General features: G+C 42.5%; 3 protein-coding genes and 1 long non-coding RNA gene across 8 annotated transcripts in view; 2 read left to right on the top strand and 2 right to left on the bottom strand.

Annotated features, from left to right (window-relative positions):
* The window catches only part of PRKAR2B (protein kinase cAMP-dependent type II regulatory subunit beta), a 94,536-nt gene extending 87,411 nt beyond the window's left edge, over positions 1-7,125 (bottom strand). Inside the window, exon 1 of the mRNA XM_064444926.1 lies at positions 6,473-7,125. Coding sequence (XP_064300996.1) covers positions 6,473-6,803 — 331 coding nt within the window. The 5' untranslated portion in view covers positions 6,804-7,125. The remainder of the gene's footprint in view (positions 1-6,472) is intronic.
* An 18,577-nt stretch (positions 7,126-25,702) lies between these two features.
* Positions 25,703-69,963, bottom strand: PIK3CG (phosphatidylinositol-4,5-bisphosphate 3-kinase catalytic subunit gamma). Of its 5 annotated transcripts, none has more exons than XM_064444904.1 (12): positions 69,547-69,954; positions 61,356-63,371; positions 57,047-57,112; positions 56,714-56,939; positions 52,717-52,820; positions 51,310-51,456; positions 49,976-50,066; positions 45,834-45,964; positions 43,380-43,491; positions 41,320-41,477; positions 30,231-30,339; positions 25,703-29,270 (listed from the first exon to the last, which is right to left on the bottom strand). In XM_064444904.1, the coding sequence occupies exons 2-12, from the start codon at positions 63,357-63,359 to the stop codon at positions 29,212-29,214; spliced, it is 3,207 nt and encodes a 1,068-aa protein (XP_064300974.1). In that variant the 5' UTR covers positions 63,360-63,371; positions 69,547-69,954; the 3' UTR covers positions 25,703-29,211. The 5 variants fall into 5 exon arrangements, with proteins under 5 accessions (XP_064300974.1, XP_064300958.1, XP_064300949.1 ...); XM_064444888.1 differs by lacking the exons at positions 25,703-29,270; positions 30,231-30,339 and adding exons at positions 33,921-36,187; positions 67,421-67,465 and having other exon boundaries at positions 69,547-69,935; XM_064444879.1 differs by lacking the exons at positions 25,703-29,270; positions 30,231-30,339 and adding an exon at positions 33,921-36,187 and having other exon boundaries at positions 69,547-69,935.
* A 9,305-nt stretch (positions 69,964-79,268) lies between these two features.
* Positions 79,269-140,199, top strand: LOC135313854 (uncharacterized). The gene is made up of 4 exons (XR_010373347.1): positions 79,269-79,324; positions 118,788-118,948; positions 135,154-135,228; positions 139,596-140,199. It is a non-coding gene; the product is annotated as an uncharacterized LOC135313854 (long non-coding RNA).
* CCDC71L (coiled-coil domain containing 71 like) lies at positions 98,619-101,728 on the top strand. The gene has a single exon (XM_064444865.1). It carries the CDS (start codon positions 98,802-98,804, stop codon positions 99,663-99,665), a length of 864 nt encoding a protein of 287 aa, XP_064300935.1. The 5' UTR covers positions 98,619-98,801; the 3' UTR covers positions 99,666-101,728.
* Positions 140,200-144,179: the final 3,980 nt, after the last annotated feature.

Raw genomic sequence — 144,179 nt, 5'->3', positions numbered from 1 at the left:
AGTGGGGCAGCAGCCCATACCTTGATTAATCTGTACCTTGTGACCTAAATGTCCAATTTCCAAACCATATGTTACAGATTTACAGGAGCAGCTAAGGCCAACGAGTCTCCAGAGACCCGAGTATTTAAGGTAGATATCCCTCAGACTGAGGGTTCTCACTGGACAGAACTAGGGATCAGAATGCAATACTTTTGCATAACATATTGGGGATATTAAAAACCAAGCTTAACTTAGTGGCAGATGCATGAAGCACCTCTGCGCAGGTTACAAAAGCTAGGCCATTATGTTGGTTTTTATAACTTAAACAGGAGTACATTCTAAAAACAGGCACTTCTTTGTAGTGAATGGAATAAAGATATATCTGTGGATACAAACAAAAATGTAATTGTTTTTCCATTCATGTAAATGCATAAACAGGAGTAAACATGGGGGGGGAATATAGATAGAGATATATATATATAAAAAGTTTCTTCGAGAAACTGAACCAAAGTCAGCAAGTGGCTCAAAACTCCTAGAGCATTCTTGAGGAACCCAGTTTTCCTTTAAGACAGACATAATACGTGCAAGAAAGAGTGGTGGTGTGCAAACGTTAGTAGTGACACTGTTTATACCTTATCATTCATAATGCAATCATTTCAAACTTATGCCAACAAAATTTTATGTCTTCTTATACTTCCTGCATTAATGCTGTTCTATTTTCTTCTGAGCTGAGCAGTCAGCCAAAAATCAGTTTCAAGTTGTTTCTTTAGCAAAAAAAGAAACTGCAGATTACCAAAAACATTTGAATTTTAATTCTACTACTTTTCTGTCCTTAGGTCTTTGGAATTTTCTCCTGCTTCTGGTAAACGCACAGACACAAACTTTAACAAAGTAACAGCCAGCAGACACACCTTCACTCATACACAATTTTGTTTTGAGCAGGGATACCTATATACTTTTGAGTGGAGGCTGCTACCATTTCAACTAAATTCTTAATACAAACATACTTTTAAAAAGAAAAGTTGTTATAGCAAAAGTATGCTTTTCATCTACAATCACAATTATATGCATGACAGAGGGGACCATACTCCTTACTACAAAGGCTACTAAATGCTACCCATTACAAGTTCACATTTCCAGTTGCTTATGATTTTGTCAAACTAAGTTTTTGGACTGCAATTCTCCCACCCTGAATAAAACACCTGGGTCAAATTGAGGGATTTAAAACAAAGAAAGAAAAAGAAAGACTAAACTGCCAACTTGTTCAGGTTTGCTTTCTAAAATAACTGTTAGCAGAAAGAAAATATTTTAGTTTGGTCCTGTCAATAACACTGGAAACCATTATTTCAAAAAGCTCACTATTCTGAAGATTTACAGCAAGGATTGAAAGCTTTGTGGCTTTGTGTCTGCATACTAGATAAGAGCCAGTAGCCATCCCCTGACCACCAAGACCCACTGAACCAGCAAGGCACCCATCCACACAGCTAAAATCCCTTCCCCTCCAGAAGCTGCCAGTATCCCAAACGGTCTCCTACACACAATATGCTCTGAACCACATCAGACAATCCAGAAAAGTGCACGGAGGTATAGCCCAAAATTACACCAAGGAGTGCACCAACAATGCCATGCTCACACACTCAAGGGACATGTCTGTAACTGGAAACTTCTGTAAATTGCATCCACAGTAAGGCTGCTCCAGCCTGTCTAGGTCTGATTAGGTCATCCCTATAACCAAATAATGCTTTATTTCATTTTCTATTTCAGATGACTGACTGTAGAAATTAAAAGAAGCGTGGCCAGCAGGTTGAGGGAGGTGATTCTGCCCCTCTACTCCACTCTGGTGAGACCCCACCTGCAGTGCTGTGTCCAGCTCTGAAGCCCTCAGCACAGGAAGGACACGGATCTGTTGGAGCGCATCCAGAGGAGGGCCACAAAAATGATCCGAGGGCTGGAACAACCACTCCTATGAGGACGGGCTGAGAGTTGGGGTTGTTCAGCCTGGAGAAGAGAAGGCTGCGGGGAGACCTTATTGCGGCCTTTCCATACTTAAAAGGGGCTTATAAGAAAGATGGTGACAGATTTTATAGTAGGGCCTGTAGCAACAGGACAAGGGGTCATGGTTTTAAACTAAAGGAGGGTAGATTTATACTGGATATAAGGAAGAAATTTTTTTAATGAGGGTGGTGAAACACTGGCACAGGTTGCCCCAGAGAGGTGGTAGATGCCCCATCCCTGGAGACATTCAAGGTCAGGTTGGACGGGGCTCTGAGCGACCTGATCTAGCTGAAGATGTCCCTGCTCACTGCAAGGGGGTTAGACTAGATGACCTTTAAAGGTCCCTTCCAACCAAGGCCATTGTATGATACTATGATTTCTCAATTATTAAAACTTCATTCCTGAAGTTGGCTGATTACTTAGATTGTAATACTTTCAGCCACCACACATCATAACCCAGATTTTAATTTGAATATACACACTTTTAAGAGATTCACATGTTTTTCCGTATGGTCCTTGATTTAATGATATCCTGCTACAACCCATATATATTTTTATATTGCCCCCTTGCTCTTACTGACCTCTTCCACTGATCTAATCAACCCCTTATCATCTCACAACAGACCTGCAGAAAGGTTACAAACTGTTCAGTGCTTTCTGGTTTTGTTTAATTTCAGAAAGAAAACTGTAATTAAGGTTAACAGAACTGATGAATTACCATTTATCATCACAAAACTGGCATGGATGTGACCATGTGCAATTTTTTCTCCGGCACTCTGGTTTGTACAATTTGCCTATTATTTCCAAATCTTTATTTACAATATGTATTTTTAAACAATTCAGACTGAATAAAGGAACTAAAATAAAGACATTGATATTGTAAGCTAGAATACATATGTTTTACCTCAGCAGCAATCTCATATTATTTGAGCATAATCAGTGGGTAAAGCTCAGATATATACTTGCATTTTCTAGCTCAAGTTTTCAAGAAGGGGACTCAAAGCAGACGACAGACCAACAGAAGCACACGGGGGAGGAGAGGGACAGCTGTAGTATTTTCTTGTTAAAATACATCACTATCTGAGAAAAAAACACACTGAAACAAACCAAAGTAAAACAATAGAAAAACAAAGTAAGCAGAGGCTTTGTGACACAAAATGGTACAAACAGCATTGCAATTTTTCAGTTTAAAATTTAGAGGTAACAGCAATGTTACCTCCAAAAATATCTCCACTAATTCATATTAAGGCTAGATTAAATACAAATTTATAGCTATGACAAATAGCTAAAACAGCTGTTGCAAATTACATGGGTTATTACCCAAAGTAAGTTGCACATCGACATATAAGTGGTAATATAAAGAGAAAAGTATAGTCATTTGTAAAAGAACAAATAACTTACTGAACATCTTCAAATTTTGCAGACACAGTACAATAAATTAATATGCACTTCAAACGTGCAAAAAGTTAGAAGAATTTGCTAAAGAGGTGCTCATTTTTATGTATAGGTCCTATTCAATTTAGTAATTGCTATCAGTATTAATTGGAATCAGTTGTGGTCACTGATTAACACTAACACACCTGTGTCAGACAACATATAAAAGACCACCCAACCCAAACCCAAACCAAACAAACAACTGGAAGACCTAAAAATAATTCCAAAATTAAGCGATGTGTTCAGAAGGGGATAATCTAAATGCTCTGAACCTAAAGAATGTCATTTCAGAGATCACCTTAATGTCAGGTACCAATTCAGAACTACAACAATACAGCAAAGTTCTTCCTCCAGCCAAGGCAACTGCCATTACCTTTATTTGATTTCTGCAACTGATGTAATGGACAGAGCAGAGGACCTGAATAGAGTTTAATTCGTGGTTCACATATGACTCTTAATCCTGAGCATACCGGTTTTTTTCTTTTAAACCCAGAAATTATGATCTGAGGCATAATCTGTAACAGGATAATGCTGATGTACCTTCCAAAATGCATTTCAAGGACAAAACTAATACTGACAGAGTTCAACTGCAGCACTTGTAGGTACTGAGAAACATAGGTCGGGCTGCGGGGAAGGTTGGAGACCATAGCATTTACAAGGAGCACTTAACAAGGTCCTTCCTGAATTAATTAAGGAATACTGTCAGCTTGACATTTCAAGTGTGCTGCTTTAACAAAGAAAAGATACCACCACCAGGTCTGAGCTCCTTCCCAGAGGTTTTTATTTTACATTTGCTTATAAACTTTTCCAATTTGTTTTCCTCTCCTGTACAAAAGCACTGTACAAACAGGCCAAATGGACTATACAGAAGCAGTCTGACTATTCATGAAGGCAAAAGGGGAAAAAAATTTCCCCCCAACTTAAGTTCAAGAACTGCTAGTTATAGAAACAGGAAAAGCACAAAAGAAATATGGTTTAAAATTGGTATTTAAATCCACTAAACAATTATATGAATAAAAGCCTTCGTGCCACCAGTTATTAACAAAAGGCTGAGTGGATGCATTGTTATGTTCCCTTAAAATAATACATATTCAGGGCAGACATAAAATTTGAATTTAAAATACACACTGCTGCACAACGCACATACACAAGTACACCATTAGTAATCATTTACTATAACTTACTTATTATTCACCTTCCACGTGGTTTCACAAATATCTCCATTTTTGTTACTTTTAATTACTAATTATTTCAACTGAGAGAAATAAGCCGTAATACAATTAAACTTTCAAAATATATTAGGCTTAAAAATGTGATATTTTGAAGGGGTTTTTCCTCCAATGCATAAACCAATTAGTTAAATTTAAGTCATTCTAGCATGTCCTTTAATAAGAATATTGACAATAATGGTTTTCCTTCTTCACGATCACAACCAAAAGAATATCAAGAGAATCTTGATTACAGGTATTCATTGGAATAGCTTAGAAAGCTTCTTAAAACACCACACACATGCTAATAAATCAGGCTACATTTCTGCGCTTCCCTCCATGCAACATTCCAGTCTCCATTCACCAGTCTGTTCAGTGTTAAAATTATTCATGTTTGAAAACCACGTCTAGTGTTAGTGAATTAAGATAGTAATTTCATTCTTCCACATTATCACCATTTCAGTTTTCAAAGACAGCGAATTCCCAGATTTTTACTAATCTCACATAATCAGTGTCAGAGTTCAAAATTACCACATAAATCTGCAGAACTCAAATTCTCATTAATACACGTGGTATGGTGCAAAGAACAGATGAAAAGAATGGCGACTGTCTTACAGTGTAACATAAAGCATTTAGAAAACTTACCCAGCTCTTAAATGTCTACATTTTTTCCTGATAAAATGCACATAAAACATTATTTTAAAAACTGCACTGATATTCAGCCAACAGCTGGCTTCTGTACTCTGCCAAGTACATCTACCTCCAGCATGACCTGGAGGAATGAATGCTGCAATGATCTGATAAGATAGACTTCGATTTCAAACTGTTCTCAAAAACATCAGCTAACGATAAAGATGCGTGAATGCCTTCTCTTCACCATCTGACCTTACTGACTGACCTCTCAGCATCTAACCATACTGACCGACCCTTCAGTTAGCCTGCTCGCGACACAAAGACAAAGCACTGCACACCCTTCAGAGACAGCTACTACTCGTTCCACTGATCAGACCAGCTGATGTACTGGCACCATCTCTACATAAAGCCTGTCATCCACACAAAGATAAGGTATCATCAGCTGTGTGCAGGTAGGTGTTACCCTCAAACACAAAGATACCATATACGTTCTTTGCTGTCTTCACAGCTGCGCCTGCTCAACAGGCCCTTCTACCGTGCAGAAAATTTCACCCTGGCTTTCAAAAAGAAATTATTTTTTAAGTTGTGCTCTACTTCTCACAACACACGTACGGACTTCTGTGTAAAATGCTTAATCAAGTGAGTAAATACAGTAACATGCCCAGACGTGTTTTCTAAGGTAGGCGTACCATTGGACTGACCGCAAAAGGTAGATTTTCTCTCTCGTGGTCTCATAAAAAGGAAATGCACAGGTCTCCTGTTAGGACCATCACAGGCCTAGACGCTACAAGCGGTACAGCCGCGGGCTCCGGTGACACCTGTGCGCCCCACACCCAGCACCGCTGAACAAAAGGGGAAAGCCCGGAGGTTAAAGTTTGCAGCGGGAGACGGGAAACCTCCCGTGGGCTCCGCCGCTTGGCGTCCAGGCAGGCGGGTGAGCTGCCCACATTGCAGCCGCGGAGGCCGCCTCTTCCCCTTCGCGCTCCGGTCACGGAGCCCAACCCGCTCCCCACGGCCGCGGGCCCCCGCCGCGCACCGGCCCCGCAGACACCGACGCACGGCCGCCGGGGCCTGTGCGCGGCCCACGACACCCCCCCGGGCCGCCCCTCACGCACCCGCCAGGCCGCTGAAGCGGAAGCCCCCTCCCTGGCTGCCCACCTGAGCCCGCGCAGCCGAGGGAGCCGCCCCCGCCCTGCCCGCTCCTTCCCCACCGGGGCCCTCACCCGGGAACCGCTGCTGCTGCTGCTCCTCCTCCTCGCCGCTCTCCGAGTCGGTCTGCATGGGCTCCTCGGCGAAGTTAACGCCGCGGGCGTCGGGGAGGCCCCGGCGCGGCGGCTGGCTGCCCCTGTCATGGCCAGGCGCGGGGGTGCCCGCCTTGCGGCCGCTCGCCTCCTTCTCCGCCGGTGCCGCTGCCTTGGCCGCCGCCGCCTCCTCCTTGAGGCGCCCGAAGTACTGGAGGGCGAACTCCAGCAGGTCCGCGGGCTGGCTCCGCAGCACCTCCACCGTGAAGCCCTGCAGCAGCTCCGTCAGCCCCGCCGGGATGGAGATGCTCATGCCGGGGCGGCCGGGGGGGCGCAGCCTGGCTGGGAAGGGGGAGGGAGAGGGGAAGGGGAGAGGAAGAGGAGGAACAGGGGGGAGCCCGCGGGCAGCGGCCGGGTCCGGGGATCCGCAGCCCGGGGACGAGGCGCGCCGGGAGGATCGCCCGTTGGCCACGGGAAAGGGGCGGGCGGCGGCGCAGGTGGGAGCGGGCGGGGGGCGGATCCGCGGAGGGCAGCGGCTCGCTAGCAGCCTCGGTGGCGGCCGCAGCGCCTCGCTCCGCTTCGCCCCACACTTGACGCGGCGGCAGCGCGGCCCCGTCCGTGACTGAAGGCTCCCCGCCCCCGCCGCCTCCTCCCCCCGCGCCGGGGGAACCTCGCGCACATGTGACCCGGGAAACCATGACAACCTCCCGCCGGGGACTGCGGCCCGCAGCGCGCCCCGCCCGCGCCGCCGCCGGCTGGCAGGCACGGCACGGCACGGCAGGGCACGGAACGGCGGCGCCCGGCCCGGCTGCGGACCCCCGGCGCGGCGGGAGCTCTTCGGGGCGGGGCGGGCAGCCCTCGCAGGCGGCCGGGATGCTGTTAGTCCCCCCCGCTCCCCGAGGCTTCCCGCTGGGCTCGCCTCTCGCCCCCCGCCGCGATGGGCTCTCCTCAGGCCCCCTGCCCCGCCGCCGCCGCCGGGCCCCGCCGGCTCCCCGCCGTACCCGCGGTGCCCTAGGCCTTTGGGTGCCTTTCCCCTGTAGGGGATCGGGCGTCCGCGCCGGTGATCGGCGGGAACTCCTCATGAGCGCACATGTCCCCGCTCGGTGAAGGACCGAGCTGGATGCCGTGTTTCATAGCCAGTTACTACTGTAACGGCCGTGCACCACCTTAAAAGATACTCCGCACATCATTCATATACATATACAAACAGATAGCAATCTGTTTGTATTCATCTGTATTATTTAGCATGAAAGGGGTGATGTGGTGCTAAAACACGTATCCTGTTTTCAGCTGGTTGTCTCAGGTCCATAAAAAATTTAGCAGGAGAAAAACAATTGTTTAAATTGGATTTTTTTCTTCTAACGTTGCCGAGCGCCAATGCTCAGCATAGATGATTTTCCAAGTCATGCCGCAGAGACTACTTAGCACAGTGGCAAGTAGGTGCTGCTTGTCATCACCAGGAAGCTTAAATATTTTAAGTAAGTAAGTAGCAATTACAAGTGCATGTTCTTCATAAGGCTTCTTGCAAGTGAGATCCTCAGAATGCATGACAATTGCATCACCCTCTGGTTCATCACCTTTGAACATTTGGCCTATGTTTTGGGGTTCCAGAAATATCTGTTAGACTTTTATTTTTATACACCAAGCAAACTAACTGCTAAAAAGTCTAAGGTTGGCACTACTTGGTTGTTTGATAATTGATCTCACTAAACATTCAAGATTACTCAAATTGTCCTGAAATATACCTCATAAGGGCTTAGGGTAAGCTAAGCAGTCAAAATTTGCGTTCATAGCAGCAGGATACTGAAAGACTTCAAGTGATGTGGCAACAAAATACAGCAATCCCTATGATGCTCTTCACACAGATCTGGATCTCAAAGCCATTTTTAGTTTAATTAGTTCCCAAGTGGAACCCTGTGTGTGAACCAAGCTCCATTTGAAAACACATACACAATGTGACAAATGGAGCTTGGTTCACAAGTTGGATCTTCAAAGTGTTACAGACCAGGCAAATTACTGAAATTAGTAATTTCCTCCTGGGGAGGAACAACCCTATGCACCAGTACAGGTTGGGGGCTGACCTACTGGAAAGCAGCTCTGTTGAGAAGGATGTAGGAGTGCTGGTGGACAGCAAGCTGACCATGGGCCAGCAGTGTGCCCTTGTGGCGAAGGCGGCCAACGGTGTCCTGGGCTGCATTATAAGGAGTGTGGCCAGCAGATCGAGGGAGGTTATCCTCCCCCTCTGCTCCACCCTAATGAGGCCACATCTGGAGTACTGCGTCCAGTTTTGGGGCCCCCAGTTTAAGATGGACAGGGAACTGCTTGAGCAAGTCCAGCGGAGAGCTACCAAGATGATCGGGGGGCTGCAGCATCTCCCTTATGAGGAAAGGCTGAGAGAATTGGGTTTGTTTAGCCTGGAGAAGAGAAGACTGAGGGGGAATTTCATAAATACCTACAAATATCTAAAGGGTGGGTGTCAGGATGATGGACTAGGCTCTTTTCAATAGTGCCCAATGACAGGACAAGGGGCAATGGGCACAAGTTGGAACACAGGAAATTCCAGCTCAACAAGAGAAAACACTTGTTTACTATGAGGGTGACAAAGCAGTGGAAGAGGCTGCCCAGAGAGGTTGTGGAGTCTCCTTCTCAGGAAATATTCAAAACCTGCCTGGATGCGTTGTGGTGCCCCCTGCTTTCGGTGTCCCTGCTCAAGCAGGGGTGTTGGACAAGATGATCTCCAGAGGTCCCTTCCAACCCTTACCATTCTGTGATTCTGTGTGATTCTGTGAGTCATCCATGCATGCACTGGTGATATTGCTGCCCTGTAGCAAGCAAGAGGCACCTCTGCCAATGGAGTTGTAGAATACCTTTGAGCAACACCTTCTGGATTCATTTCTCTCTGCAGGAAAAGCCTACAGCTAGCCATTATGAAGTACATATTTGAAGTGAAATTCACTGATATTTAGCACTTTCCAGCCTGGGGAGCATCTTCAAGGTCAAGCTGGTCCTCTGGGGGCAGGCCACAAGTGGTCTCTAGGCTGCAGAAGATTGCTGCAGCAGCAGGTTCTAAAAGTTGCTGCAGTGACTTGGGGGGCCTCACAGCCTAGCCAGCACAACCCCATTTCATGCCATGCCCCAGTGCTGGCGTGCCTTGACCACAGCTGCCTTTACTAAACACTGCTGGTGTAGCATCTAGCCACGTACATTACAATGGCCAAGAACCAAGTGCAGCAGGAGAGCTGACATCTGTACATTACGGGCAGGTGCATACCTTAGTCATTCTAGAGGATGGTTTAGCTAGAAATGCCAGACTGGCTCTCTTACAAGTTTAGGATCTTAAAAACCCTCTTACGCCACTGAAAGGGCTGATCTGTTGTGATCAGGTTGAGAGATACCTAAGCTCTGAGGAAACCTCCAAGAAAGGAAGTGTTGGTACTTGTTGGACCTTCCAGGAACTAGGTGTTCTGTGAGCATACAATATTCCATCTACTGCAGTCCTCCAGGACTAAAAGGATTGTCATCCCCAAGATTTTCTCTTAGCTAGACAAGGCACTGTATTATTCTAGGAATTTACCAGCAGCATAGTGTCTTTTCCCATCTAATCAAGGACTTCCTTAGCTTGCGAGACCCTCCCATCCTCCCAGTCATGAAAGGAGATTGCTTCTCTGAGGACATCCTCAAGAGCCAGTCTTTGATGTTTGTATGCAAAACCGGGATAATCTGAATAAGAGATTCCTAAGTGGTGGCACTCTAAAGAATGATATTTTTTAAAAAATTTTCAAAACAGCCCAAAACATTTGTGTCTAGTGAGACTTGAGTTTTGGTCTATCTCAAAGGATGGCAGTGAACTTTGTAGTTCAAGTTGGTGTCATCTGGTTTCCTTAGATACTTTCTATTCCAAGGAGTTTACATTGACATTTAAATTGCTTTTAAACCCTCTTAAGGAGGACAGCTGTACCAAAATGTGTTATGTCTAGTAGAGTGAACAGTTAGATAATGAGTATCAGTTCACACCTCTCCAATGAGTTTTATTAGTTGCTACTAATTTTTGTGTGTCATTCTAGTTCAGCTGTGAGCATCATCTTGAAATGAAAGGGAATGGAAAACCTTGAAAAACCCTTCTCTACTGTAAAGGAATTGGACAGAACATTCCCCTCATAATTACCAATAAAATGTTGTAAAGACTTGCATTATCTCCTTTCCTCGTAGCCAACAGATGCACCCTTCATAACACACTGTTTACCAGCTTTGCATGTTAATCTGTCCCTTCACCTGGTTCAAGGCTGTGAAAAACTAGGAGACTACAGCTAGCATCTGAGAAATAGCAAGCACTGCATCTCCCATGCAACAATTCCAGATGTCATACTTCAGACAGTGGTTGGGACTGCTTCTGTCAGTGATCGGAGAATGAGTTCTTTTCTAATCCTGTAGAGGACAATGAACAGAGTGCAGAAGGAAGGAGTGACAGACTTTCAAGCCTTGTCTTTACCAGGGTAAATGCAAATTTAGTAAATGTAGTAAACTTGAACTAACAAAGTCCATCCAACAGCCAACTACAAGCCTTTTTTCTGCCAGCGTTCAACTTTTTGCCTGACAGGAACATCCTTCTCCAGTCCTTTCAAAGACGTTCTCTCAACCAACCATCTTCTGATTAACCCTGGCTAAGCTCTGCAATGCAATGCATGCCATCCAAAGGGGACAGAAGTGTGCACTTAATGTCCTGAGTGTAAGACTGGGTAAAGCCTTTTTGCTTGAGTGGAAAGTCACTTTAGCAAGCACATTAGTGGAGTACAGGCTTTTAAAAACCCCTCTTAGTTACCTTCTTGGAGGCAAGAGGGACTATTATTATCATCTGCCTGGACAAGCTGCACAGCTAGCCCGGAAAGAAAAGACCCTGGTCTCTTTATCTGTAGCAGTCTCTCTCCTAAGTTGGCAACCTAGCGACTCCCAATGGTGGCTCTCGATGGAAAGAGAGTTCATATTGTACTTCAGAAAACACAGGACAAAACCTGGCCCTATACCTATTGCAGTGTAGTAGGAAAAGACTGACGTTTGGGTGGGGGAGATGTTACTCACTGTATTTCCTGTGTTGTAAAGATTTTTGATTTGTGTTTTCTTAAAGCTTTTGTCCTGGATTTTGAAATTTTAAATGCAGATACCCTTTGCATATTTCATGATTAAAAGCTGTTGCTGACAAGTAACCTGCAAATCCCTTCATGTTTTATATTTACTTCAAAACCTCTTTAATGATATGGCAATATTTTTCCTTGCTGGCTCTTGAACAAGCAATAGCTGATTTGTAAGTTTTGAACAACCACAGTTCGTAGGAATAATCACGTACCAATTTCTGATCTTCCAAAATACCTTTAAAATGTCACATATATTGACAATTTTTTCTTCTCAGCTCATGCTGGCTTACTAGGAAGATCTTACTAGCAGTTTTTAATGGCAATCATTCAACCATATATTTTTTCAGCAATAACAGAACTTGCAGCTCTGTAGATCCATAGTTTCCTCGTTTTCTATTCTTCTCATTAGAACATGTCACTATTATTATTTTACCAAATCCAGTACCAAACCCAAAACTATTTATCAGAAAAATGTCCAGTTTTGTCAATAATATAAGAAACTAGTGCTTGTAATTCATGGATCAAACTTGAACACATTCCTCATGATTCTTCCTTCACTTGAGTCTCCTGTTCTCCATCTCATATCCTTTGCTCTGCCTGTGCTTATTCTTCTGTGGATTCAAAACACTTGACTCTTCTACTGCCTAATGTAAATCTAGAATGGCAAGAACCAAGTAGCCATTTACATACTCAAGTAAAATTTTTATTTATGCCAGTGAGGGTTTTCCCTCACTGTGGATGAGGGGAAGGCTATGGATGTTGGCTACTTGGACTTTAGTAAGGCTTTTGACACTGTCTCCCACAGCATTCTCCTGGAGAAACTGGCTGCTCAGAGCTTGGACAAGTGCACTCTGCGCTTGGTTAAAAATTGGCTGGATGGCCGAGCCCAGAGAGTGGTAGTGAATGGAGTCAAATCCAGTTGGCGGCCGGTCACGAGTGGTGTTCCCCAGGGCTCAGTGTTGGGGCCAATCCTGCCCAGTATCTTCACTGTTGATCTGGATGAGGGGGTTGAGTGCACCCTCAGTAAGTTTGCAGATGACACCAAGCTGGGTGGAAGTGTCAATCTGCTGGAGGGCAAGAAGGCCCTATAGAGGGACCTGGACAGGCTGGATTGTTGGGCCAGAGCCAACGGTATGAGACACAACAAGGCTCAGTGCCGGGTCCTGCACTTGGGTCACAGCAACCCCATGCAATGCTACAGGCTTGGGGAAGACTAGCTGGAGAGCTGCCTGGAGGAAAAGGACCTGGAGGTGTTGGTCGACAGCCGGCTGAACATGAGCCAGCAGTGTGCCCAGGTGGCCAAGAAGGCCAATGGCATCGTGGCTTGTATCAGGAATATTGTGGCCAGCAGGAGCAGGGAGGTGATTGTGCCCCTGTACTCGGCACTGATGAGGCCACACCTCGAGTCTGTGTTCAGTTTTGGGCCCCTCAGTACAAGAAAGACATTGAGGTGCTGGAGCGTGTCCAGAGAAGGGCAATGAAGCTGGTGAAGGGCCTGGAGAACAAGTCTGATGAGGAGCAGCTGAGGGAACTGGGGTTGTTTAGTTTGGACAAGAGGAGGCTGAGGGGAGACCTTATCGCTCTCTACAACTACCTGAAAGGAGGTTGTAGTGAGGCAGGGGTTGGTCTCTTCTCCCTAGTAACAAGCGATAAGCTGAGAGGAAATGGCCTCAAGCTGCGCCAGGGGAAGTTTAGGTTGGATATTAGAAAAATTTCTTCACCGAAAGGGTTGTCAGGCATTGGAACAGGCTGCCCAGAGAGGTTGTTGAGTCTCCATCCCTGGAGGTATTTAAAAGAAGGGTAGATGTGGTGCTTGAGGATATGGTTTAGTAGTGGCCTTGGCAGTGATAGGTTAGCAGTTGGACTCGATGATCTTAAGGGTCTTTTCCAACCTTAACAACTCTATGATTCTATGATTCCCTGAGCAAGCACAAAGGCTAAGGTCAAAACCTGGGATGGAAGGAATCCAGCTCAGGAAACAGAATAGTGGTCAAGCATTGTAAATGAAATAGGCCCTGCTATTTTCAGTATCAATTCACAATCAGTTTAGCCTGATATAAGGTTTGAGGAGTTTCCCCCCACCAAAATGGCACCCTGCTAACTCTTGAACAAGTGTTTCTTTCCTCTCCCTTGTATCACCTTTTTAGCACTTGTAGGGCTATGTAGTCAGTCAAACACCTGGTAGAGCTGAGATGAATCATCCTGCTGACAGAGAGAGGAGAGCAGAAATCACAGCTCAGGAGGAGTAGTATCAGACTATCCTTTTATTAGCAAGTCAAATTTAGGTTGGCTTGCTTTGGTCATGAAACCAAGTCTTCAAACAACCTCACCTACTGGGATAATATGGTTAAAAGAATTGCAAAATATCACATCTTCTGACTTCAAGTCCCATACCTTTCCACTCATCCTAGTCCTTAACCCAAAACTGGACTTTCCAGGAAGTATGAGCTTCGTGACATTATTATTATTATTGTTGTTGTTGTTGTTATCTGCATAAAACTGTTATTATTCAGTGAATGAACAGCCATTGATTTCCATTGATATATGTTGTTTGTTGTCCTTGATATTCAGAAACTACTGGATACCCTTTCTTAGAAAATCAGTCCTCTTTATGTGCCTCAATTTGGGCACTCACAATCACCTGTAATTTCAGAAAAATTTGATTAGAATTTTTAAAGTCAATATAGTGAGTGCTGAATTTGCCATTAAAAGTAAACCTTCTCATTTTAAAAGTAATGAGATAAAACGACAGTGTAGATATAGTAGACTTCAGCTATTTTGAGGATTTTATTTCATAGTGTCCTACACTGTTTATAAAAATGGCATTGTACACTGTCAACACAACCTGTTAAATGGCTAACAGAGACATCTCTCCAAGTACTTGACAACAGAAAATCATAATCAGATGGAGAAGTTCCCCAGGAATTGACAGTAGGCTGCTCCTATTCAACACCTCCTGCAATCACTTGGGAACAAGTATAAATGTTGCTGATACAATTTCCAGATGACACAGAACTCAGTCAAAACGGTGATATCAGTGAGCTCAGGGAAGCATGGAGTAGTCTGGATAACTTGTCCATTTAAATAAAATCTTTCTTTACACAACTCATATTAAGTCATTGATTTCAGAAGAAAGTGCAAGATGTTTCTACAGAATGGGAGGGCTTTATCTTGGAAAGCAGTGCTTCTAAAAAGGTTTAGGGATCAAAATGGAGAAAGAGCTTGACTTGTATTCTCAGTGTAATTCTGTAGAGAAAAGGGCTAATGAGATTCTTGTTTGTTTCAAGAGGGAGTCCAAAAATAGGAATGGGCGATCTTCCCTTTGTAAAGCACTCTTGAGACCAGTAAAAGTGTATGGCTTACAGTTTTGGTGTTCATATGCTCAAAAGAATATGGAAAAATAGGAGATATGCAGAAAAGAGACACAGGAATTATTAATAAGCTGAAGGAAATGCCTTGAGGTGAAAAGACTGGGAGAGTTCACAGCCTTTATCTAAAGAGCTGTTATTATGCTCAGTAGAAGAGGTTTATACTGATTGATCTAAGTGATGAAGGATATCAGTCTAGATAGTCTAGTGGTTTGTTCTAGCCCCTTTAAGGCAAAGAATAGTGTTGGCCTTGCTTATCAGAAATGGCTCAACATCTTCTCTTGGAAAGTGACACTCTTTCATATCTCCAGAGGAACACACAAGTATCCCCAAAGATGCAGTAGTTCTTTGACCTTATGAAATATGAAGTGATAGTGAGAAAATCAAAGTACAAATATGCTGTTAAAAATCTACAGTCACCACTGTGGATGCTTGGGTATTATTTAAATGCAAAAGAGCTATAGTGAATGGATAGCTTTGCTTTTCATTTTCCTTGAGGGAGCTGGGGAATGTGATGATTTTTGAAAAATTAACTTTCTCCCTGGAACCCCACTTTTCCTCTTACTATTCCTGAGCTTAGGTCTGAAATCTTCAGATCATTTGCTGTGTGGCAAAAACAGGGAGCAAAGGAGTAGAAATAGCTGTTGGATTGAGGACAACCCTACAATTCCATGCCTTGCGTTGCTCATTAACTGCCAATGTTCCTCCAAACAAATCTATTATGAGAATTATCTTAAGTTTCTTGGAAGCTAATTTCCAAAAGGAGGGGCTCAGAGCTGTGGAGTCTGTGGTTCTCCTAGGGAAGAGGCAACTTTTTCAGTAGGCATTAACTGCTGGGTTTTGGGGTTTGGATTTTTTTTCCCTGATAGTTAATTGTTATTCATTATTTTCTTGAAGAAATTAGTATTTATTATTGTCAGGAGGAATAAAGCATCTGCATAAGTATTGGTTAAAGAAGACACATAAGCACCAGCTGAAATATTTTCCTGTGTTTGAACCTTAATGCAATGGTGATGTTCCTGCAGACTTTCATCCTGGTGAAAACTGAGAATAGCATTAGTGAGTAAAACCACCATTCTGACCCTAATGAAGGATGTGTTTCTTTCTCAATTTGGTTTTTGTTTTTTTTTTTGCACATCTATGCACAGCTTGGGTTGGGTAGGTAGACACACTGGGCTGTATGACAGACACTTTTGTGTGTTAAAGGCATCAGACAAAAGGGGTTCAGGTATTGCCTATCTGTGAGGGAAGGCATGTGTCTGTATTTGGAAGAGTGAGAAGAACCGTAATTCAAACCAGCAGACCTTAAAGGACAAACGTGGATTCTTCAGAGCTATGCACTGGAGTGCCAAGTCCCCAGTTTGTCTCAGGATGGTTTGTTTAAAAGAACTTGTAAATGTGCATTTGATTAAAAAATAATCTCAATGTAATGACCTTTACAGATTCTGGAACAGAAAGACTGTCTTTCTATCTCTCTCTCATATAAGTATATGTGTGTGCATGTATAAATAAATACACATGCATACATATATGTCTGTATATGACATTACTATTTCTATTTTGGCAGAACCTAAAGACCCCATCATATCAATCACTTTATGAATGCAATATAAGTATCTTAACTTAGTTGACTTGCAATGAGTTTTAAATGGCCCTTTAATGTAGACTTATGGTTCATCAAAGAAAGTATGTGATTTTTTTTTTACACTTTTATAAGAAACAGAAATATTTACATTTTTAAAGTAAAATTCATAATTGCACCACCCTTTCAATAGTTCAACTTTAGCCCCAGGAGTGGAGTACAAACAGTGCCAGACATGCATTCCCATGAGTTTTTTTCGTCGTTTTTGGCACAATCTATTTTTATTCAATTCTATGGGAAATGCACACACTTTGTGCAGTTGCCAGAATGTGATTTCCCAGTGCCCCTTATTTATTTCCAAGTGTGCTTTTTTCAGATTCAAATACTTTTGCAACAGCACTTTTTCATGTTTTATTGTGTAAGTAATCCTTGCTCATACTGAACCCATTTGCCAAGGACAACAGTTATATATGTGGAGCTGAAAGGGCAGCCATGTAAGTTAGCAAAAGTCTCCTACACTAGTGGTAACAGTCTGTCCTTCTTCCTTTTTCAGGGTGTCATGGTTTAGCCCCAGTTAGCAACCAAGAACCACGCAGCCGCTCGCTCACTCCCCCCGGTGGGATAGGGGAGAGAATCAGAAGAGTAAAAGTGAAGCAACTCATGGTTTGAGATAAAGACAGTTTAATTGGTAAAGCAAAAGCTGCGCGCAGAAGCAAAGCAAAACAAGGAATTGCTTCACTCCCTCCCATGGGCAGGCAGGTGTTCAGCCATCTCCAGGAAAGCAGGGCTCCATCACGTGTAACAGTTACTTGGGAAGACAAACGCCATCACTATGAATGTCCCCCCCATCTTTCTTTTCCCCCCAGCTTTATATACTGAGCATGACATTATATGGTATGGAATATCCCTTTGGTCAGTTTGGGTCAGTTGTCCTGGCTGTGTCCCCTCCCAGCTTCTTCTGCACCCGGCAGAGAATGGGGAGCTGAAATAAGTCCTTGACCAGTGTAAGTGCTACCTAGCAACAACTAAAACGTCTCCACATTATCACCACTGTTTCCAGCAAAAATCCAAAACACAGTCCCACACTAGCTACTACGAAGAAATGTAACTCTGTCCCAGCTGAAACCAGGACACAGGGTCTGCTGTTGTTCACACTTACTCCACCTAAAGGCTGTGTGGACATAGCTGTGTCTGGAGCCAATGGGGCAGAATCTTTGCTTTGTTAAGATTCTGCTGAGTGTAACAGAATCCGGTGGTTGTTGGGGAGATGGTGATGTTTTGCTGAAATCCTTCTCTCTGGGCCTACATTGCAGAACAGTTTGGAGGTTGCCCAAATTCCAAACAGATTAATCCATAGGAACCATCCATTAGCTGAGGCTAGCCAGAACATTCAGGCTGATTTATAACATAACAGTTGCTTAAGGAGCTATGGAGGGAGAGGTTCAAGCTGATAATGCATCTGAAGAGGTTCAAGCTGATAATGTACGAGAGAGCAGACTTAGCTGCTGAACCTGCCCCAGAAGGACAACTTGCCTAAATAGGCATATGATCCTTAGTCAACATATCTACTCAAATTTGCACGGTACTTTTCAGGTCAACATAATTTTCTGCCCTAAGATCACTTTCACTCAGTGGACTTTTTTCTTTTGTTTACCTTAAGGGTTTATTTGTGTGTTAAATCAATCTGTCAATGTCCTTACATCCATGCAAACCATCCTTTCATATCATTACCATAAGGCCTAGTCAAGGCCTCTTGTGTTCAGAGAGACAGTTGCAGTCCCAGCATATTCCTTTACAATGTCCCTTAGACATGTCCAGACTGTTTATAAATGAGGCACCACTGGAGCAGGCCTCTCCTAAACTCCCTTGCAGCATGCTGTGTAAAATACATTTTAATACCTGTCCCAACCCCAACTCGTCTGCAGTACTTGCACCACAGAACCTGCACCATGACATCCTGCATAAATGCCATACCCTTATCTCACAGCATTTTCCAGCAAAGCCTTCAAACAAACAGGGAAAGGATGAAATGTGTTCTTGAGGATGATATTTAGGTCAGTAGGCCTTCCTACTTCTTCTACCTGCCCTGATTTATGCCTGGTAGCTCAAATGTTAGCTTGTTCCTGGAGGTTTGGGTTATCTGAACGTTATAACCTTCTCCCTGCCACACATATAGCAAAGATCTGGGGCCAGGCTACTCCCCTTGCTTCGTGGATTTCTCCATCATCCTTCTGCCATCTAGATGATAACACAGCTTCTTTGCCCCACAGAAACGTGGACCAGAAGCAGCTGGGTTTGGTAGTAGCTGGCAAGGCACATGGACTACCAAGATGTGGGAAGATGAGAAGGATCTCCATGGGTCTGAGTTAATGGCTACATCTCATAACTGTGGTCCACTGCTGGAGCAACGAGTCAGGAGGCAAGACTGCAAGATAGCAAGTGTAATACACTTTTTTTCTGTAGCAAGTCTCCTCAACTGATATTGTTGTTTAGGCCTTTTAACTCACACAGGCACCAGGCAAAAATTAGCCCTCTCAAGGCCTGACAGCTCAGTCTTCCAAAGCCATATAACTCATAAAGGAAAGAGGACAAATATTTTGAAATCTGGCACCTATGGGGAGCCAGATCTCCATGAAGTGGCATTGAAGTGGAACCTCTCAAGCTGGCAACATCAAGACAAGCCTCGCAGGCCAGGTCCTTTCACAGAATCCATTGCACCAAAAGTATCTTTCCCTGAAAAGCCAAGAACTGCCACCAAGGAAAGGTAAACTGCTGTCCTTCCAGTCAGCCTTCAAAATAACTGTTTTCAAAGATGGTTTATCAAGTCAATTGAGCAAGAGAAATCCACATTAGGCATGCCCTGCAGAATGCTTTCTTCCTCTCAAAACAAAAACAAAAGGAAAGAAAAGAAAAAAAATCAGTGTAAGCCAGAGCTGCAAAGGCTGTAGGGTTGTCCCTAGTAACACCCCTGGCCTGTCCGATATTTCTAAGTTTGGGGCACCTTAAAGGATGACGCCTATTAAGAGACCTGGCTCTGTGAATGAGACAAGCCTTTTTTCACAGTTTATATTGACTACCATTAGCAATCAGCTAAGGCATGCTAGGATCTCTGAGCTCAAATGGGTCTGTGCAGACAGCACAGCTTCCAAAGTCCATGTGGATCTGCATGCTTCTCAGAATCATATCCCCGCCTTCTCCTGAGCACGTGTGTTTGAAAGATTCAAATCTTTCTTCTTGCCCTCTTTCTTGCCCTTTCAACACAGATGCAGAGAGAAGGGAGTACCATAACAGACCAAGAGGAAGGGCTGACTCCTTGCAGACCTTTTATCCACCTGCAGCTGTGTGTGTTGTTATGTATCTGGTGCAGGCAGCACTGTTCCCTGCTCAACATTGGTCCAGCTGGATGGCAAGACAGGAGGAAAGGAATGTGGAGGGAAGGCAGACCAGGGCAGGGAGACAGCAGTGTACTGGCTCTCCTGGGACTAAAAGGCATTGTATCCTGGCAGGGGTCATCCTGGAGAAATGCAACTAATCATGTCCTGGGCTCTAATGTGCCCAGTTGCCAAGTAGGTTTGGGTTTCTTAGCAACTGAGATTTTCAGTGTTTGATCACTGAAGTAAAAGCAGTGAACTTTGGGCAGTGGAGATGCTCTCAATGAAAGCCAGCAAGCAAGGGGAGTGCAGCATTGCAGGCTTCTGCCTCCCCTGGCAGCTATCCCTTTGTGAGGGGAAGCTTTGGTACAGAGCTGGGCACATTCCTTTCTGCCATAGAAATGGCACAACACTCCTAAATGATGGAGGGCAGTGTGGACCCAGTATTGACTGTATTGTAGTAAAACCAATCTGCATTCACAGAAAACAGTGGGCTTTGATTATGGCTACATTTTACAAGCAGTGAAAATCTTTCATGTCCTGTCAGTGTTTCAGTGCATCATGTGCAGAATTGATACAGAGCTCACTGAAGTTGCTTGAAAGCTGCTGCCCACTACTAAAGATGTTGGGGTCAGGTCCTACCAGATTCATACTATATTCTCCTGTGAAATGGTAACTTAATTAGAAGTGAAAAAGCAATAAGAACAACGTATCATAGCCTTTAAAGTACAGACTAAAATCACAAAATGACAGAGCAGCTGAGGCTGGCAGGCAGACCTCTGGAGGTTGTCTAAATTATGTATTTCAGGTCTGCCTGTTGCCTCTTGCCCTGTCACTGGCATCGCTGAACAGCCTGGCACCATCTCCAGGCTGAGCAGTCCCAGCTCTCTCAGCCCCTCCTTGTATGCCAGATGCCTCAAGCCCTTAATCAACGGTAGTGGCCCTAGGCTGGCCTCACTGTGGTATCACCATGTCTGTCTTGTACTGGGGAGCCCCACTACAAGTACTGGAGATCCTCCGTCCTGTCAGGTCCTGCTGAATGGCAGCACAGCCATCTAGTGTATCAACCACCTCTCCCAGTGCTGTATTTTCTGCAAACTTGCCGAGGGTGCACTCTGTCCCACCATCCAGGTCATTCACATAGATGCACCCTAGTACAGGGTGACTGCTGGGGTACATCAGTAGTCACTGGCCTCCATATTTTCATTATAGATAAGTACAGATTAACCCAGGCTGTTTTAAGGAGCAGGTAAGGATTTTGCCCCTGGAAGAGTTTAATTTCTGTTTGTAAATATATGGAAATGTAAGAAGCATTCTAAATGCTTATGGAAGCACATATTTTACTGGAGACAGACTAATAAGTACTAGAATTTATTTTGAAATATCTATACTATAATATCTACTATTTTAAAATTACTACTCTTAGTAAAGCATTAAACAATATTTCCTTTTAAACACATGCAGCACTTCAGATTTTAACTTTTTAAATATGTAGATATTTTTAAATTACTCCGTTGTGTAAACAAATCCTTGCCTAAAAGTACAGTGTCTTGAAAAAATTCAACATAATTTAATTAATGGCTTTTATTTTCTCTTTTTGTCTCAGCTATTGGCATTCCTCAGTTTAGATGTCAACATTTCTATGCCTGGAAGCCGGAGAATAAAAATAGCTACACTCTTAAAAGGGTCGTGCTGAGGGTGAAAGGTCCTGATCTTGCAAGTTCTTGCTCAAATGGAAACTCAATGGGACCACTTGGGTGAGGAGGAATTACTCACCCAGCAGAAATCACAAAAGGAGGCTGAGCTCCTCTACTAAAATGGTAATAACTCAAACATGGAAAAGATTATTCACTCTCTGATGAAACAGGACAAGCAGGAGTCTGTGATTTTCATTTGAGGTTTAATAATCTGATATTTAAAAATCTGTGATTTTTTAAAGAGGTGACCACAGCTGAAACCCACTGGAAATCCATTTTGAAAACAGATGAGAACCTCCTGCTAAGTGGTTACACTGCAGTGATGTCTTCACAATTGGGGTTTTTTTTAAAAGTTTTTATATTTAATATAGATGAGCCACAGTGATTGCAGGCTGGTTTGGAAGCCAAGTATGTATTCATGTCAATATTAACAATGCCTTGGGCTAGAGAGAAAGCTTGACAAAGATGTACTAATATAAATAAAAATCAGTGCATTTTTGGACTTACTGCATTCTGTGGCCTTAAAAAGAGTTTCCCTGGCACAGTAAGATGACCTTACCCTTGAAAAACAGTATTATATGGCAGAAAAATCTTTATTTCCTGACACAGTAGGACAGAAACCCACTTTCATTCCAAGCAATCCAGCTTGTACCTATGGAACCTAAAGAGAATGAACACATCATGACACCATAATACTGACTGTCTGATTCTTGAGATAAGGGTGAGTGCCTAATAGCTGTTTTCCAGACAAAGAGCACTCAGCTAAGAACCAGGGTATGTGTCAAGTAGGTTTTAAAGGGGAACATTACTCACGGCTCAACAGTGATTAAAGAATATTGAAATAGGCTGCAGAACTGAATCTCTTCTTTCACTATTTCAAGTGAAGAGGGAAAAAAATCTCCCAAACCCATAAATCTTCTCTTCTCTGGCCCTTTTCTACCTGGAGCACCACCTTCTCTGGTTCTGAGCAGCTCTATGCTGATCTTCAACTTAAGTTTGCTAGAAGAGGCAGCACTCCACTTCCAGGATTCAAGGACAGTCCAGTTGGTGTGATCAGATCCTGCATGAGAACTCTGCCACACCTGGCCCATTTCAAAACCTTCTGTAGCAAAAGACATTTACCACAGAGGAAGGTCCATAATTCTGAACCCTTGAACACATCACAGCTAATAAATGCAGTAAATGCAACTAGTAGTTCTCAGCCTGCAAAAGGGCATCTAAACTTTTGAATTGCTGGTCCCATTGCCCTTTGTTCCTTATATGACATTTCTGATTTTCCCTCTGAAAGATGATGAACCCATGAATAATTAACTAACTTGCTGACTCGCTTCTTATCTGTTGCTTGTGGCAGATACTCCCTAGCTGTAGGTTGGAAATGAAAAAAAATTCTCCAGTGCAAAGCTTTTTGCTTAGCACATCTTAGTGGTTCCCTCATGGAGAAGTTAATGCGCAATACAAAAATCCTTTCCAGTATTTCAGTGCACTTGATTCTCCTTCTCCTCAATCTTTTCAACTGGAAAAAATAGTTCTTTGGATGTTTCTAGTATAGGTCCTTAGGAAATTCTATAGAGCCTTCCTGTTAGGTATGTAGAGACCTATTTTAGTCAATGACGATTCCCTTCCTTCTGGTTCTCTGAACGTATTTGTCGTATTTGGAATAACAGAGCAACTACCTTCTCCAGATCTCAGTGGTTTCCTCTGTTGTTCTAGGTCATGATCTTGTGAGTAGATGTGTGCTTATGGACCTTTGTGCCTGAACAGTGGTCACTGTTGGATGAAAGTCTGACATTTGATTTCTCAGAGGTGTTTTCAATGTAAGTCTACAACTGATTAGTTTTCTTGGGGGAAAGATCAGGGGTCCTGAAAAAATGGAAGTGTCATGTGTTTGCGTTAAAGTTTGTTCTTGGACCTTGCTGATGACTAAGTGTCATGGTTTAACCCCAGATAGCAAGTAAGCTCCACACAGCCACTCGCTCACTCCCCCCATGGTGGGATGGAGGAGAGAATCAGAAGGGTAAAAGTGAGAGAACTTGTGGGCTGAGACAAACACAGTTTAATAGGTAAACCAAAAGCTGTGCATGCAAGTAAAGCAAAACAAGGAATTCATTCACTCCTTCCCACGGGCAGGCAGGTGTTCAGCCATCCCCAGGAAAGCAGGGCTCCGTCACACATAACAGTTGCTTGGGAAACGCCATCACTCTGAACATGCCCCCTTTCCCTCTTCTTCCCTCAGCTTTATATGGCGAGCATGAAAGTCATATGGTGTGGGATATCCCTTGGGTCAGTTGGGGTCAGCTGTCCCAGCCGTGTCCCCTCCCAGCCCCTTTTGCCTCCCCAGCCCACTCGCTGGTGGGGTGGGGTGAGAAGCAGAAAAGGCCTCAACTCTGTGTAAGCCCCGCTCAGCAGTAACAAAAACATCCCTGTGTTATCAACAGTTTCCAGCACAAATCCAAAACACAGCCCTATACTAGCTACTATGAAGAAAATTAACTCTACCCCAGCCAAAACCAGCACACTAAGCTACTAAAAACTGGACCAGTCTATCTAAGTTTATGAGGATATAATCCATGAGAAGAGATTCCTAAAGAAGTTGTTTGTTTTTTTCCCCAGGAATAGCTCATTTTCTGAGCAAAGTAAACCCATGTATTACATTAAATAGGTCTTCCACAGTTCATTGTTTATTTGCAGGCCTGTTCTTTAAATGATAAGCCAATTCCCTCTCAAATGCAGCTCCTTTCTCTGTGACCCACTCTGACAGCTGTGACAATCTGTTTGTCACAGAGCTTAGTACATACCAATTTATATATAAAAGTAGCTGGAGGTGGAGCAGTCTCATTTGTGGGTTAAGGACCTTAAAACACAGTATGAAGATTCACCAGATTACTCCCTGTTTTTTTAAATTATTACATTACTTTTTAACTTTGCACTTCAGTGAGATCTCTTACAAGAGTGACTCTTACCTGGAAAAAAAATACTGCCCTGAAATGTCCTAATTATCCTCCATGTTACAAGTATGGTAACGTGGCAGTGTGGGAGTACCTCAGGCTAAGGCCAGTAGTGGGCGGTTTGCCATCACAGGGCGAATTGTTTCTCGCTCGGTACCATATGCCTGATGGTGGCATGTGTCTTCTCAGGAAGGACAAATTGCTATCCTTCATGTTTGGCAAGTTCCTGCTGGCATGCCAAAGGGGACTATATTTAGTATTGGTACCATTTAGCCAACAACCTGGGAAAATTGTCATGATGATGCGGCTAGAGATTTACCAAGGCTGTTTTCCACAAGCCGAAGAAGATATAATTGAAGTGGGCTTTGAATTTCTAGCTCCTAACTCTGGTTATTCCTATTTTCTCTGGGAACAGTACATCCTGCTCCCAAGCCCAGGCCTGCAGGGTTGCAGCTTGAACTACAGCTCATTTACTGTGATTTGGCATTGATAGGATTCCTACAAAGCTGGCTATTTTGACATACAACTTGGTACCCAAAATTTTGCTCTCCTTGTTCTGTTGAACCCTGGTTGCAGTTGCCTCCTTTCCTGCTACCCTGGTGACATGTGCTGACCTGGCTACCTAAGCATATATCCTCCCAGATGTGCTGAGAGCAGAGATCCAGAGAGCAGCAACTGTTCTTATCAAAACCCTCTTTGCCTGTCATCTGCAATGGGCACATGGCCTACATACAATTCGAAAAGCTCCAGAGATCATAGGCAATATGACCCTGACACTCACCCTGGGAATTTCACCTCCTCTGTTCTTTCCCCTTGTGAAACAGCAACATCAGAAACCTCCCAGAGAAGTGGAGCAATACCATGGGGTTATGTTATTTCTTATTTATCTTATTTCCACCCCAGACTGGGCACAGGGACATCCACTGTTCAACAAGAGCATCCGAGGTTACTTCTCCCAGAAGGCCATACCTACGGGAATGTCGGTCTTGGGTTATCGACTATTTGTATTTAAGGTACATTTTCAATTTATACTTAAGCTTTGCATATATAGCAGCGTTCGCAAGTGTGTGAAAGAAATTACCTCTTGGGGGAAAGAAAGGCAAATATCCCAATGTAAACATGATTTTATTGCCTTTATTTAGGCTGTGTGAAGGAATGGAAATCCATATGGGATGAGCTAAAACAGGCTTTTTGTTAACAAAACTTCTCAAACACACGCTCTGCTCAGAACAACTCCGCTCAAGGCACATGAAAAAAAGATTAAGGAGGACTCTATAATTTCCTTGTCCTCGCTTAAAAAATCCGTATGACTATTTGCTTGTGTCTTGCCACACATTCTCATAAGCAAAGGAATTTTGGAAGTATTCTTTAAAACATTGTCAAAATGTACCATAATCCTTCACTCGGGCATTTAAATCTTCTCTTCCACCTGAGGTAAGTGTTGCTTTTGGTTCTTGTAGCTACAGCCAAAACATGAAAAATTGCTTGTGCTTGGATTGGCTGTATTGGAGTTTTCTATATTCTAAGCAGGAGGTACCCAGGACTTGCTCATATTGCATGCATTTTCTCTTCATTTGCTGTTTCAGTATTGCTGGCAGCATATTGCACAACTACGAGCAAGGATTTTCCTTTTCCCCTGTAAGTCCCTTCTGTGTGCATAAAAATTAGGTTGTTCTGCTGATTTAATTACTCTGAGGACAGATCATCTTACTAGGCTTCTTGTCGCAATACTGACATTTCTTGTGGAAGTTTTAATAGATTTGACACTTTTTATTATAGTACAATTTCTAGCTTGTCTTCCAGTGAACAAATGTTGATTAATAACTCTTGGCATTAGAAACAACTCACAGCTTTTGCTTATTTTCAGTAGTTCAGTAAACTGAGGGAAGGTCTTGACAACCTTAATTTGCTTTGATTAGTAGCTGATCGACTATTCTTGTATCTTTATCAGCTTCCTGCCCATTGGGCCAAGAATAATATGGAAAGCGGGTTGTGCATGTCTGAAACATCCATCCTGTACAGATCTGTTAAATCCCTCAGATGTTTGTTGTTGACCATTACTTGAATAAATTCACTGCAGATCCCTTAACTAGCAAACACTGCCACAGGGTGACTCATGGGTATAAACATTCTCCAAGTCATAAACCATCTCTAGTCCACTCATCTGCTAGGAAGGTATTTGCTTGCATCTTCCAGCAGAGCCCTTTTTCCATGAATAAAGTAGCATTAAGAAAAGTGCGAGCCACAAACCAGTTGTTGGAGGGTAGGCACTCAAGAGTAAGCTAATGCACACTCCTACTTTTACAGGAACAGTTCTGATGTTTTCCTTACAGACAACTTGGTCAACATTAAGGAAAAGATGCTTTAAATTTGGGCAAAAGTCAAGAAACTAAGGTACAGCAAGGGTTTTTCAGCCCAGCTCTCAGCTTTCAGGGCCTTGCTGTCATTTGGACTGAAAGAAGACTCTAGCAAGAACTTGTCCTGTTGCATCTCGACTGCCAGCTGTCCCTTCTTTACAGGCCTTTTTAATCAAGAAAACCATTGAGCACAGATTAATTCCTGGGCTAGATCCTGCTGAAAAATGTTGAAGACTAGTGGCAGATAGCACCTTCCTTTTATTTCTTGCACTTACTCATACTCATTTCAACAAGTCAGCGTGTGTTAATGTTAGGTGTTGGTAAAAGTGCTAGAAAAGCTTTTTGTAGGTTGGTTTCTCAATCAGGCAGCCAGGGTGACGCCAATACAGCCCATGTGCAGGAGCTGGATTCTTCCACTGGGCTTGGTACTAACATCAGGCTTCCTACACTCACCCATTCTATGCCAAACAGTCACTGTAGCTTGGTATAAGGCTTTGTTTTAGATTTTAGGAAAAAGTACACAGCAAATTAACAAGAAACATCTTGCTCCCAGAAATTTGTAGAGAATAAATGGGATACATAGACATGAAAATATACTGAAGGTAAAGTTTCTTGCATTGTACACCTCTCCCCTCACAGCCTGGGAGCTTCGTAGGGCTCTGTCACAGCCTGATTTGCTGTATTGTCGGCTCCTATGTTGTTTGATTGAGTTTGAAAAATAAACATAGTAATCAACTATCAGCAGGTAATGGTTTCCTCTGAGTTAAGAAAGAGCAGCCGCCAACTCCTGCTGTGCTCTGTTGGGTGCATCAGGCATTGCCATCAAGCCTCTTGAGTTCTGGTCTGGTTCTGGTGTTTTGAATGAAGGGAATAGTCTCTAACCATTTCTGATCATTCTTGATGGGGAAGTGCATGGCCCATCTTTCCCTGTGTTTACTATTCTGAGAGGTCTCCCGAGTTTCAGAGCAATTGAGGTATTTTAGTTGTAATGACCAGGCACTCTGTTTCTGCAGTCCATACTCTAGAGTTAACTTTGTTTCTTCCTTCCAAAAGTCTTTGGTAGCGAAGAATACTTTGTTGTTCTGCAAGTTAACCAGATTTTCTAAATTCTCCTAAAGGACTGATTTTCCTAAAAGATTGTCTCATTGGTGTCATGTTATCTTCATTTCTAGTAGGCACTGAGCAGTTTGGGGGAATTATCTGTTTGTGTTTCTCCAAATGTTGGGATTTTTTTCAGCCTTCTGTCATGGTATTTTTTTCTTATGGACCTCTGTATGTTTTCATGCCATACTTTCACATTTTTTAAATCATGCCCTTTGTGAATTTGTGAAATTTCTGAGATCTACAAAAATTTCCTTTCCCTGTTTGAACAGAAGCTTTGCTATATGGATGTTTGTGCCCTTGTCTGCACTCATGGAGCTTCTCCCTGTAACAGTGCTGTTCTCACTGGTGCCAGCAACTTGTCTTCTTCTAGTGGTGGTCAAATTTTTTCAAGGGTTGTGGTATCCTTTTTTTTGGAAGGTCTTGCTGTGAACTATGTGGTATCTGCTGTATTAAACAGATCCTGGCGGGTTGTCCCCAGCTGTAGTATGGTTTCCGTGTCTTTTTGACAAACTGGTGCTTTTAATTGCTTTCCTGTGATTCAGTTTCATATTATATTCTCTTGATCTTGTAAATAACACTAATAGATATTTCTTGTGCTTTATCTTTGATGCTGTTGTAAATTAGGATATTGCAATTATGATACTCTTCCGTATATCTTTTTTATTGGCCTATCTCTTGCGAAGACGATATACTAAAGGGTGCTCTCTGAAGTATTGCTTTATGAGCAGTGCTGAAAGCAGGTAACTTGCTTCTCAGCAGGTACAGTTGCTGATGCCACTAGCTAGATTGATCACAACTTTGGATAGGATGCATACATGACACCAGCTGGGATAACTAGGCTGTGGTGGCCCGTTTTTTGAGTCTTGGTCACCCTCGAGAAGGGCTGTGTTTCTGTTACTACTGCACTAACTGCATTAAGAAATTTCCACTTTTCCAGTCAAATGCGTTTTTATTCTCATGTGATAGTCCTGGTAACACCAGTACTTAAGGACTGTGAGGATAAGTTTTGCATTAACTAAAGACCACTCTGCATAGGTTGGGTTTTTTCCCAGCATTTATGTGGGTGGCTGTGTCATAAAAATACTCCACGGACAGATCTCTGCAGCTCATGTAAATCTTTATCGGGAAACATGAGGTAGAAGGAGATAATTTTCTTTTTCTTGGATGTTCATTGTTCTTTTTCCACATGCAGTTTGTAGGCCCAGTATAGAAAAGGAATATGGGGCCCTGTAGGAAATAAGAGAGAGCAGGGAATGACTGGTGGTCGGCTTCTTGGATGGGTGATGGAGGGTTAGAGGAGACACCATTGGAGCAGCCATGGGGAGGCATGTATTTATGTGCGCATCCACAGCTGGCTTTTCAGAATAAGATGATTGTGCGTATACACGCGGACAGAGGAAGAACAGGGAGTTCAAAAAGTCAACACACTAAAAATATACTTCATCAGTTAGGAGTTCTTTTAATCTCCAATTTGGGATGAGGGTCTTGTGTTTCAGCCCCCTTGAAGACAACCTGGTTCCTTTCTTCTGGTGCTAACCTTGTGAGAACAGTCCTCTTGCTCTTTTTTTAAATCCTAGTGCTATACATTGTTGTCTGTTTAGATGGCTTGTGGGAATACGGAACTCCAGAGGACAGGGTGAACTAAACAAGCTTTTATGTAAGGATAAATAAGGATTATTAAGCACACACTAATCTCTGAAGAGCTCCTGTTAGCATTTACAGAAGAAAGCAGGGAGGAAATAAGAAAAGGAGCATAGTGGGAATAATTGAGACTTGAGGAAAAAGTCTTCCAAGAGGTGCATTCCTCAAATTCCTAAGAGGGACATGTAACTAACATTGAGTTAACAAACCACAGTTGTGCACAGCAGTTGCATGAATCCCATGAATGGGGTGTTTCAGTAAGGTACCTTATCTGATGAGGTCTCAATTCTGCTGCTGGTGCTGGCTGTGCATTAGGAGCCCTCAAGGTGGTAAGCAGTGCCATTCCCTCCTCAGAAAAGCTCAGTGATGGGGACAGAATCTGTCATCAAATGGCTTTTGGTCTGGCCTTCAGTGCAATATGCTTACCCTTGCCTCAAAGCCACAGAGCACTTAAAACCTGACTTCTACACCTGTTTTTGCCAGGGCTGCTGCCACTGAGTTCCCATTGCCCTGGGAAAGATGCAGCTGCACCCAATGACCACTTACTGCTGGTGTCAGTCTCCACGGGACCTTCAAGTCTCTGGTCTTGTAAGAAGCCACTCTTCGCCCTTGCTTCAGTGTGCTTTTGCAATGACAGATTCCCAAAGATGATCCTCTGAAAAATGAACATGTTTAGGTAATTAGCATCTCCCTAGAATGCAAAGTCTGCAGTGGCATGAAGAATAATTGCCTGCCTTTGCATGAGCCATCACCTTCACTCCAAAGGTCCCTGCCTAGAGTGTTTCAATTTCAGACTGCTTTAAAGTTACTGAGATCTCTGGGTATTTTTCTCTCCAGGCAGGCAGAATTACTGTTTTATAAGGTTTGGAAAATACATCATATTCTGTGGGAAAGAAGCAGGTTTGTAAAACAGAGATGCTGTCATGAACTTCATCAGAATGAAGGATAACATTGGCTGGAGGGAGAGCATTTCCTGAGGAGACCTGTTTATCTCACCGAGATTCTGTTGTGCAGAGCCATTTGACAGCTGAGCAGAAGAGCTGCCATCCTGCATCAGAGCCAGCGTCTGTCCAGACCAGTATCCTGGGCCTGCTAGGGGCCAGCTCAAAACGCTTCAGAGAAAAATGCATTTCTATCATGATGGGAAGTAACTTCCCATGTGATGAATTTAATGCCAATCCCAGACACTTGCTAGTTGATTTGGGGAAGAAGCACAGGACTAATCATTTCTTTGACTTTTTTTTTTTTAATCTCAGGTAATTTAACAGTAAATATTCTGAGCAAAATTCAGCTCTAGCCATATCTTGAATCATTAATGAACTCTTTATCATGGAACTGCACTGTGGCAGCAGATTTATTGGGTTATTAAACAGCCATAGCCCTCATAGCCTTTTGCAGGATGTTAGTCTTGATAAAGGAGCTATATTCAAAGGCAAAGGAGGAGCTGGTACAAAGCCTGAGCTATAGTTTTTAAACTGTTTTGTACTATGGGCCATTAACATTTCTGTTTTCTTTCTCTTTCTCCTTTCAGGGAACTTGCCTGGTTGTTCTTCATTACATTAGATTTGACCTTTCTTTGTGTATCTACAGGTTATTATTTCCCATTTGTTTCTTTATGCACCTAATAAATGGATCGGTGGTAAACTCTGACCACAGACACCTCAGCTTTGAGAGAGTGACCAGCACTTGCAAACTGTGACTCTGAACACCAGAGAGAGTGCACCAAAGTGTGAGATGTGCTCGTACTCACTAGATATAGCACTTCTGCCATATGCGGGTCTCTTTTGCTAGCTAAAATTAACTGGCATGTGTTTCTGGCGCTGTGCTGCTGCTGTTTCCAGAGTGACAGCCTCTTTTGCATCCCCAGGAACTCACCTGAGGAATGGTACATCTGCTAAACACTGCCTGCTTGCTTTCCCCAGCCTGCAGAGGGCTCTTGCCCTGCCAAGTGCTGCCATGCACCCTCTGAAATGACAAACCCGCATTCCCAGGGGTAGGAAGGGAAGAGTTTCTCCTGCCAAGTGCCCACTTGCTCACTATCAACAGGCAGGACACCAGCCTCTCTCTTGCTGGTGATCAAAGAGCAAGGAAAAGCCATATTCTTCTGACCGGCTGGGGTTAAACCACAACACCGTCTCCCTGTATCATACTAGAACCGGTCACCAATGCTTCTTTTCTCTAATGACATAATGATGTATGAACCTTGCATGGTTATAACCATGTCCTTTGTATCTTTGATTAGTCCTTCTTATTAATGCTGCAACTGCAGGCAAACTGCTTTCTTTTATCTAGCATGAATCTTCTTTTCTGTAAGCGTGTCTCAAAGTTTAAAAATGTATTAGAACTTCCTCTGGCCAATTCTGCTTCCAAAATGCAGAGTGGTGAGCATGGCAGGAACCTCTTCCTGCAGACTTCTGTCCAGGAAAACAGGTGATTCCTGGAGTGCTGTTTCCAACATATATTGAGAAAGTTGCAATTAGAAGATTCATGAAAGCACATCAGTGTTTTTCAGTGTTACTGGGATACTCCTGGGACCCTGCAGATGGTTTGGTATCCCAGGTTTTTAAAATTTCTTATTTTCAAGACTACTTTACACAAACTGCATTAGAAAATCATCAGCACAGTGTTTGTGGTCTATGTAATCTTCGGGACTACTCATACGGCTTTGCAGAACACTGGTAGTAGACAGTAAAAAAGCTTTCTAATGAAAAATACCCTGGAAGAGTTATAATTTCTATTGATACATTTCTCAAGTCAGTTGTTCATATTTTATTTCTGTATCATTGGTCACATTTTAGAGGAAATTCTGCTAACTATGTGTTAAATAATGCTAAATATTCTAATGATAGATTAAATACCTCTAACACGTGCAACCAGGGTAATCAATGAAGATCTAAATATAATCACACTGTACACCTTAGCCCCCTTTCACCTTCTCCTCCTGTCCTGGAATATAATTAGGCTGGAGCGTTGGGGACACACTCACACCTAACCAACATCTCAATGATCTTGCTGGAGCCAAAGTATATGTCAAGTCACAACTGACTCTGAGGCACTGACTCTGAGAATAGATTCAAATTTCCACTGCTAGGTGCAGTAGTAACATGAATTTAGACGACCAAGAAAATATAATACATCTTAAAGAAAAAGTAGCCCTTAAAAATAATTTTTAAAAAATAATAATCTCAAGGCTTATAGAGGACAAGGATGATAACTGGGACCTACTCAGAAAATTTAGTAATTTTCTCTTTCTGCATGCTGTTTTAGAGCCTGTGAAAAATGTGGTTAGTGACTAACTTACATTTCCTGTTTTATAGCCCTTATAAACCAGCTATTCTGAAGGGCTGGTGTGTTTATGCACTGGAAGACATTAAGCCCAACTCAGGAAACTGATTCCTGCTTGGACAGTGGTGGCTGTGCTAAAGCTCCAGCTTTCCAGGCCGTGGGTACGTAGCTGCCACTGCAGAAAGCAATGGCCGTATTACACGCTGGGATGGGCAGATGTGTAATCACGCCCACCTCCTCACCTGAAAAGCAATTCCACTCCACCTTGAAGCCGGGCTGCCTCAAACCACATCTCTGCATTGTTTTCCCCTTGTGTTAGGGCTTGCCAGAAAACAAAGTCATTTGTGGGTGCAGGTTTCCAGAGGCACATGAAAGCCAACAGATAATCAGCCATACGAATGCACAGCTATTTATAAATAAAGTGCTGGTACGCTGCCTAATAGCTTGTTCTGTAGGTAAAAAGGAGATTTGGCAGCTGCTTTTGATCTCCCGGAAGTCAGGCTGGCAAACACCCAAGGCCCAACGCAGAGGGGGTGTTCAAAGGAAGACACAAGGCAGCTTAGCATTGCCCTGGCAGCCCAACCACAGGCTTCACAGGCAAGGAAAGCAATGAAGTAATCTGTTAATTAGCTCAGCACAGAGGTGTTTCAGATGTCTGTAACAAACACTGAATACAATTCAGTACAGCACATTGTAAACTGCTGATAAAAATCATCAGTCTAAGTTTAGTGCAGCACTAATCTGCTTCCTCCTCTGGGTGCAGATCTCTTGTAGACCTTTTTCTGCAAATGGAGGCTGCTTCAAGAGTGCCATCGCCCTTGAAGTTGTGATTAGCATTTATTTCCCCATGCTGGAGTTAAATTTAGCAGTAGATTTACTTACTTTTTAGAACTAGGAACTTATTAAAATCTTCAAATTTTTCTTTACAGAACAAACCAGGAACGAATAAAGTGCTCTCAGAAAGTGGTAATATTCTATTCACATTTTACAATTAAAGTAATTGCAATTCTAATACTATAGACTATTACAATTTAAGATCTGACATCATACAGAGTTATTAATATGGGACTAAAACAATTCCCCTGAGTGGGACTTTGAATATAATTTCTTACTCAGATTACATAGTCTTTAAGTAACTGGATAAAAAATATTTATGTGTATTTTGGGCTAAGCTGCTTATTCATGTCTGATAATCAGATGATTAGAACATGTCAATTTATTTCAGATCTCTAAAATACATATTTAAAAATATCCTTTTACAGACAATATTCACCATTCAGTTTAGATTTTAGTATGGTCTTAAGCCTATCTTGCTCAGAATAATTATGTAACAGAGCAACAAAATATTCTACATTTTAACTTGTTAGATTTCCTTAACTAGATTCTACCATATACATCAAAAATAGTTGTGCACAGTAACCAAATAAACATCTACATTTCAAGAACAGATTGGCTATACCTCATAGCTGAGACACCAATTACAGTACATTTATTAAAAATCCTGCAAGAATACACTCAGTAGTAACAGTGGTAGCAGTAGTTAAAATCTTAACAGTTCTGTGAAATGATCAAAGCAAATGATAACAGAATTGAAAAAATTCAGTTAATCATATGTAAAGTAAAACCCATGTAACACTACAATGAAAGAAGAAATTACACGGGCTCAAGTGCAAAAAAGCAATATTGTAAGCCATCTTCTCTCTTTGGTAAAAATCAATTAGCAGGAAGTATACCATAATAATTCAAGTCAAAGACTAATTCGTGTTATATATTTTTTTCCTTTCCTACCATAGGCAGACTTGATGATTTGCAGGCATCCTACAGTAGAGGAGTTAAAATTCTAAATAACACTGCACATTTTTTCCTCTTTGAAGCTTAAATATTGAAATTAAAGATAAGGATTTTTTTCTTTCATAAATAGCTTTTCAGTAGTATAGTCTCTTAAGGAATTTAAAAATAAATAGCAAAATATACACAATCTCAAAGATTACATTTAATTCCTTCTAGGTATATCCTGAAAATATATCACCAAAGAATAAATAACTTTGGGTTTCTCAAATATTTGGTAAAATGAAAATTACTCTTACACAAGGAGCTTCTCTGAGGAATTAGGAAGTACCATTACTTTTTCTACAATGCTTTTACTATACAGGTGGTATTTCAGTAGCTTTACAGTAATAATATAATCTGTCATATAATATGGACATTCCCCATTAAAACGTACAATAAAAAAAAAATTCAAAATTAAACCTTCAGAATTTCAGGTTCAAACCTGAGGAAATTCTAGGTAGCTGGGAAGGTCTCCTGGCTGGACAGTCAAGCTCATTTGTCTACATCAGGAGGCTACAATAATAGTAAGGTAATTTCCTCTAGTGGTAGAGCCACAGTATTGTACTGACAATGTATTAAAAATCCCAGAAGGACAATGTGTTAAGGAAGGGACAAAATGGAAGGATGTGAGTGAATAACACTTGAGTGTAAGCCATCCTGAGAAAACAGTTAATTGCCTACAGGGATTTCAATATAACCATAGATATTAAATATTCTTCTGCTTTTGAAGGGCTTGACCCTCATGAACGATTAAGGTAATGTCATAGGGGATTTCTATTTGAATTTGCAGGTTACCAACTTACTCAAGGTCCTCCTTCGTATTTATCTGAAATTATTGCTAAAGAAAAGAAAAATGCAGGCCACATCAGCAAAGCAACTAGTTAAAAGAATCCAGCAACTTGAAGTGTCATTAGACATTAAAAAAAGTCTTAACTGCAGGAAGATCTTCTGCAGGGGCAGTGCAAAAGTCCTTGCCTTTTTAAAAGATCTGTTTAAGCTGCCAGCAAAGTAAAGGCAATTTTGACTGCTCATTTATTCAGAATTCATAAATAACACGTAGATGCACTAACGTCCTATTCACTTCCACAGTTCATTTACATAAAATATTAAGCAGAATGCTTTTCTACTCCTTGTTTGATTCCAAGCACGAGATGTAAAAACCAGTTAAATTGCACAGTCCAGCCCTTATCTCTGCAAACCTCTATCTGATCAAGAAAATGCTTTTTGGCGTCTTCTTCACTCTTCCCTACTGTCAGTGCATCCCGGATATATTCAATATCCTCTTTGCTGGTTAATTGGGGCATTCCAGTCATTAGCATCATGGAGAACAGGATGATCAGCAGGTTTGTGTGATGTCGAAGAGCTAAATAAGCCTTCACACACACGTCCTACAAGAGAGAAGAAGTTTTTGTTAATTGATGCAGTGAACTGAGAGGCGTGGTGTAGGAATTTCACAGGACTCTCATTAACCAACTCTATTCAATCACTCAAGTATGTCGGAGAGAGGAGACCCGACAGAGCTGTTCACCTGAGCAGAAACGTGAAGCGAACTTCTGTATGTGTTGCTCCATATTACTTCATTTATCACCACACCTTGGGGCAACAAGTACTGTGTTGGCGTACAAACTAAAGGCTCTTTTTACTAATATTATATTAATTACTAAAGCATACAACCTTAGCCTCACCACCATTTCAAATTAATTTCCCCTGTCATGTAATCTCTTTCTGTGGCTGTTAAAAGAGACAGCAATAATTCACTGTCGTCCTTTCCAATTGGTATGTTCCCATTTAAAGACCATGGCTGGCAAGTGCTACTGAATAAAGCAGCACCTCCAGGGGACTGTTCTTTATTCTATATCTATGTCTATTAACTTTGCAGAGGTGACGGCTTATTTAATGGAGAAGATTTTTCAGGCTTGGTGTTCTGAGAAATTTTTCCACCTGACGGCTCTAGTTTTCAGGCACACTGCCTTGCTGTAGCACTTCTGTGTTTATGTACTGTCATGCTGGATTCCAGAGATTTTTTTAAATAGCTTTTTCACTTCCATATATGTCATTTGTGCCTAATAACATAACCTTTAGGAGAACGAAATTTCTGCAGCTTGGAAAAACACTCAATGCTTTTTAAAAGAATATTTAATGCTAAGTGACTAATACATGAACTGAAATGATTATTTCTTATATTAAATTTATTTCTCATTTACTTTTAGAAATAACATCTTCAGGAAGACAATGCAATGAAGAAATCAATCATATATTGGAAAGTTAAATTCAGCCTGCAATGCAGTAATGCAAAAAGATGAAAAATATTTCCAAGAAGGTTGTTGCTATTAAAACCAAAGCTGAAGCAATCTGAGTTTTTATCCAGTTAAATATTCAATTTAACCTTTCCACAAATGTATATGAATTTATTAGAGAATTCTTATGAAAGCCAAATATTTTCATGTAAAGTTCCACCAAGTCTCATCAGCCCTCTAGAACACCATTTATTTTTGACAAGGTGGATGGTTTATTTCTTCCTTAGAAACAGTAAGAAATGCACAAATAATCTTAATGTGTATTGCTGTTTGCATCAGCAACACCAGGACAACCAACCAGACAGGTTAGGAAGACAGTAAAGAAGGAAGAGGATGTGTTGAGGATCTGCCTGTAGGGTTTCTTTTTTCCTATTGCACTCTATTTCCAGATAAATTCTGTCCTGAAATAAGATCATACTTACGAACTCTAATGTTAGTTTAGCTCTAGCGAAGCAGAACGTAAAGTGCAATGGTCAAAGCACAATTTACAACAGAAAGCACCATCATCTTATCACAGGGATTAGTTTCTCTCCATGACACCAGGGGAAAAAATAAAAAATAAAGAAATTCTACTTATGTATTATCAACTTCAAACAGGGAAATCTTGTCACAAGAGTTAGTGTGTGTTTTGTTCCCCCTGAAAAAGATGAAAGCTCTTTATAGTGATATCAAAGAAGGTTTTACATTTCTCTATGGATGATGCCTCTTACTACTGTGGGTGTCTGAGACAGAAAAACAGTTATGCAGTCAGGAACCTGGCATCACAGCATCTCAAAGGCAATCCTTCCAGGAATTCAAAAGATTTAAAAAAGCTGTATCTGCCTGTTACAGTTACTTATTCAGACAGGAACTGAATGGTGTTTTGAATTAACATCTGCCAGAAAAATGATTTTTACACTTCTGAGAAAGGCAGAGAGAACCAAAAATAACACATACATATGTGTCAAAGATATGTAGAAGTTTACCATGGGATTAAGAAGAAAGCTGCTAACTAATCTAAAGCCATAGGCAAAATGAGAGGAGCTGAGGAGAAACCAAAATCCTGTTGTCCAATAGACAATAAAGAATAATTATTCTGAGAGCTTGAAACTGTCCTAAATGTTAGTCTCCTAAAGGCCAAGCATTGTTTTAATATAAAGCGTCCAAGTTCTGTTATACAGGATATCCCTTCCCTGTGCAGTGTACTACAAATAAGTATTTTTCAATGATGAATTGTACACCCTTCTGCTTTCTGTCACCTTTATTTGACAAATACATGAGATTTTGTAAACAAAGGGTACAGAAGAATTTTATTAGTACTGAAAAATACAGATCTCTGTATTATCAAGTCAGCCGAGTAATAAAAAATAATTAAATAAATATAATGAATAAAAATGCATTCAAAATTCAATGCAAAAGCTAGCAAAGACAAGTTTAGGCAAATAATAGGTAGGTGGACAAAGCTCAAAAGACTACAAAGATCTTAGATGAGGCTCTCTTAAGGGTTTCTACATGCAAGAAGTGAAAAAGTTGTGTGTACATAGGAGTAAGAGAGTTGCATGGGTTTCAGCCAAAGGCCAGAGAGGAAATGCCACCACATATGACATTGACAGCAAGAGAAATCTGGACAGTACTGAGGCATCTGAAAAATTCATAGATGGAACACAAAAATACTTGCCTTTTCAGATTAAGTCATGCTTAAATACATTTTCGTGATTAGGACAAAAGACCATAAACCACTGCTTCCTACTAAGCATTTCTGTGATGTCATTAATAGCCTCTAGCCTCTAATTTTCATTAAACCATCATAAGGAAAGCAAACAAAAAGGGAAGCAAAATTTAGATTAAGAACTAATAGGAATGAGCTTTATTGCTAGCTCCAGAAAAGATGCCAGGCCACTGACAGGTTTAGAAGGTCACTAATAATGAACTATACTCTGTTGCAGTGAACTTCGGTCAAATTTATTTTCTTAATTAACTTCCTCTGACACCTGCAATATGAGCTATGGCTAACACATCTGTAGGAACTGTATCCAATAGGTGACAAAGAAATAAATTTTTTTTAAAAGTATATATTTTAAAATATTAAAAACACCGAAGCATGTAAAAACCAAAGGATTCCTTTAAAGTACAACCTACTTTAATGTAGCTGAAGTACAAATTAATGAGAGATGCTCTTAAAAATTAATGAAGGATAAATGCTGAGACTTTTCCGTTAATACAAGAATGAGTCAGCAGGCACATTGAATGAATCCCTCAACATTAGGAAACATGATGAAACCAGACAGTTGAAAAGTGAAGCTATAATTCTGTTTATTTTTGTACTCTGACCATACAATTAAAACATATATTTTTACCGCAAAATATGCAGATCTTGCTCTGTGTTACTATTTACTTGTATGGAAGTATTTTAACTTTTTTTTTAATGGTGTTTGAGACAAAAAAGCCTTTTAATATACTACCAGGAGTTTATGAACAGTATCCAGTGCAGCAGAACTGTACACGAACTTACATTTTTTTGGTCAGTATTATTTGACTGTGCATGAATCACCCCACCTAAAATGACCAGGTCACATATCACGGTCATAGTTCACACAGGTAAAGCACATTAATCACCTTTCATCTGGTTAATGACACTAGCACTATCATGGCATTCCTGAACAGTCTGCATTAGTGGGATGGTAGCAGAATTTAGAAATTCGTAACAGAATTACAAAATATGTATTCAGGACTGTATTATGAAGGCATGGCTTACTGAAGAGAGGCTAAGACCAAAATCACCTCCTATTGCTTTTGGATTTGGGGCTGCTGAAGTAAAGGCCAGATATTCTCTAGAAAGCTGGATGATTCATATATACGAACACACTACCTCACGGTAGGTGCTAACAGCTTGCTAGTCTTCCAATTCTCCATAAGCACCCTTTCACATTTTCAACTATTTTCTGCTTCCAGAACAGAGGTCTTCTATGAAATGATATAACCTAGAGTGGCGTTTCGGCCCCACTATTGCACATGGCTTACAGCTGCAGCAACAGCATCTTTCCTGTACGCAGCACAGCTCACAGGCTTCTTTCTCTAAGAGCATGGGCTCAGCATTCCCCTCCCATAGCAAAACCCACCCTGCTCTTACATCTTCTGAGCTGCAAGCCCCTTCAAAGCAGCTGCACTGTGATAAAGCTAGCCATTGTGCAAATCAAAGACTCAAAAATTGCACCTAGTTCTTTATTTATTTTCAGAAGTCTGGGCACAAGGATGACAATTGTGTCGTTATTTGCTGTACAGTCATGTGTATGTTCAAAGGGATATATTCACTATCTGACTATAAGAACCTTAATGAGGTACTCAGGTTAGAAAACCAGACTGCTACCAGGACAGAGACACTGTTTTTTTCCACAGGCAATCCAGAACATCTAAGTTAGGCTTTTGCTTTGACTCATACTCTGGAGGAGACTTTTTCTTTTGATATTATAGGGAACCTGCTTTTTAAATCAGGCACTTACTTAAGGTCCCTAAAGATGAGAACAGGAATAACACTGCAGACATCCATTTACTTCTGCTCAGCCTCGCTCTCAGCCATTTCATTAAACATACTAAACAGTATTTTGCTTTGCTCCCTCCTTGCCCAGGTCCTACACAAGCTTGAAAAATCACAACTGTCTTGGAGGGGCTCAATTTCAAATAGAAGCTGCAATAGAATAGATTTTTAACACCACTCTTTTCTCCCAGAGCGTTAAGTCCATCCACTTCACAAAACCAGAATCTGTTATAGCTTAGGGTCACTGCAGATTTCCATTCAGATGCAGTAGTCTGAGCCCCAGAACACGAGGGCAGAATTGAGAGGGAATAACACTGGCAAAGCCAGCGGAGGAATGTCTCGCACCTGCTCGTACTACACAGAAGGCTCTGCATAGTGCTACGAATCTCCTCTGACTGCACAAATACTGAAGCCCCCTACAAAGTATTTTCAATCAAGATAAGAAACAAAGGACTGCCTATATGGACTACTGCTAAATGAAGCTTTTCAGTGTGGCTTTGTGAATGTCTGTATTCTAGTTCCCATAATCTTACAGATAATTTTTGCTCTTAATTGGGCCTAAAATATGCCAGAATTTTATGATGATTCAGTAAGTTTTATTAACATAATACCCAGGAGCCTAGACCTTTGAGAACTAAGGCACTAATGTTCATTTCAGAGGGTAAAAAACATTGCTTAATTGATTTGCAGCCAGATATTCACTCCTTACCTGAAATTTATGGAAATGGAGACTTGTCTTCTTTCCGGCAGTCCCCATGACAAACAGAAAATCTGGAGTCAGCACAAAAGGAACTCTTTCCTTATTAATTCCAAGGAAGCTTTTATAATTCCCAAGAATATGGCCAAAATCAATATGGAAAAGGTTGCCTTCATAAAGAGAAGAAGTCACAATTAGGCTCCAATACAATAAACTGCCAAGAACACTTACTTGTATTCACAGTAACTCCAAACCCTCTTTTTTGGGGGGTATGTATGATCACTCTTTAGCTCAGCAGAAAAGACTGTTTTCTCTCTCTCTTTTTTTTTTGTTAATATATAATTTTATCCTCTTGGCAAAGTTACTTTTTATTTATCTTTGGCAGTTGTTAAAAACCTGACAGAACTGCTGTATTTTCTAAACATACACTCATGGCTTTTCAAAAATCAACCAAGGAAAGCTTGTGCCTCAGATCCATAACAATCAGCTCCCAGCACACCACTACATGGAAAAGGCTTCTGGATTATGTTCAAATACCCATGGGATTCTGGCACTACGCACCTCCTTGGCTGATGCCATTCACTGCACTACCAATTTCTAAACCACCCTGTACTGTGCAGAGTAAGTTTTCATTGTCACACTTTGGATAACTTTGAGATTGTAGTAGGGTATCAGTTCCCAGAAAAGTGATGAAAAACTCCCCTTTTAAGGGTTGCTACACCTATAGGACTGGAGTGTGCTGCTGCTCTTCAGATTACTTTATTGCTTTTACTGGCAGACAAGATGTAAGGATAAAAGAGTATGGTTACTTAAAAACAGTGGTACATGTATAAAAAAAGATAAAACGTCAAATTATGTAAGATGATACTAAACAGTGATCTGTAGGTGGAACATCCTTACATGTTCAAGCATTTCAGCCAGTTTCCAAGTCCTCCCAACCTACCAAATCTGACACTCTCTGCAGACCTCTCAGACTGACATCCTTCTGGGTTCTGTTGCTCAAGACAGCTCCTGTAAAAGACCCTAATGCAAACCTGCTCCTGACCACAACAGAATAACCCTTCTTTCTCTGTCCCCCTTTCTACTGACCTGTCCCTCATTTTCTGCCAATGGGCACTAACATTGCATTATATTATATATAATGTTGAAATGAAAGCATTTCTTTGTCTTCTTTTCCTCAAGGACATCTGGTGAACTTTATTTTAGTCTTCAATTAGCTCATTTCTGCCTTCAGGGTACTACTTCTCTCTAACCTTCAACTGGTAAAACTTCAACTATAATATGATTAATATTAAATATACAGCCTTCTAAGCCCAAAAGTATCTTCTGTCTCTTAGCATTATGTAAAGACCAATTATGAAACAAGAGGATAATGAAAATGGAAGTGAATTTCTTACATCACATAAAACACCTCCATATGTACTGCTCACTCTGGGGTTCTTTCTGGGGCTTCCATAGGCAAGTAAAATTAGGGATGAACCAATGCACAACTACAGAAATAATTCCCAAAGGTTGTCATACAAAAAAGTTGCGGTTCTTTCAGGAGGACTGCAACCATCCCACAGACTTCAGTAGCAAAACCAATACACTTCATCTACACTTATTTTCCTGGATTTTCTACATAGGTATATAAAGCAATTGTGTTCCCTGGAAGTGAAAATAGTCCAGTAACATCTGAATTCTAACACACAGTTCCACTGAACGCTGTCAGAACCACATCCACACTTCAGACAGGTGAACAGCTGTCTGATTTTTTAAGTTTTTTGGCATTTACATCTTAGATCTGGACACTAAAAAAAATTAGTTTTACATTCCTCATGACTTAGTTCGTAACAAACTCGTCCTTGGAAAAGAATGGCATTATTAATAAGTATCTAGAGCCTGTATGAAGGCCAAAAGAGGTGACAATACATTTCAATGTCACAGGAGGACCTGATCTTGTAAGCAATGCTGTGAGAACTGGACTGTGTCTCTTCATTAATTGTTAAATGCATTATTTATTAAAATGAAAAATAAACCTAGTGAAGTATAAACAGTCCCCACTTCTATGAAATTCTCAAAAAATAACTCACCTGTTTCCGTAATCATAATGTTGTCATTGTGCCTGTCTCCTATTCCAAGTACAAAGGTTGCCACACAGTATCCAGCACAAGAATACACAAATCTTTCCACAGCTGCCTGAAACTAAAAATAAATCTTAGAGATGTTAAATGCTTCAATGCTAGAAACTAAATTAAGTCATTCTCAAAGTCATATGCCTTTCAGTTAACATGTATCTATCAACAGTTAGAGAAACTGTCTTATAAAATACACTGTTGCACAGCAGAAATTAAGATCACAGCCCTGCATTGCACTCGCTATACTGGGCCAGCAGGCTCTATCCCTCAGCACGAATAAAATAAGCGTATAGTTGTCCACACTTTCTGAGAAAAAAAGCTGGCACAAAGCTCTAGTAGGTCAGTGGATCTACGTAAGCTAAGGAGTTGTGAGTACCCAAACCTGCATTTAAATCCTCTAAAACCACACTGCCTTTCAGTGTTATTAGATGTCCTTTCAATCTGCTCCTCATGTATCATTTCTAAATACCACTGACAAAGGAGTCATTTCTAAAGCATCTTGTTTTCTCAGGAGCTCAGCTGCCAGCTGGATGCTAAAGGTTCTTTCACAGACACCCGCAGCTGAGTACAGGGAAAATGAATGGATTTTTCAAACTCACATAAGTAACACAAACAGACCATATGGGCGCTGTGCTCCTTTTGGCAGCGTGAAAAATTAGGCCAAAGAACTTCAGTGACAAGCAAGTCCTAACATAGTAATAGCTTTAGTAGGAAACAGAGGTGATATAGCTAACAAAAGAGCTGTGGATTTCCAGGAAGCACAGGCGTATGCAGATGACAACAGCTTATTGTCCATGGAGATGTCTGCCAAAACATAAATGAAATATTCACGGGAATTGCAAAAAAAACCTGCCCAAGCAAGAACAACAGAATGCAGGAGCCAACTCTGCCAAAGGAAGAGGAGTAGACCTTACTGAACCCATGCAATCACCCACGAGTAACTGTAGTAACTAAAACATCAATTGCTTTAAGCTGCTCTGAATATTTTTCTCCTTCCTAACTGAATAACCATGGAATTGGAGTGCTTAACCTGGTCCAGGGCAGCTTCCAAACAGCAAAGGGACCTCTGATAACAGTCAAGTTCATGATACAGAGAGGGTTTTTTTGACCTAAAATTTTAACATGCATGTATCCACCACTGACGGTAATATTTCAGCAGCAGAGGAGAGATGGAAGTGGAATAAACTTCCTTCATTTGAAAGGTTTTAAAAATCACTTACCATTAGGGGTATAAAAGAACTACTTTCCATGGACCTAACTGGCCAGTTCCTGTAGCCTCAACACTGATTACTTTTATAATAAACAGAATAGGGACTTTTCATAATTCTCAGTTGTGCTTTAAAACCTTTTTAGAAACAGGGTCTAAAAATTACTCAAACTTATTCAAAGTAATGATGCAGCCAGTGGTTTCTGCAGGTATCTACTGTTTAGTTACACATTCTCTAGTTTAGTAATTTCATTACAAATACCTGCATTAACCATTTTAAGAACCCTATGCTTGCAGGAAAGCACAGTTTTAGTTTGTACACTGTATGTAAATTATATCAACCCAGTTAGTTATCTAAAGGAATTAGTGATAAATCAAGTTTAACATAATTTCTGATCTGTTCAGAGGGTACAGACCAGTTCAACCTTATGACCTGGGATTTTTTTTCCCCTCTGCAAACTGTAAGAGCTGTTCAAGTAAAACCACAACAAACTCGGAATTTAAAATATAAAATAAAAAAACCTGGATTGTTGGGCCGAGGCCAATTGTATGAGGTTCAACAAGGCTCAGTGCCGGGTCCTGCACTTGGGTCACAGCAACCCCATGCAATGCTACAGGCTTGGGGAAGACTAGCTGGAAAGCTGCCACACCTCGAGTCTGTGTTCAGTTTTGGGCCCCTCACTGCAAGAAGGACATTGAGGTGCTGGAGCGTGTCCAGAGAAGGGCAATGAAGCTGGTGAAGGGCCTGGAGAACAAGTCTGATGAGGAGCAGCTGAGGGAACTGCGGTTGTTTAGTTTGGAGAAGAGGAGGCTGAGGGGAGACCTTATCGCTCTCTACAACTACCTGAAAGGAGGTTGTAGTGAGGCGGGGGTTGGTCTCTTCTCCCTAGTAACAAGCGATAGGATGAGAGGAAACGGCCTCAAGCTGCGCCAGGGGAAGTTTAGGTTGGATATTAGGAAAAATTTCTTCACCGAAAGGGTTGTCAGGCATTGGAACAGGCTGCCCAGAGAATCAGCTGAGAAGGTATTTAAAAGACATGTAGTTGTGGCACTTAGGGACATGGTTTAGTGGTGGACTTGGCAGCAGTAGGTTAATAATTGGACTTGATGATTTTAAAGGTAATTTCCAACCTTAACGATTCTATGATTCTGAATCAGTAGAGTGCATTTGAAAATTCTACTTAAAAATTCAAAGAACACACCTTCTCTTCAATCATGCATCTTTCCTTGAGCCACTGGTTTAGTATTTCATCCTTAAATGCACCAGTGTTGCCAACTGTACTCTGTTGAATTTTGGCAATTGTTGTAGCATCTTTCACAATTTCAATCATTCCTGGAGAAAACAAGGATGAAATGAGAAGAAGTTATGAAATTTATCTCAAAGCATATTAAAAATATGCAAGGTTAAATGTAAAACTGTGATCCCCAGCTGAAACCAGCCAAAGCTTGTAACTAGCCTGGCATCCTTAAATCCTCCATGAGAATGTACAACCTTTTAGAATTGGAAGAATCACATGGTGAGTGGGGACCCTCTGCATAAGTCTTTTCCCAGGGAAAGGAACTACCTCTTGTCCTGATCCCCTGTAGAAGCCCAGGTACAGTTCACATTCCCACCAGCTTCTCTCCAACTTCACAAATTTGAGGAGCTGAAGAGAAGCTGCAGCATTGCAGCAGCCTAGGGATGCAAGTGTTGCCAGAGCTGTGGCAGAGGAATGGAGCTGGCCCTCCTGCAGTAAATCCAATTTAAGCTTAAGTGTGCATATGCACAGAAAGGATTAGAAATACCAGCACACAGTGAGGTATAGCACTGCGATTGCTGGTGGAAGGCTCTAGCTGTTGGGGCCCAGAGGTTGGTCCCTAAACTGAATAGATCATCGCTAAGGCAAATCAGCACATCACAGCAATACGGTGCTGAAACAAGGACTTGTACTGTTTATACCAACATGGCATGCGATGAAGGGGAAGCTTGAGACAAGCAGAAACAGAGGCTGCAACACAACTCTGTAGCCAAGATGACCAAATGCAGTCTGCCCTCGTACTGGGCATGCCTGTATGGGGGAAGATCAGATTTTAGTTGAACTTACTTGATAATTAGAAATATTTTCTTTCTCTGGTTCAAGTTCTATGTAGAAGCCTGGCTTCAGCTCCAGCTCAAAGATAAACAAGCAAACAAAAATAACCTTTTCTCCCCAAAGTGCTTCAAAACAGTTTCTGATTCGGTTTCAGTTTGACTCTCTCTCTGAAACAGATTAATTTCTATCTATTCACAGTTCTACCCTTTTGCAATTACTGACTTATGTGCAAGTTTTTCAGTAAGAGAGTAACAACGCAGTAATCTCTTCCTGCCTGTCCCTTCCACACTTGGCTCAATACCCCCTGGAGGTGGTACTTCTGTCTTAACAGTGGCCTGGTTTTGTTTGTAATAGAACTGTTGTGGAAATATGACCTCCAAAAGCCACCAGCAATACCACCAAATTAAAAATGTCTGCATTTTGGTCTGTGCTTGTCTTGCTGTTGTTTTCCTCCTGGGAACCGAGCTCCAGATTAGATTCCAGCTGTTGAAAAGGCTTCCCTGCCTGTGCTCACAAATCTCCCTCTACCGGCCAACAGGCCTTTGATTCCAGGGGAGCAGAGCTGTTGCAGGAGGCAGCTTCTGCTTCCCCTTGCATTTAAAACTTCTCCCAGCATAACTATGTTTATTAGCAGTGTGAAAAGTCCCCAGATTATAAAGCAGCTGCTAATGAAAACCCTTTACTTCTCATTCTCCACTGCACTACAAAAAGAGTGGTATAAAACCTACACAGAATGTTGTGCATCTTACTCTGCCCAAGTAAATACTTTAAAGGTATTGTGGTAACAAAAGTTACCACTGGAATAGTATAGGTCTACTAGCAAATCCTTCTAAATACAGCCATGCCTCTCAGTAGGTACGGTTAGTCCTAGAGAAAGCTTCAGTAACTGGGATAGAGGATCTCAGCTGGGCTGTATTCAACTGGGAGGAAGTGCAGCAGTAAATGCTCCATGCTATGTGTTTCTGGGGATCTGTGGTACTAAAGCAGGTGACTCTTATATAAAGGGCCAGCTTGAATGTCTTAAATTTGGCAGTGAGGCAGCATAGTAAGTAGTGATAATTGCCTCGCAGAGCTGGGAACATATGGCCATGTCAAAGGGAGAGAGAATAGGGTATTATCTTTTATCAGTGATACATAGAAGAGAAAGTTCCTCCTGCAGAGGTCTATTTGGCAGCAGCAGTGGAGAGGACGGATGTTTCCAAAACTGCACACTGCATTGAATGAAGATGTCTTCAATGGACTGAGAAAGCTCTACACAGGAGGGGATGCCAGCACCAGGTGTAAGACACCTGGCTGTTTCCCTGTGCCCAGGGTTTAATGGGGTACTGTCCTTGTGTCAATACACAGAAACTGACCCAAGCTCCATGGAAATGCACAGAGGGAGGGAAGAAGCAGCTTGGAAGAAGACCACATATGAATACTGTGAAACAACATTTGCATGCCACTACTCTCTGGTTTTGTTCCAGACAAGCGTAAGCTCTACATCAGTGTGTCACACATTGGATATTACTAACTTAGGCTGCAGGTATTCTCAGCAAACTGAACAGGAGTTTTTATGTGACTAACCATGCCCCTACTGTGGTGCTGAAAGGATGCTAAATTCTTATGTCTCCCCCACGCGTATAGGAAAATAAACAATTATTTCCATGAGATAAAAGAACAGGGAGTCAATTAAGAATTCCTGAAAGAATAATGAAGTCTGTAACTTGAACATAAGAATGCTAGGATCACTGGCAGAATTCCTCTACCTTCCTCCATTATTTCAATACATTACATTGTCTTAGAATGATTTTAAACAAAATTAAATTAAATCCTAAAAACCTCTCCAAAAAATTAGGTTTATTATACCTAAAGGAGAGGAAAAAACCCAACCTCCTTATACTGACAGTTCATTAGTATTTTGATATATAATGTTCCCTTTCCTTTATTATTAGAATTCTATCAATACTATTTATTTTAGGAGACATTTATATTAGGGGAAAGGAAACTCTTTTGTGTCACACTACCAAGTATTTTATCATTGAGTTTGGGTCTTCTGCATTGCTACAATATCTTGAAGTCAGAAGAAAGCATCATAAAAACTTTATGTGGCAATGGATTTTAGAGAGGAATACATCACAGATATATATTGAAAAGAGTTCTTCATTTTACTGGGACTCAGTACATTATTGTTTGATCCATAATGCAAAATATATTGCTGAAAAAGAAAAGAAATAAAAAGCTGGAGATCATGGGAGACACATAGCAGTATTTATATTATCATTATTTTATCAATCCATGCAGTTACTACCATACTGCCAGCTATGCCAATGACAGAAGTTAACAAACTTGCTAATTTTACTCATGTTCAAGCTTTAAGTGAATGGCAGAGCTGTACTTGCTGATCTCTCTCACTGATGCACTGTTTATACCAGCCAAAGCATTTTTTTTCAGCACAGTAGCTTCATTTGGGCATCGCCAATTTTTCTACACTGAGGAGGCTTTCCTCCAGCTGATTGTTCAAGAACTGCTCAGCAAAATTGACTCTACAGTCAATTCTGTGTTATCTGGATACTAGGAAACCGCGCAATGTGGATGTGCTAGGGTACATAATACATACAAATCCAACCACAAAGAGACAGTTCAGAGCCATCAGGATGTATAAATTATACATCAGTTTGGCATTTCCAGATGTAATTGGACTCTTCCAGAGCTGATCAGGTTGCTCTACACACCATCACACAGTTCTCCAGATGCTTTGTAAACAACTACTTGATTTCTCCCACCACAAATTCTGGAAAATAGATCACCTGTGCTGCAGGAACTAATGCCCACTGAGAAATACGGCCTGAGTATCCTGTTGAGAAATGCTCTTGCTTCTATGTAGTATAGGGTATGAAGCTTTAGGTCAGGAAAACCACATAAATGTTTTGTTATTTTAACTCTTTTCTCTATTTTATTCCTATCAACACATTAACACACATCTTGAATAAGTCATGCGCTTTCACCGCTTTTTCATACCCGATACTGCTATTAAAGAGAAACTTGCAGCAGGACCCAAACAGTTGGACTTGCACAGGAATGACAGTAAGTTAAGCTAGTGCGGCAGGTGAAGGATACCCATCAGAAGGGCAGAAACCATTGCTAAGAGGCAACTGAAGGCTGCTCACAGGAAGTGTAATAAACTGCTATTTATCACAGGCCCACAGTGCATATTAGAAAAGTTCTCCTATACGCAACTTCTGTAACTAGGGTATTTAGAATTTTTAATCACGGTAAGTGTGATCACATACCTATTTTGTTCCCTGTAGAAATACAACCATACGGTAACAAACAGAGATCCAAGGATTCTGCTTCCCAAATGGATTCCATAATTCGAAGAATCTAGTAAAAACAAATGTATACACTAATTTATTTCATATTATTTGGACAGTACTTATTACTCACACAAGTAACCCTGCCCAGAATTCTGAGATGGGGCTAAACTTACTCATCTATTTTACAGATTAAGTCGTAAATACAGAAAGTTTGCAGCCATTCAAGATTATCAGCTACAGAAACAGGGTTTATATTTCCTCATCTGTCCTGTGCCCAGGCAATCTCTACTGTTTTAGAAAGATTAACAAATATATTATATGATTTCTACATGAGCTGAGATTGAATACATTAGCATGCATGTCCATGTTTCCCATAAATATCCCCAAAAGTGCTAACAAACCAGTTTGTCAGAACAATCACTGAAATATTCCTGGAGCAATGCTACCTACCAATCTCTTTTTAATTTTTAACTTCACCCATTGCATAAATAAATGATAAAAATGCTTCATCAGAAAAACAGGCCATCTTGCCCTAAGTAAGATTCCTTCTCTAGAACACCAAAATGTGAAGTATGGATGGCACATGGCAGGAGAAAACAGGGTAACAGTATGTACTGGGTCTGGCTGGGACGAAGTTAATTTTCTTCAGAGCAGCTTGTATGGTGCCGTGGTTTAGGTTGGTGACCAAAGTAATGCTGGTGACACACTGATGTTCCAGCTATTGCTGAACAGCATTTGCAGAGCGTCAAGGCTGCCTCTGTTTCTCACTCTGCCTCGCTGTGAATAGATCAGGGGTGCACGAGAGGTTGGGAGGGGACAGAACCAGGCAGATGACCCGAACCAACCAAGGAATATTCCATGCTGAGTAACGTCATGTTCAGCAACAAAACAATGAGGAAGGGGGTTAGGGAGGTTAACCACCTTTTGCGCAGGAACTAGCTGGGCATTGGTCTACCCATGGGATGTGGTGAGTGACTGCCTTTGCGTCACTTGTTTTGTTTTCCTTCTTTCTTCTCCCACTTCTCCTTTGCTTATTAAACAATTTTTATCTCAACTCACAAGTTTTCTTGCTTTTACTCTTTCTTTCCTCTTTTCCCATACCACTGGGGTTAACCCACAACACAGTAACATTAAAAAGTTCTGCTGTCAGCCTTGCCATACACAGTTTAAAAAACAAGAGACAACCTCATGTTTCATATGGACAGAAAAATATTTCATATGGACAGTATACATACTTCGGAAAAGTAAATCAATTTTAAAGTATTTTAAAATATTCATGTTATTCATTTTATACATTTTAGCTATTGTACCTGTAAAATAAGCATGTCCTGACGAAGGTCATCTCCATGTTTGAAGATTATGCCTATGGTTTCATTTGATAGAGCTGTTGGATCTGCACATTTAAACTCAAGCCAAAGGGGCTTCTTCTTAGATGCCATTACTTTACATTTTTCTATCTGTGAAAGACACATTTATTGCTAGCCATTGTACTTCAACATCAACACAACTAACCTTTTTAAACACCAGCTACAGAGCAGTTTATCAACTCTCAATCAGTTGTATCACAAGAAACACACTGGAAGTACATGTAAGGAATGGTATTCAGCTGCCATATAAAGCCTCACTGAACCTGCACAACTTTTAACACTGTCCATGATAAAGGAGAAAGCATGTCTTGACTCTCTGAAAATTGATTTAGCTCGTAGATCTGCTTCAGAGAGAAAAAAAACCCTTTTAACCCAAGAATAAGAGATTCTGACAAAAATAGCAAATAATGGACCCTAACAACAGCACTCCCCAGGTGCTTTGCAAAACCAGAACATAATCATTGTCCAGTGTAATTTATCACATCATCTGCCCTTGTGACATCTAGCAACTTCAGTTATTCCAGATTGCTTTATTCAATTCCATTAGCAAATAATTCAAATTCAAAATGGCATTTGTGAAACTAATTTAACGTAAACATTCATAAAATAAGAAAATAAATTCCCTATTAGTTTTATTAAATTTTTAATCTTGAAAAATTCAGCCACTCAAACTACTGAAATTGCATTATTTCAAATGTTTTCTCAACTAATTATATTGAATACAACTGCAGTATGTAATACTTTCCATTCTGGAGTTCCTGGTTCATTGTTGAACATTACTATGTACAATAAAGCCAACTAAAATAATAAAAGCAATTGCACATTAATGTTTGAGAGCTGACAGAATCAATGACATCAGAGAAGAATATTTTGGAATATTCATGTTTCATAGATTGAGGTTCTGAGCTTGTAATTTAAAACAAAACAGTTTTTACCATCCTTATTTTTAAAAAGGAAAGAAGTTGTTAAATCTTTTAACTTACTAAGTTTGTTATAAGTTTGTTATATCAAATATTTTTGATCATATAGTATCTACACTTGCAAATAGGAGAATGTAGGGGAATAGACAGGGATCGGCGACCGGAAGATCACGGGCTGTGATGGAAAGATAGACTCCTCCCCATAGGAGTGGCAGGAACAGGAAGCGCAAGAGCTATATAAGCGTGTGATGCAGTTAAATAAACGGACATTTTGTATCCATCATATTGATGTCTGTGCATCACTGTCCCCAGGGTGGGTAGAGCCCTGTGTCCCGGAGATATGCGGCCCAAGATAAGTTCTCCCACAGAAGCGTACAGCAACAGGAGATTTTTTTCAAAGAGGATTTGTAGAAACTCAGAATATACTTACCACTAGAGCTCCTGCTCTTAGCCCAGGATCATATGGAACTCTAAAACTTTCTGGAAGTTTGCTGTTCTGCAGTTTTTCAAGCTTTTGCCTCAGCTGTGCAATAACTGCATTTACAAGTAAGAAAATACAATCAAATCAAAAGGTGGGAGGCAAAAAAGTTACAGGTAATCAAACTAGTTAAGCATCATCATTTAGCTAAAAACCTCCTCTGTTTAGCCACTTTTTAAATCACTTTCCTCAAGGATCTCCTGATTCGAGGAATGGACTCTTGCACTACTAATGGTCAGGGCTGTTTCAGATACCTAAAGGTAAAGTCTTCAAGCACCTCAGAACTCACGTGCCCTCTACACAGTGTTAGAAGCACTGCACAGTGTTTGGTGTTCTTCTGAGGACTAAGGAGATTACATTAAAATGTCACCTTTCACTTCAAAACAAAACAAACCACAGCATAACACACCAAAAAATATTTTGCCCTTATAACTGCCAAGGAAACATTGAACTATCTACCCCAAAGGCTCAGAAGGAGGAGGCATTTAAAAGCACCTCGGATTTTCCAGAATTATTTTTACCTACCCCATTGCTATTGCAGACAGACTCGTGGCTTTTGAATCCTTGGACTCAATTATATTGTGATCATAAGGATTCCAACTATAGAGATACAGAATTTCCTATCCTCCTAAAACTGGTTTCATACAGCAGCCTTGTTAATCTCATGTTCCGGTAAAAAGCAAATTCGCTATGTATTTATATGAACAAGAATTTTAATTTTCTATATAAATTCAATCTTTTCTTTCATAAAACCTCAAGCTTCTGAATCTTCAGCTTACAACAGTATGCATTATACTACATATGATCGACTTTGTTCATCTCAGCTAGCAGGTGTTAGCAGCATAAGCAATACACTGGGTATTTTCATCAGGGCATCATTAGGGCAAAGACCTGAACACTGTTCTAAAGGAAACTGCAGCTACACAGCAGAGGCTGCATGTACATGTTCAAGTAATTTTGGAGATAAAACTTAAAGAGAAAAAAAATGTAATGAGAAAACTAGACATGGACCTGGATACTTAATATACAAAATCATAAAATCTTACAATTGTAGAATGGTTTGGGTTGGAAGGGACCTTTAAAGGTCATCTAGTCCAACCCCCTGCAGTGAGCAGGGACATCCCCAACTAGATCAGGTCGCTCAGAGCCCCATCCAACCTGACCTTGAATGTCTCCAGGGATGGGGCATCTACCACCTCTCTGGGCAACCTGTGCCAGTGTTTCACCACCCTCATTTTAAAAATTTCTTCCTTATATCCAGTATAAATCTACCCTCCTTTAGTTTAAAACCATGACCCCTTGTCCTGTTGCTACAGGCCCTACTATAAAATCTGTCACCATCTTTCTTATAAGCCCCTTTTAAGTATGGAAAGGCCGCAATAAGGTCTCCCCGCAGCCTTCTCTTCTCCAGGCTGAACAACCCCAACTCTCTCAGCCCGTCCTCATAGGAGTGGTTGTTCCAGCCTTCAGATAATTTTTGAGGCCCTCCTCTGGACCCGCTCCAACAGTTCCACGACCTTCCTGTGCTGAGGGCTTCAGAGCTGGATGCAGCACTGCAGGTGGGGTCTCACCAGAGCAGAGTAGAGGGGCAGAATCACCTCCCCCAACCTGCTGGCCACACTTATGTGATGCAGCCCAAAAGTTCAAAAGTTGCTATCAAATTAAGAAAGTCAAGTCAAAAGAATTACCTGAGAACTCACAGAATACAAATGTTACACTTATCCTAAAGGCTTTTAGAAAAAAATTACCTAGCAGTGCCATACGACCAATGTGGTATCTCCTCTGGTAAAAAATATATTAATCTGACAGCAAGATACAGAAGCTAATAAGTGGACTTTACAATTAGACAACTTTCAAAGAAAAAAAAAAAACCAAAACCCTAGGTTGTAGTAACTTGGGTCATGAAACAGCTTTTTAAAATGTAACTACTGATTTCCTACACAAATCTAGCTTGATTTCACTAAGTCTCCTCATTGTAGTGTAATGTAAATTGAAAATTGTATGCCAACCAATTGAAGCTAGTAAAGATTAAGAATTACCTGATTTTAAAATGCAAGCGAAGATGCTTGCTAAATAATTTCAAGTTTATCTGACTTAAGAACAAAGTACTATGCGTTTTAAGAGAAGAAACAGCTGCATAGACACATTCTTGGGAGATAAATCATCTAGTAGAGTGGTGATGAAAGCAGATAATCCTATGCAAGCTGTAATATGATAATCTTAAGAATTTATTTATTTATTATGACTATGTTCAAATATATGCAAAAAGATTACATGAAAAGTGAAAGAAACAGTTTGACAGCACGATTGCTATTGCACTAGTATTAACCTAACAGGAAGGAATTTATTCTTTTAAAAAGTCCACAAATACTGGAAGAAGAAAAAATATATACAAGAATTAGATGAGGCTGCATGACAGAATGAAATGAAACGGTCTGAAACATTCAGACTGAAAATATAAACAACTATAACATTAGAAATGATGGGGCAAAAAAGAAGCAATAAACTAAAGAAGAAATTTTAGGATATACATTTTTAGAAGTGTAAGAAGTAGAGGGTGCTTGCAGGAAAAATCATATCCTCGGTAATCTGAGAATAAGGTAAATTAGATATAGCATTAGTAGGACACTCAACAGTTTCAGGAAGCCTTATTCAGTGAAAATGTCAATTATATAAGTCATTTTTCAATGTTCTGCTGTACATTCCATACAAAGATTCTTTAACTTCAAAATCTGGTGGGTGTTAATGTGATTGCTTTCTCTTGAAACTTTTCTTCTTTGCCCACATATCCTTCAAAGATATTGTATTATGGAAACCACTGCTGTTACAGACATATACATCTGCAAGGCTGTAAGGTTTCTTTCCAAAACATGTGATTTTGACCAAACATATTTAGATTATAGAGCATTTAAAGATAGATTTTAGAAAGTTATTTTAAAAGAATATTTTATATGGGTGTTCAGTAAGTCCTCTAGTTCACATTAAGTGGTAATGTAACTGATATTACATTACATATTGAAGAATAAACGCATATTTCCTTCAAATGTCTTTTGAAACACCACCACAGTCACTTCTGCATAACCAGAGTGGAACAGCTTTCCGAAACAAGGACTTCCTGGCATGGAACACACCAGGCTGAACACACAGGAAGAGCTGGTCTCTCTATCGCTTTTAGAATTTGGATATTGTTGTATGTCTTCTCGCACCTACTCCAACACCAAGCAACTAACAGGAATGATGACAAACAAGCTTTTAAGGAAGTCGGGGGGGCGATGGGGGCAAGGCAGGCAAAACCCAGAGGTAAACATGCATTGCATAACCCTACTGTGGCTTCCAAAGCAGTACTTACAGAAACTAGAAATAACAATACCACATCTGTGTCTCACAGGACTCCTATTCAGCACACTGCAAAGCCCCAAAGACATGCTCGGTATATTCACTCTGCTCCATCAGCTACTTCCACGGCTTAGCAGAGGCTGTACTGGACTCCTCCCTGGTCTCCTTGCCAAGAGTCTTTTAGTGCCTGCTTAGGGTAAGGCTGTGTTTCTTGGCAAGCATCACTTTTTCTCTTTATTTCCAGTTAATATTTGTGTCTTGTGTTGTTTTTCTTCAGTGCTGGCATTCAGCTGAGGGTTATGTACAAGAACTTAGCTGTTTCCCAGTTGCATGGTGTGATGTTCAAAAAGATAAGCCAAAGCATAGGAATGTACTGGGTGTCTGTAACATCAATATTCTTTCCCTTTTGGGGTGGAATGAGCAAACAAATATATTATTGGTTCAATCACTATCACCTTACACTGGCCTTTTAAAGGAAGTAATAATGATGCCCTTTGACAGTAATTTGTCCATGAATTTTCCAAATAAACAGTACAATTTGCTGCCTAGATTTTCACACCCAAACAAAAATAACGGTATTATTACAAAGAAAGAAATGCCTGTTAGCAAATACCTTGAGAAGTGACATCATACTTTTCTGCGGAAACTGATTTTATCTCCATTGTGACTTTATGCAGCAATTCAATTACTTGAACCTGCTTCATGAAATCATGTAGCATTGCTTTTCCACAGCCCCTAAGATAAGCTTCTAGGATGACCGCAAACCTCTGTTGATAATGCATGGACTGGGCAATCTCGCTTCTTAAGAACCAAAACAAGAAGTGACCAATTCTTTTGTTCTAGAGGTGAAAAACAAAAATACTACAATCAGCATGCATTTCTTGACAAAGGGTTTTAATAATTCCAGCAACTTTGGCACAATTTGGCTGTATTTTGAAATACTTACTCTCAAACCCCGTTTTAGCAGGAATCTGGCTAATGCACTGTCATGATATGGCTCAAACTTCACAGCCTGAGGAATACAAAAACAGAAGATGTTACTAACATACTTAAGATCCCACTGCACTTATACTTTACCGATGACATCTAGGGAGTGCATTGCTTCACAAGAAAACGTATAACAAAACAGGTTGTTTGAGGAAACAAAGTTGAAAAAAAACAAAGCAAGGCTTCTCTGTGTTTTATTCAAGAAGCACTTTTTATTTGCAACAGGTTATTTTCAGGTATACCATTAAAGCTACAAAGAAAGCAACGCAGGGAGTAGCTAACCAGTGAGACCGATCTGAGCTCATGAATGCATGTGAAAAAAGCAACATCATTCTCAGGCTGTAGCAAAAACCAGCAAGATCAGAAAACAGGCTGCAGTCTAACTGACACAAAAAAGGCTTGAAAAGATTACTGCCAAATGAAATGAGGCATTTGTAATCATTCTCTAATGGAAACTTTCAATAATAAAGCACTGTTTTTTGACAGCTTCCACCATTTTGGGACTGGGGATCAGGGTTCACTGTTGGGTTCCCCAGCTACCACGGGGTACAGGAGTAGCTTTTTCAGAGCACCTAATCTCAGGCATTCTGGCTTTAGGCCCCAAATGAACCACAAAATAGAATAAAGGCTCTGATGCACATCCTATATTACTAGAGTACAATTAAGAGGAAGACTTCACCAGCGTTTGTTTTTTAATGACTCTGTGAGCACAGTTGTATTTTTTCTGTTCCAACAGCCACTTCCCTCCACCCAAGCCCACAGACATTTCCAAGCTACTGCCAAAAAAGGGTGGAAACAAAAGGTCAGCAACTTTTTTTAAGTGTCAGAATTGGAATTTTTTTGCTCTTTTTCTCCCACCCCATCCCAATAACCAAATGAATTCGTCTACCACAAGACTATCACACTTCTATACTTCCCTGGCTGTGCCAGGGAACACATTCACTTCAAGTGATTTTTCCAGCAGCTTCTTTCCTGTTGCTTGAGGGACTCAAGTTTATAGGAGGTTTATGTTAAGATTAATGGGAAAAAAAAAGATACGCGTGTATATCCCATAGCAAGAAAAAAGAAATAAGAAGCATACAACCTCTGGAATAGAGTCACAAAATTGCTGTCGTGGGCTGAGGGGGTTGGTGAATGGCTTCAGGTTCTGGAAAGAGAGAGCCAGGAAGCGGCACGTAGGGAGATTAAGGGAAAACAAAGAGATGTGCAGAGAGCCGGGTGCGTGTAGTACGCTCAGCTTTCAGAAGCACCAAAGTATGCAAACCTCTAGCGACAGTTATTCAACTGAATATAATGGCTTTTTCAAGATCACTGTGGCCTGCAGCTTGCAAAGAAACAACCAAGCCGTCAGTAGAGGTCTACTAAATTCATCAAACAAATCACAGGGGTTTATGAACTCTTAAAGGTACTGTGGCACACAGTTGTATTTTTATTATTGAAAAATCAACACTATTTCTGAAATTTAAATCGTCTTGTGGATTTATTCAACAGGAAAAAAAAAAATCAAGCTTTTTCAGTCAACCTTCTAGAATGGACCAACTTATAAAAATGCTATGAAGACTTGTTCTTTCCAGCTGCTGGCTAAGAGACAGACAAGAAAGCCAAGCACCAGACTTGCCCTTCTACAGTATCATAATTCTGCAAGAACTGTCTTGACTGTCTCTGCAATGTTTTATTTCCCCAAGCAACACCATCTTATTTAGGAAAAATAATTACAATAAAGATTAATTTATTATTTAGAGAAGATAAATTATATTATGATAAATTTATTTAAAAATATATAGATCCTTTTACTTTGTGTATGAGATTATGAGGTATGAGGGGTTTTTAATAAAAATTAATTTTCACCACAATAAGGCACCCAAAAGCAATACTTATTACATAAATTTAAATGGATTTGTTTACAGTTCCAAGAAAGCCTATTAAAAACCTCATTCTGGTATATACTTTGCTGAATGTTCTCAGTGCATATCCCTGAAAAACAATTTAAGAATGAAATGCAGCCAAACAACTGTCCATTAATTCAAAACAAAGCCTCCTTATATTAAGGTTTCAAATATATTTTAACATGAAAGAACACTAGAAAAATCTATTAGAAGCATCCTTATTATGCTTATGTTTTAGAAATAATTATTTTAAAAAGTCAATCCCATTTTTCTTTTTTCTTCACAAAGTCAAATGTCAACATTTGATTAGCAGCAATAAAGCTAGCCATTAAAAAACGTCTGCTGGCAGAAGAAGAGCTTTACAGTCATTGGTGTTTGTTTTACAATGGATTTTGTTGTATTTTAACCATCCTATCCATGTTTTATAAACAGGACAGAGAACAACAGACCTTTATAGGAAGCTCAATAGGTTTATTTATGGCATGGCTGGCTTCTATTTGGGATAAACCTGGGGGGAAATAAAATGTTTGTTTGATTTCTAACTACTGGGAGGTAAAATGGGAATAACGGGTGCAGAGTGAAATAAGCCATAAAGCTTTCATGAAGCCATGCATGTGAAAAGTGAAGACTGTTTGCAGAAGAGGCACCTCGGATGTGTCCATCAGAGCAGATGAATGGCTGACATCCATTCTCTGAAAAATGTGGATTTTCAAATACACTGTGGTACCAGTACTTTGCTGCAGGATGCTGGCGCCTATGCTCTGTCGTTAGCCAAGGAAGGAAAGACAAGGAAGCAGCAGAGAGGGAAAAGTTGGGATCTAGCATTTTTTCCTTTTTGGGGATGGCATTCTTTTAATGTCTTACTACATCTCTTACTAAAAATGACACAGTGAGATTCAGCTGCTGTGGTTTTATGCTACAGTAATTAAAATTACTGTTAGAGAGATTTATCCTTTTAAAGTACAAATCTCCACATTTGTACTTCCTGAAAACAAATAGTTTCAAAAACAAATGGAAAAAAACCAGTATTTCCCCCATTCTCTCAGGCACTTTGATAGCAACCAATCACTATCCCAAACCCCTAATTTGGATACAAAATTGAATAAAATTGCTGAGCCACATGTAGACAGCAGAAGCTCACAAGCCAAGCATATATATAGCAGCAGCTACGTGGGAGGCCCAATGAGGTAACCGTAGCGACTCCTCTGGTTAATGCAGAAGTGCATAAATTCTGCCTGGGGAGCACAATCTTCAGACAAGCAAAGACAAGGCTAAGAAGGCCTTGTTTAAAGCACGACTGATGCACAGCAAAATCTGAAATACTAACTTCATTTTCCTGGGAACCTGGGCTCTCTCTGAGCCCACCGAAATTACAAGCCCCATCCTCCAGCTTCTCTGGCTGCAGCAGTTGCTTTTTTTTAAAAAATTTTGAATGCCAGTTTTGTCCTCTGATTCTTTGAAAAAAGTATTTCCCGTGCTGCAGGGTGACAGCCCTTCTGCACGAACCAGAGCTGTGTTGGGTGTGGGAAGCCTGCGGAGTCACCTTGCTTCAGGGGACGTGTTTACCAAGAACAACAGTAGGGTTACACCTTTCATCAGCCATCAGACGTGACTTTGCCGCTGACAGGCCGCCCAGCTCCAGCACCGCGTTGCAAAAAAGCAAACAAACCAACTTTCTTGTATAACTGCTACAAACCTTCGCAATATTTTATCTGGCAGATCTGCACACAAAGTGCTCCAAATCAATAAAGTGGTGATTCATTGACAATGAAACACAATTTTTCACCCAAATTCCCAAAATGAATTAATCTTATTATGGAGTCCTAGCAACCCTTAAATTTTTGGAAGCTTCTAGATAAATTTGGTCCCCTTAGCAGTATAAGACTTAAGTCACTGCAACACACTATGTGACTACACTGTTATTCTTGACCTAAAGCCCAACCCCAGGTTTTTCTTCAGGCCTTGCCCACGTCAACATCTGCCTTTACTTTCTTTCTGTTTATTCTCTTTCTAAATTATTGGTAAAGCCAGTCAACAATTCTTCAGTGCTGTGTGATTCAGAGCCAATATGAACAGGATTAGAAACAGCACAGTTAGGATTTGCTCCCATCATAGCTGTGCTAGTGTTGACTTTTCCAGAAAAACATACTACTGTAAACGCAAGACGCAAATTGTAAGACACAAGGCAACGGTAATACAAAAATGACAACACAGGCAAAAGGCGAAACAGAGAGAGTGTGTTTTGACTTAATTTGGTTACTACCACTGCTTTGACTAAACACCGAAAACTTCAAAACCAGGGATTACTAACTAGATCCACGAAGATGGGAATGATGCAAATAATCCCGGAAGGCAGAGCTGAAGAATGCAAATACACCTTACCTGCACAAGCTGTAGAAGATAATGAAGAACATCATCATCTTCTAAACTTTCCAGTTTTTGAACTGCCATTGCTCGGACATTTTCATCTGAAAAGTTACAGTCCAGAAGTTGCAGTGTGAGTCCAACATCTAAAGTGCTTTGATCCCAAACCTCCTTTTTAGCTAGCAACTGGTATGTTTTGGCCACTATTTCTTGTTGTCCCCATTTCACAGAGCTAAGCAGCTTAGGGTATGCCTTGGGGTGCTTTATGCTTTCATATCTGAAGTGCCACAACAGTTCTTTGTCCTCAGGAGAAAGTGGATTAAGTGGGTCAGTTGCTATGATCTCTTCAAGCTGCTTGCGAAGCTGGTTGGGCATTTCAGCTCGAGTCCTATCCCCTTGGGGGTCTGATGTTATCCTGTGCTTGGGCAAGGCAATTGGGTGACAATATTTGTCCAGCACAATAGAGATAGCCATTGAGTTTTCTTTATCTGGGTTAGTTGCTGATGTGAGTTTGTCTGCATTGATACTTCCTTGTTCCTCCCCCTTGCCTGGAATTTTCCACATGTGGAGCACATACTCCCCACTTCGTAGCAAGAAACGGTGATCTATCAACAAAAGATTTACATAATAGAGAAGCTGAGTTTTGCATTTTGAATCAGAGTTGGGGGATTCATGTGACTGAAGGTTTGCCTTTGTGGACAGTCCCTGTGCTTTGCCACAATATATCTGAAGATTCAGGAGTGCTCCTTTAGGCAAATCCTTGATTTTGGTATCAAACTCCAACCAAATATTCCACAGAACTTCCTCAGTAAAAGGCTTCGATGAAGTCCTCCTCTGCGAAAGGAGCTGCTGCCCGTGTTGAATGTTGGCCTCCACAAACACTGTAAGATCAGTATTTCTTGGTAAAACGGGGATATCAATGCCAATTATTTTCACCCTAAATTTCCTATTACAATCCCACAAAGAGATAGTGAAGACTCTCTCATGATCTTTTCCATCTATTGTCAATTGTTCATGATACCCTGTAACTCCTGTACAGTCATCCACCAAGGGCCACTCTTCCTTCTGAACCTCATCCTCTTTCGGGTCAGGGGGATTGTCTAAGACAAGGTGAATTTCTTCCCCATTCTTAAGGCACTGCCTTATCCAGTGAAAATCTTTGATAGGTGTCTCTCCAGTAATGTACTCATCTCTGCCACAAATCCTGAGAACAAAATCCAGTTCACTGTGATCTTCAGGAATGTCCATCAAAGACTTTTTCTTTGCCATTTTTGTGAAAAAGCTGTGGAGAATCATATCTGGAGTGTCATCTATTGACACTTTAATTTTTTGGCTAGTTGTTCCTCTATGTATGATTATGAAAATGTTATTATTAGTGATCTTTTTAAATAAATATTCTGGGAGTGGCTTAGATGTAGTCCATGGGTGCATTGCATACAATTTAGGATCTCTACAGGCTACCTCTATCATTCGTGGAGTGACTAATCTGCGACGTGTAAATTCTAGTTCATCATCATGCACGTTGCTTACATCAGTAACATCATAACCAATTAAATCGTTAAGTTGCCGCTGAAATTCCTGAACTTCTTCTGATGGCTTTTGTTTCTGGACAACATAGATCTTGCCTACCTTTTTCTGTAACACTTTCCAGTACAGTATGCAGTCCAATGTCTGTAATACTTGATGTTTATCATAAATTTCATACCATTGCCCTTTCTTCTGATACTGCAGAATAAATTGATCTGGGCTGAATGCATGGTAGAAGTCTGTGGTTTGACTCATCTCTATTGCACGCATCCAAATCTGTGCTTTCATTTGCTCAACTGTACAGTTGCCAGCTATTTCGAGTACCATCATTTCCGGTACTTTAGTATGTTTATTGCTTGTAGGTAAAATGAACTCAATGGATATCAGTTCCATTGATGACAAATTACTTGATGTACAATGAGGTTTCATTCTTCTTCTCCTTCGTTTGTTTTCCTCTCTCATAACAACAGGCTGTTCATAATCCCCCAAATCCATGCCAGAAGAAATCTAGCAAAACATACAAATACTTGGTTACTTTCGCAGTTACATTTCTCTTTACTCTTATTTTTTACACTTCTTCATTAATATCACACGCCAGCCAGAATTCTGCTATGTATACACTTTTTATACTTCCCCTTCCCCTTAATTTCTGGTCATAGATACTTGACTTGCATAAGCCACCTCAGATGTAATCTATTCAATTCAATACCAAATATAAAAAGAAAAAAACCCTGCAACCCTCAATGATTAAATAATTAAAACAGAGCTTTCAAATAGCCTTCCCAGATTTCACTGAGGATAAGCAGTCTGACTTTATATTTCCTCCATACTGATTTATTCTTCTATTTGATCAAGCTGCCTCATTAGTTTTGATGATGCTGGTATTAACGTAAATGGATTTTCATAGAAATCAAAAGACACGCTACTGTGTATGAGCAGAACGCAATCCCACTGAGCTCCAGGAATGACAGAAAGTAACAAAATAAGCCATTTTTTTGCAGACTGGACAGAGGTGAGCCTATTCCCATTTTCCTCTGCCTCTCTTTTTAGTGATGAGGAATAAGGACTTACACCAAAAAAAGCCCTTATGATTCAAAAGTCAGGGACTACTTCTGAAAACAGATTCTTAACGTACTTCTACATTCAAGCCTAGCACCCCTAGATGTGCTTCTTTTAAATAAATCAATTCACCAGAGTAATTACATCCACCCATTTTAAAAGTAAACACTTGCAGTATAAACTATTCGTTTGTTACAGAAGAAAAAAATGCCCAAGCTGATGCCAATTTATTATCCTGTACATCAAATCACACCTAAACCATGTGTAAAACAACTTGGAACACAAATAGCCTACCTTATCGCCTTTCTGTAAATAAAAAATATTGTGGTCACTGTTAATCTCCATTGAACAATATTAAAGTTCAAATTATTCACCGAGACCTTGGAAGAGGAAGGCAGCGCTGACTGAGCACAGTCACACAACCTAAGTTACAGGAGCACACTGAACTTCTTTTCCAGACAACACTTTTTACATATAAAATCTTTCTCTAACTGCTGGAACAACTAAAACCAATGTAATGATGCCTCAGCAGAAAACAAAACAAGAAGATAAAAATATAAAAGGTTAAACTGAAACAACACAGCATGCTAATTAAAATTCTTTCTTCAAGTTCCGGAAAGCAACGACTGCAGACACACCACCTCTGTAACTGACAAAGCACAAGGAAACATTACCTGCTTATAAAATAAAGGCTGAATTGCTGAAGACGACTCATTTGTTTAATTTATGAAGTTCCTATTTTTTAAAGGAAGATCATTCACACAAAAAATTTCTTTGTTTAAGCTGTTCTGCTTTTCTTGCTCACCCTCATATCCAGATGCAAAGGAAGTGCTGCACTTACCAGGAAGGAAGTTTTAACCAAGTTGATTATACATATGATTGCTCATTTAAAAAAAAGTCAGAATGCCTTTCCTGTTACAACAGTAAAAATACACTAACAGTACACCAATTTAATTTTAACACCAATTTAATTTTAACACACATGCATAGAAGACAAGCTTAAAGCCTTTTAAAAATAGCTCAGGATAATCCAGGCAATAGATCTAATTAATCCAAATAAAACATTTTAAAACCAATATATTTTGGAAAGTCTAACTACTTTATAAAAGAGTTAAATAAAAATACTAGATAAAAGACAATGAACTCTGCAATGTTTCCTGATTTTTGTTTTCATGGTGATAGCCCTTTGAGGACTCTCAACTTAAAATCATTACAGTTTTTTAAGCCAGCCTCTGTATCGGCATCCCACAGAGACAGTAACTGCCAAGAATCTTGCGTGGTAACCTTGCCCAGTAAAACTGCTGGGCAATCTTCCTCCTAGTATTTTTAACTCATCCATTTATGACTACAAACACACCGTGAAATCCACTAGAAATGATGACTTAAGATTTGGGAAGAATTTAAACCATGGACTTTTGACCCGAATTCTTGCGGTGAACTACAACCTGAAGAGCTGTTCCTTTACTAAAAAAAATCCCCACAGAAAAATATTTGGGAAAGCATGTACAAAACAGAAAGAAAAGACAGAAAAACCTCTAATCGTATCCCTTTTCCTTATGACTTTTCCAGTCAAATACTGACCGTTTTGAAGAGCAATAAGCAGTACACATCCTACAGCAGTATATATCCTACAAAAATAATGACTCTTGAGAAAAAAACATAAAACAACTGCAAGGTCTTTCAGCAACAGTGAAGTGGCAGTGTCTTACTTTTTTTTTTTAATGTATGCACACTTCCTATCTCATAAGGCACCTTTCTTATTAAAAAGAGGGGGAAAAAAGAAGCTTCCTCTGTACGGGCAAAAAAATCTGAGTGTCTTACCTGCCTCCAATGTGCCACTCTGAAATTAACACTTTGCCAAGGTTAAAAGAAGAAAATACCCTCCACCGTAGACACAGGTCTTCTTTCTCAGAGCATCATTTTGCCTGGCAGCTAATACTGATTTCTTTTTAGAGGTTATTTTTCTCAGGAAGTGAGTTTGGGGAAAACACACTCTGTCCTAGCTCCCTCTACCTTTTAGAGCCAGTATTTGAAATTTCTCAGGGAAGTGTGAAGTTGCCCTGAACATTTTGTCACTGCCATGAAATCTACCTATCTTGGCCAAGACATCTCCAACACTCAGCCTCTGCACATGTGCAGCCTGTCAGCATTCATCAACTACAGTCTCTGTGGCATCTCAGCGTTACACACTCCTTTCCTCTCCGGTCCTCCTCTCATATGAAAAAACCACTCAGTTGCTGGAAAACTTGAGCACCTGTAACCTCAACAGCAGTGCCCAGGATGATGGAGGAGAAGGAAGCAGCCGGTTTCACATAAAAAGGAAAAGGAGCTGGAGGTGTAGGAAAAGAAAGGCAGCAATGCTAAAGGGGAAAATATGTTTTGCAAAACCTATGTTTTGAAACTCCATGACTTCGGAGAGCTTGACTTTGCAAGGCTATTGTAGAGTCTGTCTTTTGAAGTGTAATTTCTAAAATGTGTAATATAGTCGTATATTTTTCTTTATTTAAACATAAGCAACTAGCAGTAAGGGTTTTGCCACACCAACAGGCTACATAGATTTTTTCCCCTCATTCTAAAAGTTGTTGTGATGGCCCTATTAAAGTAAGCCTGGACTTTTGGTTTCACTGGGTTTTGCCAGACCTAAGAAAGTATGCTGTTTTAAAATGTCCTCATTGTGCTGCCATGTGCTAGGCACTTAAAGATTAATTTTTTGAACATATATACACACAAATAGTCCATCTCCTGCTAAGCTATTCTAGCACTACTCCATTAATCAAGACCATCAACACAATCAAAGGCAGCATCTCCACCTCATGCAGTGGACAACTACCCTGTACACTGCTCAATGAATATAAATGCTTGACACTCTCATATACTCAAAAAGACAGGCAGAGCAATATCGTGGAAGGTTCAGATGTTCCCCTACAAACTGCATCAGATGTAGTGCAAAATGCATTACACTTTTGTAACTGCCCATACAAGACTGTCTCTTCTCCCACATTCATTTGGGCTGTGACCTGTCATATGTAGTCCAGTCCAGTCCAATCTCCATCTCCACTTCAGCTCTGACCCCTTTTCATCAGCTTCAGAAGCCAGTTCTTGGACCGATGACTGTCTCTAATCTGCCTCTGCTATGACAGACACAAAAGTGTCCCCATTCTTAGGCTGATACTAAATTGTATCTATTTTCTACTAATCCATGTGTAGGCATGGCAAAAACTTTGATGTTTATATGGGAAAATCATTTAAAGTAACTTCCTAAAACCTTGGTCATGCCTAAGCATTACTTACAGTATTGTCCTTTCTATGCACCTACTGCAACAACACCACAGAAAATTTTTTTTTAAATTGCTCTTTTTTATTTCTAATTCTAATGAGCCTCGTCAACCCTGATTTTCCCTGTATTAGGCGAACTGGTCCACAAATCCTGATGGGGTGCAATGGAGCAGGAGGAGGTGGTCCTGTAGAAGGTAACTAAGACAAGCAAACAGGCTCACCTTTGTCTCCAGTTGTGTTCCTATCTCATCACTCAGGTCAGAAAACTGATTATAACAAAGACAACAAAAATATTTGGTTAATTTTCAGCTGGATTAGTTCCCTGATCTGACTCACCACCTGCGGGAGTGGTAAGGCAGAGGAGGGAAAAGAAGGGAAGGGAATGGAGCCAGCACAGTTTAGGCTTACTGAGACTGAAACGTAATTCACAGCAGGATTAGGAGATAAATTCATGAGTAAACTTGTTATATGATTTGAAAACACTGCATGAAAGAGGCCTTAAAAAGACAATGTGGTATTATCATTAATTACTTCATATATTCTGCTACAAAAAAGTTCAAGATATCTATCAAACTTCACTGCTTTGTTAGGACTGTGTTAAGAGTCTTATCAATTACTTATTCTTCACCAGTTATTTTCATGCTTATTCTACATTAGCTCCTGCTTCTGGCTTAATCCACCATGTGAAAACCTTATTTTGAAATTATTCTTTTTCACTTTAGTGTGAACTTCCTCCCAGACAACATATCCTGCAAGAAAACAGGCACTCTCTATTGGAGTAAGAATTACCTTGTGCACACATTATGCAAATATAATAATCATCTGTTTACATTTGCAGTTTCATATAAAATTAACTTTAAAGATAAATTTAAAAAAAACACACAAAATGAACAAAATTATCATGACATGACCCAAAGTTTTCCAAGCAGCATACTACTTCTGCTTGCCAGCATTGTGCTGTACCAGGAGGCCGCCCTGCATTTGCTGGACAGGAGTACAATATATCTTCCCTACGTCTATAATGATCCAGCGCTGAACTATGCAGGCAAGATACAGCACTAACATGTTATGAATGAGCACAACAACAAAACCCACTCTGCTCAGTTCTTTTTTCAAATCCTCTAGCAACTACTGGCTCTCACTGGAATTAAATCAGCACAGGTTCCCATTAGCAAGTAAACTTCACAGACAATATAGTCACATTCTTCATCAAAAAGTATACTAATCAGTAGATAGAGCTCAGCATCTCAGTCAAGAGGTTGTTGAGTCAATGAGACTGCTATTGGGGTTGTAATATTTTCAGGACCCTGCCCCTGCCCTCACTACAGACCTCTGCACATTTTGGTTTCTACACAAGGTATCTATTTGGGGGTCCTTCTGGAAGAAACAGTAACTTCTCTCTGGTTCAAAATATTTAGGTAAGAATTTTGGCACATGTCTAGTTAACCGGAGTTATACCAGTGATGGGTGATCTACCTTCAAACCGACACTTCACAGGAGTCTGAAAACACAGAGGTGGCAGCTACGGCTCCTGCAGAGACACATTCGCTATTTGGAACCTGCCCATCATTTCAGCTCTTGCTGGGTTTTCAAATACTGATCGTTACTGGCATGTGATCTCATCTACACCGACAACCAGCTCCCGAATGCCCTCCGCTGCTATTCCAGATGATTTGTGGTGGGGAAAGGTTTTATGCACCGGACAGACACAAGAGATTATTATTTGCTGGATGAGGAAATAGAGTTATTGTTTAAAAGCTGTGTTGGAGCAGAGCTGGCTCATAGATCTTAAGACCAGAGGGAACTGCTGCCACCGCCCAGTGCGACCCTTCACTTTGCATTGTTTTATTCAACACGCTAATAGTTTCCTCAGCAGGTTTTGCATCAGACCTGTGACTCCTGTTTGGGCCAGGACGCGAGCCGGGACCAAGGCCCCGAAGGAGTGGGCCGGGAGCGGGGGGCTCAGCCCTTGCCTCGGGGACGGCGGCACGGACCCCGGGCAGTCACACACGGACTTGACTGCGGGAATGGGGCTCTGGGCGCAGCCCTTCGCCCGGGAGGCGCGACGCGGCGGGCCGGGGCGGCCTCCCACCGGCCGGGCCCCCAGGCCGCGCCCGTCGCCCCGAGATGGCGGCTAGAGCCGGAGCAGCGGTGGAGCCGTGGCCGCCGCATAAGGGCAAAGCTCGCCGCGCCCAGGCCAGAGCGGCGGGGCAGGCGGGCTGCGCCGCCCCGGCCCCGCGCCCCCGCCGCCACCTGCGGGCCCGGGCCCCGGGCAGGGCCGGGCAGCGCCGGCCGGGGACAGGGTCCGCCGGCGACCCCCGCCGGCCCCCGGGATGGAGCTACTCACCGCAGCGACGCGGCCCCGGCCCCGGCCCCGGCCCCGGCCCCGGCCCCGGCTCCGGACAGGTGTTTTCCTCAGCAGGAAGCGGAGCGGGCCGAGGGCCGGAGGGGAGGCTCCATGGCCGGCGGTAGGCAGCTCCGCCGCTGCCGCCAATCACGCGCCTGGCAAAGAGGGAACCGGCTGTGGGGCCTCCCCGCCCTGCTTGGCCGCCGCCGCCCGGCCCCGGGGTTCCTGGCCCCGGCCCCCCTGCGCCGCTGCGCACGGGTCCCTCCGCGGCCCGCCGAGACCGGTGCCGGTGCCGGGCCCTGGCACCTCACCCCGAGCGAGGAAGGGGCCGGCGCTGGCCCGGGACGCGCCGCGGGGGTGCGGGGCGCCGTGCTCGGCCTTGCCGCCTGGAGGCAGCTGGCAGCCCGGCCGCCGTCCGGGACCCGCTGGCCCGGTACGGCCGCATCAGGCGGGGCGGGCATGTATCCACCCTTAGGGCAAAGCATCGCAGCCTTAGTGTGGCTCAGTCGCCAGCGCAGTGCACGCAGGACCTGTCCCGGTGTCAGCATAGGCAGCAGAACGTCTCTGGAGGTGTTCGTTGCCCAGGGGCCGAGGGCTGGCGGGCCCCTCAGCAGGCTGCTGCCGAGCAGGCACCACCGTGGTGGTGCAAGCAGCCAGGGCTGGGGCTGCTGACGGCCCAGCCAGCCCCATGCACCGAGGTGAGGACAAAGTTAGTCTACCCTGCCCTCAAAAACCCCCACTGATGGCAACCTGCTGTAGCGTGCAGTGGCCTTCCCCTCCTGAAAGATTTTAATGCTGTCTTACTAAATGTCTGTTCCCACACATTTACCCTCTTTCTTGCCTTATTCCTGTTTTTTGCAGCTACTTTTTGTTCAAAGGTACTGTATTCTTGTTTTCCTACTATTTTCACATCTCCAGACTGGGCAGTCCTGTCTCTGCATTTAGGTCATGTTCCTTGGACCTCCTGCAATTCCTGTAGCTTGCCTCTAGGCTTTTGCCAAATGGGCCACATTGTTTTTGGAAGTCACTGCTCAAGACTGGACATAGTAGTACTCCAGCTAAGGCCTTGCCAAGGCTGCCCGCAGCAGGAGGATTAATTCATCAGCCTTACAGTGCCAGGACTCCAAATGCAGCTCAGGCATAACCATTCACATCCAAGCCAAACAAACACACAACTCCCCCTCACCACTCTTTCCCCACCTTGGCTGCTGGCTGTTTGGCCCTGAAAGGAGCTGAGTGTTTGTATCTCTGCAGCTCTGTTTTGGAACAAACAGCAAAACTCTTTCCATGATTATGCTGAGGCCTTTTTTGACCCTGATCTTGCAATGAGATTCACAGGTAAACCCTATACGGCACAGAGCCTGCACGCCCGCCCTGAAAGCCATGCTGACATCAAGTTACATCTTTAGGGAGTGCTTTACAAGACCATAGGCTGCCACAAAGTCTATAAAACTGAATTTGATTTTTCTATATACACATTATTAAATTCCATAGAAAGAAAATATCAGAAGGAAATAACCAGTACATTACACATACAGATGCTGTTTTACAAAACTGGATAACTGTCACTATAACGGTTGGGTTCGACTTAAAAAATCATTTGCATGACAACATTAAGAATCATAATACCAGCCTGAAGCAGAAAGTAAATGAGAAACTATTATGTAAACATGGAGTTTCAAGATTAATATATGTTACACTGAACTGTGGCTATAAGAAATCATAACTCTGTACTGGCCTCAAGTTCCCCTTTTTCAAAGATGAAAGCCTTTAACAACCTTCACGTGATGTGTGTGCAGCATATGGGAAACATGGTGAAGGCTCACTCACTTCATGCTTGGTTTTGCCTGATAAAACGGGTAATATCAGTCAAAGAAGTTCAGCTTTGCACAGCACATGTATTACTGAATGCTTTAAAAGAGATCAAAAAACCTTATCAAAATGGGAAGCCTTTTTTTGTTGTTGTTGGCTGGATCCCCAGATGGATCGTTCCAGGAACACAAGTGTAGCCAGTTTGGCGACTAATCCTCTTAAAATCCGTGGACTTTATTTGGAGATGAACAAACATACAGAGATTTGAGCGGCTGAATAAAGACGACTGTCATTTGTCAAAAAACAGTTATAGAGGGAATAATTTACAACCGGAGAAAATTACACATTTCACATTGACTTCAGCCAGAATTGTATAAACCATTTTTAAATAGCTATAAGTCAGCATAATACTATTGGCAATGAAAGAATAAATTATTTTATGTATTATATTTGAGAAAAGGAGGTAGAGATGTAAACTGAAAATCTTTGTGTTTTCAGGATTTAGTAAGTCAATAAAATATTAAATTTTTCCCATTAATCTCCAGTTCCTCTATAGCACAATTTTTTTTTTTATTGCCTTTTGTGGCAAATGAAGTAGTACAAACTCTCGTATTGCCAAGGATGCTCTCCTTATAGGTTGTATATTCACATTTTAACTTTATTTTATTCCTGTTGATTTCCAAATGTGACTTAAACCCTTTCCCATAAATTATCTGGTGGTCCTTTTTTTTTTTTCAGTCAAGAACAGCCTGTACAATAAATTGAAATGCACATTTTACCGTATAAAAAAATCTGGAGCTTTAAAACAGTCGGGAATAGCGTAGCTTAATGAAGGAAGGTGAAGAACACAATTTGGTATTTAAATGAAGCTGATTTAATCAAAATTAGTCATGCAAAGAAGCAATCATTTTGCTAATATAATCTTGCAGGGTGCAGTCAAAATTCAATTATTTCCTTTATCTTTCAGCTGTAATAAAAATATGACAAGGAATTGTTGTCATGATCTTAGATGGGAGTTTTGGAGGTTGGAAAAATGTAAGATGGTATCTTTTGTGTCCTCCGCACAGTCAAACATCAGTTTTAATGTTGTTTCACGGAGAACTGCGATAAAGAGTAACAGCCACATTAAATGCTCAGCAACGACTTTATATACTGACATATGTTGGAACTGGATGGAAACGTTCTGTTGTCATTGACAGACTGGGTTCATTGCAATATAGGAAATAGTATCTAATAGTTTGAGGGGTTTTTTGTTTTCTATATTGCCAGCAGAGAAAAAAATTAAATGCATAAGCTTTGTTGATCTTGTACCAACAGAGCCAGAGCCTGCTTGCCTAATCCCAGCAACAGCTACATTCAGTTTTGTAATTGCTTCCTTATGTAAAGAAAATCGAAAAAAAACATTGTGGGATACATTGTGCCTCCTGATGGACTAGTAGGTAGCTTCTCCTTTCTTGCAGAGTTTATACGTTAGAATTTTCTAATTGGGTTGTAAGCACTTTATGATGCATTCAGTGCAGGATTTAAAATAAATTGACAGAATCCCTTTATTTTACAGCTCTGCTCTGAAAACTGATCATGTAAATATGCTATCAGTTGTGTTACATCATTGCAGTTGCTTTGTCCATATGCACGATCATATGGTAACTTTGATATCAAAAATAAGTTTTTCTTCTTGCTATAACTTGCCAACAAGCAGAGGAGTGAGCTGGATTTTAGTTTGGCTTTTGCATCATGTTCTAGGTATAGTGGCTGCTTGTGTAATGGATATAACTGATAGCTAAGCATTACCTGCAGATCTGTCCTCCATTCACAGGTTTATTTCATGGGAAAGGCAGCCCATCTCTTTTTATGCTGCTTCTGGGTCATTGCTTGGGGAAGCAGTAGAAGGCCCCGAGGGGGTGGAGAGGGCATCGAGAAGAGCAAATTAAGGCTGGGTTCTTGCTGCATCCCTCTGAAGGGATACCAGTGGGCAGTTAAATCCTCTGTAAGTTGTCTCCTACATGAGCTTGGGTTCCCAGGGAGAGGCGTCCAGAGGAATCTTTTAAGATCTGCTGGGCATGTAAGTAGCCTGGTGGCCTGATCCAGAATGATCTCTGTGAACCTCTGTAGGCAGAGCAGAGTCAGGAAAGCTTGAACAAGGAAAAGAGGGGCCTGTGTATCTCTAGCCCATTCTCCTCCAAGAAATACCCACTCTTTCCTTTTCTCCTCCTAGGTCAGTGCTCCTGGTGATCAAGATTCTGCAGAAAATCCCTCACTTCAAACATCTTAAGCTTTCAAAACAGGAAACAGCAGGTGTTCAGAAGCCTTATGAGATACGTCTGCTGAAGGCTTTGTCCCCCATTTTACTGACTAAGGCTCTTACACTTCAGAATAGGTATTTAAAGCACAGGGGTGGGAGTGCAAGCTGTTTCTTCCATACCACATATGTACATACATCAGCTGAGATGTACAACTCATGTAATACCTCTTACTGGCTTGAATACCTATTTTTGTCTGTTCATATGTGTATGAGTTTGTCAGAGAGAGATGTACTCCTTGTGGTAGCAGAGTGCATGTAAGTAGATCTTTAAGACCACCCGTTATTCATAAGGGGTGGGGAAACATCAGTTTTTGTGGCTGCAGTCAGAGGTGTAAGTATTAGGTGGTGATGCAATATTGCATCATCTTGTGGTGTTGGGACTTGGCAGAGGAAACAAAAGAGGTCAGTAGAAATGTAAAGAAAAGGAGTTCAGACTCCCTACAAGGCTTCTGGTCTAATAGCATTATATTAAGTACTCCTAAATATAAGATACGGATAGGTTTTCCTCAGTCTCTGAAGGTTTGTGACATCAAAAATAATTACTCTTTTGCTGCCCAGAGACTACATTACATAGACAAGTTCTCCCAACTATGTTGCTGTGTTATCTTCCTGTCCGGATATTTATTACTCTTAATCTTTGAAAATTTGCTCAGCTGTATGCTTATTTGTTGGGGCATCCTTCTGTCTGTGAGGAGGTAAATATATTTGCATTGCATAGGAGTTACGTAGGGGTCGATTTCTATCAGACAATTTCTGTATTTTTGTTGTCATAAATGAGTAATGTAAAATGTTTTCCCTTTAAACTACCTCATCCCCTCTCTCTGTATATTGAACTAACATATCCTTTACACACAAAAATGTTTCTTACCAGAGTTCCAGGCACCCTGTGGGCTAATTCAGCTGCTGTCATAATACTTGTAGTACTAAAAAGGCATTCAGGTAGGAATAGATTTGCTCCACAGAGTTTAGTTGAATACAGAATCAGATACAAAGAAAGCTTTTTCCCAGCCTGATCTTTTTCTGGAAACATACCCTTAACCTTCTCCAACAGCTTTAACAGGTAGTCTTAGGAAAGTTCCCAGAAGATCACCATGTCTGGGTGTTTTTTAGACTGAATGAGAGGATTTCATTCCAAAGTGCAGAATCCCTTATATGGAGAGCCTGCAGGCAGGTCTCTTTCTTTCAGGAGGCTGGGGATCCTGTCTGGGTGCTGGGGATCCTGCTGGGGGTGCTGGCATTGCATCTGTGACAGCACTTCATACACAGGAGACAATACCTCATCATAGTGGTAGCTTTGCTAAATAAACACCTATCCTCACACTGGAATATAGAGCAAATCAAAGCCTGACAGCCAGCCAGTACAACCAAAATAAGTAAAAAGCCAGATTCACACCTGAAACTTTGTATACTTGTTTCTTAGAAATGAAAAGCTGAGAAATTCTGGGAACCAGTAGGACGGGAAGTGTCAACCCTTATACATGAAATGAGGACAGCATTATGCTGTGGATATTAGTGTTTCATCACATGGCAGTCTGGTCTGTATAGATGGTCCTCCATTGTCTATGTCTGCTGGGGATGGTTATAGACAAACATGCGAGCATTGCCCAGATAAAACAGCTGGTATTGCCAGACATCCCGTGTATTTTAGGATTCCCTGAGTTACCATCACAAATATTATATTACCTATAAAATGCATGTCCCCCTACTTTACTGCCTCCAGTGGAAAGCCAGGGCTGTCCAGCAAACTTCTGTGAAGCCTCTTTAGTCTTCTGTTTTGCAGCCTGAAGCCTGAGATGTTCAGCAGGGGAGGACATGGTACCTGAGCCCAGTTTGGGTGGGACTATCCTGGTCCTTCTTGGAAGGCAGTAACTGCTGCAAAGTGCTGGTCAGAGCTCGCTGTGCCCAGAAAGTATGCTCTGCCTTATTCTCTCTTGATTTGCAGTTCTGCACCCCAAAGCCCAAAAGGAATGTAGCAAAGCCTGTCTCTGCACGATGGCTCAGCTGAGTCACGCCACCTCAGGTATCAGCTAGATAGGTGTGATAGCAACTTTTTACTTATGTCTCTAATTTTTGCAGTTAAAATGGGCAGATGACCAGATCATGCTTTCCAGAGCATGTAGGGGACAGTGATCTCAAGTATGTTGGTTAGACTGATGTACCTCCAGGCTTCGATAGGCCAGCATGCCTGCATGCAGCTATGTGGCTGAAAACAGGCAGGGCATGGAGCTGGATCTCATTATAGTTGTTCCTCTCATTGTCTATCAGCTACTGAACAGATATAGCCCTCAATATTCATCTCTTGAACAATATTCAGAGTCTCTTTGATGTATTTCAGAAGCTATGGGAAGTCTTCCTAAATTCACATGATGAGGCAGACATGTAGGAGCCTTGTGTTTCATCCCAGCAGGGAGCAATTGTTCTTCCCTGGGAGGCTGATGTTCTTTCCCAGTATTTTTCTCATGTGTCTCCAATAACAAAATGCTTTGGCGGAGATGGTGTGATTTTCCTCCTTGAAGCGAGTGACCTAGTACTGGATAGACCAGATGCTGCAGTCTTTCCAAGGTACAACAGTACACCAGAAGTGTCTGGTAGGTTGACAAGAATAATGATACAGAGATGTGGAACACATGGGAGGATATTAGAAGGGTATTCCCTCTCTGGTCTCAGATGATCTAAAATACTCCAGATTGTCCTTGGACTTCCTGGATTCCATTAAAGTGAAGAAAATACATGTGTGGAAGGTGAATCCCTGCTGTGCCCAGAGGAAGAGGACAGGAGGACCCTTTCTTCTAGGGAAGGCCATTTCATAAGGACTACCCTCCCTCCATGGAGGAATGAATTATATTAGGGATGTGTAACAAACCCAAATGAATGAGTGACTTTGAAGGCAGTGTTTTGAAAATCCTTCAAGAAGAGGCAATTACCCTGATGAACCACAGAAGGCTACCTAGCAGAGCTTGTTTCAGGCACAGAAGTTGCTGGTACTGGGATAGCAGGCACTGCAGCGCTTGCCCCAGAGGAGCGGCTGCAGATGTGGTGGGCAGCGAGTCCTTAGGAACGAGGATGGTGAGTACTGGGATCAGTGCTGTAGTGCTGGCCCTCAGGAAGGGTAACAACACTGCATGGTCCCTTGGGCGTCGGCACCTGTGCAGCAGATGGGTCTTCTCAGCCTTTCATCCATCAAAAAGTGAACCTCAGAAGAGTGTAATGACTCCTCTATCTTGACAGGCTGAGCATTGGAGGTGGCAACCACACTTTGGTTCATCTTTTTCCTTATTTTTACCTCTGTTTCAAGTCACTGGCATCACAATACTTGTAGATGAAAGGGACCTTTGAAAAGGTGTTACTGGGAGTTTAGGAGTTGAGGGTTTGCATCCAGGAGGGTGCTAATGAGGGGAAGCCACCCAGAAAACCATGGCTTGAATGTGACATGCTCCATTCATGAGTTGCCTATGTTGAAAGCTCAGGAAAGAACAGTGTTGTCTGAGTTAACACTGTCACTTAGATAAATGGCAAGATACTCAGGGCAGCGTCCATCTGCTAAGAGTGAAGGCATGTCAAAAGCTGATTAATCTGAAATCCCAGATTTAGCTTGCAAGATGCTCCAGTACCATTGAGGTGAGTACCATGAACTAACCTCACTGAAACTCATGGCAGATACAATGTATGAAGGCCAATGGACTATAACAAGCTATCCTTAATTAACAAAAACATTATTTAGGTAATGCATGGTCAATGCACAAGAAAAAATACATTATTTTAGGATTCCATGTAGTTAAGGGAAGAGAAGTGCAGAGCAAAGAACACTGCGGGGTGCAAAAAGGATCTGATTTTGTGCATGCAGGGTGCACATGCAATGGTGGCAGTGTTTGTGTTGGCAGTCATTTCAGAGGGACTTGACATTACCCTGTTACCCAGCCTTAATTCCTTGAAAGGAGGAGTACAAAAAGCAAGGATTCTGTTTGCTAGTGACTGGTGAAAACCCCAGCTCTTTGAATCTGAGTTAGTCTGATAATCCCATTTAAACAAATTATGTATGTTGAAACACTGTGGATTTCTGAGATAAACAAATCCATCACAGGTCCTGCAGTCAGGGAGAAGGGAAGGTCTATGTTTGATGCACTTGGGGAGATACACGTGTAATTTCTGGCACTGTAACTTTCCAGGAAATGGAACACAAATCTAGATTTAGCCAATAGAAGAAGATTTAAATCAGCCTTTGGAGGTGTATATCTATCTGCGATGACTACATTAGCTGGCACGAACCTAGGCCTTTCAGCTGTGCTGTTGACTACAAACACTCTCTGTGATGTCACTGTGCATGAACTTTGGTACCTAACCTCTCTGACCTGCCGTCCCATCTGAAGACATGCTGCTCGCCCCCAGTGTTCTGCCTAGACAATTTAGCAGATCACCATTCCTGGGCACACACCTTGTGTTCACCCGCTGGAGCGGGGCCCTGACCCTTCCCCAGGCATCAGCGCCCTGCTTCGATGCCATAATTAATGGCAACACTGGCCCGGCCAAGGGTTGCAAAACAAAGTCTCGCCTACCAACGTTTGGTCTCCAGAGGCGCCCTTTTCATTTTCCTGCTCGCTATGGCCGCCGCCGCCCGCCTGCGTCACCAGCCGCGGGTATGACGTCACCACGCACCCGCCCCGCGCCGGCATTGCGTCATGCCGCCGGGACAGAGGCGACCCTGGTGCTGTGGTGACACCTGCTGGGCCGGCGGGAGCATCGCCTCGCTGCCAGGCTGCCGCCAGGAGGGGTGACAGCGCGCCCCGCTGCCACGAGGAAGGTCCCTGCCTCGAGGAGCCGGAGCTCCGGGGGTGATGGGGCTGAGGGAAACAGGCTCGGGGAGAGCTGAACCTACTCTCCAGCAGTCTTAGACAGTGTGTACTCTTCCTTCTTATTTTTCATGTCCCATAGCAATAAAACAGGAAGGCAAAGAATTGTTACGAGGAGACTTTGGAGCTTATGGATCTGGGTCTTCTTTACAATTCCAGTGTGACTGCAAGGAGGTCTTTGGCTTTCTGTCTCCACCTGTCTCTCATTCATCCATGGGATGTGGAGAGCAACGTCGCTCACCAGTTACCCACAGGGCTCTTGTAAGTTTTCATCCCTTAGTGTCTGAAGTAATTAAAAATCCTCAGGATATGGAAATGCAAAGTACTTGTGTGCTTGTGGTTGACAACTGGCAATATGATCTTAGCATATCTGTGTTGCAACTACATGTACCATCCAAAATGAGCTTTGGCAGAGCTTTCCCATCACACCAAGTCACCACTTAAACTGTGTCATGTAAGCACCTAAATCCAGTTCTGGACAAGACTTGACAGAGAGGGCAGAACAGGAAGGAGAGTAACTTCTCTTACTGAGGACAGGCTCCGTGCAAGAGTTCGGTCTCTCAGCAGTGCCTGTGCCAGAGCTGCTTGTCAGCTGCCCACCGTGTTTGAGCCAAGGCTTCACCAGATTTGAGTAGACAGCTCAGGTTAGAGAGCTCAGACTTGGACCTGGGGTCTCCAACACCTTTCCAACTCGTCTCTGCTAGGAGTTACAGCCGGCGATCACCAGCAAAACTCACTCACCCTGGAGCGCTGCACAGACCAGTGAGACTGCTGACATCTTAAGGCCGCTGTGGTATGGGTCTCTGTCACATACAAGGTCAGTCTGAAATCGGCACTGCGGAACACGTGTTGCTTGCCAGCGTGGCTGCAGATGCTGGGGCTGGTTCAATCCTTCTGGCTGCTGTAATCTCCCAGCAACATGAATCTTCCTAAGTCCATTTTAATTTCCATTTTTTCATCTTCCTGACTTAATTTTCTGCAAAATATTTCCCCACTGTATGTGTATACCTAGGAGCATGAGCACTGCCTGTGCTTTTGTTGAAACCTTCCAGCAGCCCTGCACCCTCCCTTCTCTCAGCTGTACATTTGCTAGATTTGAGGAACTTACTTTATTTCTCCTGCTATCTGAAGCAGATAACCACCCCAAGCACAAAGGGGTGTGTGAGTGATATCAGAAATACTGAGCCTGTCATGTGTGATGCTGGACATCAACTTGAAGGTGTTAAAATCCTCCCCCACCCTGAGCCTAGCCTTTTTCATCAAACCATCTACTTTTGTACAGCCACCTTCTTGTCACAGCTTCTCAGGTAAAAATCTTTGAAAACTCTTAAATGAAAGCTACTGCCACTCCAGTTATTAGACACGATGGGATAGCTATGACAGAGTATTATTTGCCAGAACATCACCATGGAGGATGGTAAAATTCTGCGCCCTCACAGCACCAGTGAATCTGATGGGCAGCCGATGAGCCGGCTTCTATCCAAGCTCATAAGATAGTAATTATCCCTAACACAGGAAAGGAGAGTACAGGACAAAGTTATTATTAAACTCAGATGTAAAGATCCTAGTCAATATATTAGCAAAAGGGATACAGCACATATTATCAAGTTCAGTAGAAGGAGCCAAATGGTTATGAAACATAAATACTTTTCCAGTAACATGAGATGGGGCTCAAGTTATATTCAATTCAAAAAAGGAGAAAGAAATCATACCAGTAGAACTGCATGCTGACTTATGGGAAATTACATTTAAAAAAGGAGAAGTCACAGTTTCTGGAGAACAATATGAAGCTGAATGATATGCAGTCAGCAGTATTAATTAGCTTCAATACCCAGCTTTTCTGGAGCAAATTGAATGTTTTAAGAAACCTCTAGCTTTAAGTTGAAAGATGGCAAATTTAAAAAGTTAGTCTTCCATTAGTAAGTTTTAAATACAGTTAGAATAATACCAAAAACTCAAGAAAACCTCCTTGGATTAAAAAGCTTTCCAGAAAATCTGTATAGGCGGGTAGAGGCATGCACTGACTCTTTGGAGCTGGTGGTTGCATGGCCCTCCCTGCCTCCCTATCCTCAGTTACTGGCCATGGGGGAGGGACTGTATTTGCTAAGTTGCAGGTGGGTCTTGGCCCTTCACTGGTTAGGAAGAAGCCCCAAATGCCAGCTCTAGTCAGGGCACAACAAACTTATTTCCAACAGCGAGAGCTGGAACTCACTGGGAGCCTCAGTTCAATGGACCTTTGGGAGAGATGTGGCTCTTGGGCACTCACTTGGTGGGCTTAAGCTGAAGAAAAGCCTGCTGTAAAGTTTGTTTTCTCCCAGAGAAAAGAAAAAGAGAAGAAAGCAGAGAAGCTGCTTGTTTCCCCACGAAAAGAAAATACCTGCCATTTGGCTTGTTTTGGTTGGAGTGGGTGTAGCTTGCTGACATGTTCAGCCAAGGGCTTTCCACATGGGCATGCTCCTGCGTTCAGTCTGTTCCCGCCAGACACAGGGGCAGCGCAGGCAGATGAGCTGTCCTGTGTGGGGGAACAGGTCTCACCATGCTCAGCCACTCTGCAATGATGGGAGAGCGTACAGCTGGGCCAAAGGCAGGATGGTTCTGCCTACAACACTAGTGAAGTCAGTGTCATTTGTATTGCTGACACTTGCAGTGACCTCCAAAGTACCTATCAGGAGAAGGAAGAAATTTATGCACGGAGGTGAGGTTAAGGTATCAGTGATGTACAACAGGCAGCTAGGAGGTAAATGACTCACAGGGGCTGGGCAGGGATGGTCAGACAAACAGGGAATGGCTTATTCCCACAGCCTTGCGGTGATGAATGGTAAGAATTCAGGTGAGGACATTTTAGACTGCAGTGGAGGAATATAGTGCTGTGCATTGAAGAGGGCATATTCCCATTCCTTTTCAGTCAGTTGTCTTATTACGGTTTGCCTGATGTGTGTTTTATGATACTTTAAGATAGGTTGCTGTTTTATGGTTTGGATGCAATGCCTTGCATTTTTCGCAAGTGCTCATACAGCCACGTGTCACATAACCAAATCCATTTGTTAAGAAATTCAGTGTTCATAAAATAACCTTGATATTATTGGAATCTTTGCAGGCAGACATCTAGCCAGCTGCAAACAGCTAGCTACAAATGTGTACACTGAACTCAAAACTGGATTGCAGCTGTTTGGCATTAACTTAAGCACAGTATCCTCAAGGTGGCCTTAGTTTCAGAGCAACGCTTGGTGTAGGGAGGTTTACTGTGCACAATGGATGGCCCAGGACACATCTGCCTGTCCTGGCGCACAGGATGCCTGATTCCAGGATTTTCCAGTGTTTCCCACAGGTAACTAGAGTGAATATCTGTATGGCACCTGGTCCTGGTTGGCCCCCATTCTGTCAAAAAATCTTTAGGGAAGTAACAGGCATCTCTTCAGGCTAGTATCTCTCTTATTCTCCATTTGCTTTGTGCTGATCCTGATGTCCATCTATCTTGGGTGAAGTGTGGTAACTGTCTCATTACTGGCCTTTAACATTTTTCCTGCTTGTAGTGGAGCCAGAAGAATTTCCTTGTGTCACCTCAGTACAGCTAATGCTTAGAAAATGGGAGAGTACATTGTACGTGAGTGCCTGGAATAAGACAAGAATGCTATCCTGGGGCATGCACACTACCTGCCTTAGTCTATTTTAAGCACAAATACAGAGCATCTGAAACTAAAAAGCCACCTTTTTTTCTTTAATTGAAGAGTTACACATTTTCCATGGGCATTTCAGCATCTAACTTAGATGCCTAAAGTAAGTATGTGATTACATCCTTCACTTGCTGCATTAGGACATGACAAATTGGATATTTTTATCAGCCTTCTAGATTTCTATTTCCTCTTGTTAAACTACTTTGTTCAGCAGGTACCACCTTGTATTAACATATTCCCAGTTAAAACTGGTTATGGTAAGAATCTTCTCTTATTCTTTTTTCTCACCTTCTAATTATAGTTTTTGAGGCCTGCTTATGAGTTACAGCAATCATGACAGATGCCTTTTACCATTGTTTATTCATTTTAAAATTAATAAATGTGAAGTTTATAAACAAAAATCACAAGCTTCCTTGTAGGGTTTAGTTTTCACATGCTAGAGGGGAACACTGGGCCCCTGTCTCTGACATGCTTCCCACCCTCAAATTGCGTCCACCCTGTTGCAGTATCCTTCAGAACTATAATTTTATCTAGACCTGTAATGTTAATTAATATTTTCATTACCATCAGTACAGCAACTGCCACTTATGTACCTGGAGGAGGGTCAGCGTCTCCAGGCAATCCTCTGGGCTTAATCCTGGGGACATAACCAGGCTTCTCACTAGCACATCCAGACCAAGGCCTGATCTGGTGGTACGATTTCATTTAATAGTGTTTGGTAGGTCATTTTCATCCTTGAATTTGTCTAATTGTTCTTTAAATCGTGTAAGCTTTTAAAACCCATGGCATCTTGCAATTAGTTCCCCAGCTTAATTATGCACTGCATAGAAAAGTGTCTCTTTTGCTTGCCACCTGAGAATTTGATTTTATGCCTTGTAGGTCTTGTATTATGAGAAACAGCACATAACGATTCCCCATTTGTCTTTCCCATGCACTCATGATTTTCTCTCTCTGCCACAAACCTATTTTTCACAGGCTGAAAGTCCATGCACTCATTCCTTGTACAGAAACCATGCTTCTTCACCATGTCAAATTTCATCCTTGTAAATTTTCTAGGTCTGCTGTACCAAGCTATTGATAAGACCTGTACATTTTATTCGAAGGGGTGCACCATGGATATATAGTCGCATACTGATATTTTCTATTTTGGTTCCTGTCCTTTACTAATAATGCCTTTTCACTTAAATAGTGCTATCGCCTGGACTCATTTGCCCCTTGGAGAGAGGAGGATGTTTGATCTGTAGCTTGCTAAGTTTCATGCTACTCAAAGATTTAGGAAGAGTTGTGACAATAGATGCTAGAGGAGATGTACCCTCAACATGCAGTCCAGCACTATGCCAAAGCCAATGAATTCAAACACAAGCACAGAAAGGATTTGCCCCTCACTGGCTGGCTATGATTAATCTTATTTCAGGAACTTTGCCTGCACTCTATGCAAATACATACTTAGCAAAGGGATGGTAGTAGTGTGTACTGCTGCCTACCTGAAACTACTGCCATGGTGCTTTACAAGCGGTTGCCACTGCAGTGCAAGGAAGACCACAGCTGTTTAGAGGCATCACATCTTTTGTACAGTGTTTCTGAATCTAGGGAGAATGTTTTCACCAACAGCAACTACAGATGTCCCTTCCAAAATGAATGATTGAACCACATGTTTCTGGTTACCCCACTGCTTCACATCCAGTTTCACTCTTGATCTCCTCCTCTTTATAATGGCTTTGGCCTTGTGCTGTACACTGGGTACGTTTAGGCCACGAGTTTGTGGTACTAGTAATGCTGTCTTCATAAAATCATGTTCTTCTGGACTATTGCCCTTAGGCTTTCTGTAGGTGTCCTTATAACACTCTATATTCTCCTTGCAATTCCTTTGAGAGTAATCTAAACCCCAGCTGCTGGTTTCCAGACTGTGTTCACTGCACAGAAGATGCACATTGTTCCCAGGCAGGTGATGTTATGAACGGTAAAAATTCACATGGGTTAGGGGAAGCCTGAGCACAGCCATGGAGGAGAACTCTGTGGTCTCTTAGTTGCTCCAGAGCTGCAGCACTCCACTAGACTCCCTTTTTACACGGAGTCACATGGAGAGGACAAGGGGGAATGGACACAAGTTGCTTTTGGGGAGATTCTGACTGGACATGAGAGGGAAATTTTTCATAGCGAGGACAGTCAACCATTGGAATAATCTCCCCAGGGAAGTGGTTGACTCGGCCACGTTGGACACCTTCAAGAGTCGTCTGGACAGGGTGCTGGGCCATCTTGTCTAGACTGTGCTCTTCCTAGAAAGGTTGGACTAGATGATCCCTGAGGTCCCTTCCAACCTGGGATTCTGGGATTCTGTGTGATTCTGTGAAGTAATGCAGATGCTAGCCCAGCTGCTGGCCACCACTTGCCACCACCTGTGAAGAGAGGATCTTCTCTCCCTCAGCATCCAGCACAAACAAACAGAGGGAAATGGAAGCATGTACGAGTAGACTGGAGCTGTTTTCTTGCATCTTCACAAACCTTGCGTAGGGAAAGAGGGGCACCACCACAGCACTACACAATTTCCACCTTGCAGCTGAATTTGCAGCACTTGTGTTACCATTGCTGGCTGAACCTCCACCAATACCACCACCTAACTGTATCAAGTGGCAGGAGCCAATAGGCGCACTCTGATACAATGCAACTCACTCTTTGCCTCTAGACAAGTGAGAAGGAATGACAAGGTTTGGTGACAAGTGAAAGAAAAATGAAAAAGAAAGGGAGAGAGAAGAAAATTAAAACAGACTGAGAGCAGGAGGAACTGCATGAAAAATAAACATTATAGAGGGAGGAAATGAAAGGTGAATGAGTTTTGTTTGTGCTAAAAAAGGAGGCAATAAGTGGAGGGAAGAGAGAAGCAGTAGCTGAGAAAGGTAGTGATACACATAAGAAAATAAGGCTTCCCTTGACAGCCCTTGGGGCATGGAAGAAAATTTGGGAATTGTGGGAACTATTTCTTCATGTGATGATTGTGGGTTATGCTGTATTAAGGTACTGGGTCCAGCAGTAGTCACAGACTCCTTGACTCTTCCCAAACATAATGGGAGATGAAATTTTGGAAGATGGTGGTGGCAGTGGTGGCAATTCTCACACTGTTGATGCTGGTGGTGGTGGCACCGAGGGCTGCAGCCATGGTGGTGGTGGTTCTTCTCCTTGTTTCTATCTTTCTTTACTTGGGTGTTAGGGGAGAAGAAAATACAAAGACAGCTACTAGCAGAGCTTCTTGTTCAGCAAGTGTGACTGGCCTACAGAGCAAACCGAAGTGGGTGAAGCCAGTTCTGTTCTACAGCTGGCCACTGTCACAGATGGACCTTCAGTCTATCCCAGTACACTGTTGTCAGAGCCCTCAGTGCCTCCTGTGGCTCCAAGGAGTTTAGCTGGCTGAGTTGGGCTCACCTTCTTCATTGGTAAGAGCTGTTGTGAAGGCAATGAGAGAGGAAGCCTGCCCCTCCTTCCCTTGGGAGCTGCTTTTAAGCTAATTGTCGTGGTTCAGCCCCAGCCAGCAACTAAACACCACACAGCCGCTTGCTCACTCCCCCCACCCCTGGGGGGTGGAGGAGAGAGTCAGAAGGGCCAAAAATAAGAAAACTCGTGGGATGATATAAGAACAGTTTAATAATTAAAATAAAATAGTAATTATAGTAATAATTATGATGATGATAATAATAATAATGATGATAATATAATAAAAAGGAAAAGGAAGGAAAACAAACAAACAAACAAAAAACTACAAGCGATACAACTGCTCACCACCCGCCGACCAACGCTGCCGGTCCCCAACCTGCGATTGCTGCCAGCCCTCCCCAGCCAGCTCCTCCCAGTTAACATACTGGGCATGACGTTACATGATATGGAATATCCCTTCGGCCAGTTTGAATCCGCTCTTTTAGCTGTGTCCCCTCCCCTCCCGGCTTCTTGTCCACCCGGCAGAGCATGGGAAGCTGGAAAAGTTCTTGACTAGTACAAGCACTACCCAGCAACAACTAAAACATCTGTGTGTTATCAACATTGTTTTCATACTAAGTCCAAAGCACAGCACTATGCCAGCTGCAGTGAAGAAAATTAACTCTATCCCAGCTAAAACCATGACATTAATGCTTCTAAATTAATGCTGATTCTGCCTTGGACCTGATGACTTGACTCCCTGGCTTGGCCTCAGACCTCCTTCATCACGACAGAACTCCTGGCTGATTGGTGGCCTGAGGCTGACTCTGATCACTGCCTCCAGATCTGCTCCTGATCCAGAATCACCAACTCAACTTCTCAGTGCCTCATTGGTGAGGCAGTGCTCCTGCCTGCATCACTGTCACCCTCAGCTCCTGGCCTCCACACCTTCCCTGGTGGAGCAGCCTGCCCGTGCTGCCCCTGGCACTGTTCATGTCATCTTAAAGAGCTCTACATTTCCAATGCAGAAGCTGTTAGACATGGTGAAGTATATTTTCATGTCAGTTAAGCTTGGGCAGGAAAGAGGGTTGGTTTTTATACTGAGGATATTTTAAAATATAAAATACATATAAAATATTTCAAATATATTTTATCTTGCTGCAGACCTCAGGATTTTCAGAGTAGTTATTTCGGTGATAATTCCAAAGTAAGCAACAGTTCAGGGTGAACAACATTTTTTTTAGGAGACCATGGCTCTTGTTTTTCTACCAGCGCATAATTAGTTAGCTCTACAAAATGCAGTTGTGCCAACAGGCTGTACTTAAGGAATCCTAAACTGTGTTGGCCATAGTTTGAGGCAACTGTGTTGAAAAGCTATAATGGGAGAGTTAGAAGTCAAACATGGATGTGCCAGATAACCAGTAGCTATAGTCTGTACTAGGAGCTGTATATCCAAATGGCTTCCCAGTGAAAACTCTTTTACCTAGTTTTTCTAGGTTTATTCATCTTCAATATCTGCACATGACATACTGCTGAAAATAATGCCTTTTTTACTGCCCATAACTAAATGGTGCATTTCTGGATCAGAACCTGGAGATGTTCTTCACAGTGGAAGTAACTAGGGATTTGAACACAAACATGAAGTGGCAAGTGACTTCTAGGAAAGCTAATGTACTGGAAAATAATCCATGAGCAGGGACTGGAGAAGCTGAACTGGTCTGAACCAAGTCTCTGCCTTGGTAAGATAGACTGTAGATTTATTTTTTTCCTCAAATTTCATGCAAATACATATTGTATCTGGCAAGCATTTTCATTTTCTTCATTATCAATAATTTTTACATCAGACCTGGAGTCTCAGCTTTTCAGTTTTCTCTGCTGTTTCTTTTCTGATCTGTTTTTCCTTTGCTATTGACATATATATGACATGCACATATAAAGAACTGTATATTTTCATATTCACTTTGTAATTAAATGTTTAATTCTATAACCATTGTGGGACAAAACAGGGCTTGTAGCAAGCAAAGCAAACCTGTATTGTAGCATATTAGTCACTGGGAGGAAGGGTGCTTTTGGAAATAATGGCTCATTTTGGCAGGAAGCAAACGAGCAGGAATTTCAGTGAATCAGCTTTCAGTCAGGGAGGGACAATCAGGAAGAATCTGAATCAGGAAGAAACTAGAAAAAGAATGGAGAGTATGAGGAATATGGAAGGAAAAATTGTTCTGGTGCATGTAATATGTAATGTTGAGGGTAAGTGTAGTATTTCTCTGTCCATAATGGAAATAATGAATGGCTCAGGCCATAAACTGCAAATGCTAAGCAGTGAGCAGCTCCCTCCAGACAATGCATTGGGTCTTCAACTTTAGGCTCCTAGTGACAAAACATTACTCAACATGCAGACGTAAGAAAAGCTAATAGCAAGTGAAAATTCTGGCTTAATTAGATGGCTTTAATTAAACCAGTGCTAACCCTTGTGTGGGGACTCTTACATATAAGTAACAATGGCTTATTGAGCTTAAATTTAATAGGAGCCAACATAAAAGAAACTTAAATATGCCACACATAAACTGGAGCAAGTGACCACACTAGGGCTTAGCATGGGTTTAACTGAATTAATAAAAGATTAACCACTACCGTTTCTTATTTGGAGGAGCCTTCCAAATGTAGCTGAGGAGGCTGGGGATCAATGTGGATGATTTGTTGACTCCGACAACTTTTTCACTTTATAATGACAGTTTGGGGCACTTGTGTATTTTGGAAAATATTTAATGCAATTGCTGCGTGATAGTGCTCATAATGTGTATGCCTCTGTGCGAATAAACACATTAAGTACTTCACTACATTTCTGAAAGGTAATTTAAAAATACTGTTAAATGAGCGACTCATCCACCTGGAGCCATTGCAGGTTCACCAAGGATGAACTTGCCTTGAATATTACCGTCTTTTAGGGAGAGACTTTATAATAATGCAGAACATGTATAGGGTCAAAACCTCAGCTAGCATCAGTCACTGTATCTGTATTGAAATGAAGAGTATCTACAGCTATGGAGTATCTTTTCTTTCATTTTAAAACATCGAGTCTAAAAGCCCCGTTCTCAAGATATTATCTATTTTTATTCTTTATAACAATGTTCTCAAAATTGGTCAAAACAATTGATGTGTTCAGATTATCCAGTTTAGATATTTATTTTGTGCTGACATGAATTCACAATAATTTTAAATGGATTATAAGCAATACTATCAACCAAGTGTTACCAAACTGCAAATTATTAGAATATTTTGGGAAATGGATATAAATCACAATTTGGGATTTTTGAAGTAGAATTTCTTTGCATAACATATGAAATCCATTCAAGGAATAGAAAGTGATACAACTAAAAGTAATATGGGCAGACCTCTATCAGGTTTTAAGTCGGAGCAGGATCTTAGTTTAGCGAAGAAACTCCTCTCTTAACTGAGCCGGCACCCCCTCTTCTCCCTAAGCCGGGTCTCCTGCCCGGCTTACAGTGCTGTACCCGAGGCCACTTAAATCCCCGCGCCCGTCTGCAGCGGGGCGGAGGTCCCTTAGCGGGGGAACTGAGAGTGTGGAGGTAAGCCTCCCAGGCTTTTGAAGCCGTTGCCTAACTCAAAGAACAAAAGAGAGGTTCAAAGGAGGTGTTAATGCTAACTAACAGCCAACATCTACATAATAATTGAGTGCTTACAACATTCACTGAAACATAGAGATCAAGACCCTTTTCCACCTGAGGCTCACACTCCTCTGCCCTGTGAAAGTGCCAGAGGCGACCTGGAAAAGGACCGGCTTCTGTCACTTTCTGTTAAAACAAACACAGCGGGCAGAAAGGTTTGCAAGATTCAGGTGGACAAAGAGAACAATAAGAGGGAGCCTGACTAAGACGTGGTACAGTGACATTGTAAAGTTGCTGTAAGTATCCATTTAATAAAGCCACATCCATATGACATACAGAGCTGAGCTACTGTCAACTCCCTCACTCTAATTTGTTCAAAGCATTTTGGAGGGTAACTTTCTCTCCATGGACTTTATGCTGGATCACGTATTGTGTCTTCCCTAGGCCAGCATGAAACATAAATCTAATATGAACATTGCATTGTATCCTGCGGCCAGTTCAACAAAAAAAAGCAATTGTGTGCTGCCACTGTTCTGGAGTGAATTTGTACTGTCAGCTCATCTGGTAACGCACAAATCTGTTCGGGAGGAAAATGGAAGCACAGGCTGAAGTGTACCATGAAAAGAATTCTTGAACGGACATGTTCAGTAACACTTGGTATGAAGAAATAAGATTTAATTAGTCAGCTTATTAAATAATTGTTAGTAGGCTTTAAAAATTATCTGGTTTGAGACAAGTGAATGAAATTCACATTTGTTTTAACATCTCAGCAGTAAAAATGGAGTGCCTTGGGAAACAGTGTGATCAATATTATAGGATGACATAGTCTATGATGTGTAAAAACCATGTTCTCCAGCAACATATTTCCTATGTTGGCATCATATTCAGAAAGTAGTACTAGGCTGATCCATTATCTGATAATTTTACACCTTTGATAATATATAGTTTTGACTGAAAACATACCAGTTGTTCCTGTATCAGAAAGTCATGCAGATCACCTTTTTGTTTATAAATGAGGTTAATAATTTGAAGGATGTACAGTAGGAAACATATTTTAGAAAGTGGCTGAAGAAGTAGGAGGAGAATGTTCCAGCATAAATTATAGCATCAGAAAAGAGAAGGAAAAAAGAGAAAAAGGAAGGGAAAAAAAATCATAGGGTCATAGAATCACTGAAGGCCCTGAGCTGGAAGGGACTCACAAGGATCATCAAGTCCAACTCCTGTCCCTGCACAGGACAACCCCAAATTCACACCATATCTCTAAGGGCAATGTCCAAATGCTTCTTGTACAGCATCAGGCTTGGCGCTGTGACTGCCTCCCTGGGGAGCCTGTTCCAGTGCTCCACCACCCTCTGGGTGAAGAACCTTTTCCTAATACCCAACCTAAACCTCCCCTTGTACATCTTCCTGCCATTCCCTTGGGTCCTGTCATGGATCACCAGAGAGAAGAGATCAGTGGTTTGCGTTTTCTTAGTCAGTGGAATCATAGAATCACAGAACTGTGGAGGTTGGCAGGGACCTCTGGAGATCATCTACTCCAACCCCACTGTTCAAAGCAGGGTCAGCTACAGCAGGCTGCTCACGACCATGTCCAGTAGGGTTCTGAACATCTCCAAGGATGTAGACTCTACAACATCTCTGGGCAACCTGGTCAAATGCACAATCAGACTTACATTAAAATCAATTTTTCTTATGTTGCTGCACAGTCTGGCGACATCTTCTCACAGCTCCTTTACCTCGTGGCACAGATCCTCAACAAATGGCACATCTTCTGCAGGTTAAAAGGTCACCTCCTGCTGCCCCCACCCTGCAAGAGGCTCCAGACAGTCCATGCAGCCTGAGACCTGCAGAGCTGCATCCTTCTTCTGAAGCTCCATCTGGAAGTTGTCCTAGAAAAAAAACAGGTGGGAATAGAAAGTGAAATAGGTACTCTGAAAGAATCTAATTTGTGGAAACATTTATTCTAGAATAAGAATGTTGGGGTTTTTGCCTTCTGGGTTAGCGTATTCTTTTCCAAAATCTGCATGCTCTATCTACCCTACTCCCCCTATTTGATTTCTCACTTTACCAGCTGTCCTGGTTTCAGCTAGGATAGAGTTAAATTTCTTCGTAGTAGCTAGGATGGGGCTATGTTTTGGGTTTGTGCTGGAAACAGTGGTGATAATGCAGAGATGTTTTAGTTGTTGCTAAGCAGTTCTCACACTAGTCAAGGACTTTTTCAGCTTCCCATGTTGTGCCAGGTGCACAAGGAGCTGGGAGGGGACACAGCTGGGACAGTCAACCCTAACTGACCAAAGGGATATTCCATACCATATAATGTCATGCTCAGTATATAAAGCTGGGGGGAAAAGAAAGATGGGGGGGACATTCATAGTGACGGCGTTTGTCTTCCCAAGTCACCGTTACGTGTGATGGAGCCCTGCTTTCCTGGAGATGGCTGAACGCCTGCCTGCCCATGGGAGGGAGTGAATTAATTCCTTGTTTTGTTTCGCTTGCATGTGTGGCTTTTGCTTTACCTATTAAACTGTCTTTATCTCGACTCACGAGTCTCCTCACTTTTACTCTTATTCTCTCCCCTATCCCACCAGGGGGGAGTGAGCGAGCAGCTGTTTGGTGTTTAGTCGCTGACTGGGGCTAAACCATGACACCAGCTTAATTGGTGAAGACAATACAGTGTGGCTACCACTGTGTCTCTCACTTTGGCACTGGCTTTCCAAAGATGGCACAGTGGTTAGAGTACTGCTTCCTTGTCTCTAGTAAAGTTAACATCAGGTGAACTACTTTGGGGAAGAAAAGACAGAAGATTTGGGAGTTTAATATACTGGTTAGTACATGGTTAGTTAAGCATGCAGCTTATGTGGATTGAAGGGAATAAGAGAAAAAAAAGATGAAATGAAATCAGGATTAGCAAGAAATGTTTTCACTTTGTATATATAAACTAAGGACTTATTAACATTTTTGACTAAAAGACCATTATCAACCCTCAAGACTTTAGTGACCACTAGTACAGCTATTATCAGCATTGGCTAATAACAGGGCGATGATGATCTAAGTGATGCACAGTTTGCATGGTTATGTGCATCACATACAGATTACATCATAGAATGTGGAAACAATGTTAAACAGCTTTGGCTAAAATATCTTCTAGCAGTGTTTTCTGTATCACAAAGCAGGCTTCTTTGTGTATTTTTATTTTTACTATTGCTTCAGGGTTTTTTTTTAATGTACCTTGCTGGGTTTACCCTGGCTAGATGCCAGGTGTCCACCAAAGCAGCTCTGTCGCTCCCCTCCTCAGCTGGACAGGGGAGAGAAATATAACGAAAGGCTTATGGGTTGAGATAATGTCAGGGAGAGATCATTCACCAATTACCGTCACAGGCAAAACAGACTCAACTTTGGAAATTAGTTTAATTTATTACCAGTCAAATAGGAGTAGGGTGATGAGAAATAAAACCAAATCTTAAAAACACCTTCCCCCCACCCCTCCCTTCTTTCTGGGCTCAACTTCACTCCCAATTTTCTCTACCTCCTCCCCCCGAGCAGCGCAGGGGGATGGGGATGGGGGCTGTGGTCAGTTCATCACGTGTTGTCTCTGCTTCTCCTTCTTCCTCAGGGGGAGGACTGCTTACACTCTTCCTCGGCTCCAGCGTGGGGTCTCTCCCATGGGAGACAGTCTTTCACAAACTTCTCCAACATGAGTCCTTCCCACAGGCTACAGTTCTTCACAAACTGCTCCAGGATGGGTCCCTTCCACAGGGTGCTGTCCTTCAGGAACAGACTGCTCCAGTGTGGGTCCCCCACGGGGTCACAAGTCCTGCCAGCAAACCTGCTCCAGCATGGGCTCCTCTCTCCATGGGACCACAGGTCCTGCCAGGAGCCTGCTCCAGTGTGGGCTTCCCACAGGGTCCCAGACTCCTTCAGGCACCCACCTGCTCCGGCGTGGGGTCCTCCACAGGCTGCAGGTGGTATCTGCTCCACCGTAACCTCCATGGGATGCAAGGGACAGCCTGCCTCACCATGGTCTTCACCAGGGGCTGCAGGGGAATCTCTGCTCCGGTGTCTGGAGCACCTCCTACCCCTCCTTCTTCACTGACCTTGGCGTCTGCAGAGTTGTTCCCCTCACATATTCTCACTCCTCTCTCCAGCTGCTGTTGCTCTTGCACAGCAGTTTTTTCCCCCCTTCTGAAATACATTATCCCAGAGGTGCTACCACAGTCACTGATGGGCTCAGCCTTGGCCAGCAGCGGGTCTGTCTTAGAGCCGGCTGGTGTTGGCTCTATGGGACATGGGGGAAGATTCTGGCACCTTCTCACAGAAGCCACCCCTGTAACTCCCCCTGCTACCAAAACCTTGCCACAGAAACCTGATATGGTATCAAAGTCTTCTGCTAAAATATGTTTGAGTATTTTTACCTCTTCAAAACATTGTCAATGAATGCTATTGAAATAAAAGGCTTATTTAAAAAAATATCCTTTCTTCCCCTCTGCACATAGTCAGTCACCATTTTGAAAGAGGGTGTATTGAGGCTATGAATAAAGTGAAAAAAGAGCATGCAGTAATCAGAGCTAGTGGAATACACTTTACCACAGGCTCCATCCTCGCTGTGCTTCTGCTCGAGTGTGGGTCCTGGCTGCTGATGGACTCTGTAACGTCTGCATTTCTTTATCTGCAAATGCTTCATTGTTTTTTAATTCTAGAATATGTTCTTCCAGCTGTTGTAAGCTGTTGCAACAGTAAAGCCCTGAGAAAGAAACAGTACATTTTATTGTTGTGGTTGTCCTCTTCTGTCTTCTAACAGGTCTGTAGAGTAGAACCAGCCATGATGGCCAGCTCCAGGGTCCATCTAGTCCAGTGTCCTGGTCTGTGTTAGAGGGCAGAAGAGGAAGGTTAGGAAAAGAGTGTGTCAGAACAGTGCAAACATGGAGGGTTACTTCCCCTGATGTATTCTTCCTTCCTCTCCTAGTACTTGCCTTACAGGCTTTCTGCACCTAAGGGACTAGACTTGGTTTTCATGCACAACAGCCCTTGATGGATTTTTTTTCCTCTATTTGTGTCTAATCATTTCGTATGGTGTGCTCTGTAATGTCTGCAACCCCTCTCAATGAGCTCACCATGTTGTTCAGTACTGAGGTACATTTTTTCCATTTTGGGACCCACAACTTTGCTGGAAAATGAGTAATTATGGGTCATTCAAAAAAGGTATGTCATTTTGGTCATTTAAAAAGTTTTGCTTTACAGCTTCCTGTGCGTTTCCTGTCACTCTTGGATTATGAAAACTAAGACATAATAATTTCTTATCTGTCTTCTTGGTACTATATACAGTTTTATAAACCTTTATTGTATCCTTCCTCAGCCATCTGTTTCTTTCAAGCTGAAGAGCCTTAGCCTATTTAATCTCTTTTCATAGAGAAGCTGTTCCATACTTCTGCTCATCCTAGTTGCCCTTCTTTTTATCACTACTATATCCTTTTAGAGATGGTATGACTAGAAACAGACAGTATTCAAGATCTGTGGAGGCACAGTGGAGTTGTATTCAGCAGAATGCTGTCTTCTGTTTTGCTTTCTCCCTTCCATAGCAATTCCTGATATCTTATTTCCCTTTTTGGCTGCCACTGTGATTCCTGTACACAGTGATTCCAGGATTTCTTTTTCCTAATAACTGATTGAGAGACAATTCTTGTAAATTATTTGCTGTTGTCTCTCTTTGAAAGTATTTTCAGGAATTTTGCCAATGCTTGTCTGGACACTTCTCAGACCCAGGAACCCAATGACTATTGTGTAACATCTGAAGTTTAGTTGTAAATGGATGTGGAGTCATGCTTGCACTGTCACGCAAACTTTCCTGAAAGTATGCTAAAGACATTTAGGAAGCAAACTAACCGAAGCAGGCTGCCAGTTAATACAGCAGAGGTAAAGATACTGGACAGTAAGGCTGTCCTTGCTAATGTGGGCAGAAAAGCATGAGTATGCTGGAGTAAAAGCCCCAGCAGCAGAAGTGGTGTAATTTAATATCCAGGATTTTAGAGTTTATAAGCAGGACTCAAAACTCGATGTGATCTTATGTACAGACAACATTTTTAGCAGTTAAAATAATTAGCAGTTACCAGTGGTTTTTTGGTAGTAGGCAGGAATAATTTAAGACAATAAAGTGTCCCTGCAGTAATTTGCCAGTTGGCACTTTACCTCTCTTCGCAAGTATTCTATGAAGAGAAGAAATTCTAACAAATAATTGGGAATAAAGATTACTGTTTTTTTTCTCTTCTCTGTTCCAACGTAGACATTCACTGTATTTTTAGAATAATGATTGTTAGAAATTAAGATCTACAGAAAATTTAGTCATTGAGTCTATACATCTCAGTCAAGCAATTTTAATATACTTCTTCATTTTATTCATCTGTTAAAGAAAGGCAATATTTACTTACATAACTCAGGAGTGCCGTGAGTGATAATTAATGCTTATAAGCAGTAGTATGATTAAAATGAAGAGCTATGCACTTCCAAAGGATTATTAAATTTATTATCATCGTTATTACTGTACTGAGCTATTGTAAATTACGAAAGATAGCCAATTACTGCGGATTTTCTTGAGATGACTTTGTAAGGTATTAAAAGAAGAGTGTTACACTGCAGAAAACTCATAATGAAGTTGTATAACTGAGATTACATCCTATGCCTTAAAATGGTCTTGTGCATACTGGAAGAAAAAGTCAAAATAATTAATAAATGCTGATTAGCACAAAAAGGTACTAATTTGCCTTTTCACATGTAGCTACAGTGACTCATTTACTGCTTGCTGAAAATTCCCTATCTCTGTCTCAATGATTTTTGAGTCATATGCCAGAAATGTCTGTAATTTGAGGAAAAAGTTATGTCCAATGATTATAAGCAACTGGGTTTCTGCAGTTCAATGAGGGCCCACTTGTCAGCCAAGTTGCTGAATCTGATTATGTGGGAGCTCCCGCCACTGCAAGTGTGAGCACAGGTCAGCTCCTGTGGTCAAGCAGGTGATGAGCCTTTCGCTAAGCTGCAGTCACCCCTTGGCTGCGACTGGGCACTCACACGCCACAGTGGGACTAACTGCAGCACGGCTGGATCAAGAGCCTAGCCCTAATGCTTCCAGCTCCGGGCTCTTATCCTCTGTATTATAAGATACCTCCCTCTGTTAAATCAATCTGTCTGCATGGCTGTGCTCTAAAGTACACTGTGAAATGAATCAGATTCAAAATGGGACTAACACCATCGTTTAGGGAAGTTTGGTTTTTTTTTGTAATGGGTGATTTATAATGTTGGGTTTAGGCCAAATATGGTGGTTGCAGCTCGAGACTGTCCCCATGAAGATTTAAAATAGCTTTGTTAATATCTACTTTAAATGGTTATTTGGATTAATATTCCTGAGTTTCCTATGAACACGAGCTGAATTATGGTGTGAAGAAAATTAATTTATTTCCACTGGCAGTAAGGAATAATTTCTTATGCATAATTTTTGCCTCTTAATTGAGTGGCTTTCTAGACATTCCAATTTAGGTTCTTGATGAGTTGAGAATAAAAGATTTCCCTATTCTAAACTGAAAGATTAATTACAGAACAAAGACTGTCTATGAAGAGAAATGTTATTCCTTGCCCTTTACTGATGCTGACAGAAAGTAATTAGTTGGGAGTCTAGTCAAACCCCAAGCAGGTTTTGAAGGGAAGGTTAAACTACCTCTGTTCTTTGCTGGTACCTTGCTGTTCTGGGTGCTGGAAAGAGCTCTAGTTTAATTGAAACAATCCAGGAACCTAACAAGACACTCTCCCTGGGACAGCAGTCTCTGAAGTATTGGAAAGCATGGTCTAGAGGGACATGGGATTTCACAACAAGCCGATTACTTTCACAGAGGGCTCAACCAGCATGAAGACTGAGTTTTTTCGAGTTCATTTGGGATATGCTTTGTTGGGATACGCTTTGTTGGGATATGTAGCCAATCCCAACAATGCTGTGAATATTTGTCAACAGGCTGACAGGAACCTCATGAAGTTCAACGAGGAGAAGTGCAAAGTCCTGCTCTTGGGGAGGAAAAACCCGAGGCACCAGTACATGCTAAGGGCCAACCAGCTGGAAAGCAGCTTTGCAGAAAAGGACTCAGGGTCTTGGTGGACACCAGGTTGAACACTAGCCAGCAACGTGCCCTTGCCACAAAGAAGGAGAACAGTGTCCTGAGATGCACTAGGCAAAGTACTGCCAGCAGCTTGAGGGAGGTGATCCTTCCACTTTATTCACTGTTGGTGAGGCCACAGCTGGAGTTCTAGGTCCAGTTCTGGGCTCCCCAGTACGAGAGAGACATGGATCTACTGGAGAGAATCCAACAAAGGGCCACAAAGATGATGAAGGGACTGGAGGGTCTCTCCTATGAGGGAAGGGAGGCTAAGGGAGCTGGCACTGTTCAACTTGGAGAGAAGGCTCAGGTGGATCTTATTAATGTATACAAATACCTGAAGGGAGGGCACAAAGAGGATGGAGCTGGGCTGTTCTCAGTGGTGCCCATTGACAGGACCGGAGGCAGCGGGCACAAACTGAAACACAGGAGGTTCCCTCTGAATATCAGGAAACACTTTTGCACTGTGAGGGTGACAGAGCACTGGCACCGGTTGCCCATGAAGGTTGTGGAGTCTCCATCCTTGGAGATGTTCAAAAGCCATCTGGACTTGGTCCTGGGCAACCAGCTGTAGGTGACCCTGCCTGAGCAGGCAGGTTGGATAAGATGATCTCCAGAGGTCCCTCCCAGCCTCAACTGTTCCGTAGTTCTGTGACTTATGATGTTGTTGAATGACTGGTCTATGTGTTGGTTCTAAAAACCCCCTCTGCAACAGGACAGATGTATTTAATATTGTATGGTGGACTTCACTGTATCATGTCTGTTCACCTGCTTTTGTCACTTCACCCAGCCTTTGCTCTTTCTCTGGGGGAACTTGCCCATTGAGGCATCCAAGCAAATCCTTACTTGAACAAATTGCACAGAAGAAACTATCTTTGCCCACCAGCCTCTGAAAAGCCTCATACTTTCAGCCAGGTTACAGTCGTTTAGGCCAGCTGGCACCCCACCATGGGGGAGCCTCGTGTCCTTCCTTGAGGGAAGGGGCCACCAACTGGGCCACCCTACTGTAGGTGCGGGGAAAGGGGGCTCAGTGGCCTTCTGGAGCTCCCCGTTGGTGTCCCATGGTCGCGCAGGTGACCCCGGGCATGCCCGCCCCGGGGCAGGGAGGCGGGCCCCTCACCACCCCCACCCCGGCCTCCTGCGGGGCGCCCAGCCACCCTCCCAATGGCCGTCTCCACCGCGCGGGGGGCGGGGCTTGGCCCGCCCGACGTGTTTCAAACGGGCCAACCGCCAGGCGCAGAGGGAGGGCGGGTCGGCGCGCAGTCCCCGCCTGGGAGTTTAAACCGCCATTTTGTGCCGGGCGGCAGGATATCGATCGTCGCTCCCTACCGGGCGTGCGGGCGGCGGGGTGTGGTGAGGCAGCGGGCGCCCGGCGGTGGCCGAGCTGCGGCCGGCGCCTCTCCTCTCCTCAGCCCCGCTCGCGGCGCCTCTCCCCACCCCGTCCCTCTGCCTCCATGACCCGTTGTAGGAAGCAGGCGGCGCTGGAGAGAGGAGCCGGGACGATGAACCAAGAGGCAGAGAGCGCCGCGGCAGCGGCCGCCGGAGCCCGGGAGGTGGCGGGGGCAGCGGCAGCTGGCGGCGAAGCGGCGCCTGCCGCCTGGGGGCTGGAAGGGGAGACGGAGAAAGTTGTGTACTCGCGCTCGCAGATCTCCTTCGCCGGCACTAAGGCGCTGGGCGACGCCCTCAAGCTCTTCATGCCCAAGTCCACGGAGTTCATGAGCTCCGACTCGGAGCTGTGGAACTTCCTCTGCAGCCTCAAGCACGAGTTCTCCCCGGTCATCCTCCGCAGCAAGGACGTCTACGGATATGCCTCCTGCCGCGCCGTCGTGCCCGACCCGCCGCCGCCCTCGGCGGAGCGGCCACGCCGCCGCTCCGGTAAGCGGCGCCTCCTGGCCGCCGCCTCCAAGCGCCGAGCCGCGGCGGCGGGCGGCAGCGCCAAGCGGCGGAGACGGCGGCGGCGGCGCAGGAGGGGACGGGAGAGGCAGCGGCAAGCGGCCGCGGCACCGGCTGCCGACGGCCCCAGCGGCGGGGGGGAGGCGGAGGAGGCGGCGGCGGCGGGGCCGCCGGGCGAGGAGGCGGACGGCGAGCGGGGCAGCCCGGAGGACGGGGCCGCCTGGGAGTCCTTTGGCGGCAAGTCCTTGGAGGAGATCTGGAAGGCGGCCACCCCCAGCCTCACCACCTTCCCCACCATCAGGGTGCGGGGCAGCGTCTGGAGCCGGCGGAGCCTGGCGGCGGTGCGGTGCCGGGCGCAGCGGGTCCTCGGCGTGGACCTGTCGCCGGTGGTGCGGGTGCGCCGCCTCCCCGTGGTGCCGTCCTGAGGCGGCGGCGGGTGCGGGAAGGCCGGCGCCTCACCTCCGCCGCGGTGCGGACAGAGAGACCAATATCAGTCACCTGTTTACATTGCTTTTGTCTGGATCGTGTTCTGCTGCTGCACTTTATCGCTCGGCCGGACCCCCAGCCGCACGGGGGGCGGCCTGCCGGGCCGCCGCGCAACCGGGGCCCCCGGCCTCCGCCGCGTCCCGTTCTGTCCCGTCCCCGCAGGGTCGTGGGGGACCGTCCGGCAGGTATCACGCGTGGGGACCAAGTTCCACTTCCACTTTTTTTCTCTCCCATTGGGCTACCTCACTGGTCCAGAAATCCACCCAAGAAGTTGCTTTCCAAAGGAACTTATTTTCATGCTTGTAAAATAAAGCACCATCTGATTCTTGCTATCCCCCCTGCCCCCTTTCCGATGGATTATGTATGCTTTGTGGTGTTGCACTAGTATGTGCTCAGGGTATTTTGAATCCCAAGCATTCCCAAGTTTCAGTTTACTCTGATCAAGGATGCGTAAAGAATGGAGGTTCAGGACTTGTGGCTGTTCTTGATGGTGCAAAAACTTTTCTTTTAACTTCATGGGCTTAGTGATATATAAAGATGTATCGCGCAGTATAATTGTTACACTTTTGTATCTAAAGTCATTTTTAAAGTTTTCTAGTCGAACTAAGTATCTGTTTCTACTGAGCACCTAAAGATAGAATCATCCTGATATTTTATAACCCTGTTTACTTTAGGGACGCTCGTTCGGTTAACCTAAGTGAACTTAATAAAAGTCAAAGAACAAGTGGTGTTTCAGTTCAATGAAACTGCACAGGGATGTGTTCCTCAGTGAAGTATACTATCTAGGCGCTTAAGTAAACAAGCTTAGAGTTTGTGAAGACTGTAGCTGCTCATCAAAGCAATGTATAGGTGTCTGAGGGTGAGCTGTAATACAGTGTTGGCGCTGACAGCCAAAAGTCAGTAGCTTGTGTGATGCAGATATCACACTGAAGTGCCTCTCTGCAAAAAGAGCAAGACTTGATACCTGATCACTTCATAACAAAATAGTGCTGGTTGTTATTCCGCGGTTGTGAGATGATTAATGATGGGTAATTGTATTTAACATAATTACCTGCACGTAATTATTTTTTATAAACCTCTCTTGTGTTTCACAGTAGACTCTGCTGTAAAGTTCACGATGTAGCTTGACTATTTTGACTGAAAAATACTGTGTTGTCATTCTATATGATAAGCAGTCTCTCTTTAAACTGATTTATCAAGGGCTTGCTTTAGGTCTTATGCCTTGCAGTTGGTGTGTGAGGAGCAAATGTGTGAGGGAGAAAGTGATTTTTAATTATTTTTAAATGCTTGGTGGAGGAAAAAGGAATGCTTGGTAATAGACATTTTATGTCCCTAGTATCCTGGCAAATGAGACAAATGTACCCATTTCTGTGGTGGAATGAATGACTTCACAACTTTTTTATAGAATGTTTTGGTGACTCTTAAAATTTCTTTTCTGATGGCTGTCGACTCCTGTCAACAGAGGCAATAAGACGGCTTGATGTGCAGAGGCTGCTTGTAAAAACTTGCTGTTGCTAACCTAAAGCAACCAGCTACTTCTAAAACCTGTTTATATTTTGTAGTTCTTACTTAGCAAAGCTGCAAAGTTCTTATTCTTCCAAATGAACATGTAATCTATTCTGTATCCATCAGGCTTTTGAAATTGTTTATATAACTATAGTCTGCCAGCTGACCACTGTGATAGTGCCACATCATGTTTCAGATGTGAATTAGGAAATGAAAGTTCAAGGGTGCATATTGTTGTGCTATTTCTCTGGCTGTAATACCTGTTTAAATGTAAAGGTGAAATTGTGTTGATTTAAATCTCAATAAGACAAGCTGCAGTGACCAAATGCCAAGGCTCCAAGTGTTTCAGTTCTGATGTTCCACTTCAGAAACGCAAGTTAAGAGTATTACTAGTTCTTGAGAGTGTCTAGTTGATTTTGGTGCTCCTACTGTTGAGTTTTTTAAGCATTCTTTGTGAAAGATCTGTGTAGAAAGATGATAAAATCTAAGCAGTTGTCTCGTGCAGATTCTTCACTTGTAAACAGGCACAGGGCAGGCTAGGTCAAATTTCGAGGGCAGAATTAAGGCTGCCAGAGGTGTAACATGGGAGAGACTGTATTAAATTTGTGCTGCCTTGTTTGGAGGCTTATCCCGAAATGTTCTGTGTGGGTACAAAATATAGTGAAGTAACTTTGGCTCTGTTGAGGGACTCTATTTGTGTGGGCTGTATGTGTAAGGCTTGCTTATTTTTCTCTTGGTTGCACTTCAACTTCTTGGTTTTGAAGTGGCAGTTTTATTGAGGGTATAGTATACTTCGCTGATACTTATTAGCAAGTTGGATTGAAGTTTCACTGTAGTCTAAACTCCTCTGGTAGCTGCATTTTCAGGTTCTTAACTGAGCTATTTAAGTCTGTGAAGTCAGTTAAGGAAATATTTAGTCAGGTTTTCTGGTAAGTTAATGTGCTGAAGTAGCTCAGCAAAGGATCTGAGTACAGGATGGGGTGTGAAAGCTAACAGCTTACAGGGAAGCTAAGACAGCTAATTTCGTGATCATGCTCATGGCAGTTTGTGGCAATCTGGGACAGGATAATCTCTGGTCCAGATTCCACCCCCTCCCCACCCCAGCTTTTTACCTCTCAAAGCTGCAAGACCTGCCTACCTCTCTGTGATCATCTGAGGAAGCTAAGCAATCAGAAAGCTATTCAATTTTAGGTTTAGGCAGATTGATACCTGTTGGCTCTTGGTCGACTGTAGACCAGAGCTGAGGAAGGTTGGAAAGGGGTGTGCAGAACTTCTGCAATATTGAGTTAAATAATTGTAAGCATGGAAGCCTTAGGTTTTATTTTATTTAAAGGGTTAATAATGTTATTGTACTCTACCTAAATGTACGCTGTTGGAGAAGTAATGGATTAGATGGACTTCTGGTCTGACTCTGTGTGGCTGCCAAGACCAGCACATTCCCCACCCCTTATTCCATACCGTTTACGTCATGCTCTGGTCCCACATTATCTGATACATCCTCATTAACTGCCACCCTCCTTCCCATACTTTGATATAATACACATCATTCCCTTAGTGCATGGACCGCCCCTATAAAATGTCCACAAATGTCCACAAAATATCCACTGATTTATTTTAGTCCATGACTTTGGGCTCCATCTGTTCTGGTTGTCACTCAGAGCAGGAGAGGTGGTGTGTTGCATGGAGTTACGGGCACCAAAGTCAGCTCAGGTCGGGTCACTGCTGCAATTGCACCGCTGCTTGTAAGGCTTGTCCTCCATTGGTATGGGTGGTTCCTGCTACAGTAATTCCTGTAACATGCAACTCAAATCATGGGTTACGACAATTTAAAGGTATTTCCATTACAGTCTCCAGCCCTGGTCCCTTTGGATCAGGCCATTGGGTTTAACATTGCAATGAACTCCTCCCCTTGTCACTGCTCCAGCTTGGACAGACTGCAGTCTCTTAGGGGTGCCCCTGCTCCAAGTGGAGCCTTATCTATGTGCCACAGTCTCTCCAGGGGTATACCTGCTGTGGCATAGACTTACCCACAGCCACAGTCACTTTGAGGTGCACCTGTTCCAGCATGGCCTTCTCCATGGGCCACAATGCCTTTGGAGAGAGACCTGATCCAATGTGGCCTTGCCCATGGCCACAGTCCCTCCAGGGTTGTACCTGCTCTGTTGTGGGCTTATCCATGGCCACATGCTTTGAGGAGCTCCAGCATGACTGTGCACAGCCCTGGATGCTTCAAGGTGTACCTTCTCCAGCTTATCTTTATCCTTGGGCCACCATCCCTTCAGAGGTATACCTGCTGTGGCATGGACAACCACAGCCACAGATGCTTTGAGGTGTACCTGCCCTGACATGGACTTATTCATGGCCACAAATGCTTCAGGGTGTCCTGTTCCAGCGTGGACTCATCCACTGGTCACCGTTCCAGCCTGTCTAGTACAACAATGCAGAAACAGCAGCGATGCCCTGGCTATCTGCCAGCTCAGGCACACGGCCATTGCTGTTATCAAAATGCTTGCAGGCACAGCAGAGTCAGCAATCAGCAGTACAGCAAGCAGCAAAAGCAAAAAGCAGCCATTAATTGGTATTAGACTCCAATATACAGTAAGACAAGCAAGCCCCATGGCAAGCACAGGAGCCTGTCAATTTAACAGCTAAAGCGCAATAACTGCTATAAACTCACTCTAGCACATTCTAATTAAGCCTGTTGTTGTCCTGAAACCTTTGAGCCCAATGTTGGGCACCAAAAAGGACTGTTGTGGTTTAACCCCAGCCAGCAGCTCAGCCCCACACAGCTGCTCGTTCACTGGGATGGTGGTGGGGAGAATCAGAAGGGTAAAAGTGAGAAAACTCATGGGTTGAGACAAAGGCAGTTTAATAGGTAAACCAAGAGCCATGCATGCAAGCAAAACAAGGAATTAATTAACTCCTTCCTATGGGCAGGCAGGTGTTCAGCCATCTCCAGAAAAGCTGGGCTTCATCACACGCAATGGTGACTTGGGAAGACAAATGCCATCACTCTGAATGTACCCCCCTTCCTCCTTCTTCCACCATCTTTATAGGCTGAGCATGATGTCTTGTGGTGTGGGATATCCCTTGGGTCAGCTGGGGTCAGCTGTCCTAGCTGTGTCCCCTCCCAGCTCCTTGTGCACCCCCAGCCCACTTGCTGAAAAGTCCTTGACTCTAGACATTGCTCAGCAGTAACAAAAGCATCCCTGTGTTATCAACAGTTTCCAGCACAAACCCAAAACATTTTCTATGAAGAAAGTTAACTCTATTGCAGCCAAAACCAGCACAGGTGTGATTTGCCTGATTTAACTGAGTGGTTTCAGCATCCTGTCAACAACGAGCTCTGTATATGCCCAAAGCTCATGCAAAGCATCATTGTATGTATTTTCTGAAAGCAAGACTTGTGGTACTTCAATTTTGCTCTGAATGGGCAGGGGAAGTTTTGTGTATCTATATTTCCTTCCTTAACAGAAGCAGAGGGCAGAGGGAATCCAGTTTGTAGACTGCAGCTTTGATCCCGAATACTTTTTCATTGACTGCTTTTTCAACGAGGCAAAGTCCTGGGCTCTTCGTGCCATTTAGAACAGTTGACTTATGCTAATTTACAATGGATCGATGCTGTAGTTTGAGTCCAAGGTTTGCATGCACACAAAACCAGTAGTACTGAAAGCATCTCGATTTATTTTTGGCTCAATGGACTGAAACAAACATTTTCTGATTTATATGTATGAGTTGAAAACACTGATTTTAGATTGAACAGAATGTTTTGTTTGACTTGAAATGCTCTGATTTTGCTTATGTCTACAAATATAGGAAATCTGGAGGCAAAGGACTAGATTCACAAGAATCAATTGCCTAACAGAAATGAGGCAATTTATATCAAGCAGATCAGAAATCTTGGACTTCTAGAGACCCAAGTTCCAGTCCCCCCACTGTCTCACTTGGAGGAGGAACTTAGAAGTTCTGCGTCCTGAGGACTAGGTTATAACAGCTTGAACTATTTCATTCTGTATAATAAATATTCTCTAAGTTAGAGAAAATTCCCGGATATCAGGGTTTTTAGAGAACACCTTGGTTCTTCATCTGGTGTTTTAGGTGAGCATAGCTTCCTTAACTGAGGAAAGACTGAGGCAGACCCATTCCAGAGTATTCTGTGGTAGGGGATCTGCCCAGGCAGTGACTCCAAACGTGAGCTGCTCATGATGGTTTATTCCCAAACTATCATGAGGCATCCAATATGTATGGTAGTAGGACTATGTAGGACAATTTTGGAACACTTGTTATCCCTAATCAGGGCAAAGCCATTTTCCCATACTGTAAAAATAAAGCATATTTCCTCATGTTAGTGCATAAATATCTTTATAGAATTACAAACAAAATTTTTTAGTTCTTCTGTTGTTGCTGCCATTTTCTTACGTAAAAAGACCTGAAAATATTTTCCAGGTTGATATCAAGAATAGAGAGTCTCATTTCTCCATTTATTTACTGTGAAACTCCTCAGGAAGCTGCTAAGTAAGGCTTGACATTATAGGAGATGGAAGAAGTGAGCCTGCATTCACCCAGTTTATTTTTACTCAAACAGGTCTGCAAGATACCGAGCCAAACAGAAAATTATGTGGTTCCCTGTACTCTCCACTGGCCTTTAAGAAAGCTTCCATTCCAGTTCTCTTTCAGCCTCCTTATTTGACATTATAGAAGATGAGACTTGATAGTGTCGAAGTTAAAATACTGCCAACAAGAAAGGCCTATCCCTTGAACTGCTCTGATCATTCCGGGTTTTTTTTCCCCATTGCTACTTCAGGAATGCAGACAACCTGTACCTGCCCTTTTTTCCTAGGCTGGTTTTGAGGAGAGAGACCGAGTGAACGGTCTAGAGTAGATGAGAGGTGAAACCTTGCTCTGAAAGACAGTTCTTAATTTTTTTTGCATGTATCGTGTGTAGCTGGCTGCTGCTTTCCACCTCCTCACAGTCTTCACTCTGTACTCTGCCTTCAGCCATCTCGAATTGCCTGTTACTTTGCTTGTGTAACTGAACAGCCTATTTATCAGCTTATGTTGCCCGTGCCAAATCAACTTGCTATAGGATGATCTGTGAAGACGGAGAAGACAAGTTCACAAATACATATACTTGTAATAAGTGTTATTCTAACCTCACATTTGGGCAGCAGTGGACCTTGCTCAAAATACCAGATGCTGTTTCCAAATGGATGGTATTTCCTGGATGAGAGGTAGGAAACCAGACTGAAAGAACCTGGTGTGATGATTCCTTGTGATTGAGTCTGCATGATCCAAGATGCCTTTTCAAAGGCTTTTTGAAAAGGAAGGAAATTTTCTTTCCATCTCTCCATGAATCCATACACTTAAATTCTAAAATGAAGGTGCTATGTTATTATAGGGTTTTTTTGGTTTCCCAGTTGAGCAGTTGAAATAACAACCATTCACTTTGTACATCCCAGGATATTGTTTAAATCATTTATAACTGAACTTGTCCCTTGCTCCATGTCCTGGTTTTGGCAGGGATAGAGTTGATTTTCTTCATAGTAGCTAGCATGGGGCTGTTTTGGACTTGTGCTGGAGAGACTGGTGATAACACAAAGATGTTTCAGTTGTTGCTAATCAGTGCTCACGCTAGTCAAGGACTTTTTCAGCTTCCCATGTTGTGCCAGGTGCACAAGGAGCTGGGAGGGGACACAGCTGGGACAGTCGACCCTAACTGACCCAAGGGATATCCCACACCATATGATGTCATGATCAGCATATAGAGCTGGGGAAAGAAGAAGGAAGGGGGGGACATTCAGAGTGATGGCATTTGTCTTCCCAAGTCACCGTTACGTGTGATGGAGCCCTGCTTTCCTGGAGATGGGTGAACACCTGCCTGCCCATGGGAAGGAGTGAATGAATGCCTTGTTTTGCTTTGCCTGCATGTGCATCTTTTGCTTTAGTTATTAAACTGTCATTATCTCAGCCCATGAGTTTTCTCACTTTTACTGCTCTGATTCTCTCCGTCATCCCACTGTAAGGGGAGTGAGCGAGCAGCTGTTTGGTGTTTAGTTGCTGGCTGGGGCTAAACCATGATACTCCGTAAGATAACGGGTAATAATGAGCATGTACTTCTGAACTAACTGTTAAGTGTCGGGTTGTGTAGGAAGCTGACACAACACATTTCACCCCCTTTAAGGATATGTGTCTGCTTAGCTACTGGGAGTTAGTGGCACAGACTGGAGCCAACAATGCAGGTTTTCTTGAAACAGCAGAAAGAGTGGTTTAGGATATGGGCTGAGCTGCCCTTACCCTTCACTCTACCCAAGCTCCAATGTAAGGTTCCAAATATCAATGATTTTCTAATTGTGCAAAGTATAATTTTGTATAGCAAAGACTGAATTTTATAGATAATAGATTTAATAATTTATGAAAGCTTGTAATTAGTATTTGTGTATATATATATACACATACACATGCACTCACACCCCAAAGCAGTTCTCTAAGAGACTTTTGTTCTAGTTTTTATTTGTCCAATGCCATTGTATCCAATGTATATTCTAAAAATACCCCACCTTTCCCTGCTGTACAGGATCAGCAAAACTGTCCCAAGGCCACAACAATCCCTCATGGAATCTACCTTGTGAACTCCCTAATGGTTATCCCATCCAGAAACCACTTTTCAGTAAGATTTCTGTGGACTTCTGCCTTTTGTTGAATCCACTAATATAAAAAGTTGTGGCATAATCTCCACTTAGCACCTGCACTCTTGGGGTGGTATGAGGGGAATTTACCTCTTCCAGAAGAATGGGTGTCTGAATTTTCTTTTGCTCTTCCAGTGGCAGTTTGATAGAGGAAGTGGCTAGAGACAGAATGTCTTAAAACCAGTCTTTAGTCTTAGCTGGAAGACTGAAGTGCTATTCCTGCTGCTGTTGAGTGGCCTTCAGCAGGAAGGGTCAAACAGCTCAGGCAGAAAATGCCTTCCACTTAAGTACTTTTTCCAGGAAGAAACACAGAGCACCTTTTCTTGTGAAGGCACAGAAATAGTGCTGTGCTGATTCTGAGTGGGCTTTGATGTGGCTGTAAATGTCAGGTGTGATTTTTTTCATATAAATTCTCAGTACTTTGTACCTTAGCTTATACTAAAGAATAGGCAGCTTTTCTTTTAATCCCTAGACTTTTTAAGGAACTCAAGTTTAAATCTTTAAGTTAATTTAAATTTTTAAAGTACTGCCCACACTATTTTTCTTCCCAAAGATGCATCCATTTCTCAGGCAGTTGTGTGTGCGGAACATAGAATAATTCAGGTTGGAAGGGACTTATAAAAGTTAACCTGGTCAACAGCATCCTCTACAAGCAAGAACAGATGAAAGATGTCTTGAAAAGTGGTCCTTTAAAGACATCCTAAGTACTCTTCTTAAAAAGACAGTGAAGAAATAGGGAGAGAATTAATCAGAAACAAGTATGGGAGAGAAATATCATGGGTTGAAATGCATAATGAAAATATAAGGTGCCAATCTTTGATACTGTAAAATCTGTACATTGTGACCATAGTGTCATTTGGAGCTTTTTATCTTCTCATCTTGGATGGTTAAATTAATGCTGCCAAACGTCCCAATACTTATTTTGGGACAAGTGTGAAGAGGTAGAGGAGAAAATGGAGGAAATTTTTGTCGATTTTTATTTTTTGAAATAGTTCCATCTGCTTTACTGCCCTTTTTTCACATTTCAGCCTTTCACTGCAGCTCTATGTAATTTGACAAAATTCCTGAGTGCAATGAGTTGTGCTACAGAGAATATACCCTAGCTGCTCTTAAAACACATTAAGAATTTGAATACTGATTAGATCCATCAAATGTGCTCATTTATTAGCAGTAAATAATGATCCTTTGTGTAACAACTGTGCATAAATTACTTCCATCTGCACATAAATTTCACTTCATTGTCCAGTATCTAATGGAAGCTGTTTCATCCATCTTTCCACCAGACCAGGTGTCTTTAATAATCCCCTGCTGTTTGTATTCTTCTGAATTGGCTTAGCATTTTTGTCATTCTCTGTTTCCTCACATCCAGCTTCCTCTTCCATATTTCCAAAGTCTGTAAAAATCTACTTCCTACTAAAAAAAAAATAAAGTCATAACCACAGTGATCATGTCTTACTTGGAACAATTTGAATGAAACAAAACCTCAAGGATTTTGGAGAGCTGCCTGAAATGATCTTGAAAAGTTTGACTTCATGAAAAATGTCCTATTTAAAAGAAGAGGAAAGTACAAAGCAGCTAATTGTTTTTGCATGATTTATGTTGTTAACATTTTAATAAAAACATCTTTTATTTTTGCAAAAGTCTTCCATTAAACTAAATGTTTGGAAAGTTCAATTTTTGGGAAAAGAATAAAAGATAATGGAAGTGGAAGCTGCTTAGACCTTTTTTTTTCCATTATTTGAGTAACTTCTATGTTTATAAATGCAGACCGATGTATCTATGAGCACTGGGTCCTCGCTTCTTTTCACTGTTTTCTCCATAGCCTTTTTGAAAGTAGTGCCTAGTCCAGGGTTTTGTAGGTACCTACCTAAAGGAATCATTAGACAGATGAGATGGACAGTTAGGCACTGGCTGGGCAAGAGAGTCCTTGTGTTAGGCACAGCTCTTGCATGCATGGTAAGATATTAGAATCACCGTGATCTCCCTGCTGATGCTTAGCATCCCCCCCCACCTCAAGGCACTTCTTCCCTGAAGGAAGGCAGTCTGAAACCTGGCTCTGAAAGGCTGCTGCCCTCCTACGTTGTATGCTGCATAGGATTTTCTCTTCAGCACAGAGTGTAAAATACCACCATTTCAGAATTACACCTTTCCGTCTTGCCTCACTGGAATGCTGCATAATATCAGGAGCGCTAGACAAGGAAATAATATTTCATGTCAGCAGTGTTGCTAATTAACATGTAAATCTTTTTGCTCACTTTTCCCCATCACAAGATTGGCTTAAGAAAAAAAAAGAAAATATTTATAAATTATATATATCCACCAGCAACTTTTGTGAGTCACTAAATTTCATGCTTTTCAAGATTTTCTTTGCCTCCAAGAAGAACAGAATCTCATTTTAATTTTGAATGATAAATAAGTTTTCTCAGTCTAGGAATGGGGACAGTAAGAAAAACATCAAATACCATGATCCTGGCAATAAAATCCCAAAGAGTTGGCAGTCGTAGGTCAGAGAAGACAAGGCTTGGGAGGGAGCCAGAGCCTGCTTGTGAACAGGAGCAGCAGGCTGGAGACAGCTGTCTGGAATCTGTCTGGGCAGCAGGCACCCCAGGAGATGAGAGAGTCATGCAGGGAAGCAGCTTTTTGCTGCTACGGGAGCCGTAACGTCAGAGCTTGTTTCCACTTAAAGGGGTTTCCTGTTAGAACTGCAACTGGCAAACCCTGCCCATGAAGATGAAAGTTAGCTTCCCACAATGGAGTTACATAAGCAGAAAGGGGTTGCTGCATGTACAAAAGCATCTGTATTGGCGGTTTTGTTAGCATGGTTATGGGGTTTGAGAATGGGTGTTTGGTGGTGTTTTTTTTTTAATTGATGGAGAGCAAGGCTATAGGAAAGGGAGAGGACACAGGCAGCAACGTAGGGAGCCACAAATTGCATATCTCTAGGCACAATTTTGAACAATTGCAGCGAGGTCAGGGGAATTGCAGGTCATGAGGAATTGCAGGATTCCCTTTGTGTTAGGACCTGTGGGGAGGTGCAGATGACCTTTGATAGCAAAACAATCTTCTACTATTCCTATAAACTTGGGAGCACTTATGGACATTCATTGGAAAGCTGGTAGGTTTGCAAAGCCTGGAGCACAGCCCATTCCTGGCTCTAGGCTTCTTGTGCACAGACGTCCCATTAAACACAGCAACCATGATTTTAGGACTAGCTGGAACATGGATTTCTGGACTTGTTAAAGAGGTTCACTCATATTATCCGTCCACTTCCTTTTCATCTGGTTTAGACATAAATCATCTGGGCTGTGCTTAGGAAGACCCAAGTTTCAAGATGTCTTCTGGTAGACCCCTTTAATTCATTCCAGCTCATGTCAGTCTGTCTAGACTAGATGAAGGAAAGCCTGGATCCATTTGATAGCATAATGCAAGTGTTTAAGCTTTCACCACTCCAGGCAGACCTGGAGTTCAGCATTCACAAAAACAGTGTGGGTGGTAGATGGTGCTGAGCTTGAGCACAAACACAGACCCAGGACTGATGAATAGCATAGCCAGAGAAAGGCTGGTTGATCATGGAGATCACAATGACATCTGAGGATGTGACAGGTTTGACAGTATGTTGCACCCTCTTACTCACTGGTGCCTGCTGTACGTGCCAGTGCAAACTGTAGAGTCAGGCCCAAAGGCAATGAGTGCTGCTCAAGAGCGCTACCCAGCAACAGCCAAAACATCTGTGTGTTATCTCAACATTTTTTTTCCATACTAAGTTCAAAGCACAGCACTATGCCAGCTAGAGTGAAGAAAATTAACTCTATCCCAGCTAAAACCATGACACCTACTTAGGTGGAAAGCAGCATGTGAATGTGGTTACTAATACCATAGCTGAGTGTGAGTATTGTGAGTGAAGAACTGCTTTTCCTCCACCCATCTGATGATCTGCCCATGTTCTAACCAGCCGCTTACTCATTTTTACTATCTTCCCTGATACCTATCAGAAGGATCTACACCATCCAACTCAGGCACAGATATGTAAATGGTTAGTATCTCCTCCAAGAGGTCTTGAAAAACATCAGCCTCCCTTCCCTAACTTTGCAGAGAACATAGGCATTTGCTTTCAGAAGTTCACTAACATTTAGGCATGAATTAAGTGCCTAAGGCTGTGTCTGTGCAAATGTTTCTGTTCAAAGCTGTTTTGAAGTGAACTCTGTGATTACCCTCACATACTGTGTGTTGATTTGGTATGCAAAATAGTTCTGGTGCCTGTGAACTAGCTTCTTTTAAAAGGAGACTTAATCAGAAGCTTAACCCCAATTGCAACACCAAATGTGCTCCAACCACTTATGAAGATACTAGGATCTGAACCAATGAGCAGGCTGCACAACCGCAAAGTCCTCCAGCATGTACTGAACATACACAAGCTACTAGAAGTGTCCTGAAACCACGTAATACTTCTGCAACATCCTGAATGTGTCTCCTGCTGTACAAAGGACCTGCTGCGTTTTCAGATTTCCTTGCAACTGCCAGCCCTCAACTCTTTGTGACTCTTCTGTTCCTTCTCAATCACCTACCTCACCTTTCTTGGAAACTTTGACCTTCTTTACGCTGACTTCTGTTGTCTTCCCCAGTCTTTGCGATTCTCCTCTATTATTTTCCCTTTCCTAATGTTGTCTTCTGCAATGGTAAGATCCATGTCATATGCATCGCAGAAATCCAGTGAGTGTGCAACTGGAGGTCATAAGAAACTGATGCAAGCCATTAACTGTATTTTGAGAGGGATCAGAGTGTATCCAGCAGCAACATAATCCAGTGGCAGTTCCAGTAAGCTGGTAACTGCTGAATGGTGGTGCCTCATTAAATTGGGAAGATGATGGCCTTGCTCTTGAAGATCCAGACAATGCCTGATGTTAGCATGGCCAATGTGCCTCTAAGGCAGACATTCGAATCAGTCTTTGTGTGGGAGCAGGTTGCCCAGCCTGCTCAGCACCAGGAGGAGAGTTTGGAGAGGACACTTCTGGCACTGCTTTGGGGCCCCTGGACTCCAACAGAGAGCCATGCAAGTACACATCATGGGACATGTCTTCAGCCCTCTTCCATACCCCAGCTGGAATCCGGTGATCAGCTTCCAGCCCCAGGTGTACTATGTGTGACCAGCTCAGGGATGTACATCTGTGTCTAACCCCTGGAGTCACCCCTTTCCAGTTTCTGTGGGGTGACCCCATCGCTCATAAAATAACTCCTTCCTCCAGCTCTGTGTATCAGAGCATGTCTTCTGGATGTGTGAATAACCGAGCTCTTGGTACAAGTTTAGATCAAGCAAAGTAAATCCCACAGCTTCAACTAAAAGGAATCTCAAATTGTGCAAGGGTGTATTAACAGATCCTGTGTAGCTATGGGACCCAGCAGACCACAGAACTGTGAAAACGAAGACAAAGTAGTTCAAGGGAAGCTACTGAGTGACAGGGAAGAGAAACCTGGCTGTACCCTCTGGCTTGCCTTGTTTATAAGGACTGAAATATTTCCTGAGCATACAGCTGCTCTTTGGCACAGGTGCCTGGGAAGAGGTTTATAAAAATGGGTTTGGATTTGGACCTGGGGGATCAGGTCTCCCAGGGAGGCAACAGGCAGGAGCCATCTCATGGGCTGGTCCCCAGGCTGGAGAAGTGGAGGGGCACCTGCCTGCAGGCTGACGTCTTGCACTGCTGAGAAGGATGTTCCTGAATTTTCCAGTCCCTGCTATGTTGGCTTTGCTGGAGTGACCACACCTCCATTCCTTCACCTGTCCACCCTTGCTTTTTCAGCCTACTCTTCCCTCCTTCACACTTCCCCTTTCTGGTGAGGTGGGGCCCAAAACAGGGGATGGGATGGAGCCCAAAATGGGGGAGGAGGTGATAAATGCAAATTGTCTCTAGAAAGTGGCTGAAGGCAGGAACATTCCCTTTGCCTTTACAAATACCACAGAGCTGATACCAGGGCTGTGGCTGTGTCCCAGACAGAATATACGGCCCCATAAAACTGCTCACCAGCACTCACTACTGTCAAAAACCACTGGCAATTTAAAACACCTTGTTACTAGTGGCAACCATTTTCTGCTGGTCTAACTTTTGTCCTTTCAAAGAGTGGGAGGGGATAAAGTAGCATTTCTTGTTTGCTTAGGAAGCTCCAGTGTCCTTTACATTCCTGCACAGGTCAGTCCCTCCTCTGCTGCTTTTGCAAATCAGAGTCATGGCCAGTGATTTATCAGCTTGGCTGCCTCTGGTGCAGAGGGTTTTCCAGATATCTGCCATAACCCAGTGTTTCCCCATGCTGGTACCTGTAAGCACAGCAGAACCCACAGCCTGTCCAAGTGCGAGGTGTGAGCTCCATCTCTCCTGCCTTCTGTTAACCAGCCACTCAGCCATCCTTATTTTCCCTTGGCAGAATTACTTTGTCTAGCTCAGAGATAAAAATAACTCACTGTTTTCTAGGGACAGCTCCTAGAGAGATGTTCTCAAGAGAAAAGCACTGAGGAGCAGAACAAATACTGAAGAGTCGGTTTACTCTGTGATAAACTGACTACCTTTGAATATACCTAGCTGGTCTGAGAATAAAATTGTCAGAAATAAAAAGTAACAGTTTCTGGTTTTCCACTCTGTCTGTTGTTGTTGTTGTTGTTGTTGTTCTGCCTCTTGCAGAATAGGCAAATGTTTCCTGAGGACTTGTACTCCACAGGGCTTGCATCCATAAAGCACTGGGTGTAGTGCATCTAGTGAGAAAGTTTTGGCCAGTTTATAGGTCACAGACCAGAAAGATCAAAACCCACAATCTAACGTGATGTGGGAAGAGTTGGAAGGCTGCATTACGAGGCGATTATATTGCTTGTGTGTGGCTTCCCAGGGACTTTTTAGTTCTTGCTTCCCATAGTCAGCTGCTACAAGAAAACCAGAGCCCTGTTGCTTAGGCATAGTTTCTAATAATTCAAAGGATTTAAAGATAGATGATGGTATACCTTGGGTTTCTGAGCATTGCTGGAGAGCCTTATAACTAAAGGAGGACTTAAAACATCGAAGTGACATAACTCCCATTTCAGGTTGATATGTGTTAAAACCAAGTGTGAAAACTGAGGCCTACTGACAGATCAACATTTTAAAGCTTGAGCTTACAACATTAATGGGAGCTATGAGTACACCAAGTTTAGCTGTCAAACTTTTACACTCATACATGAACATTTTGGTCTCTGCAAACTGACCTTTTCCCATTTCAGTGATGTGCAGAAGGTGTGAAGCCTTGCTACAGAAATCCTGGGACATCCAGAGGCAGCCAGGTGAGGTGCTCAGATGTTTGCCTGGCCCCTTCCCCACTGCCATGTGCCTCTGCTGCCTGCCCCTAAAGGAGGGATGCTGGTTGCAGTGTGCTCAAGGGGTTTTTCCCTCTGAACTCAGCCAAATCTGCTCTCACCCTAATGCTGGCAAGATGACATGAGGCACCCCACAGCATGGGTGTGCAGCTATATAGGACACGTTGTATCATAATATGGAGTAGGCTTAAATGTTTTCCATCTTTGCTGACCTCACAGCATCAGCTGAAGTTATGGCATCTAGTTTCAAGATTGGAAGCAAAATTATTGAGTAAATGCAACTCTAAGTTCCAAACCTGCATATCCTTAACAACCAGGGACATTTTTAGTGGTTTGATCTCTTTCACCTGGGACCCTTTCTTGTGTCCTGGCTGGAGGCTGCGGTTCAAGCATTGCTCTGTTTGCCACATAGCTCCCTCGGAACTGAGTTTAAGGTTGGACTAATGGGTTGGTGCTCAGCACCCCTGTCCCCTCCCCAGGTCCTTCTGTGATGGTGGCTGCTCCAAAGCCTATCTCTGTTGAAACTGCCCATTCCAGTCCCCTTTGGTTTTACCTTAAATCAAATCCCTTGCTTATTACCCAAAACCAACATGTTTATACTGGGGTGGCCACGCACCCCCAGACAAACAGGTTTTCCTCCTATCTCACAGACTTTTTCTGGGCTGTTGTTTTGTCTGGGATTTTAGAAACAGCAATTTGGTACATATTTCCTTCTTGTCTGTCCCTCTCAGAATATCGTCATGGGAATCTCCTGCTGCCACCCTGCCAGACAGCGGTGACAGGGTGCAGAATACAACACAGACAGCATGTCCCACGTCCTATTCCTTTTCTTCTAAAATCCTGTCCCTTAATGTATACCAATTTTGCCCTTTTCAATTTCATTCTGTGCAAATGCAGTTTTGATGAGCCCCATCACCATAGGTTCAGAAAGAGAAAAGCAAACACAGCCTGTGGGGTTCTCCTTTTTCTTGGTTTGGCGCTTGTGTGCATATGTCTCCTGAGTTCTTCAGTTGCCACACTCCTGCCAGCCAAGACAGCAGTGGTATTTGTTCAAGAGATTTTCTGGGTGTTACCACACTCCTTAAGATTGTTCTTCAAAAGATGTATCACTGCATCATTCATTGCTTTTGCATCCTCCTTAGCTGTTGATCTGTAGTTATCCAGCTTTCTACATGCTTACGTTGTGCTCTTTTTATGCTTTTTCCTTTTCCACACTGACGAATTTAGGGGCTCAGAGTGTGATGCATTGCCTCAGGAAGGATGCATGAGTTGTTCACCTGATCTGAGTGCTCAACACATCTCTCTGAGCTAAACATGGGGAAGCCACTGTGGTCACGACATAAGCTCTGAGGCTTGGGGCATTGCAAGGATGGACAGGAAGGGTTCATGGCTACAACAGTGCTTTCCCATAATTTATTACTGAAAGACTTAACTACACATCTCAGCCAGTTTAAACAAAGTAGAGATGTGATGGATTTATGCACTGGTGACATCAAATAGTGCAATTGTTCTTTTCTGTCTCAATTCCCAGTCCTTGTCCGTCCCCATGGTCTGACCCCTGCTGCCTGCTGATGCACATCATCTCCCTCTGTCCAAGGCCAAATTCCTCAGCACCGGCAATAAGGTGTCCTTGGTCACTGGCCCTCCCCTATGCAATGGCTTACTGGGAAGCCATTACTAGATATGACAGAGATCTGTCAGATCTCCGTCAGAATAGATCTGCCCTTCAGGAATATGGTTTTGGATGCGATAACCTGGAACAAAGGGAAAAAAGATCCACAGAAAAAGAACCACAACAGTATAATACCTACCAGCACTCTGGGTGGTGAAAGGCATGCTCCAGTGATGATAAACCTATGAGACAGTATTGTATTTGGCATTCAGACACTTGCGTGACCTGCGTTTCAGGAATCCCTTAGCAAGATGAGGAAAGAGTTTCCACTCTCAAAGGAAAAAAATGGCAGAAACTGGGAGTGAGAACCCACCTTGTGTAATTTATGGTGTGTCCATGTTTATATCCTCCATAGATCTTGGAGAAAAAGGAGCCAGTCATTGCTCTCCCACTCACCTTTAAGCCATAGTGTTCCTTTTCTGCAGACTCGAAGTTCCAGAGAAATATGATTTATCTTCAGAATTTATGTTTGGTTTTGTTGGTGGGAGAATTCTTCTGTTTTCTTAACTTCAGGCAAAATTAATTACTGTGTAGTGGGAGGCTTGGACACGAGGTTGAACAAGAATGAATTGTTTTTGTGAACGAAAGAGTACAAACCCCAGCACCTTTTAGTCAATATTTGTTCATGAAGTTTTCACAGCCTTTTGCTACAGTTGAAACACCAATAGTCCACATTGCTTAAAAGTATTTTATATGAGCTTATAGAGATTTTATTTTGTAAGTATACAATCATCTCAAATCTAACCATGTATCTTCTTCCATTTGCTATTTTGATATTTTAATTGTAAAACATTCGAAATTGGATAAAAGCCCATTCTAAAAATTTTTAACATTCTGTTTGAAAAGGTAGCAATTTTTCATATATGCAAAGCCTAAAAATCTTCAATTTATATTTCACATATCAGCGCACAAACAAAACACATTGCAGAACCTTTACTATGTGCAAAATATTTTGTCTCAAATAGCTGGCGATGAATAGCGAGATATATGTGTGTGTGTGTGTGTGTATATATATATAAATACAGATTTGATGTGTGGTGACTGTAGCACCTCCTTAATTAAATATAATTTATTTACAAGTCACGGTGCATGTACTTTCTGAAAACAACTTACTGTTTTAATAAATTAATATTACAAATAGGGAAAACCCCCAAGTTTTGGATTTTTTATGCATTTGACAAGATGTTTTACATTGCCATTTTCACTCTTTCTATTATAAAGTATTATATTCATATTTATATTTATTTATTTATTATTTATTTATTATTTAGTATTTATATTATATTCTCACTATTATAAAGTAGTGACTAAATCTCTTCTTTTCTTATATAATCACAGAAACATTCTTACACAGAGAAATGAGGTTGAAAAAGTCCCGAAGTTTACAAGGAATCCGGAAGGCAGACACAGGACTTGTAAACATGCTGAACTGACTTCAAAAGCCGATAAATTTCAATTTGCATGTGTCTGTTGAAATCCATGTATAACCTTGCTATGGCAACAGCATTGCTGGGGAGAATTAACGTAGAGATAGACTTGGTATTACTTTAGGTCTTGTTTCAGACTGCTCAAACAACAATAGCAACAGAATGGAAGTGCCCTTTGTGCCAAGAACAATAAAGTGGATGCAAAGAGTCTGAGAATTCTTGGCAACAAATACCTCACACAAATTGGGCTCTAATATGAAGTATTTTTAGATTTGAATTCCTTTCATTGGATGTGTAAAGGATAAGACTCCTTGGAGCAAGTCCTCAGCAGTCTTTTTCCCTTTCTGGAAGAGAGTGCAGTTCTTGGAAGTAGGGTCTCCATTTCATTCCACGAGAAATTCTTGTTCATTTTAGTAAATTTTTTTTTTGTTTAATTTCAGCACAGAAACTCAGCACTCAAATTGACAAACTCAAAAATGTGGTGAGGGATTGGTAAAAGAAGACTTGGGTTTCCTTGAGGTCTCCTGGGGAACTCCAGTTATCCAAGGATATCATGATGTTAAGTGTTTTTGATGAACCACAGAGCACCTTCAATGAGCAGGTTTGTGCGGGTGGTCATCATGTTGCTACCTCTGATAATACCATATTACATGTCAATTTTTTTTTTCACATTGTAGCACCGAAAGTTCTATTATTATGTAAGACTAAATTTTTATTAAAAGAGGGGGGAAATGTGCATGCATAATCCCTACAACTGTGGAGCATGTGATTCCAACTTCTTAAAAAATGAAGACAACTCTGATGTTTGTTTTAAATTCTTATGTTAGATAAAGCACAAGATTTTCAAGATCTGGGTGGGGTTCTTCTTTTTTGCATGGCATATTGTTCTTCTTAAGAAAACCGTCTGATTCTAGAGACAATTACCACAAAGTAAGAGCTGGACTCCACCATGCTTTCACAAGGATTTAATTGTCTTTGTTTTCTAATTCTTATCTTAACCACAACATAGCCATGGTTCCTGGGTAAGAAGGATGACGGTTTTCATTCTGTTCTGTGCAGGACTCTGTTCTTCTCCCACTGAAATCAGTGACGAAAATCCCTCTGAATTCAGTGGAAGCAGGTTTGAAACAGCAGATTGTAACAAAGGCAGTATTGTTCGGCATTGCAGGGGTCTGGGATGCTGGTGATGTCTTTCGTCTTTGTGCTCACTTCCTCTGGCTCATTAGAGCTGTGGCTTTTGGTTTTTTCAGCTCCGGGGCATATATTTGCTATTGGGTGTCAGCGATGTTTTGTGGGCTTTGGTGCTTACTGCACTGCAAGGCAGATGTTCCAGCAATCCTTTCAAATGCAACGTCTCTTGCAAGGGAGTGTGGTCTCTGCTCCTTTTTTAAATGCACAAAATCTAAGATTGGGTTTGCATTTCATTCTAGATTAGATTTGCATGATTTGTTGATTATTTTTGCCTGTTTTTTTTTTTCTTAGCCAGAAATAAAAGGTAACTTAAACCCCAAGAGTCTGCCTTAATTACCTGCATTACTCTCATCTTTCTTGATGTGTCGATCATCAGTGTGTTTCCTTCACGCAGGATGTCAGCAGGCTTGATTTCCTATGCAGAAGTCGTAGTAAAATAGCATAAAGAGAGGCTGGGAAACTGAGAATTATGGGAGGTATCGAGACCTCAGACTTGTAAGAGGTCCCTGGAGGAGCACTGATCTGTCATTCCAGAGACCAGACGAAGGCACTAACACCCTGGTTAAGTAGGTGCAAGCAAGTCCCACAGAGTATTCAGGCAACTGCAGTGGAGAGAGGGGACAGTCAGTGTGAAGGGGATAGTAGGTATTTTTTGTAAGCATATGCTTAAGTTTTCAAAATATATTTTTTTAATATGTAATGATACTGATTTTGCAGGCTAAACTATTAAAATTAATTACTGCCTATTTTGATTCTTTATAATTACTGTAAAGGTTAGAGAGATATATTTGTTCCAAATTAGATTTTATTCGCATGCTGGAGTACGTGTTTAGATTAATTCTACCTGAAGTGGATGAACTATTTTGGTTTTATGAAGCAATCTAGTCAAATTTCCCAACTGGGCATTTTAAAAAGAGGAATCTGAAACATCAAATGTGCTAGTTATCCCTTGATGAAGAGATTGTTCCCCTGCAGGGAAATCTGCATTTATTGTTGTTCATTTCACATTTCAAAAGCACTTCAGCTATAAATTGCAAAGATATAGTTCAAATACATTTTTAGTTACTACTAGCATTTCTGAGGCTTTCAGATGTGGCAGCTAGTTTGTTGAAGTGTTGTCATATCTAGGTGCATCTACTACTAGCAGAAGGCAAAAAAAGGTCTCCCTTTTTTGGTATTTCCAGGTTATAAATTAATTTCTAGATTTCATTCCCAATTTCTCCTGTCTTCTCCTTGCAAAACTGTATGGCAGCTAGGGAGGTCTTGTCCCCAGCTTCCCCCAGAGCCTTTTGGGAGCCACGGCTGTGGACTGTGCTGGCTTTCTCTCCCTGATGGGTCCAGATGCTGTGGCTGTGCAAGACCACAGAAGACCAGAGTTCCTTTGCACTCTGAGCTGTGGTCCCCACAGATGCAGGACGAGGCTGGAGCATCGCCACAGCTTGGGAAGGAGCCCTTCCTGAAGTGTTACAGGTACTGCTGCCCATGCCCTGCCCCTTCTGCAGCACGTCTAACTCTGGTATCCAAGGTCAACAACAACCACACTCTCCTTTTGAGCTGCCAGTGTTACAGAGCCTGCATATTGTATCCTGCCTTGGGAGAGTTGGAGGAAGCAGTGTGAAACCTGTGTTTATAGAAGGATGTGAGATATAAACTAACACTCCCTTTCTGATATCTGAAGATTTATCTCTCAGTAAAATTCCTCAAGGGAAAGCTACAAAAATTCAACATCAATGTTAATTAAGAACCCATAAACTCCATTTATCTGAATTTACATATGGAAGAGAAGGTGATATGATAAAAGAGAGGTTTAACTATACATCTCTCCAAATATAAACATAGTTTTCCCTGTGTTTATGCTATTCTGTCAAATGCATTGTAATACAGAAAAGGGACGCTTGGACCCTCGAGCACAGCTCTGTGCCAGGGCTGAGTACTTTGGCAAGTGCAGTAGCTGCAGCGTACATGGTGATGGGGACTGCTCTGCAGATGAGGGAAGGAGCTACGATCACGACATGGAAAGCAAATCCAGGGCAGGATTTTGAGTGGGAAGAGCTGTGGTCAAAGATGGGAGATGAGCAGTCGGGGAGGAGGATGTACAGCTATTCTGAATGAGAAGGAAACACTGCTGAGCAACAAGGATGAGTAAACAGGATAATTACCAGGAATTTACAGAAGTATTACTGCAATCATGGGATGGCCTTTGTTTGAGCAGAGAGAGGGTGGTGGAGGAGCCAGAAATAAGCTCCAGGTTAAGAGCTGTAGTGATGGAGAATTTACTGGAGTTTTAACAGCTGTGGAGAAAGGGGGAAGGAGGAAAAACATGAATTCAGTTTTGAGATATCAGGAGTCCTTGCAGGAGAAGACAGCAAGGAAAAGATGTGGGTCTGGCTACTCACTCACAGTTGCTGGTGCAGATATCATAGTTATAACTGGCGAAAAACATTTAGATAAGCAGGTACAAAAGAAATGTGGGATAGCACCTCCATCAAAGATAACCCTGAAGTAGAAGATGAAAAAACAGGAAGAAAATCTCAATGAGCAAAGGATACACCTGGCTGTCGAAGGTGAGGGAGAAGTAGGGAAAAATGAAAAAGCAACTCTTGTTCTCAAGAAAGAGGTGGAGGGACTGCTTTGATGCCCCAGAGAGGGAGAAGCTGGTAAGAGGAAGAAAATGAAATCAAAATACTGAAGCAGAAGCCTTGAGGTTTTGAGAAGCCTGGATATGAGGGGGAGGAGGGAAAGCAAGCAAGCAAAGGAGGTGGAGCTGGGCAGGCAGCTAAAGCCTCCTAGGCTTACAGGGAGAAGGAAAAAACTGGTTAGTGAGAGGCTGAGAGGAAGGGCAACGGGGACGTGGGGACACAAGCTACAGAATTGCAGCTGGAGTGGTGGATTGCACTGGGGACAGAGCAGGGGAGCAAGTTTGGTAAAGCATCCTCACACAAAGCCTTTTCCCTTTGTGTCTGCACATGCCCTTTTCTATCAATTTGATGAAATTAAGCGGTTGATCTTGTTATCCAGGTGATGAGTAGGTGCTGATGCTTAGCCCTCAGGAGTGCATAGAGCCTATAGGAAGAATTGATTTATGGGTCAGTGGCCAAAATTTTTAAAAAGCCATAAAAGAACAAGCAGTGTGGTCTCAAACAAAGCTTGTCTTTGCCCATTTCCTTTTTTTTTTTTTTTTTTTTTTTTTTTTGTGATGAAAGAACAGGAACAGAAACAAAATTCTCTGCATCTGATGAGAAGAAAAATATCTGATTTCAGGACATTGTAAGGAATGCTGGAGGAACAAACTGGCAAATTCTTCCTCTTGCTGCCATTGCAGGAGCTGGAGCCTTGCTGTCCCTGCGGGAGAGCACAGACCACATGCTGAGGAGCCACATTTTGCTCCTGCCAAGAGCAATTTGACCCCACTGATCTCTGGTGACTCCCTAAGCTCTGGGCTGGCAAGTCCTCTGCACAAAGTCCCACCAGCGGGGACTTGTGTATGGCACCTGCCTGGGCTGTTCTCCTTTCTGGAGGGAGATAGGCAGGTTTGCACCCACTGGCTGCCCAGTTCAGGCTGTGGTTGTTAATTAAATTCCTCCACTATTCAAAAGTGGACATTGTGGGCTGGTGTTCGGCGGTAGCTCTTACTCCCTGTAGGCAGCCAAAGCTAGTCCACAGAAGAGTTGCTGGGACCAAAGACAAGTGAGAAGAAAGAGAATGACTTTGTGGCCTGAGCCTGGTGTGATGTTTGAAGACCAGGGAAACAGGTTACATTCATTTTAGATGGGCTGATATTTTTTAAGGCAACATAATTACTTGGGATGATCTAACATAAGCAGCCACCCTTAGAGAGGCACAGGACTCCCTCACAGCTTTCACGCCAAGTTCAGTGCACACTGAGAGGTGGCTGGAGTGGTACAGTTAGCAACATATGGAGGAGATGAAACAATGCCTAGCTGCACACTTGGTTGGTGGGGCTTGGTGTGTGCCTCTGAGAAACTCTTGTTAGCAAGGACCGCAGGTTCATTTGCTGAGCTCGTGGTGCTTTGGGCCAGCAAATATATATGCTGGTGTCTAAACGTGATGCTCAGAAAAGAAAAAATTAAAGATCCTAGATTTTGCTTTGTGCCCTGCCCTCCTCGCTGCTCTGAAGCTGTAGAGCCCCTTGCACAGACAGCGAGCAGGCTGTCTGTCTGCTGGAGGAAGCGGGAGTCACTCAACTGCGTGGCTGTTTGCATCCAGCAATAAATAGGTGCTGGGTTCCAATCTGCAAAGAGCGCAACAGCAGCCCTGCTTGCCAAAGCAGGTCCCAGACAGTGCCAGGGACCTCACACCATCCCTGCAAGCCCCAGCCACATTCCCCAAGGCAGCTGTTGCTCTTCAAGCATGGTGCATTTCTTGGGTTGCTCTGGACAGGTTTATGTAAACCTGCCAAGCATCTCCCCGTATGTGTGGGCCATGTGTACCTGGCCCTGGCTTTTGCTGTTCCTCTCCAGCCATGGCAAGGGGCGTTTGCTTGATGCTTCCCCAAATCCACCACACGCTTCCCCTTATCCCAGCTGCAAACTACGCACTCAGGGCTAAGGCTGAGGAGGCACGAGATCGTGTCCAGTTTTTCCATTTGGTGGTACAACAGTTTGACCTCCCTGGCTCTCAGCACCATCCCTGTTCAGCAGAGCTCAGTGCTACCTCTTCCACTGTGACCACTGCCCTGACCGATGCCAAGCCTGTCCTCAACAGGACTCAGCCAGCGCTGGCTAAGAGCTTGGCATGCTCTTACTGCTGAAATGAGGTCTGTTTAATACTTGTCTGCACTCAATGGGTAAATATTATGAGGAACCTGTGAAAAAATCTCCCAAAAGCCACTTTACACAGATGTTACCATGAATAGATTATTGTCCATTTATGGCTGAGGGAGAGACATTGTAATTTATATAGCTCTAGGATTTCTGTGGCACTGGGAGTAGCCAGCAAAAACCTATTAATAACAAAGAGGACAGAGTTAGGAACTCTGTAACAGGAGAAAGAAGGATGGAAGGGTGACTTTAGATTACTCAAACAAAAGAGTTTTATCTGTTTGCTCGAAGACAGACGGCCTTAAGAAAAAAAAATATTGCTATGTAAACAGGTGATAAATAATCATTTATAATGAGACAATTTAAACAGGTGATATGAATTACTTCTTCATTGAAGTACAAATAACATTTAATGCTGTTTTGACAACAATCTCATTAAAGGTCAGGGTCCTTTTTAATTAGTCCTTGGATATGCTGCTTTAGACTTTCCTTTACCCACTCTGCATGCTGCATGACCTCCTCCCAACAGCTTTATCTTGGGGGATTTTGTACAACTGAAACTCAGAAATGCTGCCAACGTTTAAAAGAATCACAGCAGAAGAAAGCCCAGAGATTTTCTGATAACCTTAAAAGCAATGGGGATGTAGGCTCACTCCAGACATCAGACCTGAAGTGGTGTTAGGTCCAAAGGAAGCTCTTGGCTCAACCTTTGATCATTGATTTGCATGGTAAATCCAGGATGTTAATGTTGTTGTGATGGATCCACTCAACCCCTTAACTAAACTAGCAGTAGTTTGGTACAGGCTCCAAAGTAGGTAAAGGCTTGAGCCATAGCCAGGCCAAGAACTGCTCTAGTTTCAATCTGTTTTCTAAAAATCCACAAAGGAATAGAGTGACACATTGAGCATCGATGCATATGAGCTTGGAACACTGATCCTGTGATTAACACATGAATAGTGGGTGGCTTTTCCAAGACTCGTTTATCAAGGAACAAAGAAAGTTGTGGGTACAAGGAGTCTCATGCATACCTTTGCCATTGCATGTAATTTGACTACAAGCCAACCACTTTATTCCATAAATATGACAGCCTAAGTGAGCCTTCTCTGAACTCTCCCTGCTAGGCAGTGTGGCTGCATGGTGATCTCTCCATGAGCTGGGACCCCTCTCAGGGTTGCTCCTAGAGGCAGAGAGACCTTTTACTAATGGTAGATCTTTGGTAATTAATTCTAGCAAACTGAATTAACACTAATGAAACATTACTAATCCATGTAGCTATTAAATATTAGTTACTATTAACTTTGAATAGGTAATTCCATTAGACATAAACTGTTCAGGTCTGAGACTAAGATTGGATCTAGCTGCACGTAAGCCCCATTAGGAGTTTAGAGAGCAAGGAGGCCCACTCTGAACCTTGTGACTCAATGGGAGGGTTTTCCTTACCCTTTTTGTCTCTGGTCTCTGTGTGAATCATTCTAACTTGATTCTAACTCAATTTTCCTTTGTATGTTTCTTCTATGCAGTAATTAATGTAGTAAACCTTGCCATCAAACTTACTGAACTTTAGTAAACCACATCACACATGGCTTTGGTTGTGGGTTTGGAGGGCTGAGGATACAGGGGACTGGCCAGGATGGAGCTGACACAGCAGAAGGCCCTGGGCTCTGAAGAATCTCAACTGCTCAGGGGGTTATGAAAGCAGCAACCATTTGGGTTTGTTCTTTATACTTACTAAAGCCTCATTTTATGAACAGCTGTGGCCTGGGACCGCATACACAACTAAAAATAACTTGAACTTAATGTAAGCCAAAGTCACCCCACCTGGCGGCTGCAAATAGTTATCTCCTGTTCCTTCTGTCCGTCTGTCTGTCCCTCCCTCCCTCCTTCCTTCCCACCTGCCTCCCCCAGCTCAGTTTAACTAGAGCACAGGTGTCTTCCTGAACACCAACACTGGAAAGCAAAGCAACCACTCTTCTCTTAAACCAAGATCCAATCCAAATCCTTGATCACTTGTGCTGATTTGCTTGTGAATCAGAGCAGGGCAACACTAATGCTCTGCAGGTGCTTCCCTTCCAAACCTCAGCAGTCCCAGAGGGAGCCAGTGAGATAGGGCATAGGGGATGGCTGCCCCACCAGAACTGCAAAGGAGCAGATCCTCACAGTGCCTGTAAACAGACCTGGCAGAGGGAGGAGGCAGCACTACCCTGGCTGAAGCCAAATATAACCATGAGTAATGTCAGCTCAGCTTACAACATAGTAGGAAGTCCCATCCTGGGGTCTATTACCTTTCCTCTACTCCTTTCAGCTTCTCTTGGTCTTTCAGCAGTTACCAGCTGAGACCTTTCCATCACAGTTGAAGGGAGATAAGCAGATGTAGGCACTTAAATGGTTTTATTTAGCTAGACCTTTGAATGTAAAACAGATCTGATTCATGTTCCTTTGAAAGAATGTCTTAAAAGACAACAATTTCTTTTGGCATAGTCATGCTGATCTAAATCTAACTTGAAGGCAGAATGGGGCAGAGCTGCTCAGCCAAGTCCTGCCTTTGGAAGCAATCACCAACTGTGGACATTATCTAGAGGTGGGACTGGGTGCAAGGGAGCAACAATCTGTTTCTCAGCTTTTCCAGCAATCCCTATGCCCCTACATCGGGGGCAGAGGTGGCCTCTTCTGCTTCTCCAGCCCAGTCTGGCAACGGGCGCCTCACTGATGGACATGGGTTTGACCCTCAGGGACTGCCACCACGTTTCCTGGGAGAATGCACTTGTCCCCAGCCACAGAAAGGAGCAGAACCACCTTCTCTGGGCTGCTTTTTAACCGGAAGGGACATGGGAGAAGGACCCCAGGAGGACTGAAGTGAGACACCTCCATGGCAGGTGACATTTGGGGCCACCTTGTGCCACGAATTTCCAACCACCCCCCTCTCCTTGACTTTGTGCTTGGCAGGTAGGCTGCTTGCACTGCCAGTTGAAGCATCTCACTTCAGGAAGGGCTTGCTTTGTCCTTTGGGGTCAGGACCCTGGTCCTGCACTGCCCAGCACATCGGTGTTTCTGTCTGTATTGACTGCAGCCTTCCCAGCTGGGAAATGGCTTCGTTACCTACTGCCTCCCCACGGAGCCCTAAAATCACTCATTAGGTTTCAGAAATGGGCCAGGGTGAAGAACCACTCAGAGCTGGTCAGAAACATTGTGGGGCAGCAGGAGGGTGCCAGATGAGTGAAGATGGCAGAGGAGAGGGGTGTTGTCAGGGGGAGCTGCAGAGAAAATAAAAGTTTGGGCAAGCCAAAGGGAAAGAGATCCTCTTTGCTGTGCAACTGATGGAGAAGAAACCAGAGAGGTGGAAAGAAGGAAGCTCTGAAACTGAAAGATGTAATTACTTACAGTTCTTTAGCTGATCTTCAAACCATGTTCATGCCCAGCACATTTTTTCAAACAGGTACCCAGCCCTATTGTGAATCCAGATGAATTACATCTGTACTCCCTGTGTTCATACTTCCATAAAATACACAACTGATTTCATACAGCATGAGGTGCTATTTTAAGTTCATGGCTGCCTGCTACATAGAGAGACTCTTGGTTTCTGTTGCTTTTCGCCTGAGTGTGACTAGATTTGTCAAACACAGCAGTCACCATCATCACTCTTAGTGTGTCTTTTGAAAGTTTATTTTGCTCTCAACTTGCTTTGATTTGATTCTTGGTGGCTCAAGAACTCATGACTATACAAAGGAAATTATTAGTATTTCAGTTAGGGGTTCATTAGCAAACAACAGCTCTGGAGGAGACAAGTCACTGTGCAAGTTTCAAATCTTCTATACACACCAGATCTTTACCCACCTCTCCTCTACTGTTACTTTTATAAACTGCCCCTCATTTTATTAATTCACGTAATTTTCTTGCTGAGCACAGATTGGAACAAAGGGTTCAATATTATTTAATGGGATTTTTTTGCTTTTGTCTTCACTGAGGCTTTCAGCTGTGATCTGAATACTACCACAGTTAACAATGATGACTAAGATAAATGCTGAAGCCTGAACAGACAAAGAATAAGTTGCAGAATAAATAGAAAAGGAGGTGTTTTCAAATCTTCTGGACTTGCAATTCATCCTAAAGTTGTTAGGAGCCAGCAGAAGCAACGGCAGAGCCAGTAGTCATTGTTTCTGGGTACTCTGGATGGATGGTGAAGTTTCAGAGGACTGGAAAAGATACACATACACATTTAAATACCTTCAGAAAGGGGGGAAAGAAGCTCTCACGGAATTATAGACCAGTCTGCCAAGCTTCAGTTCTCAGAAAAATACTGGGAAAAATAAGAACATTAAAAAAAAAAAAGGGCAATAGCCAGCTCATATCTGTCAAAAACATACAATGTCAGATCCGCCTATTTCTGAAAAACAACAAGCAACCTTGTTGATAGGTCAAAAGCAATTAACTTCACATTTCCTGTAGCAATTGCACACAGATCCATTCAAACTGAACAGGCACCACATCTCATGGTCACAGTCTTTTCTAGCCTGATCATCATCAAGCGCATGCCCTGCCTCCGTCCTGTCATATATATGACACGTCCATAGGTAATGTATATTCTGGTTATTGCCCATGTGCCCTCAGATCCCCTTGCACATCCAGATGGAGCTCTTTTTATGGCTGAAACCTTCTTTGATCTACCCTTAGATCTTCAACTTGGATGTTAGCTTGACTTACCCCTTTCATTCATTCTCCCCCCTTTGGCACATTTCTCCCTGGGAAAGGGGAGGCATTTTTATTTAATCTTTGATATTCAGACCCTTGGAGCTGCTGAAACTCCAGTCTGCCCTGAGCCCTGGTGCATATGGACGCAGTCTGTTTTCTGAGGTTCCCTTTGAAGTCCAGACTCGGTGACCACACCCAGAGCAGGAGGCTGTATGAGCATCCTCTGGGATGCGTGGTTCAGACATAACAACCCATTTGCTACAGGTAAACCTCCAACACCGTCAAGGGTTAAACAACCCTGGGATTCAAAACCAGTATGTAGCAGAAAACTCTGGAAAAGAAAGTCAGGAGAAATTTATCCTCATTAAAATTTTCTGTGTCTTAAGCTTTGCATTTCTAGCCCAGTCGATATCAGCACCAAAGATGATATCTATACTAGTGAACTAAATAGGGTCTGGGTACAGGCTTGAGCATTTGCATGCAACCATCCCAGCTGTTTAACTGCTGGCATACTGCCTGGCATGATTTTGGCCTGTGCCATTTGGCAGTCCTCAGACAATTCCCCAGGCTCAGTCTGAAACTGTTCCCTATAGGAAGTATGGGTGGGAATGAAGGAGTTTAGCCCAATGAATGTGAATTGTGCCACACCATCTGTCCTTAAGGCAAAAGAACAAGTCCTGGCCCAGTTTTATTTACCAGTACTAGCAAAGAGACTGCCATTTAGGATGGTACAGGGACTTGCCCATTGGCCAAATGGTAACTGGATGAAAGGTTTTGAGTTTACCTCTGGCACAGTACAACCCTGCTCCAGATTTCCTGGCCCAAATGGCTGCTAGTGAAGCTCATCATCAGTATTCCAGCTCTCAGAGATGCTCACAGAGCCAAAAACATTGGCTCAAGGAACCAAGCTAAAGCTTAAGGACAAGTAACACCCTACAACATTAAAACACAGGGAATGCAGGCAAAATAGAACCTAATGGGTACCACGTTCCCTGTGCCCCTTGCCAATGTCAACTAAAATAGCTGCTTGGGTTCAGCAGGGCCGTTGTGGAGCTCTCCAACTCCTCAGATCTCTTGGAGAACAGACAGAAAACTAAAGACAGTCTAGTGCCTTGACTTCACAGGTGTAAATCTGAATGGGATTCTGGTCAGGACTTGTCTTCCCTGAGCTGTCATGGACAGTCGTACTCTACAGCTCACCTGGGATCCAGTTCAAGTATGGGTCTGCCTGTCTCTTGCTGGCACGTGTTCTTTGGCTCTGCAAATAATACTGCACTATGCCAATTTCTCAGGAATATATCCCCTCTGTATAACAGGGTCTAGTCTTCCGTAACCACAAATTTATTGGCATGTCATGCCAGTCGTCTTCACATTTCTCCCTGTCATGATTTATTCTTCCTTCTCTGTTAGGGTGGGTGTTCTTACTTGGAGTACCTGCAGGCCCAGAGCCTTTGGCTGCCTTAGGAAAGGTCTAGCCTACAAATTTCAGTGTTTTAGCCCCCAGAGCAGCAAGGAAGGTCTCTTGATCCTGCCGTGTCCAAATGTTGACCAGTCTTATGATACTCTGGATGAAGAAGCTGAGGATTCTCAGCCTCCTCTGTTGTGCAGAGAAGACATGTATTTTGGGGCTGTGCATGACACATCAGATTTTCCTCCCAGTGCTATAACAACCAGATACTGAATACACTGCCAATTACGTCAGCCTGTTCTGCCCAGAGTTTCAGCAATAACCATACTCAGTTTTCCAAGATACTCAAGGATCACCTGTTTCCCTGGACTTCTACAGCAAATTAACCTGAGCCTTCTAATGAATACTTTTTCCTGGACACCTGTGAATTACCTCCACCTCTCTTCAACCCCCAACACCCTGAAAGGTAAAGGCAGCTGTAATTGTGGTCAGCATAATCTTTTGGATGCAGTTTTGATGCCAGGACATAAAGATGCTCTTGGTGAGGGATCATCTTCTCTGCGGAGAGAACCTATAAACTATTTAAACTATATTCCGTAGCAGGAAGACCTATTTTTTGATTCATCTGAGTCAGAACATAAGTTTTTGCCTGGTAGTTTGAATAGGTCTGGTTCACCTTGGTAGGAATTTATTTGGCTCATCTGAGCTGAACTGCCTGGACTGAAGGACACAAAGTTGCCCATTAGTTTGACTAAAGCCTAATCTGACAACTTGGAGCCCCTTTAAGAGCCTCACAGAGCCCTGTGTCCTTTCAGAGCATTAAAAATGACTTTTCCTTGGGCAACAGTGTGCTGAGATCCCTGCCTACTTGAAGCAATCTGAAACAAACAGCCATGCAGTTGTGAATACCTGAGGCACTCTCTGTGGTCACCAGGGTAAGAGCTGACAACTGAGTGATCTTTTCAGAACATGTTGATCCATGTATAAATTCACTTTCTTTTCTCCTTTTCCTCCTCACAGCAGTCTAGTACACATCTCCATGAACTCAGACCGAAACAGCCTGTAGGTATATGTATGCATGCTAGCCTTTATCTTGGCTTGGATTGAAGTACCCCAGTAGATACTGCTAATACTGATAAAGTTCCCAGTCTCAAGAGCTTACAGAGTACATCCATCCAGAGATTGGATATACATATGTACAACATTCTTAGAGAAACAACCTACCAGTGACTTTGGCAAGGCTTTGGTTTTGCTCCACAAAACACTCTCATGAGCAAGCTAAGAAAATATGGACTAAATAAGTGGCAAATCTGCTGGAAAAACTGTGCTTAAAGGGTAGTTATCAGGGGTTCATGGTCAGACTTGAACGTCTTATTGAATATGAATAGCTTCCCTATAGATCAATTTCAGGCCAAGCAGAAGCCAATGTATCCATTAATGGTCCTGACACAGGAACAGACAATGCTCTCACTGGTGTTGTGGATGATCAGAACTGGGGGAGGAGAAAAATGCAAACACTTTGAAAGTCAGGATTAGAATTGAAAAGCTCCCAACCAACTACAGCAAGAGCCTAAAATAAATAGCCAATAACCCCTGAAGGATAATGGCGAAGTACGATATACAGGTGGTAATAGGCAACTACACCAATACAAATTGGGTAATTGCCTGAGCAGCAGCTCTGCAGAGATGGAGCTGCTGATTAAAGATTAATATGAGTCATAGGCTTGGTGCTGCTGTGGAAGATGGCAGATGCCACACTCAGATATAGGAAGAGGAGTCATAAGTAAGATGCGGTCAATTTAGTCATAGGTAAGATACAGCCAGTATTTCTTCCTCCACTTTATTCATCCCTTCATGACTTCTGAAATTTTGTCCATTTTCAAGTACCAGACTTCACAACTCCAACTGGACTGTGCCCTGAGGAAGACAGGGAGAAGTGTTTTGCCTGGAGTTGAAAAAACTGGCCTTGGAGGAAGGAAAAGATTTTGGTTTGGTTTGTCTAGAGAAGATAGGGCTGAAGGGGGAAAAAGTATGATAATGCTCTTCAGGTTATGATAAAAGATTGCTATACAGAGAAGGGGGCCAAACTAACTGTGTGTACAGCGTGCCCTTGTGTAGGGCAGCAAGTAATGCAGAGAGACATTAGGACAAACTTAAGCATAAGTAAGCTCTGGAACAGATGGCTTGGGAGACCTATTTAGATATAATCAGTCCTGTGTGGGGTTATAAGATGGGACAAGATGTTCTTTCTACTTCCTGCCACTCCCATCATATATGATTCCACAGTCTTGTGATTCTTTTTTAATTCAGTACCATATCAATGTCACTACATGCTTTCCCTGATTTATTAACCTATTTACTTCTTCTCCAGCATTTCTTCTGCTGGTATCATCCCTCTCTTTCCTCCCCTGCTCTCTGATGGCCTTATCTCAGTGTCTTTGTTGTCCTCCTCTTCCCCTGAAAGGCAGCCTCATTCATATAATGTAGGGGAATAGACAGGGATCGGCGACCGGAAGATCACGGGCTGTGACGGAAAGATAGACTCCTCCCCATAGGAGTGGCAGGAACAGGAAGCGCAAGAGCTATATAAGCGTGTGATGCAGCTAAATAAACAGATATTTTGTATCCATCATATTGATGTCTGTGCATCACTGTCCCCAGGGTGGGTAGAGCCCTGTGTCCCGGAGATATGCGGCCCAAGGTAAGTTCTCCCATAGAAGCGTACAGCAACAATATAACTACTTTTTCTCACAACACCACCTTGTAAACAGCAATTTTCTTCAGATACACATTAAAAGTAGGTGTTTTTACCCTCAGAAGTTTAAGCACACAAAGGTGAATCATTGTTATTTGTTCCTTCTTCTTCTTCACATTCGCAGAAGGGTGATGGGTTTTGCCCTCCCAGTGGCATGCAGTTTTCTCTCACACCCATTGGCCAAAATCTCTGCATTAAGGATTTAAACAAAAGTGTGGTTTGCAAGCTTAGAAACAAAGGGAAGAGTAAGAAAAAAGCTATTACAAGCTGAGAGTTTTACAGATGCCTATTTTCATCCTGTGTTAGACATTTAAACAAGAGACTTAAGTGGCAAGCCTACTTGGCTCCATGCACAGTCAACTGAGAGAGAGAGAGGGAGAGGGAGAGGGAGAGGGAGAGGGAGAGGGAGAGGGAGAGAAGAACCAATGAACATGCTTAGCTAAAGAAAGAGGACAGAAAATCCTTAAGGAGAGTGGTAACTGCAGTAGGTAATATTGTCCTGGGATGGTGGGAAAATGTTTACAGCAACCGAGCTTCTTCAGTGTGACACAGGGCTGTAATATGCTCCAGGGACCTTGTTTCGAGAACTCTGTTTTGGTTGTTCTTGATTGGGTTAGTGTTTAATTTTTGCAGGTCTTGTCCTGTTAAAAAATTCATTTTATCTGAGGAAAAGAGAAACTTGGTGAAGCTGTGGGCAAATCCTGCTTTTTTGCTGAGCTGGAAGTGACAGAAAATAAAAGCCTAGCTAAGCTGTGCTGGGGAGTGGTGCTTTGACTCATCTCTGCTTCCTGTAAATCCTTATCTCCTCTCCTTGGTTTGACCCTTAGCTGTAACTTCCAGTGATCTGGGTTGGTTGGAGTGCTCCTTCCTGCCTGGCTCAGGGGACTGGATGATTACCGAAGGGATTCAAAACAGGAGTCCCATTGACTCAGCTCTCAACTTTGTGTCAGGCTCGTTGTTCGGTCCCTCCAAGAAAGAGGGTGCTTGTTCATCTGCCTTGCATGTCCTGTCTGAACTGGGAGAGCCCTCCAATCATCATCCAGGAGCAAAGAAATAACTTCCCAGCTCTCTGAGACATGTTTCTAGCAATTTACCATTGTCCTTTTCTGTTTCATAAATCTTGTCTTCATTTACAAGCCCTTCCTCATGACCAGTGCTTCTTATCATCTGTTGTCTAGTCTGGAAGACGTCCACCATCCACCATCCTGTTGTCACATCTTCCAGCAAACACTTTTGAGTGTCAGCCCATGGCCCGCACTGCCGGGGGAGCTCACCAATGCCACCTCCATGAGTCCCTCGAGAAGCCATTCTTTGCTAACAGCCACATCAGGCTGAGCCCACTGCCTTAGGTGTGCAGCGCTGCTTGTCCCTGTACTCCTCCATTAGTCAATACTTGCTGTTGTCTGTGGTGCTATATTTAAACGGTGAACTACTTGGAGCACACCCTGTCCTTTCCATTTGTGATTGCACAGAGGCTCATATAATGGGGTATTGCTTCATGACTTGTGCTGTTAGGCACTGACGCAAAGCAAATAAATAATAATAATGCTAATAAGAGCTTTTCCTTACTTCCTGCTTTTGTCTTTAATTTCTTTGTTTCTTTTATCTTCACTTTTATAGCTATGCTTATTTCATTTAAATAAAAGAATCATTTAAATACATCTTGGTTTTATCATCCCAGAGAATGTTCACTTCTTAGTCTGAAGTTAAAAATCCTGAACAACTAACCAAGCAACATGGAGGTTGGCTTTAATCAAATAATTTTTCTTAGCGGGCACTGCTACTATTTGGAAAAATAATCAATTTCTGTGTCAGCAGAAGCCTGTGCATTCTATTGAAGCTGATCCTTAATTAATTTGATTTTCTGTTTAGTTTGATCAGTACCTCAAAGAACAGCTCTTTTGTATTAAAAAAATAAAGTAGCTTACACCTTTCATTTTGATCACTTTAAGAACTGCTACTGAATAATTTATTTTTGTTCCTAGAATACATCCTCCTTTCCCACAGATGCATCACAAAGCATGGCATGGAAAACATAGGACATTTACAGCTGCAGCTGGGTAAATTGCTATTTTTCTGTCTTTACTGTGAATAGCAAACTTGTCCCTAAATGTTGTTTTAATTTTTCCCAAATTATTTGTATACCTAAGAAAAATGTGCCAAGTAGTTTTGGCTAAATGCTGGATTCTGAAGCTTGTCAGAAAGAAGATATCCACATTCTATGCAATGCTCTATGGTCAGTGATATCCAGGCAGTAGAAGGCTCATATGTAAACCCCATCTCTGCATGTGGGACCTGAACCCTGCTTCCCCATAAAGTGCTCTGAGCAGCAGCCTGAGGGGTATTCATGGAAAAGGTTTGACCATGAAGTTCTTCGGAAGTCCTACTCAAGATGGGATATTGCAACATCCTCTACTAATTTTACCGTTGTTCTGCTTCAGGGATAGATAAAACAGACCCTGATACTCTATCTAGATATGCATTGTTAATAAAATTCAAATTTTTGTGTGCTCTTTTTTTCCTAGCAAAAACCGTTACTAAAAGCTTGTACGTAGGTAAGCAAGAGAAAAGACATAAAGTTTAAGGTATAAAGTACCAGACTGTCATTAAACCATACGAAATTTCAGCTTCTGATGTACTTGAGCAGCAGCCTGAAGGAAAAGAAGACAAAGAACAGGACTGGATTTTTAGTATGAGCAACTTGGTCCCCATTTGTGTGCTCACTGCATCCTAGAGAATTAATGATTCTGTAAATAAGCCACTGAAATGGTATGAGTTATCTACATATTCCATTTATTTTATAATAGCTGTTAATCTTACATAGCCTGATTTGATAAATCAGGTCTTGATTTTTGTGTGCTTAATTTAAGCTGTAATTAACTATGCATTATACATGTAAATTGCAATGCAGAAGTCGCTAGAAGTAAATGAGGGTGGGGCTACAGTCCAAAATCAAGTGTACAAAGCTATTGCTGAATTCCTGCCTGAGTGGGAAAAAGGCACCAGTTGGTGTTGAAGAAAGAGAATAGCTACTCTATTACAAGTCAGCCCATGCCAGTGGGTTGCCAGGTACACTGTGAGGAGGAAAGGGAAGTAGTAATAACCTAGTAATCGCATCCATCAGAGCCTCCTGCCCAGCGCGTCCCTTCTGGGCAAGTTCTGCTGTGATAAAGTTTGGCTGCTTTCATGACTCAAAGTGCAGAGAAGAGACCCGAGAAGCTGGAGGAGGGATGCAAATGTAAATGTTCCCTTTTAGGGAGGCCATGGTGTTTCAAGTACTAGCTATCATGTTAGTGAAAGAAACAGATATCTGAAAGGTGAAGTGCAAGTACACGCTGAACTCAGGCTGACAAAATTTGGCAGATTGACCGTTGGTTCAGACCCATGATTTAACTCTGAAGCTGAGTAGAACTGGCCATCTAAATAATGGCTTCTGTGTGCTGAAGTTCAGTGACAAACCAGATCTATAATGAAAACAGAAACCTTTAATTACAATGGGTCCAATGCCTTAACACCAACTTACACTCTTGTTCCATTATCATGTTAAGCCAGCCCAAATCCTGCTGCAGATCAAGTTGTGCTCCCCCTGGCTCCCAGACACATGCCACCTCTTCTCCTCCCCTTCTGCCAGCACATACACTTGTGTGGCCAGGCAACAAACTGGCTCTGGGAACTCACCTGGCTTGAAACAAGCCCTCTGTCCTCCAGAAAGTATTGCCTCCGAACCCCCACAAGACTGCCTTTGTGGTGAGCCACCAATAGCAAAACCTGGGGTGAGGTGGCTGCAGCCTGCTCTCACTCTCTCTCCTGTTAGGGACGTTAACTCCTCACCTCAGTGTTGAAAGTGGTCAGAAAGATAAAAGTGTCCCAAAACATTCTAAGTTTTATGGGAAGGATTTAAAAAAATTGGCAAGTCCAAACCTCTGTACTAAAGCAATTAAGTTGTCTTTGTTCTTTGCCTGAGATACATTTTTTCCTACACTGTTGTTAAAAAATTCAGTGAAGGATGTGCTTTTGGATTCAAGATAAAACAAGAGAAAATGCCTCTCTTCTATCTTCCTGCCACCATCTGTTCCTTTTTCCTTCCTTTTGTCTTTCCTTTCCATATGTACTTACTGGGTACCTTCATTTAGTTGTGAAAGAGATTTGAGACTTGTGTTCTCCAATAATTGCTTATGATCTTCAATGCAGCTATAGAAAACCATATATTAATATGCCTTAGGCTTAGGAGGTGAAGGGACACATGCCTCAGCATGCACACACCTTTAGCAAGTATTTATTTTTGAAAATAGACATGTAAACAGCCATGCTGGAACTTGCAAAACTTCTCGGTGTAATTATTACTGCCCTATGACTGTATCCCTGTATGATGAACAATTTTAACATAGTTCAATGCAAATATTTGATAAGTTAAGAAAAAGATCTCCTCTTTGTTGGAAATGGACTCTATTGGATTACAGTACTAAGAGATCTCAATTCCTTGATATGTTTAAGGAATAAAATTTTTATGTTGCTAAAACCCATCTAAAGATTATTCAGCTTAAGCAGTTAGGGTAACCTTACCTAAGCCTTGTTTTAAATGCAGTACAAACCTGTGCATAACTTGCAATAAACAAGTATTTTAAATACTGTTTCCGTGAGGGGAGATCACAAAATGTACTATCACAGCTGGTGATGCATGGTGAATTTCTTGGCACACTCAATGCAAAGCAAAAAACTGGCTGAATGGACTGTACCTGAAAATCTTTTCTAGTAAGCACGTGGTTATGCTGGCAGTGAGATGTCCAAAGCAACCATTGGCAGGTTCACAGGCTTGTAATCTGTAAAGTAGTGAAAACTGATCATGACAGCAAACTCCAAGATGCCTATGGTAGACAGCACGAGTATAGCCATTGTCTTGACTATGTGGGGAGACCATTTGTCTTGTTTCTATACAAAGAAAACTTCAGCGTACAAGGGTCCTCTAAAGCAATCTATCCCTCACATGTGCTGGGACATGAGGCAGAGGTCATTTGCCCCTAACTAATCCTATCATAGAGCAATATATTTAATTTGAGCCATCTGCTAATGTGCAAAGTCACTTCTTCAGTCCTTCACATGCTGTAGTCATTCCTCAAGTCAACATCTCCTCTGGCCCTTGGGTGACCAAGTCTGTTGTTCAGTATTGTCAGGATATGGCCAAAATATTCTACCTTCTTATCTCTGCTTTTGGTCAGCTATTGGTAACTGTATACACCTCAATTGCCATTGTTCTTAACCTCAGAATTTTATTATGAATATCTGATACAGATCTCCAACTGAAAGTTTAAACAGTGTTTAAACAGTGCTTGATAAACCTATTGCTTCTCCCTGATCCACAGTTTAGTGAAGATGTTATTTGTGTTAGACATCCTTATTCTCACCAGCAGTCCTTCCCTTGCCCATCTGAGCCCTGCATTACAGATAGAGTCACAGGGGCTGCGAGATATACTGCCTGGGTAAATAAATGGGACAACAATGCTTGCAGTTACTCCTTCAAGAACAGTGGTGCCAAGTAAGGTCATATTTATTTTCATAGCCTTTGTTTTTTGGCCTGTTGATTATAAGACCCTATTGTTTTGCTGTTCTGACTAAGCTGTTTGTCTTTTGTTGTCTCTCATCTGCTGATGAATAGATATCCCCAGCAAACCAAGACTGCCAAACACCCCTGGGACTCCCGTCTCCATGCCAAATATTTGTAACACAGCAGTACGAGACATTGCAGGGAGAAGATGTACCTTTGCCTGTGATGACAGTGCCATCAAAGCAATCATTTAATAACTGGTGTACCAAAAAAGATTTTGGAAAACATAAATGATTCTACAATGTAATCTGTAAATTTTCTGTGTCTTGCTATAGCAGCATCATTGTCAAATGCTTTCCTACAATCACTGGGTGTAAGTGTACTAGTTGCCATTAATTTATTAGTTCATTAGTATTACGTAGTGTGAAGGTATAGTCAACGAATGAAGAAGTAGGAAGAAAACCAGCTACTTCTACTTAGTGGCACTGTGGCTTCTCTTCAGAATAAGTGTACAAAGCCCCTTTTTGGACAGGAGCATTATTTACCTCCAGTTTTTAAAATCACTTAATTTTTTCTTAGGCAATCCTGTCATGGTGCACTTTCTCCTTTCCTCTGAGGTGAATTTTAGATCCTGTTCTCCGCTGTAGTGTAATTCTTCATATCACTTGCCTTGAGTGGAAGTGCACTTATTTTCCTAGTCAAAAATAGCTCTGTAGTTTGCTGTTGGAAGCTCTCAGTTCACATTAGATAATCTGTGTGAATATCCAGCTCTTTTATCTTACTTTACCAGACTCAGTCTTCTTTCAGTTGGGAGTCTATTTAGTGCACAATAAAAGTAGTCCATGATCCACATTGACATGGCCTGTTGTTTTTTTGTGCTTGCAGTGATTCACTGTTCTTTCCTTCCTCTGGAAAGTCCTGACACATTCTCAGCCATTTCAGTGAATGTGCTTCTGATGGGTCTCTAGGTCTAGTCTATGTGATTGGAAAGGGATTCCAAGTCCTTCCAGATGGAAAGCTCATTTGAAGCAGAAGAATTTGGCAACCATCCCATGATGCTTCCTATTACAAGACTGAGCCATTGACTTTGGGTGATGACTTCTAATCAGAAAAGCAATCATTTCAATAGCCTATGTGATCATATCATTAAATCCATCACTACTCTACAAATCCTGCAGTTAGGAGTGAAGAGATTAATCTTGCTCTAAATGTGAAACACTTGCAATGTATAAAATACTGCTATTCTTGTGCTTCCAGAGAGCCACATGGATGACTCTTGATCAGAAATCATTAATTTTTTTTTTGTGCTTCTGCAAACAGCCGTCAGAAGTACTGATCTGTTTTACATGTAAAATATGAACTCAGGGACTCTGCTCAAATAACATAGCTTATGCAATTTTATACCTTTGTGAATAAAATAAGTGATATTACTGTGATGAACATTTGTAAATCACCAAGTATGGAATGGTAACCTTCAGTTTTACTACCATTAAAACACTACAACCTATCTGAGCAGTTTTAATAGGTATTAAACTATAAGGGCTATGAAACTATTGATAATGCTGAAGAACAACTGTTTCTGTGGATGCTTTTGGAAGACTAATAATGCCGAACAAATGGAAAAGCTTGGGTAGGCGGGAAAGCTCTCTACATAACTGATCTTTGCCTGTCACAGGGAAATGATGGCTTTCTTCTTTGTGTGATTAGTTCATGAGTTTTTTACTTATAACCAGAACCATTTTTGTCATTGTCAGCCACAGATGCTGGTTCTTAAGCTAGCACCTGCCCTTTGCAGAAAACCTCCATGCAAGAACTGAGGTTCTTGGCAAAACACCATCAAGAAAATTACCATACTGATCCCAGCTAGTGAAAGTCAAAGTTGGCTTGAAAGCCTCTTGGAGAACGTCATGGAGAGCAGTGCCCTTGCAACAGGCTCCTGGAAAACAGTAACACCATGCCACTCTTTACAAAGAGTATGCGCCTACTCCTAAACTCTTGAATAGCGCAAATTCAGAAAGACCATAGTAAGCATTGACTTTTCAGCACTAAGACACAGAATGTGGAAGCTCTGAAGCTCCTCCATTTGTTATGTGCTGTGACCCAACAGGCCAACAGCTGCTGCCAGTAAATCCAAATGCTGTCATCAAAGCTGCTGCTCAGGAGCACAGAAGTATGAGTTAATAGATCCTATCAAAGTGAAGCACATAAATAACTTCATCAAAATACATCAGTGTGTCAGATATAGCTTTGCTTTCAGTTCTAAAGATAAACAAAGGGTTCATTGTCACTAAATCACAAAAGGTTTCTGGACTTGAGGGTATTTTTTGCTGAGTTCCTTAGGAATTAGAGAATAGCTGGCAATTTCATTTACAAATATTTGCATTCCTAGTCAGGCAGTGGAAGTGTGGAAGGCTGGAAAAGTGATGAGTATTCTGCATCTGGGGAGAAGACAAATAAGCTCTAAAGCTATAATCCCTTGTTAGGAAACCTTCTCTTGGAGTGATGTGCAGAGCTGGAAACCTCTATTAAAAGGTGTGTTTGGGATCCGGTCCCCACTTCTGGGACCAGAATCTAGCACAGTCCACCTAGAAACTGGCTGCCAAAGGTAGCAGCCATGCTGACTGACTGCTCTGGGTGCTCTGGGGGAGTGACTGCTGTGTTGAGCGGTCCTATTCATTTCCTCATCATTCAAAAGCTCAGCAACAGCAATCTGCATGCCTTGCTTGGCAGTCATCCCAGTCGCACAAGAGCACTCTGCGATAGACTCTTTGAGTTTCTAGGCTAGTATGACTACTTCTTAGACCTTATAACAGCAACATTTCATGCTATCTTCCACAGTTTATGGATACAATGGCACTGTGAGTGAAATATTAGTCATAGTCTCTTCAAGGGCAAAGATGATCAGGGATTTTGAGCTCTCCTTCTTTAAGATATATGGATGCCCCCCTCCCCCCCCCAGGAAAAATGGATTTTGAACCTCTGCACTCAGATAGATCCCGTTCTTGCATGTGGAATTCCAAGAGCAATGACAGATTAGAAACTCATGCCAAAGCCATTGAAGCATTTAATAGAGTCTGAGGAAGCCAGTGTCAATCTTTTCTTTGTCCAGAATTACTTTAGCAGAAGTATGCAGGCTCTTCACATTCTCTGCATGGTTCACGTGAAGCGAAATCTCATCCAAGTGTGGTAATCTCAGGGCATTAAATTACATTTAACCTAAATTGTTAACAGTTGTTGATTCTCCACGTTATAATTATATTCGCTACAAACGGGATCAAGTCAACAGCATGGAGGAGACGTCAGTGGGGTGACTGTGAAATGACAGGCAGCCGCACCAATCCTTGGCCCCTCTGCACAGCTGTGTGTGCTTGCAGCTCCAGGCTGGGAGGGCTCAGGGGAGGAGGGGGGATCTGCACATATATCCAGAAATTGCTGCAGTGGATGGCTTGGCTCGGCTCTCGCTGCTATTTAAAGGCACATGAACTGCATGTTAAATTGGGCATTAGTATTTGCCTGGCTGTCCAACACACAGCTGATTTGATTGCACCATACAGCAGTCCCATTGGGGAATTGAGGACAAAATGCAGGCAGAGCCCATAAGCACAGGAGTTATAAAACGTTAGGGGCCGAGTCCTGCTTCTCATCTTCAGATGATAGTTTCATTAGCACAACTCCCCAGACCAGAACAGTATTAGCAAATTAAGATAATGGCTTGCCACTGTGCTTTGAGTTGCCAGGAAGCGCTTGGTTTCTTCCACAAAGTGCCAGCTCAAGTAAATCTCTGAACTTTTAGTGCATGATAAGAAGGAGCATTTGCAAACAGAGGATTTGCCTCTTGCCTAACCTAAACACTCAGCTTGGGTGCACATTGCTAGCAGTTATCCCAGGTGTGCAGGAGGTGGCTGTAAAGCCTCAGGTCACCTGAATATTTACAGTGAACTCACTCTAGGAAAATAAGACAATGGATTTTGCTAAGTCCAAAAATTGCTGTCTAAAATACCACTTAGCTCACAAGCAAATTATTACCAAGAAGGTTCTAAAACACAAGTGAGTGAGAAAGGAAGCACAACACAAAGAAACTGAAGTGGTGTATATAGTAGCAAATTAAATGTGCTGGGGGCCATTCCTTGGCACTGAGGCCAGCTGGCAAGGAGCAGCCTGCATCCATAGCATTAAATTGTCTTATTCTCCCAAACAGGGTGGCCACATGGAAACTGGTGCTGGGAACAGTCCCTGGCCCATGGTGCTCCTAAACTCTACTCAGAAACTGTGCAGGAGAGAACTACTTGGCACAGGTCAAAAGGTGCCAAGACTCATGCTAAAAACTTCATGGTACAGAGGCTGGGGAGTGCTGAGGGATGTTTCTGGTGCTGTTAAATTTAGTGGTATTGGTGCAGCCTGAAAATTTGAAACTCTGCTACGGACAAGAAGAAAAAAATCTCAAAAAGAATGAGAGCAGCTCCACCCTTTTATGCTCCTAGTTGGGAGCATGAGACCATGTAAGACATGTACTTTGCCCTGAAAGTCTTGCTGGGAGGAGGCTCAGCCCTCATGCCGTGGGTGAGCGCACACCTCCTCTGTTGCGCAGCCGTGCATAGTTTTGCCAAAAAAGAAGCTATCTGGTTTTTAATTTTTTTTTAAATATAGCTTTTCCTATGACTTTGGTGGGTTTGTAAAGCTTTGTTTTGCTGTAATTGGAATGTCCCTTGATGTTTTGCACTCTGCAACTGCTGATACATACTTTCACCTCTCAGCCATTTCTAACACTGTTTTCTGTCTCTGAATTTCATTTTCATGACAAAAGATAAACATGGTCACTGAAAAAGACAGCCATGATATTTGTTGTGACTGGAAGACATCAGTACTCAGTTATTTAAAACAAAACAAATAAAAATAATCCCAGGAAAGAGGACTCCTAGCTTCTAATGGCAGACTCATTTGTAAATCAGAACAAGGCAGAGCAGCCTGGCCAGGCTGGCTGTGGAGCTGGGGCTGTGGTTTCCTAACGCAATGTGTTCAGTGGCAATGCTGGTTTCAATTATTCTCACAATCACTCATTCCTATCACAAAAATGACATTTCTCGGCAGGATTTTTTTTTTAATCAGGTCCCTAATCCAGTTCAAAATACAGTCCTACAAATGATGGTGCTGTCACAACTGAATGGGCTGAAGACCAACAGACAGGAGATGGAGACTGGGAGGCAGGGAAGTACTAAATACTGAGTTTGCATTGAGTTCATAGCTGCTTTCTCTTGCTAATGCCTACTGCTTTTTGCTTTCTGCTCTGCATATGACTGAAAGCATAATCTGAGGAGGCAGTGAGCTCAGGATTTCATGGCTGTCCATTGCTTGTTTTCTTTGTACCCACCTTCCTTCTCAGACTTCACTGATGGTTTGTGCAGACAGTCCCATTCTCCTATACAGCTTTGGCAAAGTGGTGCTTAAGGTTTCCTCTTTTCAAGAAGGAAT

Source organism: Phalacrocorax carbo, chromosome 1, assembly GCF_963921805.1.
Source record: "Phalacrocorax carbo chromosome 1, bPhaCar2.1, whole genome shotgun sequence".
Classification (NCBI taxonomy): Eukaryota; Metazoa; Chordata; class Aves; order Suliformes; family Phalacrocoracidae; genus Phalacrocorax; species Phalacrocorax carbo.
Note: the sequence above shows the minus strand (reverse complement) of the source record. Positions and strands in the feature narration are given on the sequence as shown.

Excerpts from the sequence above, each read along its gene's own strand:
- CCDC71L (XM_064444865.1), top strand. The coding sequence starts at position 98,802 with ATGACCCGTTGTAGGAAGCAGGCGGCGCTGGAGAGAGGAGCCGGGACG.
- PIK3CG (XM_064444888.1), bottom strand. The coding sequence starts at position 63,359 with ATGGATTTGGGGGATTATGAACAGCCTGTTGTTATGAGAGAGGAAAAC. Across the intron at positions 57,113-61,355 it reads ATCTTCTACAGCTTGTGCAG|GCTGTGAAGTTTGAGCCATA; the intron begins GTAAGGTGTATT and ends TGTATTCCTCAG. Across the intron at positions 41,478-43,379 it reads CATTATGATTACGGAAACAG|GCAACCTTTTCCATATTGAT; the intron begins GTGAGTTATTTT and ends CTCTTTATGAAG.